Consider the following 142,206-nt stretch of genomic DNA (forward strand, 5'->3'; position numbering starts at 1 on the left):
TTATAATGAAAAATATTTGATATAGTTCAATATAACAAATGAATGAAATGAAAATATTGCAAGAAAATGCATTACATTTGTTGCATTATTTAATTTCAATTGAATTTTGTTATTTGATATTAAAAGTGCGACGTGTTATTAGGTCATCGAGGGAAATTATCTGCTTGGACGTTAGATTAAATGTGCTCGTGTAATATTATGCAATGAACTCTAAGTTCATCCATGGTTATACGAGCTTGAATACAATTAACATTAAATTTAAATTAATTTTTTTATAATTCCATATTAGAATCATAAACGAAATAAAAGTTAATTTGCAAAGAAAGATATGAGATATATTATCTTTTTTGCACGTTGAAAATGTCCAATGCAGTTTTCAGGGATGAAGAAAGAAGAGGCTAAATGCCGAAGAGGCCCCCACTTAATTGTGGCTGAAGAGGGCAACTACATAGACTATTGAGTTATTTTCAAAGGTTCAACGACAAGTTAGAACTTTTCGAGAATAGCTTTTTAGTCATATTTTATATTTTATTATATTATATTCTTGCTCGTCATTAATTTGTAGTTGTAATTGGAGATGATGGACCATTCCATCTCCTTGGGACACCAAATGTGTGTCTGTATCGTCTAAGAGATGCATATGTGTTTAATTATAGAGTCATAAATATTTAAATTCTCGTAATTTTCAATTTTCTAGTTTGATTAATGTTTCGTAAATATTATAGTAATTTCTCTTTTCTTTTTTCGTCTTTTAAATTTTTCATAATGTTCGTATTTTATTAAATTTCTAATTTTTCTTTTCTTTATAATGCAATTTAAAAGTCTTTCATAATAATTATTAGATATTATTTTTTTTTAGTAACTTGATATTTGTACTTTTCCTTTTTTTTTATATATATATATATACTTTATGTAAATGTAAAATCACGCGTTTAAAATTAATTTTATTGCAACACGGTAAATAGTAATTAGATAAAAATAAATAGAGAATTCAATTGAAGAGTGCATCTGCGAATTGGACGATTTATATGTCAGGCAATTGTATCACTTGATTGTATGATTAATATAGTTTTCTTCTTGTTACAGGTGATCATCGTTGGATTTAACATCAGACCTTTTTGATTTTCTTCTATTCGATCGCCTTGAATGGTGACCTTTTAAAATATACGTTTAAATGCATTTCTGAAGGCACACACATTATTATACATTAAAAATTAAATATAATTGTTTCAATTTCTTTTACAATATAACTATACTATATATATATATATATATATATATATATATATATATATATATATATATATTATCATATACTATCAAAAAATACTGTGTTCTTTGAAAGTATTGAACCGTCATCGCGTTAACTACCCACTATCACCTACTGGTTGTCCTGGTAGTAACAAAAACGAAACTCGGTAGATAAAAAAGGGGGTCTTGTAAGCTTCTTTGTACTTTGTATTCTTAGTTTCATTTTAATGCCATCTGATGGTAAGACTTTTTTAATTTGTCGATAAGTATGTATTTGATTGTATCGACCATCAATTACAGTGACATCTCTCGATTATATTTAGTACTAAATTTGTGTACCGGTATATCGCATCTCGATAATCGAAATTTAATCGATTTCCTGTACGTGTTAGGAACGCGTCTTTAGGAGTTAATGTTTGGTGCATTCGTTTTTTCTTTCTTTTCATTCTCTTAATTGAGGAAACATTAAGAAAGAAAGGAAGATGTCTAAGGCTGATGAGAATGTGGATACCGGTGATACAGGAGATAATTCAAATGGTTCTTCTGCGGAAACCACATCTTCCCGGGGTGGCGACTTTGAAACTAAACTCGAGTCAGATCGAAGTAAGAGGTTTGATTACTTGCTCAAGCAAACAGAAATTTTTTCACATTTTATGACCAACAATCAAAAAGACAAAGCTGGAAGCCCTTTAAAAGTTAAAGCTGGCAGACCAAGAAAGCAACCAGAAACTTTAAACAAATCTGATTCTGGTGATCATAGACATCGGAAGACTGAGCAGGAGGAGGACGAAGAATTGTTGGCAGAGAGCAATGCCAGTGTAGCACCAACTACACGCTTTGAATCCTCACCGCATTATGTTAAATCCGGTGAGTTGAGAGATTACCAGATACGTGGTTTAAATTGGATGATATCGCTCTATGAAAACGGTATCAATGGTATTCTGGCAGATGAGATGGGTCTTGGTAAGACTCTACAAACCATATCATTATTGGGATATATGAAACACTTCAGAAACATTCCTGGTCCTCATATTGTTATTGTTCCAAAGTCTACGCTGGCCAATTGGATGAATGAATTTAAAAAATGGTGTCCTACTTTAAGAGCCGTTTGTTTAATAGGAGATGCAGAAAGTAGAAATACTTTTATTAGAGATGTCATGATGCCTGGTGAATGGGATGTATGCGTTACCTCATATGAAATGGTAATCAAAGAAAAATCAGTATTTAAAAAATTTAATTGGCGTTATATGGTAATAGACGAAGCTCATAGAATTAAAAATGAAAAATCTAAATTATCTGAAATATTGAGGGAGTTTAAAACAGCTAATAGACTTCTTCTTACTGGTACACCTCTACAGAATAATTTACATGAGTTATGGTCGTTGCTCAACTTTTTATTACCTGATGTTTTTAACAGTTCAGATGACTTTGATTCTTGGTTTAATACCAACAGTTTCTTAGGTGATAATTCCTTAGTCGAAAGATTACATGCTGTTTTAAGACCATTCCTTTTGAGACGATTGAAGTCGGAAGTAGAAAAAGGTTTGAAACCCAAAAAGGAAATTAAAGTTTACATCGGTCTGAGCAAAATGCAAAGAGAGTGGTACACCAAAGTATTAATGAAAGACATTGATATAGTGAATGGTGCGGGGAAAATAGAAAAGATGAGATTACAAAACATTTTGATGCAGTTACGTAAGTGTTGCAATCATCCATATCTATTTGATGGTGCTGAGCCTGGACCACCTTATACTACAGACGAACATCTTGTTTACAATTGCGGTAAAATGGTGATATTGGATAAGCTATTGCCTAAATTACAAGAACAAGACTCAAGAGTATTAATATTTAGTCAAATGACCAGAATGTTAGATATTTTAGAAGATTATTGTCACTGGAGAGGTTTTCAGTATTGTCGTTTGGATGGTAATACAGCACACGAGGATCGTCAGAGACAGATCAATGAATACAATGCACCTAATAGCGAAAAATTTATATTCATGTTGTCCACTAGAGCTGGTGGATTGGGTATAAATTTAGCGACTGCCGATGTAGTCATTATTTATGATTCTGATTGGAATCCACAAATGGATTTACAAGCCATGGATAGAGCTCATCGTATAGGACAACAAAAGCAGGTACGTGTTTTTAGATTTATTACAGAGAACACAGTGGAAGAAAAGATCGTCGAACGTGCAGAAGTCAAATTACGTTTAGACAAATTAGTCATACAACAAGGTAGATTGGTAGATGCAAAACAGACTGCATTGAACAAGGATGAAATGTTGAATATGATCAGACATGGAGCTAACGAAGTGTTCGCTTCAAAGGACAGTGCTATCACCGACGAAGACATTGATACAATATTACAAAAAGGCGAGGCAAAAACCGAAGAAATGAAACAAAAGTTGGAAAGTTTAGGAGAATCTTCTTTACGTAATTTCACTGTCGATGCACCAACCGATTCAGTTTACCAATTCGAAGGTGAAGATTATCGTGAGAAACAAAAAATATTAGGAATTGGTAACTGGATAGAGCCGCCTAAACGTGAACGTAAAGCCAATTATGCTGTCGATGCTTATTTCCGTGAAGCCTTAAGAGTATCCGAACCAAAAGCACCAAAAGCCCCCAGACCTCCCAAACAACCAATTGTACAAGATTTCCAATTTTTTCCTCCTCGATTGTTTGAGCTACTTGATCAAGAAATATATTATTTTCGACAAACTGTTGGTTACAAGGTTCCAAAGAATCCTGAATTAGGATCTGACGCAGCCAGGATACAAAAGGAAGAACAACGTAAGATAGACGAGGCTCAGCCCTTATCGGATGAAGAAGTTGCAGAGAAAGAGAAATTACTAACTCAGGGTTTCACAAACTGGACCAAGAGAGACTTTAATCAGTTTATTAAGGCAAATGAAAAATATGGTAGAGATGATATAGAAAATATCGCTAAAGAGGTAGAAGGTAAAACTCCAGAAGAAGTTATGGAATACTCAGCAGTTTTTTGGGAACGTTGTCACGAGTTACAAGACATTGACAGAGTAATGGCACAAATAGAAAGAGGCGAGGCCAAAATACAAAGGCGTGCTGGTATAAAAAAAGCATTGGATGCAAAGATGGCCAGATATCGTGCACCATTTCATCAATTGAGGATAGCCTATGGTACTAACAAAGGTAAAAATTATACCGAAGAAGAGGATAGATTTCTTGTTTGTATGTTACACAAATTGGGCTTTGACAAGGAAAACGTTTATGAGGAATTAAGAGCAACCGTTAGATCAGCGCCTCAATTTCGTTTTGATTGGTTTGTTAAATCTCGTACTGCTTTGGAATTGCAAAGACGATGTAATACTTTGATAACATTGATAGAACGTGAAAACCAGGAACTGGAAGAGAGAGAAAGGCAAGAGAGAAGAAAGAAGAGTGGTAATGTTGGTGCCAAGCCTGCTTCCAAACGAAAACAAGAAAATTTACCAGCACCACAAGATAAACCTAGAAAGAAGAAGAAATAAATACGATTAAGTTTTACTCTATACTTATGCATACAAAAAACAGACTGTCTATTTTCACGGTTTTTTATATCTTTTTATTCGTTACTCAAAACAAAATTTTTGCTAAATACCATGACTCAAATTCATAGACGTTAAATCTTATTAGAAAATAAAATTCTCTTTAATTGTGTTCTTTTTAAGCATACTTTTTATCCTAGTAAATGATGAAAATAAGAGATATCTTGGTCTGAAGAAATATATATTAATAATATATAATATATATTAATAATGTTTATTTTTCGTATTCTAATTGTTATCGAGAATGAATTGCCTCAAAATATAAATTTATCGACCAGCTGACATGAACGAAGATCACTTCTACGTGTCTATGAATTTGAGACCAAGAACCATTTTTCCTCACTAATCCTTTATTTTTTCTTATTCAGTAGAACTAATTTTAAAATATTTATTAAATGTTATTTACAAAATGATTCATTTTTTCATACAAAACAAATTTAATATTCATTGATTTATCAATCGCAAAGTACAATATTACACGGTTTGCAACACAATATTTTTTTCTTTATGATCTTCTAATTGTATATTTAAAATTATGATTACCACCAATTATAATTTAATATCAAAATTATCGTGTTTTATTTATTATAATCGATTTAAAGAACATTGTAATAAATTTTACAAAAATAAAACTCAAGCCATCGAATGTACTTAATATTTTTTTATAACATTTCTTTATTTATCCGTATATAAATATATAAAATAATTTCATCTTTAATTATAATAATAATATACTTTTAATAATATATTATATATGTGTGTATATATATATTTTTATTTATTTTTTTGTTTATGTATGCATTTGTGTATTGTAAATGTAGTATGCAATATAGCCACCAGATGACCCAGTCGACATATTCGTGAGGATATTTAAACTTGTTTTTTATTAGTTTACATTAAATGTGCATAAATTAAAATTTAAAAACAATACTAGTTCGATTGTTAATATAAATAACTTTATATATTTAATATATATTGCGATAAAAATAATTGTTAATAAATGCAGTTATTACATTTATCGCTGGTTAAACGAACCAGTCAGTAAAATTGGAGTATACGCATGCGCATAATTTCTCTCCGTTTGGCACAAGAGAGAACTACATAGTAACTAAATTTCTCACTAAACGTGATCGTCTTTGTTTTTATCAATACGATTGTTTATTATATATAAATACAAAAAAGAAAAACAGGAAATTGAATTAAATATTAAAAAACATCGTTCTTTTAATCAAGTGCATATTATGATATTAAGAATTAGTTCTATTTCAACGAAGAAAGAAGAAATATTTGAAATCTTACATCACTCAATCAGATGCGCGAATATTTTGGTTAGATATAACAGCTGATAATTGTCTTACTTAAATCATTCTAATCAATTCATGTGAAATACAAGATTGAACACAATGAATTTCAATGATCTCATTCACTGGTAAGATTGCTTTAATTATATATATTTTTCATTATTCTTTTAATATTAATCTAACTATAGACAGAAGATGAAGATACATTTTTATTGATTTCTTCAATACGTTATCTATATAACAGATGTATTATATTATTTTAGGTATCAAAAGAAAATTGGTATGTACGACAAGCAACAGTGGGAAAAAATAGTGGAACAAAGGATTCTTGGTGGTTTTAATAATATTCCTATGAAAACTGCTAAATTGAAAACTGAATTTATCGATGTTGATTTGGTACGAGGTAAGTTATATGTAAATTAACACTTCGATACAATTCTGTTATTATTTTTCTATCCATAGGTTCATCGTTTCCAAAAGCAAAGCCTAAACACGGTTTGTCTACTGTTGCGTGTTTAGCTTTACAACGTTTTTTATTTCTACCTCTGTACAAAGCGTGGTGGACCCAACAAACAAGTATTAGAGTGTTTGTTTTATTTTTGTTATTGTATAGCTTACAACTTATCAACGTCTTATTGTATTTCTCTTATGAAGACAGAGAAAATGAGGCTGATGTACGGATACTTTTTCTTTTCTCTTAGATCATCTCTTTTTTTCTATTTATATCGTTATGATTTATATTTAATGCAATTATTTCATTCTACAGATGGTTTCAACATCAGAGGTATTTATACCAAGCGTTATGATGTTAATATTATGCTTAGTTCATTCTCACATCGTATCAACGAACTCCGGGCCTATGGAAATCAATGGTTATAGCAGGCAAAAAGTTCTTAGACGACCCAGACATGGTAGATGCAGAATTAATAAATCTAGAAGTAGATCTAATTTAAGTAAGTTCATTCGTATACATAATATGTTCATTAGTATATTTAATCGATATATAGATGTTCAAAATTTATTTTTTTATAGAAACCATCGATGATTCTAAATCATCACAAGATACTGCCTCGGAAAAAGCGAGCACCATAAGTAGAGAGGCACTTAATTCAGTACGATTCGCAAAGAAAGTTATGATAGAAAATTCTTTGACACTGAGTCACTCGCAGGTAAATTTCTTAATGTTTTCTTTATCTTGAAATAATGTAATATCATTAGGTTAAAGCTAATAATACATTTTTATAATTAAAGGAATTCCTTCCTTCTCTTTCATCTAGTAATAAAGAAACGTTAAATATATCGACTAATAGTCCACCTATTAATGAAGATTCTATAAATTGTAATCAGCCAGGTATAAAATGAAAAATAATCAAAGTAAAATAGTTTTAATATAAAATACATTTATTTATTTTTGAAATAATAATTTAAGATAATCCACCAGAAGAAAATCTTGAAGATCCAGATATTGTGCATCTAGACGATGATGGTTTTGAAAGTTTAAATGGGAATGTATCGAGTGATAATGATAGGACGGTTAATAAATTTGTGGAAGAAAGAGAGAAGAGAGAACAAATGAAAGTATGCGATAATAAAGAAGAGAATATCTTTCAATTGGAAGCATCTAGTAGTTCTAAAGTTTTACTTCAATCCAAATACTCAGGTTTGGTGTTCAAATGTTTGTTATACATTAGGTAGATACTTATCTCTGATATGTATTTATTTTTTATTTTAGTTTATTTCGTATTTTAAATGCGTATGTTGTGACACAAGTAGACAAATTTATCGCACTCTTCGTTCATCTGTAGATACTGCGGTTGCATTGCAAGCAAGAAACAAAAATATAACTATAGTGGAAACTAATAATATTTCTATACCGTTAACACATGCTTTAATATTTGTTGGAAGGGAAAAGCAGAGTATTAGATAAATCATAGTTTTCCACTTTCCACGCAGCACCTGTCCCATTGAACAAAGGAGGAAACTTTTCCGACAGTGAAGGAGATGGATGCATTCACATGGTAAACTAAATTTTCATCATATGCATCATCGATAATTCTTATATTTTTTATTTTTCTATGACATAATGTTTTATTAAATTTTTAAGGAAAGAGATGAATCACCGACTGTATCAGAAATAAGAGAAGGAAGACGACAGTGTGAAAGTGAGGAGGAAGGTGAGTGCGAGGATGCTGCGACGAATCATTTAACTGAAGCAACAACATCTGCAACAGAGTGGATGGGTGTAACAACGAACAGCGATGAATGCAGTTATAGGTACAAATATTAAAAAAAAAGAATGTGCGTGTGGTCTCTACACGTGACAAAAGTGAAACTCGTATAATCATGTGGAAAATAATCAATTGATTCATATGTGCAGTGGGTGTTCATTAAAATTTTACACTGTTACGCTTATTAGATTTTTGCTTGAAAACCATTTATATACTGTATTTAGGATGAAGAAAATTTAAAAAGAAATACATTTGTATATTTTAATTAGATATTTAATGAGTTTCACTTTAAAGGTTTATTTATAATCAGTGAATTAAATAAATACGAAAATAATGTATAGGATACGTCCGTACTTTAAAATCGTATAATTGTAAGAACAGAAGAAATACTCGGTTTTTTCATGTCTAACAATTGAACATCCTTTATTTTTATTATATGTTATAATACAACATAATTCTTTTTCTTTTATAGTTCAGAACTGGAAGAAATAGATTTGCATGGAGAAATAAATTCAAATCATAACGAATTTATAGAACATCCTTTCTCTTGGGAATTTGGAATACCTCCTTCTATTTTATTAAGTTCCAGTTGCGCTTCATCCGATCGTAGTTAGTTTCTTTCTTTTAATAGATATATTTATAATAAATAATAATAATCTACATATATGTTACTTTTATTATAATATTAATATTACATACAGTTTCCTGTACAATTTGGACAAGACGTGATGTGAAGAAAGCAGAATTGTCAGTACTTGATATAAGTTCTGCTATTATAGAAAGAGTAGAATCAATGCCGGAAAGTATGAGTTATTTTTACGGTGGATTGGTATTAAGTATTGTATTATCTTTAGTACCATCGTTTAGACGAATAACCGACACTCTTGGAACAGATACCAATTGTAATGTTACTGTTCCCATTATACCAGACGATCTCAGACAAGCTAATTTAGAAACTTACACTGATATTGTATGTAGAATAATTGACATTGCTTTTGGAGATACAATATTGTAAGTTGTTTTATCTTTCTCAGCAAATATATTATACGATGAAGTGAAAATGATATAATTAATTTCATTACAGGAAACGTACCATTATTCTAATATCAGCCTTCGAAAGACTTGCATTGTCTTGTTTTCTGTTCTTTTTATTGGCAGTCGCTGAACGGACCTATAAACAAAGATTATTGTATGCTAAATTGTTTTCACATTTAACTTCATCCAGACGCGCTAGAAAGTCTGATTTACCACATTTTCGATTAAACAAAGTGAGAAATATTAAAACATGGTTAAGCATCAGATCTTATTTGAAGGTATCTTTAATAAATATTTTATTTATTTTGTATTTTTTTTTTTTTTTTTTTAATATATTTGTTCATATATTTGTGAAAATTTTACAGAGGAGAGGACCACAACGTTCTGTAGATGTTATAGTATCTTCAGCTTTTATTGTTACATTGTTATTATTATCTTTTATCAGTTTGGAACTAATTAAGGTAAACTATTTAATATTCTTATTTTAATTGATATTATTACCTTTTATATATATATATATACTATTATAAAATATGTTTAATCTTTCTAGGATCTTGAAAGTTTACATTCGCAGTACAATGTCGAGGCATTGTTTTGGAGTTTTTCGTTAGGAATATTTATTTTACGCTTCATGACATTGGGAACGAAAATAAATAAAAAATATAGAAATCTTTCGATTCTGTTGACTGAACAGGTATGTAAAATTATTTTTATAAAGGTAATTAAACAGTTAAAGTCTTAGAAAAAATCTATTTTTCAGATAAATTTACATCTTCAGATAGAGCAGAAACCCCATAAAAAAGAGGAATTAATGGTAGCTAATAGCGTATTAAAATTGGCAGCCGATTTGATTAAGGTGTCATATACTTTATGTTTTTTTTTTAATAGATTAAATTAAATTAATGTTTATTAATTTTCAAATTACTGTTTGCAGGAATTGGAAAGTCCCTTTAAAATATCTGGCCTATCCGCTAATCCATATGTTTATACGATTACAAAAGTGGTATTATTATCGGCCCTTTCCGGAGTCCTATCTGAGTTACTTGGTTTCAAATTGAAATTACATAAAATAAAAATAAAGTAAGATGAAGTATTATCTCACTTATCTACCTCGATGTTACAGACTGATTGCTGAAAATAATTGCATAATATATCAGCATATCTGTAAATTTTGATTTTGATTTTTTGTTTTTTATTTATTAGATCTTTAAAAAAAAGGAATATATTCGACAAACTATATATACATTTAGTTTTACGATTAGATAGAATAAATGAACACATCTTCGTCGTTAGGTCTTTTCTTTTTTCCGATAATTTATTTACGAATAGTGCATAACTTTTTCCAATTGAACAATCAATCTCACGTGTAGCTAATATTGTACACTATTTTTGTTTTCTCTCGCAAAATATTGTATAACGCATCTAATTACACAAATTTATTATAAAAATTAAACTTTGACAATATTCTAAATAAAAGAATATATATAGATATTAATTAACGATTGCGTCTAACAACTCTTACATTTGAAAATGAAAGAATAAGAAATATTTAGTCTGACCAAAATTTATTGTTACATAGTAATTTAAATTCTTACTTTTAACATATCGCTACACGCATGCGGTGAATACATATGCATATATGAATATCATTCTTTTTGATAGTTGTACAAATGAAAAATAGTATGTAAATATTCTGATATATAATCTATTAATAATATAAAAAAAAATAAAAAAAAAAGATAGTACCTGTGCAATATAAAATTCTATTAACTATATATATATATATATATATAGTTATTTTTCAAATAATTATAAATGTATTTCGAGATATGTTAAATAAATATATAACAAACACAATGAAAATAAGTATATACCAATATGCAAATATAGGTACATTAAAAAAGAGAAACGAATTACTAATGAAAAATAGCAAAAATGGAACTTTGGAATTAAGGGTCTTTGAGTTAGAATGTAAAAAGTAAAACCTAAACTTCTTGACACCGATAACTTAAATTTCTTAAAATGCATAAAAAAGTAAAACCTATTACGTTACAATGCAATACTTGAGTCCAATAAATAACAATGAATTAATATCATCGATACTAATACTTTTCAATATAATCAATTAATGAATGAAGTACTTTGATAATATAGAAAAGACTTGGATGCTTTTTATAAAATTAATATTTCATATAAATATTTTTTTATAACATTCGATAGAAAAATTGATTAAATAACATCATTGACACTGACTTAAATTGACCCTGAACTTATATTACGTTTTATTTACGAGTCTCTTGACTCACGATTAAGTTTATGTTCATCTATTTGCTGATTCACAATGAATTCATCAGAGATATGTATATAAAGTATTATTGCATCATCCGAATGAAAAAATAACTATAATAAAAAGCTATTATATTATATAAAGCATTATTTTTAAATGGATACGTCGAGAGTACATTTTTCAATTATATATTACTACTCATTTTATAAATTATATTTTAATTAATTAAATTTATCGTATATATATTTACTTTTAATAATTGAATACTACGAAGTAATAGGAAATAATTTTTCTTAAACTAAAGTAATTATATGTAAGAAGGTGACACGTAATATATTTAAGAAATAAATAAGTTGTAAATGAAGGCACTTAAAGCATATTAAACATTTCAAATATCACGTTGTAACGCATGATAAAAATTAGCCAATGAGAAGGCGTTTGAGGTAACGCCGATGTTTGGGCCCGAATTCGCTCGATCTTAACCGAGTTTAACCGAAACCGCGGATCGCGGGGAACGTGCCTCAGTAACGCGCGAGAGGGATACGGAGTAACATATAAGTGACAAGTGAATAGTAAGTGTAGTGAATCGTGAGAGCGTGCCACCGAGTGTTTTGTGGTTCCAGAACTATTTTCTCTATTTTTTTTTTATTTTTTTTTTGTTATTAAATTAAATTTATCATCCCCATAATCATGGCCGATTCTTTGAACTACTACGATGGTTTCCGAACTTTCTCATGGTTCGCAGATTTCGTCGGCTTGCCGATCGATCAGGTTAGAAACATAATAAAGATATATATATTTTTTCCTCATTCCCTTTTCTCTTTCGATTAATCTATTTTTTCGTTTTCCTTTCTTTTCCTTTTTTTTCTCCTCCGCGTTATTTTGACGACGCACGAGCGTCTATTAATCTTTTCTATCGCCTGTTGACTGTACATGGACCTTGTGAAGCTGCATCGATCGTTTCTTCTTACTCTTTTTTTTCGCCCCTTTTTTCTTTTAAATAGGAATAATAAATATATATGTCGTTTATATCAATTTCAAAATGAATTATCATATGTCAAATTTGTTTCATCGATTTTTAGAATTATTTTTTAAATTAGAGGTTAAGATTATCTAATTTTATCTTTTTCGATATTAATTATTTTCTTCGTTATTATTATTGATAAGAACAAATGAATCGATCAACGCGTATAATTTTGGTTAATTTTTTTCAGTTTAATTTATTTTCGAAGGAATTTTTTTAACGCAGTCATATAAAATTTGATTTCGATTATCAATATAACATTATATACTTTTGTTTTTACGACGATAACTTCACTTTACACTTTTTATTCATATTTGTTTTTGTAAACATTACACGTGGAAAAGTATATACTTTAAATCGTTCTTTATAAGAATAAACAGTCACCGTTTATTTTCTCATAATTTTATGATGAATATATACGTGTATATATATATATATGTGTTATTAATGCAATTTCAAAATCTCCTGCACTCTAGAATGCAAGGTGTTTTTATCTCTCAAATTATTTTCTAATTAACAATTGACCATTATACTTCAACACTAAATGTATACTATTATTTTTAATTTGTTTGACATATATTATATTTATAATACGTTTATATATATATATATATTTTTTTTTTTATTTTCTAATTAATTTTATATTAAATATTTGTAGAAAAAATATATTGCGATAGTAAATTTTTTTGTCTTAAAATATAAATATAAATATATGTATATATATGCAAGTATATGACATCATATACGATTATACGATGGTTTAATTGATAACAAGTGTGTAATCGTTATCAAAATTCGAAGAATAATAAAAATAATAATGTTACTTGGAAACGATTAATTCTTTCGATAATTAAAGATTATATTGTATGTAACCTCTAATTTAAAAAATAATTGTATTGATATCTAACGTGATCCAAAAAGTTTACACGATAAATGGTACTATAATTAATTTTTAAAATAATCAAGAAATAACTTTTACTCCATTCTGTACATATATATATATACATCACACATACACAGTTGTATTGTACAAGTCGAAAAAAAGTTGATCTAAAAAATTTTAATTAATTTTAAATAATTCAAAATAATCAAGAAATAACTTTTGTTCTATTCTGTACATATATTACGTAATATATATATACATACGTACGGTTAGTATATAACGTAACGTGCAACAGGTCTTTCTTATCATTTTGTTTTAATTATCTTTCTTTCTTTTTTTTTTTTTTTTTAAATGACTCTAATCTCCAGAAATGATCAAACGTGTTATCCAAAATACGTGGACTACTAACCACAGGAATTCTATTTTTAGCTGAATATTTCTCATCTCGTCACATATATACATTTCATTCATGTATTACGTCTCAATGAAAGTAGTACGAAACTAAGTAGGGGGTCATCGATCAGCTGATTTTATTCAATGAATCATATGTTCATAGATATGAACCGTTATTTTTTTTATTAATAAACCTTCTCTGTATATATATTCTATTTATTTATTTAATTATTATTTCGTTCATAATAATTAACTCTTGTGTATTAATGATTTATTTTTCTCGAATAATTATTCTTTATTATGATAATTGATTATCCTTTTTTTTTCCAGATTGCATAACAATTATGTATGATTTATTTAGAAGAACTTGATTATGCGTCATTTTTTATTGTGTTGTTGTTTTTTTTTTTTTTTTTACTTTTAAAAACATTCGACGATCTACATTTGTTTATGATTCTTATTATTTTTTATGATACGTAATCTATTTCTCAGATTATAGAATAATATCTGCAATGTAATCTTTTTTTTTTATCGATCAATAATCATGCTATCGAAAGGTGCGTCAGAGTGTTACCGATTCTAATAATAAACAAGCAACGTAAGCATTTCAAATAGATACACGTAATAACTTAGGAATTTATTTATATGACAGGTATAATTATTATTAATACAAACTTCTATTTTTTTTGTTAATGATATTTTAAAAATGATAACGAATTAGGAAAATAACAGGTAACAACAAAAATAATTATGATTAGATAATGTATTATTAACTTAAAACTGAAAAAAAATAAGAACTTCATATCGCAAATTTTAATAAGAAATTATGTTATCTAATTATTGAAGATAATGAGTTAAAAACTTGCAAAATTTCGTTTATATTATTTATTTATTTTTTTTTTTTTAATTGATTCACTGATTTCTGTGAGAACGTTTTAATAATTCTCAGATGATTTATTCAAACTAATTCAATTGGAATACTTATATATCTTCGTTTAAAACTCATAAATAATTGAACGAATTTTTCTTTAATACGAAGATATATCGAGATTTGATTAAACGTTTATTCGTATAAGGTGTTATTTAGAAATTAAAAAAGAAACGAATGAACGAGTAGAGTCGTCAAGAGAGATCAATGGCCTCCAGTTCGTCTAAAGTATGCATTTGTCTCTATTTCAAAGTAGTACCGTTGAATGTACAGTCTATGTCAATAAGTATGTCAACTTTTCTTCAATATTTTCTAAACTATACTGTTTCCTATGATTGCTAACATTATAAGGAATGTACACATTTCATTTTAACACTTAACACGTATAATTTTGTATATAAAAAATTTATTTTGATAAAAACATATAAATTTATAATATAAAATACTTCATAAATTAAATAAGAATATTAGAATTAGAATAATTAAACGTTAAGTTACTACTTAAAGTATTTTATATATCTAATTCACGTGGGATATCGTTTTCGAGGTAATACCTAGCATGTATAGTTATACATTTTTACACGCAAACACATAAAATAATGTTTAAACATATTCTATATGTATATTATGCGAGATTTTATTCTTCTATTTCTTCTAATTCTTCAATATCTTCTTCTCCTTCTTCTCCGGCATCTCGTTTGAATCTGAATCCAGCGTTCAATCCAAATGAAGGTTCCAATCTTCCTCTTGCACCTGGTTGTACTTGACCGCGTCCATTGACAAAACCATTTCCAAATTGACGTTCGTATACCATACCAGCATGTGGTCTTACTCTATCTCCTTGGGTGTAATGACCTCCACCATAAACACTGGTGTGTTCGTTCAGTTTTCTTTGTAACTCTAAATTGATGGTTGCACGTTGATCAGGACCGCTCAATGGTTTTTCTCCACGAAGTACAACTGATCCTTGAGGTTCAGTGTCACGACGGAATCTAAATCCAGCGTTCAATCCAAATGAAGGTTCCAATCTTCCTCTTGTACCTGGTTGTACTTGACCACGTCCATTGACAAAACCATTTCCAAATTGACGTTCGTATACCACACCAGCATGTGGTCTCACTTTATCTCCTTGGGTGTAATGACCTCCACCATAAACATTGGTGTGTTCGTTCAGTTTTCTTTGTAACTCTAAATTGATGGTTGCACGTTGATCAGGTCCGCTCAATGGTTTTTCTCCACGAAGTACAACTGATCCTTGAGGTTCAGTGTCACGACGGAATCTAAACCCAGCGTTCAATCCAAATGAAGGTTCCAATCTTCCTCTTGCACCTGGTTGTACTTGACCACGACCATTGACAAAACCATTTCCAAATTGACGTTCGTATACCACACCAGCATGTGGTCTCACTTTATCTCCTTGGGTGTAATGACCTCCACCATAAACATTGGTGTGTTCGTTCAGTTTTCTTTGTAACTCTAAATTGATGGTTGCACGTTGATCAGGTCCGCTCAATGGTTTTTCTCCTCGAAGTACAACTGATCCTTGAGGTTCAGTGTCACGACGGAATCTGAACCCAGCGTTCAATCCAAATGAAGGTTCCAATCTTCCTCTTGCACCTGGTTGTACTTGACCACGACCATTGACAAAACCATTTCCAAATTGACGTTCGTATACCATACCAGCATGTGGTCTTACTCTATCTCCTTGGGTGTAATGACCTCCACCATAAACACTGGTGTGTTCGTTCAGTTTCCTTTGTAACTCTAAATTGATGGTTGCACGTTGATCAGGTCCACTCAATGGTTTTTCTCCACGAAGTACAACTGATCCTTGAGGTTCAGCTTCACGACGGAATCTAAATCCAGCGTTCAATCCAAATGAAGGTTCCAATCTTCCTCTTGCACCTGGTTGTACTTGACCACGTCCATTGACAAAACCATTTCCAAATTGACGTTCGTATACCACACCAGCATGTGGTCTCACTCGATCTCCTTCTGTGTAATGACCTCCACCATAAACACTGGTGTGTTCGTTCAGTTTTCTTTGTAACTCTAAATTGATGGTTGCACGTTGATCAGGTCCGCTCAGTGGTTTTTCTCCACGAAGTACAACTGATCCTTGAGGTTCATCAACTTGACGGGGTAAACGTTGATTCTGAAAAAATAGGACATTACATTTAGATCCTAATAAAATAAATTCATAATCGAATAATAGCAATATTCATTCGTTAACTTGTAACCTAATATTTATATAGCATTAAGTTTAATATTCTTTACTGGTAAATATACGAGTATAACTGTACTAGTATATAAACTGTATATCAAATATAACTTCTACTTTAGAAATTATTCAAAACTTAATGATAACAAACTAACAGTATATTTGATGACAATGAAATAAAATTTCAAAATATATGTTTCATATTTTAAAACAAGGTCTATTGAAATGTATGTTTTGAAAATTAGAAAAATAACTTACCAATATTTCTAAATCAGCAGCAGCATCATCTTGCAGATTATCCAAATTTGCACTAGAGTAAGCAATAGCAACTGATGCTATTAAAACTACCAGTAGAAACTTCATTGTTATAGAAAATTCAGTTATATTCTATTAGATTATAACTAATTACAGAGTAGTAGAACTCAGAATGAAATCTTTTGTGACTTCGTGAACTGAACTGTGCTTTCTTTGCAGAAGTCTTTCTCTTATATACTAATCTTACCATATGCACGGGTTATACATGCGTGTTTCACTCGTTTTGTTTGCCATCATCGTTCAGGGATCCCCGGGAAGTTCCATAAACTCGGGGGACTTTGGTATATTCCGATTCTGTAATTCAAAAAAGAAACTATATATAGCCATATTTTAACTGGCTTAGTTTATCCAGTTAAAATGATTTAATTACTTATATCAAAGTTCATTAGATCATGCACATTTGTCAAAGATCATTTTATTTAATTTTTTGTTATATAATTGATAAATATCCTGTCATATAATCTATTCAATAAATTATTATTATCATTATTATTATTATGTTATAATAGATGTTTCATTAAACTTTAATTTTTTTTTTTTTTCATATCGATATTAAATTAATTTATTTTTATTTATTAATAATATATAATTTTTATTATTAAAATATGATCGCGCACTTATATAAAGTATTATAAATATTAATTATTATTTTGTTAAGATTGGTAAAAAATTGCTGATATAAATTTATTTTCCTATTGTTAAATAAATTAAACTTATATATTGTTATCTTAAAATAACAGATATAAACAATGTTGCAACAAGTATGAATAAAACAAATAGTCATTTTTTAATCAAGCCAGAAAGTAGCAATTTAAATATAGCACATTATTGTTTGCATTGTATCGGATAAGCTATTGTCTTGCTTATTATGTTTCATGTTTCTCGCTAGTATTATTAATTAAAAAGAACAATAGTTAAAAGTGGAATGCCATAATGACCATTTACGTCATCTACATTTGAGTTGACAAAGAAAACACTAATGGTAATAAATTTATTAAGGGGAAGCACAGAAGAAAGCGTATTTATCTTCATTTTATTTTTCTTTATCTCTTATGTTAAATGTCGTTTATGTATTTGTACGTAATTATATTCATATTTGTATTAGTATTGCATTTATCATTTTATTCACAATGCCGATAAGAAATGTTGCAAATTTATATTCAGTAAAGTCCCATCTTTATCAATTTATTATTCTTTCATTTTTCTTTCTTTTTGATATTTTATTTAAGAAGAAAAAAAGGATGCGCGTCTATATACCGGGTGTTGACTTATTAAAGAATTCTTTGTATTTATTTATATAAAATTAAATATATTTATATATTTGTTTATTTATTTTTAGGCTAACTTTGTTATAACACAATTCATTGCATTGCTGTTGGCTGGATTATTCAGGTCATCCCTAAGTCATAAAGTAGTAAAACCAGCTACCAGACATTGGTTTGGTCTTACAATTGGTCTCGCACTTGGATACTTCTGCTTTGGCAGGTAAATTACATTTTATATATTATAAATAATTTAATTATTATATTATTTATAAATAATTTAATATTAAAATATAATACATATATATATATATATATATATTTTAAATTTTTATTACAGACAAGCGATACATTTGGTGGGTCTTCCAGTATTCTGTTATACCGCAATGAGAATACAAAATGCTGCTTGTATGCAAAGGTAAAAATTACCTTGTATAAATTAATTATTTATAAAAGATATCTTTAAAAAAAAAAGAACAATCGCAAGATTTTCTATGAATTTAAAATAATACAATAAATAAATAATTCATTTATGTGTTTAGGTTTAAATTAATCGGGCGCCTGATGATATGCAATACTTAATGCATCGTCGATAACATTGTTTGCGAGCGTCATCTATCAGTAAAAAAAAAAAATTTTTTTTTATCCTTAATAGTATGCAACATCGTCGTACGTGAATGAAAAGCGTGTTGCATATCAACAAGGGTAAAGACAGTTTCCATATCGACAGACGAGTATCAAGGGTTGCCTATTAACAGGTGTAAATTTTTTTTTTCTTTTTTTTAAATATCACGTAAATAATTATATATAGAAAATCGATCGATATATTACAATATAATATTTTTCAACGAACTATAAATATTCAACGTTATATATAATTTTGTAATCATATTTCATCGTATATAATTATAATAATAAATATTTTTTAGGGCTGTTCTTGTCGTTGCATTAGCATATTTGTCTACTATACACATACACAGACAACTATACGATTACGGGTCGTATACTCTAGACATTACTGGTACGTTTAATTAAAATAAATAATAATAATAATTTTTATAAAATTAACATTTATCACTTTAATATTAGAATGATAGAAAATTTCTTGGCTATATTTAATAATAAATTTGTCGAATGATAGTATTACGTGAAATTAGAGAAATAATTAATTGATTATATTAATTATTGTATTTTTTTCATTGTAGGTCCTCTCATGGTGATCACGCAAAAAGTAACGAGTCTAGCGTATAGCTTGCACGATGGATTGGCTAGGAATAAGGAGGAATTGACACCCTTACAACGACGCCAAGCCGTCTAGTGAGTGCACGCGTTTTATAATTAAAACCGAGTCCGGGAAAGATCTTAGGATGTGGGAACTAAAACGAGGAAACGAGCTACATCGCGTTGGTTAGACTTAAATATTAGTCTCTCACGCATATTTATGTGATATATATATATATATATAGAAAGAAAGAAAAAGAGAGAGAAAGAAAATATATATATATTATTATTATATATATAGAGGAGCATGATGTATATTCAAAGCTTGGCTTTTAGTTCATTTTTATTTTTTTATTTTTATTTTTATTTTAATTCGTAGGTTTTCAGGTAATACACACACGCACACACAATCTTTCTCGTTAAATATGAATGACGCTAAAGCTAGCTAGCTCTCTTGCCCTTATTTTTGTTAGATTGTTATTTAATTATTGTCGAGAGGAATGCGTAAAATATTTCAATCTAATTATTATATTTATATAGAAAAGCAACAAAAAGTTTGAATTTATATAAGCTGTAGTTTACGCTTATGTATCTTTTTATTTATTTATTTATTTATTTATTTTTTAAATTTATATCTTGTGGTATACACATATGCTAGGGTGGAATATTAAAAACGGTATACCTAAATAACACACTGTATAATAGAAATATATTTTTATTAAAGACGAGAAGAGAAGATCAAAAACGTTTGACGAATTTTGATCTTCTATAATTGCGTTGGCATGCACGCTTGTTTAATTATTTGTAGATATTTTATAATTCATTTATCATTAGTAAGGGATTTAGTTATTATACTTTACTATTGTTCGTTTATACTTTCGGGGTAAAGGTTTATATATTTTTTTTTTTTTTTTTTTAGATTAAAGTAGAAAAAATATAAAGTAAAATTTTTAATATGGAAAGGGAAATTAATTAATTAATTTTGATTGATTATATTTAAATTTATATACAAATTTATTCTTTATATTATTCTAGTAAAATGCCAACGATGATGGAATACTTCAGTTATGTATTTCACTTTCAAGCTTTAATGGCGGGCCCAGTAATATTTTATCGTGATTATATCGATTTTATAAACGGAGATCATATGAAAGATACTACTAAATCATTGACGGTGAGATTAATCTATTTTTGAAATATTATTATTCATAGTTTATCTTATCTAAAAAAGAATTAAAAATAAAATAAGAGAAAATTCTTTGAATGAATAAATATAATTATTAAAGTATAGTTATTTATATTTCTTAGGGTCAGAACAATGAGAAAACATTGGAAAACGTTAACGAGATTGTATTAGAACCATCACCGATGAAAATTGTTGTTAAGAAGGTGATAGCTAGTTTAATGTGTGCCGCTCTCTTCGTTTCCTTAATTCCTTCGTTCTCAATTCAGAAATTGAAAGGTTGTTGATTTTTTAAAAAAATGTTTATAATGTATTGAATTTTGTTACACACACATTCATGCACATTTATTTATATATTATATAAAAATAATTGATTATTTTTATATCTTTGGTATTTCTTGTTTTAGGTGATGACTTTTTACAAGAGACACTATTTTATAAATTATGGTACATAATCGTAGTGACTTCATTGGTTCGTTTTAAATATTATTATGCTTGGATCTTTGCCGATGCTATTTGTAATAATTCAGGACTTGGTTTTGATGGATACAAAGAAGATGGTGAACCACGGTGGGATAAATTTGCCAATGTTAACATTATCCAATTTGAGGTAATATAATCGGTGTGAAAAATTCATGCGCTTATAACGTGCAATATATTTTATAATCAATAATTAATATTATAATTTGTATTTAACTTGTATTAAACATTTCCATGTTGTTTCTTATTTCGTTTTTAATATTATTTTTTTTTTTTTTTTTTTTTATAGACATCTCTTAATTTAAGAGACAGTATAACTAATTGGAACATGGGAACCAATAGATGGTTGAGATCTATGGTGTACGATAGAGTTAAACGACAAAAGGTAATATTTACGTATGCCTTATCAGCTTTATGGCACGGATTTTATCCTGGTTATTATTTTACCTTTGCCAACGGAGTATTCTTTACATTAGCAGCTCGTAATGTAAGTAATAATTACATTTAAACATTTATTTTTGCATTTCTCTTAATTTAAATATTAGGTTGTTCCATAAGTAATATTTATATAAGATATTTGTACTTAATTTGTTAACAGAATTTATTGTTTCTTGTTGGTATAGGTTCGTCGCTATGTTAGGCCATTCTTTTTGGGCTCGAAAAACTTGAAATTCTTTTACGATGTGATGACGTTCATCACAACAAGAATTATTATGGCCTACATATCGTTCGCCTTTATTCTTTTGGAGTTCGTACCAAGCATTAGACTGTACCTGTATGTTTTTCTCATAATTATCATTAATATTATATTATTATTATTATTATTATTATTATTATTATTATTATTTGATATTAATAATTAATTGATAATGTTTTTCTCATTTTATTTTATTATTTTGTTTTGTCTTTCTTACAGGCACATGTACCTGTTACCACATCTCTTCGGATTGGTTGCTATAGTCATTGTACCATGTTTATTAAGTTCACGTCTTCCAGAGAGCGCAACTGAAACTTCCAACAAAATATCTTCCGATACTTCTAACGTTCGCAATGGAAATTTGAAACACAAAACTATGTGAGAACGACGAAGAAGATTATCGTCGTGTAACAACAATAGTTATATTAAATAATAAACTAACATATTAACTCTTTCCTACAGGCACACACACACATACATACACAAAACACATATACATATTTTTTATTACTGTTTTCAATACATACGTACAATATTTATTGTTATAAATTGGTAGAAATTCTATAATTATATATATGTAATATACAAAAGTGGGGAATATAATATATATATATATATATATATATATATATATACACACACATATACGAGCATATGTGTACATACATGTACAAATATATATATTTATATACAGAATTTTGTACAATGAAACGTCCTATCAAAGTTTGTTCAATTTTTATGAAACTTTCTTCAACCCTTTCGTTACTGGACGTTTTGGATCGAGTATTGTTCTATATAAATTTACTCGTATAATATTTTCGTAAATTATACAACCCCTATATGGGTCAGTAGGTCATATATATGAAATTTTTGCATGATCACCCATATGTAGGTCGTTAGTAACGAAAGGGTTCAATTGGGGCATATCATTGTAGACATTGTATATGTATATGTATGTATATTTATGTATAATGTATATGTATATATATGTATTTTTATATATATATAAAACACGTATAAGTGAACATTTGTATATGTGGATGTTATAAGTCTGACGAAAGTTGTTTTTGACAGCTATATTTTGATGGTAATGCAGAATTTTTGTGAGATGGAACATATTACAGATTTTATATAACTTGTGTTAATATATTATCGTTGTTTGTTTTTTTTATTTATTGTAATTTCCATGAGTCCATCGCTAATAGTTTTATTCCACGATTTAATCCTACGACTTGTACGACAATCCTGTATTTGTAAATCCTTACAAATATCTTATCTTTTATTTTGTATTTTTTTTATTAACATATGAATATTTAAATATTCGGAGATACGCGTATATAATACTGCGTGAGTGCGGTATTTAAATGAAAATTAAATATCTTTCTTATTAATGGTTTTATAAAAAAAGAAGGATCACAACAACAAAATTGTACTATTTACATAAATCAATTTGCGTGTGCTATTTTGTATACATAAAAAAAAGTATTACAGTAAATTGTCAAAAAATGATTAATTTATTAGATATATTTAAAAAAAATGTTAGAAAAAAAAAAAAGATGAATGGTTTAAGATACCTTATACAATTCGACACGCTTAATAAAAAAAAAAACTGGTGTTTGTACTCATGTACTTATGTTTTATGTTTAACGGGTAAATTTGACTCGATTTTATTTAATATCCATAAATATTATCAATAACTCTCTTAAGGAAATCAAAGGCTTACTCTTTTTACGCAACTATTTTCGTTAGCTAACGCTAATGGTATATCGTAGGATTTAATCGCGTAAAAAGAAGCACCGTTAGCTCTTTACGCACCATTGAAGCCCTACTGTTTCAAGAATACTTCCGAGTATGCTAGTCAGTAGGGCAGTAGTAACTAGTTGACTGTTAGTCAAAGTGCATATCGCGTCGAGTATTATTTCATTTTGATCCTTCTGGTACTGAGGTGCAGTTTGAATAATTTACACATAGATACAGAGAATTTATATAGCAGGAGTTATCCAGATAAATCATGGTAAACAATGATCACATTGGTTTTTTCAACCCTCTTTGCACTTGTTCAAAAGCAATACCCGATCTTGGAATAGTTTCTTGTTACAATGTACCAATGCCACGTATACCTCAGCCTATTAATTCTTCTAAAGTGTTCATGCTGCAATTGGAAAACAATGGATTGATGTTCTTGCAACCACAATTTCTAATAAATACAGGTAGATATAATTTATTAGTTATTACATTATTATAAATAAATAAGATGGACAATGAAAAAGAATTGGTAAATATTCAATAAGTATTTTCTTTTAGCGATGGATATTGTAGATTGTATTTCAATTCAAAATGTAATTCTATACCACAGGTCTTTACAAACTACAAATCAAACATAATCCCTTGGCCGATATCCCGGACGAAGCTTTCCTAGGGCTTGAGAGATCGTTATGGGAGCTAGAGTTACCCTATAATAGACTGTTTAAAGTACCCAGCAAATCTTTCAGACATTTACAAAAATTACGTCTTCTCGATTTAACAGGTAATTCATAATAATAATATAATAAGAAAAATGTTCATTTCAAATGATGATAACAAATATCGAGAAATCTTGAAAAGTGTTGACCCAGTAAATAAAGAAACCATTAATTTTCATTATCCCATTTATTCTCTTAATTAATAAATTACCCTTTTTTTTCTCTCTCTCATAAATGAATTATATTAATATTAAGAAATATTTTTCTCAGGTAACAAAATATCGCATATCGCCCCAGAAAATTGGCGTGGACTCGAAGATTCGTTGCAAATACTTCGGCTTGGTCGTAACTCCATCGACAAACTTCCAGCGGATGCGTTTGCTGGTTTATCATCGTTAGAAATTCTTGATCTTCGAGAGAATACCTTGAAAGAAATCGACGCCTCTGTTTTTCGCGATGGCATGGCTAAACTAACTCATCTTTATTTAAATGACAATCAACTAGTTTATATACCCTATGCCCAATTGTCATCGTTAAAACGTATGAAGGTTCTCGATTTAAGTTACAATAGAATTTCTAAAATGCTTCACCCACTTCATGAACCTGAATTAAGGGGCGTACAAATGTCCTTGGATATTCTCAGATTGGATTACAATCAAATTCAAATGCTTATGCCGACCGATTTCCAACATTTTTATAAAGTCAATAAAACTTATCTCAATGGTAATCCCTTGACTATTATTGAGGTAAATTATTTTATTGATAATTCAGTATACGGAAATGAAAATTTTACATAATTAATAATTGATGTACGTGTTATGTTGTAGAATGGAGCATTTCGTGATTCCAGAATAAAAGAATTGTACTTCAGCGATTGCGATTTGATCGAAGTAAATTCGGCTGATTTTTCTGGATTGGAATCATCCTTGGAATTATTGGATTTGTCTGGAAATAATATTACCAGTTTGCAGAGTCATCTGTTTCAAGAATTTGATTTTTTACGTACACTTATTTTCCGTGAAAATCGAATAGATACATTTTCACCAGGTATTATCTAAACAAAATTATGACGAAAAAGAATCAACTTAAATGATCTTATTATGCATAAGATTTGAATGTTAATAAGTCTATTGAATTTAAACCAATTTATTTTTCTTTTCCACAGTCGAAGTGTTCAATGGTTTTCAATACTCTTTATATAACTTGGACTTAAGTGGGAAGGAAAATAGCGTGATTTCTTTACAAGATTTACGACAAATGAGGAACTTAAGATTTCTGTCCATTTCAAAGATGCCCGAGTCGACTTTGGTGCCAGAAAATTTTCTTGAATTTGGTATGGATATTAAGGAATTGCATATCATACAAAGTAACTTGAACGCTATTAAGAATCATGCGTTCACACATGTTAGAGGAATCAAATATTTGGATTTTTCCGAGAATTCTATTTCTACTATCGAGGATGATGCTTTCTCTGAGGTATACAATTTTAATTTTAATTTTTTGGATGCATAAAACAACACCGATATTGATATTCCAAAATTTTTATTAAACCATCGCTTTATTCAATAAATTATATTAAAAATATTAGACAAAACTTGTAATAAAAATATTGACAAATTTCAATCACACATATATTTATTCGTGCATCCAAATAATTGTTCTTATATTAAATTAAATAAAACAACGTTTCTAATATATATTTAACAAATTATCAAGGTCGGTCATTCTCTTTTGACGTTAAGAATATCGCACGGTTTGTCAAGTTCTATTACCGAGATACCTAACAAGCCATTTAAGTCTTTAACAAATCTACAGCATCTTGACTTCAGTAACAATAAAATCAAATCTATGCCAGACACAGCGTTCCATTTTTTAAAGAGAATCAAACGTATCGAGCTTCAGGATAACGAAATTGATGCTATTCCGAAAGGAACTTTTCAGGTATTGATTAAACAATTGTTGACACGAGTAAAATTGATATAAAAGTTTCTATTAAATCTATTGAAGCACTTTTATTGTAATCTAGAAGGGATGAGCCTAATCATATTAAATTTATTGAACTTAATATCTTTTTAGGGTGACATACATTCAATGCTGGAAGAAGTGAATTTTGCTTTTAATCAGATAAAGAGCATACAAACCCATACGTTTGTGGATTTGTTATCTTTAATGACTATTAATTTAGAAGATAATGCTATTAAGAGAATTGAAAGGCGTGGATTTATGAATATGAATCGTTTGAAGTATATCAATTTGCGTGGGAACAAGATCACTGATATTACCGATGAAGCATTCCAGGTAATATTATAATATAATATTCTAGTAATTATATGATAATCTTACTAATTGGAGTATTACGTGTTTCATTTTGAAGAACCTACCAGACTTAGAATTTCTCGATTTGGCTTACAATGACCTGAATGAATTCGATCTAACTTCATTCGACCAAGTTGGCACGTTATCTTCTTTCAAAGTTAATGTTAGTCATAATGAAAATCCTAAATTGTGGATCAACAGTACCACCTTTACGCCACCAACGACAAGTATGAATTTAATAAAAGAAATTTATTTTTCTTCATTTTTTTTTTTTCTTTTTTTTTTTTTTAAATAAAAATATAATAAAATAAATGTATTTTTTGTTACAGTCGGTGGTAACATACAAGCCAACATCAAAGTCTTAGACCTCAGTTATAATAATATATCAGACATCATGAAGTACTATTTTAAACCGGTGGAATATTCGCTTAGTCATTTGTATATGTCGCATAATCAACTGACCAACGTTACGCAAGGAATATTTGGCAACATGCCTCATCTACAGTGGCTCGATTTAAGTCACAACGATTTAATCGAGGTCGATTTTGATTGCTTTAGAAATACGAAAAACCTACAGGTTCTTTTCCTATCTTGGAATAACATCGCAGACATTCCGGCAGAAGCTTTGAGACCTCTTAAAAAATTACGCATCGTTGATTTATCTCACAATAGATTGAGAACCCTACCGGATAATATGTTCACGGATGCAATCATTGAGAGACTTGATCTCTCGCACAATCAATTTATGAGACTTCCTGTTAAAACTATGTCTATCTCAGCGGCAATGAGTTTATCTATTTTAGACATGTCTTGGAATACTTTGTCAGGCATTCACACAACCGATGCTATTTTCAGATTGAGAGTAAGAATCTTTCGCTCTCTAGCTTTTAACAAATTTGACTCGTTAATTAATTGTTACGATAACAATTATTCTATTTATTTTCATTCATTAATAATTAGTACTTTTTTTTTAATTCTATTTTAGGGATTAACGTGGTTAGATCTTTCCTATAATCGTTTAGTTAGACTGGACGATGGAGTGTTTTCTGATTTACCTTACTTGTCTCATCTCGATTTGAGTCACAACAAACAATTGATATTAGAAACTCGTGGACGAACTTTTCACGGATTGGAAGATACACTTTTTTATCTTGGTTTAAGTAACATTTCTTTATTGAGTGTATGTATTTTATTTATATTATATAAGCAAAGAGAAAGAGTACGAGAAGTTGGATATAAATATTTCATCTAAATATCGCCCCCTCTTGTCAAGTATTTTTTGAGATGGACAATATTAATGTAAATTAAATCGAGAAACTTGGTATATATTTTTTTTTTTTTTTTCATAGGTACCAGAATTACCTTTATCGAGATTGCAAATATTGCATTTAGCACACAACGAATTGGCATCTATACCGGCTGAAATGGCATCGAATTTAACATCGTTGCATCATTTGGATTTAAGTTACAATGACTTAACGGTAGTCCCTTTGATCACGCACACACTCCCTGAATTGAAGACTTTTAATTTGGCTAATAATCCAATCACGGCTATCACCAATACGAGTTTCTTAGGTGTAGCCGATAGTCTTGAAGAATTGGATATACGATGGCTATCCTTATCAACGTTTGAAGTACGCTTCTTTTTTTTCTTATATTAAATTATTTTGTAATGTAATAGTTGAAGATAACATTAATTACGTTAATTATAGGCTGGTGCTCTTTGTAAAGCAACGAAACTTAGAAGATTGTATATAACTGCTTACACTGGTTTAAAACAATTCAATTTTCCGAATATTTTGGAATACAATCAAGGTTTAAGGGATTTATTGATTGATGTAAGTATATCAAAAATTGTATTTAAGTATTAAAGTATTGGATGGATCAATTAATACAACTGAGAATTATTATAATTAATTGTCATGATTTATAATTATTATTTTAGGTTGAAAACGAGACAGATTTACAGAAAGAAATGAAAGGAAAATTTCCTTTTAAATTGTATAATATTACGCTTACTGGGAAAGCTTTGAAAATGATTCATTCGGATATATTAAAAGTAAATATCTACGATCTTGTGTTTATTGTAATAATTCATTTTGAAATGATTTATTAATTTTAAAAATTTCAATCTAATAGGGAATAAGAAATTCACATTTGCATTTTGGGTTATTTAATACCAGTATAAATAGCGTACCAAAAGAAATATTTATCAATGCCGAATGGGTGAGAAACATAACGGTTGATCTTCATCATACCGATACAAGAACACTTCATAATCCATCAACTGGTCATAAACCTGGTGTACCGAGGAAACAATTTCTTATGAAACTCAGACTAGCTGGAACTTACATGAATTGTGATTGCGATATTGGGTGAGATAAATATCTTGAATTCATAATTTATGATAGATGATTCATAAAAATGAAAATAATTATTTTCAGATGGATTGAAATGTGGCAGAGAAAGCACAGACAGTATCAAGAAGATAGATGCAATTCTTATGGCGAATTTAATAACTTTGAACGCGAGGAAGGCGATGAATTTAATTGTTGGGATAATGGCTCAGACGATGATCTTCGAGAAACATTTTGTATGAACAAAAATAACATGACCCTCTCCAAAGCCTTGAAAACAGAGATCGAATGTGGTTGGAGCTCTGGAAATAATATTGGCTCATCGAACTCATTAATTTTCTTCCTTTTCTTGATCATAGGAACAATTATGAATTAAAATATTTTCTTCTTCGTTTCTTTCATTTGGAATCAAATATTTCTCTGGTGTTTCTCTCCGATTATTAATTATTATTTATTTATGTTATTCCCAACGTTCACACATACAACAAATGTGTGTGCATTTCTCTCTCATTTTATTTATTTATTTATTTATTTATTTTTATTTATATTTTTATCAAGGCAGTTTCCTAACTGCGAAACGATGAGACAATCAATGAGACTGTCGAACAATGTTCAGATATTCGTACAAAGTCTGCGATTGTAAATTAAGCTTCCCAATGTGTCATTCAGTCAGTGTGTATACGAACAAATTTTCTCTTAGTGTCCTAGTGACCTACTTCTTCGTGTTAAATTAATTTGGGTATTGTTAAACAAAATAAACATTATTGTATATTGAGAAAAAAAATTACAAAATATATATATATATATATATTTCATCACAGAACATCAAACTTTAAACAAAGATTATTACTTCGATATATAATATGATTTTGTTCTTTTTTTTCTTTCTTTATCATTAGTAATTATACGATAGAACTTTTGCTACTATATGAAGAACCATGTATAAAATTGGCAGAATGATTAAACCAAATATGAAAGTTAAGCAAACGTAGATACTGAGCAACTGTATTACCAGTATCAAGTATTTGATAACCATTTGACTAATATTGTTAGTATTCTTTATGTTTATCAGTTTGTCCAATATAAATCGTAGGATGTAGAGAAATATCTGTAATACAAAATTAAAATTCATACACAATGTTATTTTCAATTAGAAAGATACTTCGGTCTGTCATTAAAGTGATATTTCATTACTTCCGCAATAGGAGCAATATTAACGATAATATAAAGCAGAGCAATCAATGATCGGCCTGTTGCTTGACCCATGACCTTAACAAGATCCCTAAAAGGATATTCTGTACGTGGAATACCATTGGATTCTTGATAATTTGCTAAATGTTCTCTTATGTTTAACAAAAGTGTCTTTGGCTTTTTATTCGTAACACTGACGGACTCCTTAAGACTGCAATCATCTGAAAAATTTAAATTTCAATATTAAATATAATAAAGAATTAAAATAACTGATAAAAGTAAATGAATGTATTAAATGTACCTGTCATTTCCATACCACTCTTATTACTAAATTGAATTTGATTATTGCAATTAGAAATGCTATATGGATTTCTAGATTTAATTTCTGTATTTACGGTTGCTTCTTGAGTACAGTTGCTTTTTTTATCTGTCAAAGCAAGTTCTATTGTTTGCCAAAATTCCTTGCAGTCATATTTCCAATCTCCTGATTTTTTTTCATTCGATACATAAGATAGATCCATCGTTGATCTATTTATTTCTTTATCCGATAGATTTAAACTATTGGAAATTGGAGAAGACGATGTAAAAACGTTCTTTAAATTTTCATGACATTCCTCTTGCGGAAACTAATGATATAAACCCATTGAAAATATATTAATTGTTTAATTCTTATACGGTAATCAAACGTGTCTATATAAAAGATTATTTTTATTTTTTCTCGATTATGATTAGTTGAATCGTACGATTACAGTTGATTGAATCGGTTCCTTTAAACTTTGCTTGCTGCGAGTTCCATTCGATGAGTCTTGAAAAAACTTGAACGCTTGTTGTGATTTCCTCCTCTTTACATTATTAGAACGATGATAAACATTAGCATTACTCCACATAACGAAATTTAGTATTATAATAATAATAATAATAATAAAAATATAAAGGAAAATTTAATATCAAGATGAAGATATGTTACAATAATGAGAATGATGGAAATTCAATTAAATCTTATGTCAGTTATAACACACTCGCAAATATAATCTTTATATATAAAATAAAAAAAAGGAAGAAACAAAACAAAACAAAAATTTGTAATTTAATAAAAAAAATAGTTGTACGGCGACACCAAACGATTAAAATTTAGTAATACAAAAAAAAAACAAGTTAGAATTTTTTCGTTATTTATAAATTGCTATAGCAGTCGATACGAGTTTTCTTATCAAATGAAAATATATATACAGAGTGAGTCATTTAAATTTGAATACTTTAAATATCTCTGTTATTTATAATTTTATAAAAAGAAAAATAATATTCTCTTACAACAAACAAGGACTCCATCAGAGACCTTGAGACATTGAAAAAATGTGTATAGTTAGGTTGAAAAGTTCTGAGCCCTTTGTAATTTCTTCTAATATATTTCTACAATTATGTAGAGTTTAAAAAAAATTGATATTTCAGGTTCTGATAAAGCAGCCCCCTTGTAAGTTACAAAATTTGAATACCATATCTGTTTGTTTGTACACAAATAATTAATTTAAATATTACTAAAAAATCATGCAGAAATTTATTGAAATATTAAGCTTTAATTGATGATGCATTTAATTTGTTAAAAAATATATATGATTTCATTAAACATGATCAGAAGTTACACAGAATGTAATTAAGTCCTAAAGAATATTTCTCAATAATATTATACATATATAAGAGAGATATTTAAATGTTCCAATTTAACCATTAGAATCCCAGTGGTCTTTAGAATAATTGTGCTGATAAATGTTAAGCGGTGCGACTACGTATCAATTGTGTATTGCATTTCAATAATGTAATGCTTTTCTACAAGAAATCTGAACAGTATTACCGAGCTGCTTGGGACTCAAACGATTAAATATTTTACCCCTGTATATACACAATGTATATTATAATTTTTGTATCTTTTATCTTTTTTCTTTCTCAATAGAACTTTATTGTCACGTGACTAACAATAAGGACAGCCAAAATATGGATTAGATATTTTAGGGTTTCGAAAACTGCTGCCGATATAATATTATAAATGTTTATACAAATTGTTGAATCTTTATATTTTTCAAGACTATGTTCTTTTGTTTGTTTGTTTGTTTATTTTTCTTTTTCTTTTTCTTGCCCAGTATTTTTTCAGGGTGGATATAAGAAACGTGGATGTAAGAGAGAAGAATTCCGAGAGAAACAAAAATAATAATTACATACAAACACGTAAGAATTGTCAACGATAGTTAATACGATCTTCTTACACCTTACACGTTCCACTGTGTTACAAAAAATTTTTTATATAATAGGTTTTTATATTATTATAATAATATAATGATCACGAGATGTCGTTCATGTTCATCACCATCATCATCATCAGCATCATCAGCATCATCAGCATCATCATCATCATCATCAGCATCATCATCAGCGTCATCAGCATTCAGGGTCATTTTCGGCTATTACAACTTTACACAATTGCAATTTTTCTTATCATCTAACTGCTAGATTTTTCTTTCTTACTCCTTTTTTATTTGTTTTTTTTGTTTTTATTTATTCATTTATTTAATTTTTTTTTTTAAATTTTCCTTTTGTTTCTCTATTATCATAGTTAATTTTTTATTTATCCTTTTTTTTTTTTTCTTAGTTTGACTCAACTCTCTCCCTCTCTCTCTCTCACACACTCATACACACAATCACAGTCGCTTTTCACTATGTCTGTCTCTTTTGAGCGTTTCACTGTTATTAAACTTTATAAGATCTTCGATTCTTTGTTTTACAAGAAAAAGCTTTATATTAATATATTTAATATTCGCTGCTTTCGTATAAATTCAATGTCAAGCCTTTAAAGAATCGAACGTCATCGCTTTTACTTCCAGGACACGTAAAGGGAAAGAATAATAGTTTTGTTTATTTATTTATTTAATTATCTTTCTTTCTTTCATTTTTTTTTTTTCATTTCTTCTTTCTTCTTTTTATTTTTGCTTTTTTTTTCTTTTTTTTTTTTAATAGAGAAGATATAGGAAGAAACGATAATTTGATATCTAAATCAGCTATAATTATTTTGTCAAAGCACGTAGTAGTAGTAGTAATAGTAATAGTAGTATAGTAGTAATAGTTTACTATAATATGGGTGCCAATTAAATTTGAAAGCATCATCACGTAACAATTTTTTGATAATTATTCTATTGCTATCGAGAAGAGTTTTTATCAATTTATATTCAACGTGCAGGTGTGTTCTCTTTAAACGAAGAACCCTGGAAAGGAGAATCGATAACAGTGGATTCTGAGAGTGTTGTTATTGTTGTTGTTGTTGTTGTTATTATTATTATTATTGTTAATTGAGCACAATTTATTGTTGTTTTTGTTTTGGTTATTGTTGTTGAAAGCAGAAACAACACCCGCGATTGCACGCACACCACACACGCGCATCTCTCTTTCGAACATAATTACATAATAAATATGTCCATGTGTAATGTGTGATCGGGTTTGTAAGAAGATATAGAAACATGATTTTGGATATATCCTGATGTGTGTGTATTTAACGAATTCATCATTCACTTTGATATAGCGTTGATTAATTGATGAAGCTTTGGTACACATTCACAACATGCCAAAACCTTTAGAATAGTTGATTGCTTTTAATAAACGGTCTTGTAACTTTTCAATCGTGCTGTAGTCCGGTAGAAGTAAAACGTTGAAGCATGTGTGGGCGATAGGTAATCTGAAAATTAGGTATTTATAATCAATTTTAAAATTGATTTAAATTAATATTAAAAAGTATATATCATACTATACAAAAATAATGGCAATAATTATTGAAAACAAGAGACAGTGTGTACGCATGTAATTTTATGATAATCATAACAGAAAGATTGTTCGTAGTGAATATGAGTCACATATGCATCTTGGGCGACCTGCGTATTTAGAAAATATTTCCTAATCTTATATATATATTTATAGAACTAGCTTAAAATCCAAGATTTAAATTTGGCACCCTAATGTTTCCTGCGATACACTTTTATTTGAGCTCTTGTGATTTGAATATAAGAAGTTTAATTAATACCTGTCCGAATCTGGACCATGTCTTGCAATAACCATTTTAAGTCTAGAAAGACCTCCGACTGGAACTCGATCGCTACCTGTGGTAAACTGAAGTAGCCTTCTTTGACTTTCCGGTGGTAATGAATGAGCTACTCGCCAGAAATTACGCACCGCTTCACTATCAACAGTATAACCACCCTCGTATTCCGTTGCTGCTTCCAATTCCGAAAAATCAAATATTTTACTACCGCAAACAAGCTGCAATAAAAAATAAAGTCTTGGTCATTGAAATGTTCAAATCCATTAAAGATAATCGTATTTAAAACGTAATTTAAATAATGATAAATATGTACCTGTTCAATTTCTTCCGGTCTGAAAAGTAAAGCAAGCGGACTTTCATCTGTAACCATTTGAAAACCACGCCTGAATGCTTTGAATTGTCTTTCCACTGATTTATTTAACAAAAAATCTGCATAAAGATCTACAAATTCTTTTTTATTTTCTTGCGTTACGTAAGTTTCATCCCCGTTCTCACGAAGATCATGAAACGACATAGAACCAAAAACATCTCTATAAACAAATAATTATATTAATTTTAAAATTAATATTTTTGTTGTGTAAATTAGTAGATGTATTATATTTGATTAAACTTACTTGTAACCAACACGGAAAGTTTGCATAAATGTATCCGACATATCATCTTCAGTATACGCTATTAATTCAGTTAGCGTTCTATATAAAGTAGGACCCCAATCTTCTAAATCAGCAAATCCTCCTTTCCTACCTAATAATTTCCGATAAACTACCATAGGAAAACGTACATCCAAAATTACATTGTTATAAATAGCTAATCCAAGAACGATTCCTATCAACGTAAATTGTGCGTCACTTTCAAATGATGTAGGATTAAACCACGTTAACTGCGTGTCTTCCTGTGCAATCACAGAATACAATATAAACTATAAATGATATTCTTTAAATACAATCTATTATCATTTTCTAACTAATATTACCTGAGTCGTAAACATGCCATAATCAGGATTGAAGATTTCCTCTACAACTAATTGAAAGAATTCTTTAGATACACCACCTTCATCGACACCTTGTTCACCCTCAAACTCGACAACCAATTGTTTTTTAAGATCCGATGGATTCTCCATTGCTACCATTTCCAATTCGACCAGTGCATCGTCTATCAAATGATCTCTACGTACCTATTTTAGATTTATATATATATTGCTAATCATTTTAGAAATATTTTTCAATTGATTACAATTTATATGATATTATCAGTGACTTACTTTTAATCTAAGATATGGATTAGTCGGTTGTCCAACGACAGTTTGTAAGAAACTCATTCTTCTTTCGTTATACATTCTTATACGATTATCGTAATATAGGCCCAATGTTTTTGTAGCTGGCGTGAGGATAAACGGATAATTCATAAAACTAAATTTCTGAGGTTCTTCGCTTTTATAATAAGCAAAATCTTTATCCATTTCGATAGTATCACTGAGTGGTTCATTATAAAAATCGGTGAAAGGTATGAATGGTTTGCGAGCATCCAATGCAGAAATTCCTAATTCTTTGGCTAATGGATCCTAAATAAATATATTATTAGTTATTATATATATATAGATTGATACATTTTTGTCTCTTATAAATAGATATATATATTAAATATTATACCTGTGGGATTTGCGAAGTCATTTTACACGATTTGTCAATTTTTGTTGTATCACCATCTTCGCTCGTCGCTAATTCACTACTATCTAATTCTCCAGCTAACATACTAGCATAATAAAGAATCCTCATCACTTTTGTAGGAGCAGTGATGGTATCTGCATCCTGAACGCAGTAATCCCGTGTAAATGATCCACCTATTACCTACAACAAGAAATAAATAATTTATTATAAAATGAATCAAATGACAATCTTAAAAAAGATTTATATATAATTATTATTAAAATACCTTAACAGTAATCAATTCTTGTAGAGCTTGCAGAAGATTAGGCAACGTAGGCTTACAGTGTCTAGCCCATACACGTGCTAATTTCGCTTGAGCTATTGTTGGGAAACAGCTAACAGCTTTACAAAGCATATGAAGCGCAAGTTCAAGATATTCGCTATTTCCCAACATTGGTATTTCAAATACAATTAAGAATACATTTAAAAGACTGTCCATGCTATGGGGTGGTGTTTTCCCAAATACTCTTAAATGTAATTCTATTGTATCTGCTAATGTGACTAGTGCATTTACAAGTGCTGATTCAAATGCTTTCCCTGAAACAAATATTTTAAGTCTTTTAATCTGTATATATATACATACAATAATATAAAATGATATGATATATTTAATATATAATTTGAATACCTGGAAGTGTCCATAATGCTTTAAACGCTCTTCTAACAGCAAGTAAATCAACGCTAGTATCATCGTCGTTAGGAGGAACTGTTGGAGATGGATCGCTACTGTCTTCTTCTTTATCTTCTCCTTGTAAGGAACGTACAGCCTCTTTGTTTAAATCTGCAGGTGGCCTTAAAAGATTATCAGGTGCTCTATCAAGAAGTGCCGCCAATGGAGAATCATTTTTTTCAGTCTTTTGAAAACTTCGGCTTAATGCTTCTCTAGAAGAAAATACTTTTCCCAAAGTATGTATCAATAACGAATATGCCTTTTCCGATTTACATTTATTTATTATATCCAGAAGTTTGGCTTCGGTTAGATATGGTTCTGATGTCCCTGTTACAATTAAATTAATTATATTACATAGTCTATTTATCTATCTTTCTCGTTCTTTTTAATTCTTTTTTTTTCTTTCTTTCTATCTATCTCTCTTTTTCTTTTTTTTTTTTTTTTTTTTTTTTCTTTTTTTTTTTTTTTATTTATGCTACACTGTTTTAATAATCTAGTTTCGATCCAACCATTTGCTTTCTTTGTCAATCTTTAATAAGTCCATTAAACAAGCCTTACAAAATATATTGCAATTAGAAAATATTTATTAACAATTAATACAGTAAACAATATACTGTATAAATATAATTGTTACAAATATATATGTAAAGTAGTAGAGATTAGAAAAAAATAAAACAAATAAAATAAAAGAAGATAAAGAATCCCTTGGGATTCTTTATTTATTTAGACAAGTAACATTCGGTATATCTTTCCTTTTCCAAATATTTCAAATATAATGTTAATATCAACAATTTAATCATAGATTTTTGCGTATAAAATTTTCTAATGGTTCTTTTCCGAATGGTTCTTCTATTTCTTGTTTGTTGCGGTTTCTTCTTCGATCTACTACTTTGAATTACTTGTTTAGGCGACGGCTGTTTTCTATATCGAATTGCCTGCCTTCTCGCTTGTTTAATTTGATATTTTGGAATGCGAATATTATATTTTTTCAATATTTCTAATAGACAATCTTCATTGACAGTAATATTAGATGAATTAGAGCATTGATTAGAATAAACGTCTTCGTTAGATCTTGAATAAGATTTAGTTGATTTATCTTCTAAAATAATAATGTCGGAAAGATCATCATCGTCTCGTTTCTCTAATTGTACATCGGAATTACAATTGGAACTGTTATCGATCTTGATAGAATTAAGATCATCTTCTGTGGTAGATGTTTGCCGACAAATAGAATCAAGAAGAAAGCAAATGGCTGTATTACATTCTGCCAATATAGTACCTTCATCCGAGCAAGTAGGATTTACATTTTTAACAGGTAGACTTTTAGCCAAAGATGCAGGTCCCGGTTCCAAAGTAGTTCTAGCAACTTTACTCGGTTGAGTACCATCGCATAACCGAGCTTCTTGAGAGAACAACTGAATGGCTTGAGCTGCTGCTTGATTTGGTGTAAGATTAGTAATCTGTACGAACAACGGATAGTGTTAATAATCATGGAAAAAAGTTTTCTAACATAGACATACTTAATATTACACGTTAACAAAAAATATATAATATTTAAAATGTTCATACTTTCCCACTGGATGCGCAGTTTTGGTTACTACATTGAGGATTACCACATCCTTCGGTAAGTTGATAAAAGTACCTTTCAATAAGCTTCTTGGCAGCTGCACGCTTCATATCGCTGCAAGGGCTTTCCGCTCCTACCCTAAGGTAATCCAAAACAAAAACAAAAATAAAACAATTCTTGATCAGTTCGTAAGCGAGTTCGATAACAAAATTTGATGATAATTTTCCAAGGATAGAGCTTTTCTCACGAGTCGTTGTACCAAAACAAAGCACTAAAAATAGATCATTCCTTGGCTTATAAAGAGGAACAAGAAAGAGAAATAGAAACAGAAAGAGAAAGAGAAAGAGATATATATATATATGATATAATCATAAAAATAAGCGTAAGCAAGATAACTACGTCATATAAAAAAAAAAACATACGCATGTGTGAGAACGCAAATGAGGAGTGAATAAAAAAAATAAATAAAAAAGAGAGATAGGGAGAGAGAGAGAGAGAGAGAAACATCCATACGCACACAGATACACAACACACACACACACTCACATCCCTACAGTAAAGTAGAGGGAGGAGGAAGATGACGCGTAAGAAAAAGATAAAGATAGAAAATAAAAAAGATAAGAAAAGAAGGTTGGAGGGGTGAAGGCAGGGGGGTTTAAAATTAAAAAAAAGAAATATTGTGAAACGATAATATGACACCTGGAAGCGTGATCTTCTCCAGGGTCCCCTTGGCTCTTGGCGCTCATAGACCGTGAATCGTGGAAATGTTGTCTCCTTTTTGTCCGTCGATGAAAAATGTGCCAAGAAATTTGGCCAGGTTCCACTTCCTTCTTTAGATTTGATCGAATCAACGACGTTTTACTTTAACGCTAAATAAACGTCTTAACCACTAAATTTAAGGTTACTTTATCTATCTTTTATTCTCGATTTTACTTCTCCTCCTCCTCCTCCTCCCCCACCGCCCTCTCCTCTTCTCTAACACACTAGACTTTTTCACACTTTAACTAATAATACAAATTCAATTGCGTTTCAATTGCACTGTATGTATTGCATTAATCGTATATATCAAGAGCGCACAACACATATAAGTACACATATACATACACGTACCCGTGATTTGTACAAATATATGTATTAATGTATTTGTGGATTGATAGATCTGTATGTGTGTATATGTGTGTTATATATATATATATATAATGTAGAATGTACAATTGCACACGCACTCTACCTTATGCAGCACGTATCTACGCAACACACACAAATATATATATATATATATATATATACACACGAGCAGAGAAAGAGAGTCGATTAAATTGAAAAAGAAAAACGAGATTCGATTCGCGTTTCGAGTGTGATAATGTCGGTGATTACCTCAATCGCGTATTTGTAATTAATAGGTTAAGTTGCAACACCTTTATTTAACGATTAAATTTGATTTTTCAATGTTTCGTAGCACTTTGCGTTTAGCGTAAAGTTTTATGTCGACACTTTTCAATTGACTTGACTAATTTTTACTTTTCATTTGGACGTGGATTTGTTTGTTTTTTCTTATTTGTTTGTTTGTTTCTTTGTTAATTTTTTTTTTTTTCTCTCATTGGAAACGATCGCAGGGAGAAAAAAAACAAAAATTTCTTTCCTACCTTGGGATGATGAGATATAGTTGGGCTCGTGTTGGAACAAAATTGCTATGATATTCTCACGAACTTAACACGACTTATTGCGAGTTCTTACTTACGATTGCGTTTCTTCATTTTTCGATTATCGCAATATTATCGAACTTTCGCGAGAATTCCTTTCAAATGATATCTCGATTATATTATCTAATGAGCCTCGACCAATCGCACATTGTATTACTCCGTAACGATTAGCGATTGGTCGAAAACTCGATGTGATCATTCAAAGCATCAATTTGAATATTGCCGCTATTTTTTCTTATTTTTACGCGCCGGAGACTTCTTTTTCTTGTAATTTAATTTATATTAATTAAATTCAATTAATTCTCTCTTCAATTTTAATTCTGTAATTAATTTCTACACACGTGGTTCGCAATATAAAAATATAATATTTATCATATATAAATATATAAGTTTTTAAAAGTATTTTATAAAAACAATATTAGATAATATTAAATGTATAGAGAAAAAAAAAACATTTTAAACGATTAATGATGAATGAAAAAAAAAAAAGAGAGCATTATCTCATATTACATATGTTTATAAGTACTTTGAATATTAGATCAATTATTAAAAATATCAAATCTGTACTTAAATAGTAATATTAATCTTTGGCCACTTGATACCTATTATATTTTACTATCCAAGTACATCTAATTTATCTTATGAAAAATTACTTTCTAGAATATCTTTTATTGTTATATGTTCTTTTCTCTGACCGTTGTGCTTGCTTATGTTCGTATCTGTCGGCCATGCTACGCAAGTCATATGGTACATCCTATATAACGAAAAGAAAATAAAAGATAAAAAAAAAAAAAACAAAACATAAAAGAATATATACGTTGATACTTACTTGACCAGCCTCTTCTAAAATTGCGATCAGACCTTTTGCATGAGACCAATCGTTTCTAGTCATAAGTGTTATGCTGACTCCACTTTTACCGGCACGTCCGGTTCGTCCAACTCGATGAACGTATTCTTCAATATCATTAGGAAAGTCGTAATTAAATACATGCCTAAAAATTCATTATTATATAGTTTTCTTCTCTCGTAATATAAAATATACAAACAGAGATTAAAATAACTGAATTAAAGTAAAACATACGTAATATCCTTAATGTCAAGTCCTCGACTGACAAGATCGGTGGCAATGAGTAATCTCACAGTGCCATTTTCCATATATTCTATGGCTTTTTCTCTGTCCTCTTGCATTAATCCACTGTGAATAATTTCGTTATCGATCTTATCAAAAATTAATTCAACGGATAGATCACTAACGCCAGCTTTTGTACGAAGAAATACAATTATTTTGTCGTCAGAGCTCATATTATGAAGAAAATCTTTTAACTGTAAAAATATTTCAAATAATTTACGCGCCCTTTCTTATTGATATATTATTTATAAAAACACACATATATATAATACTAACAAATGATTTTTTGTCTTCTTCCTCCACAATATATATATGTTGCTGTACCGTATGTACAGCCGTCAAATCCAATGATCCAATAGATACTTGAATTGGATCTACCATAAATGAGAGTGCCATACGTCTAACTTCTTCTGGCCACGTAGCACTGTTACAAATATTAAACATTGTTAAAATATTAATAAATTCATATTATATAATTGTATAGTTTTGCATTTATATTACATACCTGGTCATAACAGTTTGTCTATCAGATCTTATATCACTTATACAGTATCTAATTTGTGGCTCAAAGCCCATATCTAACATGCGATCTGCTTCGTCTAATACTACATATGATACAGATCTTAAATCTATTACATTTATTCTAACAAAATCAATCAATCTCCCTGGTGTGGCTATAATTATTTGTGCATTTTCTTTTTTTATAAGTTTTATCTGTTCTGGACGTTTAACTCCGCCGTATATGCAAATACTACAAAAAAATATCATTACTCAAACAGTTGTTGGATGATATCAAACAATTTAAATGAATCATCGTATAATTACTTACGCTTTGATCCCACGATAAGAATATTTATTTACTTCTTTTTCAATTTGTAATGCCAATTCTCTTGTCGGTGCTAAAATAAGAGCATTTGGTCCAATCCTTGGAGCATTTCCTTGCCCATCAATGTGAATCAATGCAGGCAATAGGAATGCTAAAGTTTTACCTAAATAATAATAATAATAATAATAATAATAATAAGATAATTGTAAATAATATCTTAATATTAATATTGATGAAATTAATAGAATAATAAAAACCTGTTCCAGTCTGTGCAACACCTATCATGTCTTTGCCACTTAATAAAATTGGCCATGCTTGGCATTGTATTGGGCTTGGGGTTGTGAAACCTTGTTTCTTAATCTCTTGTAAAACTTCTGGATAATTCTGTAATTGTATATTAATATTATTATTATTATTATAATTTGCTAATTCTGTTACTTTATTCTTGTATTTTACTTACTTTGAATGCTTGTTCAAAAGAGGTGATTGGATTTGGGACGATATTTATAGTGTTTTTAGGAGCATTCTCTGTCTCATTAAAAATGCATTCAACTTCAATATTATTATTTCTTCTTCTTATTTCCTTTGCATCTTTTTGGGACATATTAGAAATAGCGATATCTTCGTAATAAAAATTTTTAATTATAGGACCCGGAGTAAAAGGTGGCGGTTCTACATATCTATCCTGAATTTTTCAAAAAAATCAAAACATATTTTATCAGTTTTAAAGAATATAGTATATAAAATTATGATCAAAAGTATTGAATGCAACTAACGAATGAACAAAATTCTTCCACGCAAGGCTCTGGCGGAGGAGAGTCTGTTAGGAGTTCGGTGATTAACTCTTTTGCTTTGTTCTGATTTTCCAAAGATCCGACTATAGTTACCATTGTTAAATTATTATTATTTATAGATTTTCCTACCTGTATAGAAAAAAGAAGAAAAGAAAAAGAAATGAAAAATTAAGGATATTCGTCTAGCATTTAATTTGTTCGCATTGACAACAAAATCTTGTATTTTATTAAACGTTGAGCATGGTGCGCAAACCGACCTAAATGGAAAGTTTAACATTTACTATGTAGCTTATCGGTTTAACCGATATAAAAAAAAAAAAGCTTCTATGTTGAATTCAAAAAACTTTTCTTTCTATCCACCCCGTATATTGGAAAATATTATATGCTTCTATAGATACCATTTATTAATATTAATATATTATACTTACACAAATCTTGGTATTGCTTTTCTGTTGCAAGTTTTTTATTGTTTTACCTTCGCTCCCTATAAGTTTTCCTACTTTATTAGAAACTATTTCTATAATCATATCTGGAGAATTATTTCTTGAATTTTTGTTGTATTTTTTATTGTTCGGTGTATTCTTTGATCTAGACTTAGTTTGCCAAGCATTATTATTCCTTGATCTTGATTCTGGTCCAGATCTTCTATTCCACCCATCGTTTCTTCTTAAAATACAAATGAACAAATATATTAAAAAATATTATATTAAACGCATCGTTATCATTTCATCTTCCTACTCTTAATTAAATTTTCAATACACATATATGATAATGTTACTAAATTAAATAAATAAATATATATGGTGTGTATTATGAAAGTAATGTAAATTCATTTTTGAAAATAAAAAGAGATAGGTATCGTAATTGTAAAATTTTATTTATAATTAATGAAAAGCACGTGTTTTATAAATTTGATCATGCTTTTCTTATTTCTTTCTTTTTTTTCAAAATTGAACACTATATATATATTATTAGTTATTTACTTAAATATAAAAAAATGTACTTACTGTGACTCTGCCATTGTAATTAATGTATTATATTTAACGTAGATGTAATAAGAAACTTTGCCCTTGTTGAACGTGCTGATTCAAAATAAACAAGACTAAATTTAACTACGATAATCTGAAAATCAAATTTCATACATTAATAGTACAATACTTTACAAACTTAAAAATAAGTCAATTAATATATAGTTACATTAAATAAATATAAATATAAGTTATACCTGATTAATTGCTTGATAAAATTCGAAGAGTATGGTAAAATTTATTCTACTGGTAGGAAAAGAAATTTACTCGGGTAGAAAAAATTTTCAACTGGACCTTCTTTTCCGTGTATCCCTTTTAAATGGATACGTTCTAACGCGCGTGGAAGGGGAATATGAAACGGATGTAGTACGTCATTTCCACACTATGTTCCACCAATAACATCTAAAGTAATTACAATTACGATAAAAAAATCCCTATAATAAAAGTTTCTAGTAACAAAAAATGCAGAAGTAATGTAGGTATTTTTTTTTTGTATAATTACCTTCCTTATATTACTATTTTTCCTAGAAATTTGGAAATACCTTTTCTGTGTTCCTTTTACTGGTCAACTATTGTTCATTAAGAAAAACTGAAAGTTTTATTCTTTTCTTCATAATATAATTTTCTGTAATTTAACAATTTAAGTCTGTATAATATGTAATTTAGTATATGTAGTATAAAATGTAAAAATTTGTCTCGTTCTTTTAAAGTTTGGTTTTCTAAAGGTTTTAATTAGCGCAAAAAAGTTGGCACACGACCACCAGAATTAAGAAAAATGAAGATATACATTTCATTGCTAGCTATTTACTAATTCGAAATCCATATGTTTTAAAATTTTTTATTAATTATTTAATTAGTTATTAATTAAAAATCAAAAAAACGTCATGAAGAGGTTATATGTTACGCGCATGCGCAACCACAAATTCAAGGTGCATGCGTACTTTGAAAAAAATAAAAGTAAAGTTGGTAAACCTGCAGGGGGATATATTTAAAGTTGATTTGTCGACCGATGTTTCAGAAGATAAATTACCAACCGATGTTTCAGAAGATAAATTACCGACCGATGTTTCAGAAGATAAATTACCGACCGATGTTTCAGAAGATAAATTATCGACCGATGTTTCGAAAGATAATAAACCGACACTAATATAATAACAGATTGTTCTCTCGGAAGGTAAATTATCGACATTCTTATAAAAAGAATATAGTACGAATATTTTTTGAAAACTATAAAGAAAATTTTGAAATGATCGTAATCGATTATGTAATTATAAATACCGAAGAAATAAAATACCTATATAACATGTTAAAATCATTAAGAAATATAATAATCAGAAGAAAAAATGTATCGATATGTATGGATTTACTCTTTACGTATTACGTAATATATACACACACTTACATACGTAAGTATTCAATGATTCTTTCAAACCAACAAAAATATAATTTCCATCAATTTTTATTCTTTCCTTATTTGTTTCGTCATATTATTTAAATAAAAAAAAATATATACATAGATTAAATTAATAATTATAACCTAAAAAGTCGAAATGTCTATAATAATCATTTGATTATTAAAAACATAAATTTGTATAATCAAAATTAAAAAAAAATATATATATATAAAATACAAGCTCTTTCTAATATAAATAAATTATTATTTTAGATTTAGAAGTGGATTAGTAAGCTCATGAGATGAATCAACCGATAAATTCTAAGAATAAACGTTTGTGGTACTAAGTTTGTGAAATCTTCGTCATCTCTCTCGTCGTAGAGGAATATTTCATTGAATTTATTTATTTTCATTGCATCAATTATGAAATCGAAGGAATACACCGGTGTCTAGGTTGAATGCTACTGGAACATGATGACTTTGTCACGCGCACGTGCGTTATATTATATACGTATATATACATATAATCATTCTCAAATTGTGCGAGAGAGAACGTAACCTTGAAACGGCCACCCTCGAAGCGCAAGTTCAGTCGCCGCGGGTGAAACTGACGTTTTTTTTTCCCCCTCTGAGGTTTGCGTTCCCCCGTGCATGCGTGCGTGCGTGCGTGCTTGCTTGCTTGCTTACTTGCTTTCTTGTGTGTGCGTGTGTATGTGTGTGTGTGTACGCTGTAAGAAGTTACAACCGTAGAAGACGATTTTTAAGTGCAAGAGGTTTTCCGGAAAATGAAGATTAATTATTAATGGAAAAAAGAAAAGTAACAAGAAAAATGTTATATTGAACTTTATTGTATATATAGATACATACATATATATATATATATATACATATATATATTTAGAATCAATTCTATAAGAAGGTGAACGTTTAACGTATAGACAAACGATTGAATGAAAGACTGGTTTATAGGTTATGTGAGTTTAAAGGAGGATGAATAGCAGTAAGAAAATGTTAACCAATAATATTTAGGGGTTTAAAGGGAAGAGGATTAATTTATTATTATTAGCAAAGATGGTGCATCGTGTAGTGATACCTAAACGTAGCGTTAGAATTTTGTTGATCGGTGAACGCGGGGTTGGTAAGACATCTTTGATATTGTCTCTTGTCAGCGAAGAATATGCTGAGGATGTACCTAGCAAGGCAGAGGAAATCACCATACCTGCCGATGTCACTCCTGAACAAGTACCAACTCATATCGTTGATTATTCAGGTAGATAAATAGTTTGCGTTGAATTGGTAGTTTTATTTTCTTTTATTTATCACAGTTCATTCATTTACTTTTATCGATGTTTAGCTGCAGAACAAACGGATGATCAGTTAGCGGAAGAAATACAAAAAGCTCATGTAATATGCGTTGTTTATTCAGTCGAAGATGAAGATACTCTTGACAAAGCTGCTACATATTGGTTGCCTCTCATCAGACGATGTTCTACCAGCAACCGATGTCCAGTCGTTCTTGTCGGAAACAAAATTGATTTGGTTGATTATTCTACTATAGAAGTATGTTATATGTTTAATATAATTAAACCTTTGCACTATAACTTAATGTGCCAATTTAGTGTGTCATATTGTTGTATAGTGCAAAGGCTTAATTGTATTTGGTTTTAAATTTATTTAAAATTATTTTATTCCTTTTGCAGGCTGTATATCCAATAATGAAAGAATTTTCAGAAATAGAAAGTTGTATAGAGGTAAAATATTTTACTTATTGTTCGAATATATTTCGACTATTTAGTATAAATGTACACACATAAATGTATTAATTATTTCAGTGTTCGGCTAAAACATTACAAAATGTATCAGAAACGTTTTATTATGCACAAAAAGCTGTGTTGCATCCAACTACTCCTCTTTATAATTACGATATCCAAGAGGTATTTATTTTTATTTCTTTCGTTAATTATTAAATGCATAAAGTATATAAAACATCTTTATGATCTATATACTTTTTTAGCTTACAGAAGAATGCAAAACTGCTCTCCAAAGAATTTTTAAGGTAAGCTAATTATTTTAATGTTTTCAATGTAAATCGGTGTGTCATAGATATACAATACTGGTAGCGAACATATCAAGTACATATTTTTCTTAATTAAAGTCTATTAAAATTACTTTTATTTTCAATAACAGATATGCGATTTAGATAACGATGGCCTGTTAAATGACATGGAATTAAATGCATTTCAACAATGGTGCTTTAATACGCCTCTACAACCACAAGTTTTAGAAGATGTTAAAGCGGTGTTATCCAAAAATATTCATGATGGAATTTGTAATGGTTGTGTGACTATGAAAGGTATACTTTATACAAAGTATATACCTTTAATAACTTGTGAAGAACTTACAAGTTAACAAATTGTTCCTTTGATTAGGTTTTATGTATCTCCAGTGCTTATTTATTCAACGTGGAAGAAACGAAACAACATGGGCCGTATTAAGGAAATTTGGCTATGATAACGAATTACAAATGTCTAAGGAATACATATATCCTCAGTAAGCAGAAAAGAAAAATATTTATAGAAATTATTTACAAAATATTTGTATCATTCGCTTTTTAAATACTTTGATATATTTCTATGCAGATTAAAAGTTCCTTCCGGTTGCACAACCGAGTTATCGCACAAGGGACAAGAATTCTTAACGCTATTATTTATGCAACATGATAGAGATCGTGATGGAGCTTTATCCCCGCCAGAGGTAGATTCATTATTTTCAAGGTGTTTGAGTCCGCCATGGGGTGACGAATATAAGCATACGGTGCCAACCAACGAAAAAGGTTGGATCACTTTTCAAGGCTATATGTGTCAATGGGCATTATTGACTATTACTAATGTTAAAAAAACATTAGAATATATGGCATATCTTGGATATAATATGTATAATAACGAATGTCAAACAAGTGCTGTAGTAGTCACTCGTGAGAAAAAATTAGATTTAGCTAAGAAACAATCAAGTCGAAACGTTTACACGTGTCATGTTATCGGACAAAAGAATAGTGGTAAGACAACTCTTTGCAGAAGTTTTGTCGACCCTAAATTGGAGGTATTTTATATTTTTTATTTTGTAATACACTTTTATAATGTCTTGTTCCTTATATTCAAGTATTATATTTTTTATAGAAATTAACAGATGAAGTAATACCTTTAACAACGCATGTTACTGTCAATACAGTTCATGTATATGGTCAAGAAAAGACAATAATTTTAAAGGATATTAATATAATGAATGTTCAGGATGCTCTGACACCTACACAAATACAATGCGATGCAGCAGCTCTTGTTTACGATACAGCTAATCCTAAATCGTTTGAATATATTGCACGAATTTATATCGTAAGTATTGTACAAATATTTTTTAGATTTCCAAATGTTTTTTACTTTATATTATTATATATTATTAATAATAATAATAATAATAATAATAATAATAATAATAATAATAACGATTGTGTTAACATTGTGTTTTATAGAAATATTTCGCAGATAGTAAAATACCGGTATTAATAATAGCTAATAAAAGTGATCTTGCCGAAGTTAAGCAAGAATATTTACTACAACCGGCAAGTTTTTGCAGTAAGTACAAGTTGATGCCGCCGCAACCTTATAGCGTTTCTAGGGCTGTACGTAGAGAAATATTCGTCAAATTGGCTACAATGGCAGCGTTTCCGTAAGTTTAATTAACATTACGTATATAAGTAACAGGAATTTAAATATTCAATATATTCAATATTTAAGAATAACGAAAAGAAAAAAAAGAACAAGAAAAAATGATTAAAGCAATTTAAAAAAAGAAACAAAGTGCATAATTAGATTATTTTCAATGAAATAACGTTTTCTATTGTCATTCGTTCAATTCGATCTCTCCAAAATTTATTTATTCTTTTTTTAATAAGCGTAATTGGAATTCGTCTTTAGAAAAAAAAAAGAAAAAAAAAAAACAAGAATTAAAGTATATAAATTCATAAATGCGAATGAATTAAAATGAATGTTAGAAACTAACAAGAAGAAATTTCGTGTTTAGCCGCTTTCAACCAGCGTGGGTATTATTTTATAGACACAGGTTGGTCTGGATTTTCTCTATACACATAAACTTACAAGCTTATGAGCAAATCGTGAATCACATTAGATTTCACATTGGCTAGATTTATAACGCTTTATATATATATATATTTTCTTTTTCGTTGCACGTATTATTATTATTATTATTATTATTATTATTATTATTATTATTATTATTATTATTGTTGTTGTTGTTATTATTATCATTATTATTACTGTTATTATTGTTATAATACAAATTTATTGGTTTATCGGTCTATATTAATAATTGCGTGTTGGAGTCGATTTGCTCAAACACTAGTTTTGCATTTAGCACGAATTAAAATTCTCATAACAATGACTCCACATACTCTTTTCAGCCCTTTAAGGCATATGGTCCACATGTTGTTTGTCAAACCCTCACCCACTCAATGGTGGAATTCTTTTACAAGGTTTCTTTTGTATTATAGTTTCCGACACATAGCATGATCTCAATCTTTTAATCAATTTATTTCTTTTCTTTTTTCTTTTTTTAGCATGAAGCATGTCATATATTTTCGTATGACTAATATCCATTGAAATTGTTCATCAATCTCATATACAAATTTGTTTCTTTTTTTTTTTGCTATATTCTCCACAACGCAGAAAGAAATAATAATTTAGATGCCTAATATAACTAAAAAAAAAAAAAAAAAAAAAAAAAAAAAAATGTAACGTACACTTATTAATATCATGCTTAATTAATTATTTATTCATATCAATCTTAATATATTTCAGCCATAAGTGTAATCATTCCGATATCAGAGTGTCTTATTCAGTTTTCTTAATTACTTTATTGACGTACTTTAGATAAAATTCATATTTTTCTTATCACATGGTAATTAAAATAATCATATATTTATTACATAAATATATTTGTATCTATGTTTCTTTATATTTGATGGATAAATGAGTGTAGTAGATTGTACGTGCAAGAAAATTTGTTCATCTAAATGTCACATATTTCTGAAACTTTTCAATATATCGGAATGTGGTGAGGGTTGTTTTATACTAATCGTAAGGTATTAATATTTTTATTCTTCGTTAACTATCTTATGAATTTGTAATATTCTACGTTGCAGACATTTAAACCAATTTGGGCTGATACAACAGGACTCTGTAGTTTGGTGGAAAGCTGGTTTGGGAATCGCAGCAGCCACCGTTGCTGGGTTTATGGTGATGCGTGTTTTAAAGACAGAAAAAAGATAGTCTACCATATGTTTTATTTCGCACATTTAACTGCCCCCTTTGTTCAAAAGAAAACCCATCTCAGAGAACGCATTAAGTTAATAAAATATGTTCATAAATCATTTATTATTGGTGTAATTAAGAGGTTACTACTACTATTACTACTTCTGACTACTATTACAATGACTATTATCGCTGCAACACACATTATATTACTTGTATACAATAGCTTTATTTAATCTTATTCAAAAGATTGTAATCCGTTTATTTATATTCGTTAGATTAACAATCTCATTGATTAACTTTAAATAGCAGATCTGAATTATATTATCGATTCTGTTTCTTCTTCTTCTTCTTAGTAAGTTATAGAAATATCTTTTCCTTAAAAAAAGAAAAAGAAAAAAAAGAAAAAAAAAAAAGAGAACAGAACGAAACAAAAACATTTATAACATTAAGCTTGCGAGCGATGTTGACTGTATCTTTTTTGACACTCGAACCAAGTATTATAGAAAGCTTTTACAAGTATCAAGATCTTTGTTCTTCGAAGCGCACTCCAAACATTGTAGAATTTCTAGCGAGCATTTATCTTCAATTACATTGGAATAATTTGAAGATAATGCTTTAGGTGAATTCATGATTCACACAACTGGACAATGCATTTTCGATAACATGTCTCTGCGTCATTGACAACAAAAAGAAAAAGAAAAAAAAAAAGAACAAATAACAAATTCATCAATAATATTGTAGAATATATATATATATATATACATAATTTTTGTGAAATAAATTTACTTATTACTATTGAACCATCAGCTACTCCCGTAGCAGTATTAGCTATACTTTGAAAATTAGCAGTCGGATTATTAGTCTTTAGAGAATTATTTCTTTTACAATTTTGCATAGTTGTAGTATACCTGAAAAATAATATAAACTGCCTTCTATCAATTATCAATGTAAGGTAATTTAATGAACAAAGAATATTTAATTTTTTAAACTACGGTATATAAAGAGAAAGTAGAAATTAGTTAAAAAAAAAAAAAAAAAAAAAGAAAAGAAAGGAAAGAAAAGAATAAGTAACATATAATAAAAGTAATTATTATTTGTTTGTTTTTATTTATATAGAATACAATCGTAGAATTATTTTTCTCTTGTCTTCATATATGCAACGACGTACATGACCATTTGTCTTCATTTAATATCTGTAAAGAAATGGATTATTTTATAAAGAGGCATTTGTTATATTAATAATATAGTAATAATAATCTATATTTAATTCCTTGCATTATATATTTTAATGTACTGGTGATGAGTTATGTGCCAAAGTTGGCGCTATATTTCTTGTTTCTTATGTTTGTCCGATAAAATTCAGCATGAGTAGGATTCGTGTTTGGAATGCTAAACGTATCATGAGTCTCGTGTTTTATAATACAAGGGATTCAAAAATGAAGAAATGTATGTCTACTAAAATCATACTGTATTTATGTTTACAATCCATGAACGTTTTTTTAATCAATTCACAAGCTTGCAAATCCGTTTGATTCTGTATGCAATTTAAAATTTGTTCCTCTTCGTATCTGCAGGGATTGTTAACGGAATGATTTACTGCAGCTTCATGAGACGAGGTGGGTTCGTTGCGACCAGATATTTTATCACCAATGACCGTACCCTGATAGAAGAAAATAATATCTAAAACAATGCGATATGTGTTGTTTAATTAAATATAATTTGAAATTTATCGACAATCACCGCAGCTACTCCTGCAGCTGTCCCAGCTATTTGTCCAAACATTCCAGGATTTTGTCGTTGCACGATTATAATATCCGGTCTGTAACAATTTATTTTTTTTTTATTGTCTATATGTTTAGGATTTTTGAAAAAAGTACATTGCATCGGCTCAATTAGGATATTTTATTTATTGACAATAATCATACATGTACATGGAAACTTAAAAGTTATATCGTAAAAGACATTTAAAAAAAACATATTATGACAGTAACTTATTTTATTTCTTTATAATTTGTTTCTAAATTGTGACTATAAATATATTATGTAACACTAATTTTGTTTTATTCCATACATAACAGATAAAACGTAGAGGCAAATTACACATATATATTTTATATAATATATACTATAATATTGAATTATATTTCCAATGATCGAGATAAAACAGAATATGAAAAAATTTCTTCTAAATAAAATTTCTAAATAATCATTATATTCATACTGCCGATATAATTTAGATCCAGATTAGATCATATCTGAAAAATAAGAAAAACAATGTATTAAAAATCCAAATTCATTTGAACACAATCTTTGTGATAAAAATATAAAAATTATATTTAAATGTACTTACTGTTAGCAGATTTGCATTGACGAAGAGCTTCATTGAAGCCCTCGCAAAGAGAAAGATCGGATTGATTTGAAGCGCATTCTAAGAATTGTTTGACTTCCCAGGAACAAGCACCGCCTGCCGGTGAAGGCATTGGCGAGCTCTGAGCTTGAACAGGAGCTGCAGCTGGTGCAACCGCTGATTCGCTAGAGCCACCGCTGAACATTCCAGTGACTGCATGACCGATGGTATGTCCAACAGCCGAACCAATGGCTACTCCACCAGCAGTCGCAGCCATTTGTCCCATAAGAGATGGCTGTTGGGCTGCTGGCTGAGCAACCATCGGTGTTGAGGCTGGTGCATGTGCCGGTGGTGCTGCAGCTTTTGTTGGCGGTGCTGAGAATCTTGATGGCGACGATGGCCTTACACTGTAATAAAAAGAACAAAATCATTAAAAATGGTAGGAACATTTTGAAAAAACATTTTAAATGGATGAACGGTATTCCTTTGTCTTTTTTTTTCTTTTTTTTTTTTTTTTTAATATCATAATGCAATTATTCCTGCGTCACAAGGAAACCTTGTGATCATGTGATGCAATATTAAATATAAAATCGAATTTGCTTGAAATATTATATAAATGGATAGATGAGTATGATAATATAGAAAAAGAAAAAAAATAGGATTAAAACTTACGTCCTCGGTGGAGGACCCGATGCTCGTCCACGTCGTGGCATTTTGGTTTTGATTTAGGTTTTAAACTTCTCGTAAGCACAAGATTAAAGTACGTCTTCGCTTGATAACGATTCACTTGCTAATACCAACCCAATTTTACAACGATAGATTTTATTCCCTTGGAAAAAGTGTTACGCAATTACCAATATCAACGGACAATGCGCGTGCACATGCGTAGAAGATATTACCCGAGAATTCCAGATGCCACGCGAAATAAAACGAAAATTATAAATGACTGTCGCGCAAAATGGCGGCAATTTTGATTTTCATCGGGTAGTCGATCAATTCATCGATACTTTTTTAAATCGATAAAATTCCGAAAAAATTCCACATATAATTTTCTTTTCTTTATTTGTTCAATCGTTAATTTTATACAGCGTCATTTTTTTTCTCTTCGAATTTCGTCTATGCGCAAATATTGCAAAAGTTTCTAAATTCGTTGCACGATATCACGTAAAATATGCTTTTTATAGTATCATACCTTTAATTATAATTTTAGTAAGCTTTTGACGTAGAATAATTACTCACCCTTGTTGACGAGGTGGTGGTGGTGGTGGTGGTGGTGGTGGTGCTATTGTTGTCGGTGAGGATGATCGACCTTTTCCCGTTTTTCCATATTTTTTTCCCGTTTTCTGACGTCCAGACATTTTTTTCTATTTTTCTATTTTGTAACTCGTTTGAACGAATACAATAATATTATTATTATTGTTGTTGCTGTTGTTTTGATTGTATTGATTACGCGAATGATGAAAACAATATTTATTTATAGATCAGCAAAATTAATTACATTGTATAAATAATATTGTAATAATTATTGTTATATATTATTATTATTATTATTATTATTATTATTATTATTATTATTACGGAGAATTTTAATTATATTATATGAAGTTGTATATGTTTTTTAAAAATATCTTTCAAAAAGAACTATATCGATAATCGTAATTATTTTCCATAGATAGTAATATGGCGCTCAGTTCAAAACATTCAATTCCTTTAACAAAATATATTCTATCGTATATAAATTTAAATAGCTAATTTATCAAATTAGATGTATTTCTAATAACATTAATGAATGTACCAATCAATACATTTACAATATCTATATATACCATAAAAGGCATTTAAACGCTACCCTCCAATCCAAATTTTGTCGATTTTTCTAATTTCCAATAGAAATCTAAATATTCCGGTGTTCAAGATAGTTTTCTCCCGTCGCAAAAATGAGAGAAATGTAACCGGAGCGCATGATGATCCAGGAGGTAACAGCAGTAAAATTAGTGTCGTCACTATCTAGGTTTCTCATTGGTTGGCAATTACGTCAGTGTTATCCCATAAAAGTACAGGAATTAAGTACGGTAGAAAAAATGGCCGACAGTCGGTAATTGCAGTTTCTACATTACCAATACCGGCCATTGGTAATAGTAGATTTTTAATTTATTTTACTCTACGTCGGTAATACTTTATATTAAAATTGTATCTGTTTGTAATTGTATTGTATTGTATTGTTTCGACTTAGGTCGTCGGATGGGGACATCTTCAGGATGCACATCCCGGGTCTTCGGAAGCGGTTACCTCCTCGTGGTTAGACCTGGGCAATGGTATTTTACTTTCAGTATAATGTTTAACATATTTTATACGTTAAACATTCCATTGCAAGTAAAATCTAGCCAAAGACCGCTTACCATAAACATTATAATTGTAATTAGTTTCTTTTAAATCCCCAATTAATACCATATTCTTGTACTCCTTTCCTTGTTTCCTTTTATCCATTTAATATACAGAAACTAATTACGTTATAATGTTTTTTAATAACTTTTATGTATTTACAGATACCAGGGTGTAGTCCCAAATTGTCGACATTTAATTATCATTTTACTTTTTTTCCAGAAGATGATTCATTACAATGCACCTTCAAATGCATCTTTTAAAATGATTTTTATAATTCTTACAGGGACAATGGAGAACGATCAAAAATTATTTTAATTTAATTTTCGTTTTTCCTTTTTTGGCAGCATAGGATTAATATTTTAATAAACGTGTCGCAGTCTTATACGCTTATACTCAGTCGCGATCTATAAGACATTGCACTCGATGCATTCATTGCATCTCTCTGTTTTAATTAATTATATTTATTATAATTAATTTAAATATTATAGATATTTGTAATGTGGCTTACAAATTCCATCTATCAGTAAAAAACATTTCTCTTAGAACCCCTTACTATGCAACACCTTTTTACACGCCTGTAGTACTGTGCAATCTATACGTAGGGGTTGGGAAAGAAGAAAACTGTTTTACCGACGGGTAACACTGTTGAGCGACATTACCGACGTTGTATAAAGTATTATCTACTTTCAGGCGCTACGTGATTTGTTCTTTATGTTCATACGTTGTTAATATAAAAACAATGTTAATGAAATAAATTTAATCTATTATACGAGAAAACAATATCTCGAACAAAATAAAATAATCAATAAAGAATGTACTTATACACTTTCAATGATTATTTCCAAAAAAAAAAAAAAAAGAAATAAAATATCGAAATCAATTAATAAAGTTGAAAAGATTTTGATTTAATTAATAAAACAATTAACGAGAACAGGATAAACTCGTAAGATTTGCTTCAGTTAACATAGAGTTATCTTATATGACGTACTTTTGCCAACAAATATCAACTCTTCCAGTAGCCGTGATCGTCTAGTGGTTAGGACCCTACGTTGTGGCCGTAGTAACCCAGGTTCGAATCCTGGTCACGGCAATGTGAACTTAAAACGCACATTGTCACGGTGGAAGATTATTTTTTTATTCTTTTTTTTTTATTTTTTCTTACATTCACGACATCCCATTATCTTCCTCGTTAAATATGATTACGTAAAAAATTTTTTTTTGTTTATTTTAATACAATTTTCGTGATTTTTTTAATGATAAAGAAAAAAAGAAAAGAAAGAATAATAACATATGACTGCTCGTTAATGAACGGTGTAATTAATAATTTGCAAAATTTGGTGTACAAAAAAAAGAAAAATGTACTCGAAGTATATAATTAGTATTATTATGATTATTAATAACATCGTTTCTCGGTAATCGTTAGATATGCTTAGTTTTCGATTAATGTACTCTTATTTTACGACATTTAAAATTATATATCTATTTTTTTTCTTTCTAATTTTGTTCGTTAAGATATTGAGAAAAAAAAAGAAAAAATGTTTTTCCCCTCTTCTTTCTTTAACGATCAAGATTTTGACGATAAAAGGAATCATATATGCGTGCATACGGATTCTCATAATTTTCCATTCTTACGACGTGCAACTATTATTATTATTATTATATCTTTTATTTATATTGTATTACGTAGAATCGTAAAATCAATTATATCTTAATATTTCTTAAAACTATTTCAAAATTCTTCGAATAAATATTGTAACGATAAAAAAAAAAAAATAAATTTTAATATCTTAATATTAAATAAGATAAATAAATATAATAATATTAAATAATATTATTAATTAATTATTATTATAATAATATATATATTAATATATTAATTATTAATTATTATTATTAATAACGTAATAAAATATTTCTAATTTTACAAATGATATTTATTTAATATAATAAAAATGACGAATAATTATATATATATAATATAAATAATTAATAATTAATAATTACTTTTTTTTGAAATATTCAGATCTTTTATTTGATTTATTAAATATTTTGTAATTTTTTGCTTATTCTATTCTTTGTATAATTAATTTCATTCACACACTGTGTATATCAATTGTATAGAATATCATATTCAAATAAATCAGATAAAAAGTCGTAATTATTATCATTACTCGTGGTCAACGATCGAGTCAACAAAAGTTCTCGTTAATGACCTTTGAACTAACGTACAATGTTCTCTTTTTTTTCTTTTTTCTTTTTTCTATTTTTCTTTTCCTGCATTGTCCTCTTATTTGTCTGATTAATGGTATATATATATATATCTTTTATCGTTCAATTTTTAATGTCTAATTTGTTTCTTTAATGAATCCAATTAAAATTGGACGTACATTTCAACAGATTTTGTAGTCCTCGTTGTTGTTCATGATTAAAAAATAATTTGTTAAATTGTATAATAAAAAATATATTATCCAAAGCTGAAGGATTTTGAAATTCGCCAATAGAGAGAAAGAGAGAGAGAGAAATGAAGATGAGAATCTCTTGACCTTAACACCAAAAAATCGGTAATTCCGATTCGTCGGGATTTATAAAACGATGACGTAATACTTGCGTATAGACGAGAGAAACACCGAGACGTATTTTCCTTTCATAAAATTCCGTCGTTGTAGTGGCGCCAATGACAGCAAAAAAAAAGAAAATATTTAAAAAGGCATAGATCATTCCTAAAATTACTATACAACGCGCGTCCAATTGCAAAATCCGATCTTCCTGAAAGTCCACTTACCAACAAACAAAAAAAAAACATAAAATAAATAACATTTTGAAACGTATAATTATTTCATTAGAAATGGGATTGATTGGTCGTACGTATTCCTTGGGTTTTTCCCAATTTCACGTTTTATCCCCAGAAATAAAAAGAGAAGAAGAAAAAATAGGGGAATTGAAAAGGTCAAAATAATTAACAATAAAAACAATAACAAATATATTCGAATAATGAGATATGTAAATTGATCGTTCGAGAATGTTAAAGTGACGATATAATTATTGTCGTTTAAAAAATTGTTATATTATGGGAAATACCAAGGGTAAGGAAACCAGATAGGAATTGGTATTTAACTGTGTTAAAAGAAAAAAAAAAAAAGAAATAAAAATAAAAATAAAACGATAAGAAATGGGTAAGGATACCGCGCCATCTGAAGAAGCATACAAGTTGTACTTTCATTTAAACGTAAGATGATGATGATGATGGTGGGGAATAGTTCTCATAAGCCCAGAAAGTGGTAGGGATTGTTCAAGTTCAGCTGAGACAGTGCTACGGTGGAGAACTTTTACCATCCTCGTCAGGTTCTACAAAACTCATATCGGAATTCTTCTTTCTTTCTTCTTTCTTCTGTTTATTTGAAATCATTTCAACTGTAAGTATAATCGATTATATAAATTATTAATATAAAAAAAAAAAGAGTATTGAAAGAACATTTGACAAATAATTTGATTCAATTTACATTCCGAATCAAATTAGCGTGTCCTTTAACGATTGAACGAAGAAGAAGAACCTGCCTTCCTTCCTTCCTTCCTTCGATTGGTTCATCTGTTCTTTTTTTCTGTTTTTTATTTTTAAATTGTAATCCTTCCAACGATTTTTATATTTTCGTTTGCTTATTTTTGTATTCGTTTGTTTGAGTTCTCGTGTTCATGAATTAAATGAATTATCTGTAGAAGATGGAAGTAATTAGATACCCATTAGAAAAGAACGTTTACGTCAATATATATATATATGTGTGTGTGTGTGTGTGTGTGTATTACGATAAAAAAATATACCACAAAGAGCACGAGTTAGTCATCATCTTCGTGTTCCTTCTTTTTCTTTTTCTTTTTCTTATATTTTTTTTCTTTTTCTTTTTTTTCTTTTTATTATCTTTTTATTATCAGTTTATCATCTTCGTGGTATTTTATAAATTAGGAACGGACACAAGATTTTTTTCCTTGTCTATTTAAATGATAATCATCAATAATTAAACGAAATTATTTTATTATCTTCCTTTTTTTTATTTTTTTCTTTTTTTTCTATTTCCGAAGACACAAATGTTTCTAATCGATTAAATTAAAAGTTTCATTAATTTTCTTTAGAAATATAATTAACGCGTATAAATTAATAATGAATATTAACTAAATGAATAATTTAAATATAAAATAATTGATAAATTTAATATAAAATAAATGAATAATTGATATTAACGAGAATTAATATATCATTTTCATAACGAATATATATATATATTTATACACACTTATTTATTTATTAAACATATAAGAAATATTCGAATATGAATCTCATGTTAAATTACGTCCTTCGATCGATTGTCCTTGAACAAGGTCGATGCCAGAATAAAACTTCGATGCAAGGAATAAATTAATTCCTCGATTAATCTCGACAACTTTTAATCAAAATATTCAAACTATACAAATTGTGCAATCAATTTCACGACGTACGTCATTTATACATATCGATTTAAAAAAATCCTTGAGAATATATTTACGCAGGGGAATGGAAAAATAAATTAAAACATTATTTATACATTTAATCTTCTCTCGACACTATGATTATAGATAAATCATTTACATAAACATACTAAATACCACATTACTGTAAGTGTAATTGTGTGTACATAGTTCGTAATAATAATTATCACTCATACACAAACAATAAACTAGTATTGGGTATCACCATAAATCCACGATTTATTCTAGATAACTATAATAATAATAATAAACATATATATATATATGAACATGGAAATTCCAAGATAGTTAATTACGTTCTCAGAATTAACTATCTACATCTCGAAATATTTTTACCATATACATACATACATATACATATACATATACATATACATATATATATATACTAGTGTAGAAATAATTAAAAAACATGCGATTAAGATTACAATTAATACGATAAAGATATTACTAGGAATCCATTAATAATTTCAAACAAACGTAATACACTCGAGAACGTTGAAATCTTAAAATTATAAATGCGAATATAAAAATAAATATTATAATATTGAAAATATTATAATACTCTAACGTGAATTTATAATAATCTTTCGAAAATTTCCTAATAATAAAATTGTTGAACGCTGAATTGTTCTTTCTTTTTCTTTTGGCATACAATCAACGTAAAAAACATCATTTTGATTTGTAATTTTGATTTGTTTTTTAGATGAAGAAGACACTGTTAACGTTGTTGGGTTTGATTGCCCTAAGTTTAGCCATACCACGTCCACAAGGAGATAATTTAGATAATTTGATAAGCAATGTTTTTGGCAGACCACCATCCTCGACTATTCCACCATCGGCATCAAATAAAAATGGAGATTTGGAAAGTCTTATCAATAATATTTATGGTAGAAATAATACCAGTACATCGCCTACTACTATTCTTGGAATAACAAATCAACCTATTAGAACGAATAACAATTGCGATTGCGTTCCTTATTATCAATGCAAAAATGGTACAATTTTGGATAATGGAGTTGGCATCATTGATATCAGGTCCAGTTTTGTTATCGACCAAAATGGGTGAGTGCGTTCCCAAATAGTCTCTTTTTTTATCAAATCAAATTGGATTGTTTGTCTCTTTTTTTTCTTTTTTCATTATTTATTTATTTAACAATTGGCTTATATATTCATTGGTTCTATTCTATTCGCATGTATTTTGTCTTTCTTGGAAATTGATTACTTCATTTCTTTTGGTTTGTGTTTTTCAATGATGATGATGATGATATCCAAAATTATATTTTATTTATTTTTCTTTTTTTTTTAAATTCCTCCACAGCATGTTGATTATATTTTCTTTTCATTCTTTTTTTTTTTGTTGTTTCTTTTTCTTATTTTACATACAATTATTACAATTGTCCCTTTGGAAACAAAATCTTCTTTAAATGATTTTATTTTCAACAAAATGACAAAATTCAATTTTGAATTTACCCAAAATTTGAAGATATTTGTTTGGATCATTTTTGAATAGAAAAATCATGTATGTTGATTGTATATATATATATATATAATCGTCGTTTTCAAAATCACATACATGCAATTCAAATATTTATACTATAATATAACCATTGAAGAATGATTCATAAGTGGAGACTATTTTGGACGCCAAAGTAACTTCGTTTATTTTTAAACAAATAGTCGAACGTTACCTCAACCCACCCCCTTTTACTATTACACCATCAAAATATAAAATAATTTGATGTTACATTTAATAAAAAGAACAATCTTGCCAGTAGTTTTTATCATAATATGAATTTTTCTTATAGAGCATCTGATGGGCCTTGCGAAAATTATTTGGACGTATGTTGCACACCACCAAATCGTGTGATAGATAAAGGAGATTACAGTACACCACCACCAATACCAAATCCAAATCCAAATCCAAACCCAACGGTAAGAACGAGTTGTGGTCAGAGACATGCTAAAGGTGTTGGTTTTAGGATTATTGGGGATACCAATAACGAAGCACAGTTTGGTGAATTCCCATGGATGGTAGCAATACTCAAAGAACAAATTATTGGATCACCGGACGGAAAGAAAATAAACGTTTATCAATGTGGTGGTGCACTGATTACTCCGAAAGCTGTCCTAACAGCAGCACACTGTGTAAAAGAGTAATTATCAATGATATTTAAATGATTATTTCAACTTTTATCGTTTCCCTATCAATCCTATTCTCCCCTCAGTCTCCTCCCCCTCCTCCTCTTCTCTATTATTTCTGTAACACGTTGTTATGTTTTATTCGTTAAACAGCGTGAAACCTTCGGAACTTCGAATACGTGCCGGTGAATGGGACACCCAAACCAGCAACGAAATTCTTCCATATCAAGATCGTTCGGTTGACAAAATCGTGGTACACGAAAAATTCCATGCCGGTGCGCTTTACAACGACATCGCTGTGGTATTTCTTTCTCAACCAGTTAACATAGCTGAGAACGTTGACGTCGTTTGTCTACCTGATAGTAACGATGTCTATGACGGAAGTAAATGTCTTGCCAGTGGTTGGGGCAAAGATGTCTTTGGTAATTCAAATAAAAACGCCTAATCAATTTATTAATCATTCGTATTTATGTGTAATAGCTTTATTTAATTCTAGGTAAGGAAGGCCATTATCAGGTGATTTTGAAAAAGGTTGAATTACCTATTGTACCTCATGATACTTGTCAAAATGTTTTGCGTAACACGAGATTAGGCCAATATTTCGTATTGGATCGTACTTTCATTTGTGCTGGCGGTGAAAAAGGAAAAGATACTTGCAAAGTATTATTATTATTATTATTATTATTATTATTATTATATTTGTTCATTTATATATAATTTATTTATTATTATTATTATTATTAACATTATTCTTTCAGGGTGACGGTGGAAGTCCATTGGTTTGCCCATTAAAGGAAAATCCTAATTATTATGTTCAAACTGGAATAGTTGCATGGGGTATTGGTTGTGGTGAAGACGGAACTCCGGGAGTTTATGCTAACGTTGCCGAACTTAAACACTGGGTCGACGAACAAATTGTTTTTAACAATTTGGATAATACCATTTACCAATACAACAAATCTTAAAAGAGACTGACAATTTCCTTTTACTTTTTATCGGCTAATATTGCCTTTTGTTTTTTTATTTCTTTTTAGTTTTTCTTTTTTCATTCCTTGTATTTTAGCAAATAATTTCTTTTTTTTTTTTACATCCAAATCATTTTTTTCTATATCGACAATTTATGCACTTGTATTCATGCATCTCATATGTAACAATGTATTCCGTATTAGACAATATATTAATCATTGCTTTTCTGACGAAATAAAACAGAAAAAAATGATCGGTACTATTTAAATTATTATTTAATATTTCAGGATATTCTTTTCTGATCTGTAACAAAAAATGGTTAAGGAAATAATTTATTCTTTTCTTTTTTTTAAACCATATCGTATGAGATATTTCTATTTTATTTAAATTTGATGAATATACATATAATAAATGCATTTTAAGCATTTTTGTTCTACAATAAAATACACATTTATTATACATTACATAATCAAACATTTATATATCATATAACATAGATTTTATTTTATTTTCTTTTTAATGTATTAAACATAGAAAATCATACACATCAATACTGTATTCATTACACATAATGTATTTTATTAGAATATTATAATCTTTACTTTCATTTTAAGCAATATCGATGCTTGACATATTCTTTTTATCGAAATAGTTAATTTAAATTTGGCGGCATATTCGTGATTGTGTGTCCGTGATCGTATACCACGTGACCATACACCACGTGACTTGTAGTTCTAATAAGCACCGCTACGTGACGCTTCGATCGAGTACCAGTCATTACCAACCATTTGCAAGTGTTTACATAGTAATTATTTTCTAATCATAATACTAATGCGATTTTAATGATAATAGAGGCTCATTAGAAAGATAAAACATTAAGGTATGAGATTATTATTATAGAAAAGATATTTTTATCATTGATAAATTTCTGTTAAATACATAATTGTTTTATAATGTAATTGTCCAACAAATGAAAAGTTTTTTTTTAAATATTGGAAAAATAACCTTAATATTTCATTATTTATCTTTCCACCTATTATCTTGTTATTACTATAGTTTTATATAAATGTATAAATAAATGCAGTTAAAGAGATCATTCTCATTTTTTATATTACTGTATGTTATATTTGTAATAATTCTTTTTTAAATATTATATGTCTTGTATAATGTAACATAATCTGTAATTATGTTAGTTTGTTGTTTAATTATTACTTTATTGTCATTTCAAAAAGAACTTTTAACTATTTAAAATTTACTAATAAGCGAATATATTGAAAACTGGCTGATATTTTGAACGATCAGAATGTATATTTCTAATTTTTCTAAATAATTTTATTAATACTCCGTTGATATACATATTATATATTAGAACGTTTACGTTGAAATGTTAGATTTTAAAAGAATTATTTAAAAAATTAGCTAATTAAATATTTATAATTAATAAATGTTTTAATGTATGCATTAAAAATTAATGAAACTAGTGGACCGATTTAATTAAAATTTTACATAATGTTTACGTATGAACTTTTACTCTCTATGCATTAAATAAAATAATTTATTAAATATAATCTATAAAAAAAAAGAATAAACTAAATCACAGTTAAGAGAAATTAATAAAATAATTGATGGCACTGTTTGTATTATTTCGATGTGATTATTATACTATAATAACGTATTACATTCGCATATATTTGAATATATTAATAAAATGTTATAAATGTACTACTTTCAGATGATATAAGATTATTGTTTGTTTAAAATAAAAAACAATTAAATTATCATTACCTATAAATAAGATCTTAACAACGATAAAAATAAATAAAATAAATAAAAAATATATAATAAGAAAAATGAAGAATAAAATTGATAATACTGGATCGATATAAAAATTTCCAAACAATTAAAAACTTTGAGATTAAAGTAGCATAAATAATTAAGAATATAATTTATATATATATATTATATATATATATATAAATTAAATCTAATATTCCTGGTCGTTACATACCCAAAACATAGTTTTCTCATTAATTATAATAACGGGACCTAAACGACAAAAATAAAAAATAAAAATATATACATATATGTATAAACACAACAATAATATAATTATTTATAAGAAATTTAATATTAATATTAAACTCACCAAGAATTTTGAGAATTATGAAATACTTTAGGTTAAGTATAATTTTCCCTTCTTTCTGGCAATTGACGATATTGCATTTTATTATGTAAATTTTGCATATTATAGAGAATAATCCATTTGCATGTTGGCGTCGAGGCCTGAAAAAGAAGAAATTCATGAAATATTCTGCGATACAGTACGACACAAACTATTTTCATTGAATATTATATTTTGATATAATTTCTTATTATAAAATATCATAACTTGACAACACGCTTACGAAAATATCCCATCATCCTTTCATCAAATCCATTCGCTCTCAACGTCTAATACAACTTCTCTCGAGCTGGCGCAGCACATCCAAGTTTTTTTTTTTCATGTAAACTTCTTTCTTTTTTTTTTTTTATATAAATCCTTTCTTTCTTCCTTTCTTTCTTTCTTTCTTTCTCACTTCTCTCACCTCTCTCTCCCTTCCTTTCGCTCTTTCTCTCTCTCTCGCTCTCTTCTTTCTTTCTTTCTTACTTTCTTCCTTTCTTTCTATCTTTCTCTCCCTTTCTCTCCCTTTCTCTCTCTCCCTTACCCTTTTTTTCCTTTAATTTCTTTATTTATAATATTTTTTTTTTTTTTTTTTTTTTTAATTTAATTTAATGGTACAGCTGGAATCCCAGTCGTTAAACTCACAAATTGTAAACAACGTTTCACAAAAAGGTAATTTTTTTTTTTAATTAAATAATATTTAAGAAATAAAAGAGGGAAATTCTACGATAAAAATCATTGAGTAGATTGCGAATCACTTCGGTCTGTATCGTCCTAGAAGAATAAAATTTTAGTGAAGAGGAAATTCAGGATCTCAGGCAGTCGATTGATCCACAGTTTTGACCTGTAATTTGTGATTATTCCTTTTTTTTTTCTTTTTCTTTTCTTGTTCCTGTTGTTATTATTATTATTATTATTATTATTATTACTATTATTACAAACATTTTATTTTCCTATAAATATTAGAACTTAAATTATTAGAAAAGAAGAATTATATAGACTAAATTTTAGTCGCAAAGGTCTTGTTCGATTCAACGAAATCAAGCAGGGATCCTTTTCTACAATTAATAACAATTATACAAATGTAATAATTTTGTTTTTTTAATACAATGGATGTTTTAATTAGATCAAGAAGACAATGTTTATGTACGACTGCTATGATTCGATAATACAAAGAGACACGACTTTGTTTCTGGTAACTCTTCTTTTCGTTAATTCAAAAACCGATCATTTAACTAGATTGAAATAATATTATGAGATAAGCGCGATGAGAAATATATTGAAAAAGTATACGATTAATATCCCACATTTATTTGTTCGACATATTTAACGAGCAAACTTTACCATTTCTCTTAATAACTCGTCATTGGAAATATTTAATGAAGGAGTAGAATAAGATCATGTGTGTTCTCTTTGATGGAAGTTTAAAAAAGTAAGATTAAAAAAAAAAAATCTTCATTATCGCTCTTCTTCGCTTGAATTTCTTTTTCTCATCTCTTTTGCTCGATATTTACATCGATATTGTAATGATACAAAATTTGTATGTTAAATGAAAAGGATGTAGAGATGATATTATTATTATTATTAATATTATTATTATTATTGTTATTAATATTATTATTATTATTAATATTATTATTATTATTATTATTATTATTATTATTATTAATATTATTACCACATACCCAAAAAGGAGAAGTATCTTAAGAATTTAATTTCATTTTGGAAACGACACTTCCACAGATTTTCTTTCTTGTGGATCAGTAAAGACGGTTTCGGTTTTCTTTCTTTCTTTTTTTTCTTTTTAAATTTTCTGCACACGATTATAATAAATAACGTACTCTTTGCAACACACACACAAACTCTCTCTCTTTTTTTTTCTCTCTCTCTCTCTCTCTCTGTCTTTCTTTATCTATCTAGTTATTTATCTATTTCTCTCCTTCACAATTGTTTATCCGTGAAATTACCGGTCTGTACTTTAAATACAATATTCTGAAAAGAAATCTTCTCAGCGGCAATTTATGTCATTTTCCAAACATTTCAGGCATCAAACCCGTTTCATTTTCAATATATATAAATTAATTATTCTAATCATAAAATTATTAATCGAATAAAAATTTATTTTAAACGGATAAGCAACAATGCCAAAAATGTTTGAAATACTTTCTACGAATACTTTAAACTCTCTCTATAACTTTATATAATATATTCAAGAGATTAGCTCCACAATTGTGTTTTATCAATTTAATATTTTATCATCAAAAAATTGATTATTAATTCATATAATAAAAAAATTAATTTTTATCCGGTAGAGTTAAAATTGTAGTATCGATAATAGAATAAATGTTTGCATATAGTTTCAAAATTGAATTATAGAGAGTCGATATACGTTTCATATTCGAATCGTGTATTCAACTAACGATTGACAAAAGTTAGGCGAGAATGAAACCGTTTACACAATTTATGCAGATAATTTGTCCGCATTTAACAAGTTTCCTTTACGTTTAACTTTATTTTTTTTTTTATATCGCAGAAGAATACACGTTTCGAAATGAATGAAAAGTAAATTAAAGAAATTAGTATATTCATTTTCCATCCATTATATTGTTTACAGACGTCGCTCAGTCTTCTTATTTGAACGCAGTTCAATCTCATAAAGTTCGACACACAATAACCATTTTCATATTGATTTTTTTCAAGATATACACAATCATATGATTATTATTTTCTCTCACTCTCTATCTCTCTCTCTCTCTCTTTCTCTCTTCATTATTTATCATTGTCTTTTATTTATTTCAAGCAATAGTTGCCGGTTTCAAGATTGCTGGAATAATAATTGAATTCTTTTAACGTTTTCAATACTATCTTACACGGGGAATTAAAAAAGAAAAAAAAAATACAAGATAATTCATGTGTGGGGGGGAGGGGAAAAAAGATTGCACGAGTATTTGAAAAAGTTTAGCATTGTAAGGATTTAACACTGCTCAGAGGATTTTTTGATCGTAACAATAACTTGAAATATATTTTTGTTACGTTAGAAATATGATTAGTCTTTCGAATACCACAAAATATATCCATTTTATTAATCATACTCACATGCTTGACTTTAGTGATCGATCAGGAACTAGTAATCCAAAGTGGCTAAACAATAAATACCACAAAACATACATTTTTTGATATCGCTTAAAAATAAGCGTAAATCATAGAAATTTTGTGCGCAGAAAGTTATTTCTAAAAGACGATAAAAAAAAAATCTGCGTCATTGTTACAATCAACAATCCACTCGTTATATTCATGATTTCTATATCATCGTAATCAATTAAAGAATGAGAATATCAAATGCGTGTTACAATATTACAATTCTTTACAGTTATTTACAAACATCATGAAAAATTTGCGTATCGTATTTAAGATTTTAATTCTTCTTTTTTTTTTCTTTTTCTTTTTTTTTTTTCTTTTTTCCTTTTAAATGTAATTTTTAATACTCAAGGCATGCTTCTTATTAATAATAATCGATCAACTTCGTTTACGTTTCTCGCTAAAATTTTATTAATTTAGCCATCGTACTAAAAATTCACTACGATCATGCACTTGATAAAATCATAATTGAGGGGCGGGGTTGGGGGTTGAAGGGGGAAGAGGGAAAAAACGTTTCAAACGATAATTCATTAATAATGCCCTAGATAAAGAAATAACTCTATTTAGAACGATTAATTTGTCTCTAATAAGATATAATCTCGCTGAATGTGTGGTCTCGACACATCTCACATTATTATTATTATTAATATTATTATTATTATTATTATTAATATTATTATTATTCATATTATTACTATTATTTATCTAAAATGCTCGTTAAGCGATGCAAATGGAAATAAATCATCAGGCATTATTTGTAAATAGAGACTAGAAAATATTCACAAAGTGTTTACTTTTAAGAGTTTCATTCTGCTACAGTCTTCGTATGTTAAATATGGCTTACAACAGAGATATAATAAAAATCTAATAACTCGGACAATTAAATTCTATTTTAACGTTTTACCAATTTCACCTATCTATCTATCTATCTCTCTCTCTCTTTCTCTCTCTCTTTTTCTTGCTCTTTCGTTCCAGCTCTCTTTCTCGCTCTCTCTCTCTCTCTCTCTTTTTCTTTCTCTCTTTCTCTCTCATAATAATTATATAAAACACTCAAACAGTTCAGCCAAAAAGGAGACATATCAAACACACAAATGACTGTGCATCATTCAAATGACTTGCAATGTATATAAAGAACTCACCGCTCTCGTCTCACATTATACATCCCATTATTAAAAAACAATTTGTTTTCTTAATCATGTCAAATACACTTATTTCAACATTTCATCATGCCTGTTAATTGTCATAGTCGATCACTTTCATTATTAACGAAATCATTCATCGACATACACACAAACATCGATTCGGATAGAGATTCAAACTCAATGAAATAATATCCCTGAATTTTGGAATAGAATTAAAATAACTTTGCGATAATAGCGTTGGAATCTTCTACAATTAGACCGAGTGTTCTTTATTTTTTCCTTCATGAAGTTTGGGAAAAGGCAAAGTAAAGAAATGATAGACCTTGTATCCGTTGTTAATTAAAAGGACAGTATTAATTTCTTTCTTTTTTTTTCTTTTCTGTTTTTTTTTTTTTCTTAGAATCAATGCTGCAGCAAAAAACACCCTAACGTACTCGTCTTTAAAAAGACTCGTACTTCTTAAACAATGTTAAAGAAGCACGAGTCTTAATATTTGTTCTTCGATAAGGTACATTTTGCTACATCAATGCTTAAGTATCAAATAAATAGCACAACAACAGTGAAAGATGATGTATAAGGATTCATTTATTTTTTGTTTTTTCTTTTTCGACAATGTAATCATAAGATATTAGCATTCTGAAATAGCAGATCTAAATAACTTCAATGGAACATACAGTTAGAGATTATGAAATATATGCTTTCTTTCTTTCTTTCTTATTTTTTGTTTTCTCTTTTTTTTTCCTTGCATCTAAACTTTCTTGCGCCATCATCTTTTTGTATGTTAAAGTATGACTACAATTGTGAATGTGAAATCCGTAGTGATTTTATATTCTTTTTGTTTTTTTTTTGTTTTTTTATAATTCCAATCTTTGAAAAAAAAAAAAAACAAACACCCCGTAAGTAAACCTACCAGTACTTTTGGAAAAAAATAAGATAAAGTTTTTTCTTTTTCAATCGTCAATTTTTCTTCCCAAGAAAAAAAGAAAAAAAAAAAAAAAAGAATATTCAAAGCGTTAGAAATTTATTATATAAAATTCTTGAATTTATTCGACTCATTCAAATTGAAACATATCTACCGATCCAAATGCTTCTTCCCCTTTCACACACAATCAATCAATAATTTTGACACACCCGCACACCTAATGTAAAATATATACTACTAACCATACTCACACACATTAATAATTGTGTTTTGCGTGTGTGTCACGCTGTGCTAAAGATTAAGAAATAATGTAAACCAGTAGCTTTTTTTACGCAGTCACACGCGTATCCTGAATTACAACGTTCATCCGTTCTTTCTTTCAAATCCCCCTAAGTAAATAGTTATTTCTTTAGAAACAATTATTTTCTAATAGAATTTTTCTTATTTCTTTATTATTATTATTATTATTATTATTATTATTATTATTATTATTTTCTTTGCAATTCTGGACGATCTATTTTTATATTTGTGAAGAAACAAAAAGAAAAGAGGAGAAAATAAATAAATAAAAAAAAAAGAGAAAAAAAAGGAAAACAAAAAGAAAAGAATAATAATAGAATGTACGTAAAACAAACTTTCTCTATATATTCCACCGTAATTTTTGTCAGAGTAAATTTGCTTTGCCAAATATAAGAGCATACACTTTTATCATATTTGATCAATGCAAGAAACAATTACTATGCTCAAATATGTTGTGTATATATATATATATATATATATATATATATATATATATATATATGTGGTGTGTGTGTGTAATTAATAAAAATATTTAATGACAACAATGCCCAGAAAAAGAAGTTATACGTTTCCGTTTTGTATGATATATGCATGTATGTATGTACATGTAAGTATATACGAGGAACGCACAACACAACACATATACCCGATGAAAGTCACGACGCTCTTTAATTTCCTCCTAACGCAAAGTTTTCTATATAGTTTAATCTTGTACGATAATTAAAAAATATATGTATATAGATAAGAATGTGTGATTATTTTTGCTTTGTTTTGTTTTTTTCCTCAACGACATCATGGTCACATATAAAATTATGACAAATGACATTTAAATCTATATGCGATGTTGTAGTATCTCAAGCATTCAACGATAAGATTTACTATCTTAATGGAATTTATAAATCGATGGAACTTAATTTTGAACGTTGTAATAAGTAATTTTGAAGCTCGCGTTTAATGTGACCCACATTTAAGATAATATAATTTATATAATTGTCTATATATAATGATTCATAAATTAGAAAATAATATGATGTATCAAAAATTGAAAAAAATCAATTACCCGTACAAGAAAAATCTTTAAATCATCGACGCGAGGATAGAACTTATTAATCGGAAACCTATTATTCCACATAACTCATTAAGTTATATATATATATATATACATGTGCATGTATAAACATAACATATATAATCACTCAATGAACTAGTATATCAGTAAGTTAAAATATAATTATATTATTAAGTTCCACTAACTTATATATATTTCGTATTATCATAATTTTTTTTTTTTCTTATTTTTTTTTGTTTTCTTTTCCTTTCTGGTTTTTTTTTTCTTATTTTTTTTTATACATTAAACATTCTGCATCGCTCATTTACGTTACCTCAGACACATATACGTTAATAACACACTACATAATCTCTATACTCTCGTTTACAAACGTTTTTTCACAATCATCTAGAATTTTCTTCATCAATGCACTTTTTTTTTTTTTTTTTTTTTAACTGAACTCATTTGACATCCACACGCGTAAAGAAGACCACACATATTTGTTTGCCACGTTTAAAGTGATCAAAGCTATCCGTAAGAGATACATGCAGGCCGTATCATTCGTGAAAGCTATTGTGCTAATTTCTCAAGCTGGTAAAAGAGTGAAAGGATCATAGTATATATATATATTATAGTAGTATATATATATAGATATATATATATATATTACAGTATATATATATTATAGTAGTATATATATATCTATATATATTACTATAATATATATATTTCTTTTTTGTTTGAGAAATAATGACGTGCAATGATTAGAAAATATCATACGACACGCTCTATTATGAACTGACCACATATTACACGTCGCACGATCATACAACATAGTCATCCCTTTTTCTTTCTTTCTTTCTTTCTTTTTGTTTGTCATTTTAATGTCACTGAAAGCTTTGGTTCTTTTTGTAAATCGTTTGCTTTGTACCCTTAACTTCCTGACCTTTGCTGTTCTTTAACGTTAGTACTTCGGGACTAAAGGAAACCACCCTCCTTTTACGAGTAGACTCGGAGTCCCGACCAAGTTTACTCGTATTTGAGAAATGTATTCGACTTTTGATCACGTTGACCTGGATGATTTTGCCAAGCACCCTGGGAAGCATTAGGATTATTTGGACCAGGACCCCCAGTACCAGGATTACCTGTGTTGCCATCACCGCCACCTTGATTCATCCAACTAAGAAACCCAGAATTACCGCTATTACCGATACTGTTATTGCCTGAAGGCGGTTGACCTGGGGGCCCTGGTTGATTTGAATATCCTTGATCGTTTCCCTGATTCTGAAGATTACCGATCAGTCCCCAGGATGCTTGATTTAATGCAGCCGCTACTAAAGCAGGATTAACTGGTAATGCGGATAAATTTAACCCACCCATTGCTAGTGGATTTGATAATCCGCCACCACCACCTCCGCCATTATTCTGACCAGTAATACCTAACGCCTGGAGATTAGGCATATCCAAATTACCTCTGTTGCCAGGATTATTCCAACCGTTTGGGCCCATGTTATTACCCGAGTGGCCCATATACCTGTTTCCCTGATAATTTCCCTGGACATTGTTTTCTACCGGTCCAGGTGCTCCCCTACCACGTACATTTGAATTAACTTGATTATTAAAATTCTTATTAATGCCGTCTGACTTTGGCGCTGCATTAGAAACATGAACGGAAACTCCTTTTATAATGTGGTCTTCTCCACAGAGAGATTGTGCTACTTCTGGGTCTAAGAAAGTTACAAAAGAAAATGCGCGAAAAGGTTTTGGGATGAACACGTCCGTAACTTCACCGAATTTGGAGAAATAGTCGCGTAGATCGTCTGCAGTTAGGTCTTCTGTACAGCGTCCCACGAATACCTTGCAGGGTACTTGCTGAATCATTCCCTCCTACGCACAAACGCACAATCAGTCAATCATATACAACATATTCACATTTTATCCACTAAAACTTACGTACGGTGCACATTATTCGAAATATTTCAATTAAATTTTCATATTTAAATCATATTAAATATTCGTTATATAACAAAATCTAATTATTTTCGTTTTACTCGTTACAGTTTTTTTTTTCTTTTTTGTTTTCGACTTTTAATATACTTCATCAAAAACGTTTTGTCAATTTTTACATTCATAATACATAAAATTATATAAATAAAATTTATTCGCGTATTATTTTCTTAAAAAATACTTTGACATCGATTAATCTGCACCAACGTAAAAGTTTTATATAAATTTTACAACAGATATTTATCTCATTAAAAATTCAAAAAGAGGTGTACTGCCTTTCTCGATTTACATTTAAGATCCCTGCATTTTATTTTTTCTTTTCTTTCTTTTTTTTTTTCTTTTCTTTTCTTTTTTCTTTTTCTTTTTCTTTTTCTTTTTATCATTACTTCGATACTATTACCTTGTAAATGTTATTATTATTCATGCATAAATCTGTACAATATTATCCTTGTATATAATTTTTTTCTTTTTTCTTTTCTTTTTCTTTTTCTTTTCTTTTCCGTTTCTTTTTTTTTTTTTAAATGTAAAATGCTGAATCTCATGCTATGTTACATTATCTTAATACGAATCAACACATATATATGACAAAATAAAAATATTATTGTGAAGACTAAAGCATTTACTAGTCTCGTTAAAAAATATTCCTGCACTTTTTTTTTTTGTTCTTTTTCTTTTTCTTTTTCTTTTTCTTTTCTTTTCTTTTCTTTTTTTCTTTTACCAAAGATCATAGATCAATGAGAATATTTTTATATATATAACTTTTGTTTGGTTCTTTCTCTTCCAATTCTATCGAAATTAAAATTTATTTCAATGATGTCTTTGATTCAAATAATTGTTGATTTAAAATAAAAAAAAATAAAAAATAAAAATTAAAAAATAAAAAATAAAATATATATTTAGAAATATGTTTTACGATTGAATGAAAGTATCAATGAGGTAGTGTAACATCGTATTTGAAAATAATGATTGAAGAAGCAAGGATCGCATTGAAAGATATTTACATTGCTAAAACAATAGTACTTTTTAAGAAAGAATTCTTTCGAAAAGCACATAAATTTCATGCCAGTGATAATAGAATAAACATAAATATTCGTATTAATTAAAAAAAGCAAATATATACACATATATATATTATATATATAATATAATATAATAATTATATGGTATAACACAATATATATATATATATATATAATATCATATATTAATATCATATTAATATATATATATTAATATATGATATTTCCAGATAAAATATTAAAACGAAATATAATAACATCGAAGAATAACATCGTCGTAATTTTATTCGCTTTATAATATTGCCACTCTCTTATATAATTAATATTGTCGATTATGCATTTTTCGTTATATCATTCATTACGTAAAAGAGAGAAAAAAAAAAGAGAGGATAGGTAAGAAAGAGAGAGAGAGAGAGAGTCCGAGAGAAAAAAAAAAATAAAAAAGAAATTATAAGAGACTATTTAATAATAATTTCAAATTATTATATATATATTCCCATTGAACCATGACTTATGTATTTACGGTATTAACAAAACTCATCAGTATCTTGACATATCCGAAACGTGGTGATCCCTCGACGGTCGGTGCTTATAATAACGGTCGTAGTAATTTTCTTTAGTTGGATATCTTGCGGTATCAGCAAATCTACCATCCACTTCTCTGCCATCGACGGGGTATCTGCTGTCAACTTCTCTATTCTCAATAGGATATCTGCTATCCGATTCTCTACCGTCGACAGTATACCTTCTATCAATGTCACGGTTGTCAACGGTATATCTACAATCGGTTTCTCTATTTTCAGGAACGCTTCTACTTTCAGCGTGTCTTACTTCTGAGTAGCGAACATCCGAAGGATATCTACAATCAGCGGAAACATATCTACCATCTGCGTCGTAATAACTTCTATCGTATCCATAATTGTATCTGCCTTTCTCGGCGTAATCTGGCGTTTCCATGATAGAATAAGCAGCGCGACCTTCGTAATTAGGATATCTAGAATATTCAGCTTCGGAGGGATAAGTCGAGTTGGGAGTGGTCGCATGGGGCACCATATAATTTCTATTATCGTATCCTTGATCCTCGTAACTTGAATAATTAGCTTTTTCATATGCGTTATAACTTTGTCCTTCGTATTTATATTTATTATCATCGTAGGGATAATTGGGTGGGTATGAGGGATAATGAGTTGTTTTATAATCGTACTCTGAATCGTATCTCGGCATACTTGCTGTTTCTGATGAATTCACATTCACGTATGTTTTAGCCACAGGTATCCGTCGACTACTTGGCGTATGAACCGGAATAGGTCGGTAGCATTCATTGTGTTTGCTCGTATCATACTGACGAGCCATCATTAATCCATCAATATTCTGGAACCAGACACACCAGCCCTCGACAATAACATACTATTTTATCTGTAAATTGACACACACACATACGCACTCTCATTCTATCGCAGCAACTTTGAAAAAACGTTGATTGTTTGTTTTGTTTGTTTTAATTATAATTATCATTCCACATACTTTATATAATGACCAGTTTGATTCAATTATTTTCTAGCAATAACAATTATATAACATTCTATTTATCAACAAAGTAATGCACACTATCACAACGATCGATATCATGAAACTTATTATATTGAATGAGTAAGTTTGGATATGATGTCTCGTAATGTTTGTACATCTCCGGATATATCCTGATGATACACTAAAATCATACTTAACACGTCGCTCGATACGAATATTCTTATATTCTTTTTTTTCTTTTTTTCTTTCGAGCCCTTTAAATGCTCTACTTTTTAGTCATACTACACAAATTACATTTAAATGTACACGAAACGACCCCACAACATTTTTTTCTTTTTTTTAATTTATAATAATGTTTTCATCAGCAAACTATAGCAAATAATACTATTTTCTTCTTTCTTTTCAATTATTAATCGTTCAAATAAAATAATAATCTTACTATAGAAACCGATAAAATAAATAATAATGAAATAGATAAGGTACTATACTCGTACATAATATGTGGATAAAAAATGTTCTCTTCACTCATGCACACTGTCACACAAGATCATACTCATTACAATATTCCTCGTACTTCAAAAAATCATACATTTAACGCCATGCAAACGTTTATCGTATCATTAATCATCTTTCAGCTTTTAACACACTTTACATATTATTTTTTTTGTCAAAATCTTTTTATATTCTTTTTATCTTTCTTTTTCTTTTTTTTTTTGTTTTGTTGAAAGCATTTTGGTGCACTCTTGATTATTTTATACGATAATCCTAACTTTCTTCTTTTTTAATTAATAATTCTCTCTTCTATAAAACCGAGGAGTTTTGTGTAAAGAAAAAAAGAAAAAAAAGGTGTTACGAAGAATTATCAATGGATCTAAAAATTAACGTAAATACTAAATAAGTTTCTTGAAGATAAGACGGAAGAAAAAAAAAAAAAAAATGTATTAATATATCTATAATATACACATGTGTAAATGTTAATTGCGATAAATAAACCGATGATCCGGAAATGCATATAATTAAAAAACCATACATCCAAGTCTACTAAAAATGGACAATTAACTTTGTTCTCGATCTCAAAAACATTCCTAAGATTTTCACACTATCCTTTCTTTTTTTTTTTGTTCTTTTTATTGGTGTCAAAAGCATACTTCAATTGTATTATTATATACAAATAAAAACAAACAAATATCCCAAAAAATTCTTCAACATGATCTATCTCTCTTTCTCTCTCGCTCTCTCTCTCTCTTTCTCTTCCTCTCTCACTCTCCCTCTCTCTCTCTCTCTCTCTTTCTCTCTTGCTCTCTTACTCGCTAACATTCATCAGTTCACGCGCACATACATCACGCGTACAAATCACACATTACGCATTTACTCATTATAAATTAGCCACTTAGAATCATCAAACTAAATTCACATGTGTTCACAAAAAAACATGCAGCTGGTAAAATTTGTTGGTGGTATTCGTGTAACGTCATCTCAACGAATAATATATGTATATATATACATATATATATCTCCACGTTAATAATATTTAAATAAATGTAATAAATTATTTCTGGAAGAAGAAGAGGAAAAAAAAGAAAAAAAATAAGATTATGTTGTATTTGTTTTTCTAATTTTGCTGCGTACCATGGACACGTGCACACCCCCACATATGAATAAAGTTTCACGCATTCATCTATTTGCACCATATATCAAAGTGTGTGTATAATTTTATATACACGTTTAGTGTATATATTGTATTATACACATAGATAGACACACACATATGTGTATACGTGTATTATTAACGTAATACACGAATACACACATTATATATATATATATATATAATTGAAATACGTGCATACGTATATACATATTTGTATTGTATTTATACAAATATACGTATACGTAGGACATAATCGTTCAGAACTACTAAAGTAAATTGTGCCTCTGTAAGTTGGTTTATATATATAAAATTAATAAGAATAAAAAAAGATAACTGTGTTTATCTTTTTGACATTCATATTTCTTTCATATTATTTTTTTTTTCTTCAAAATATCATATGCAGCGATTTACTTGTACATAGTCTTATACCTGTACATATATATATATAAATATACATATATACATATATATACATATATATAAATATACATATATACATATATATACATATACATATACATACATACATATATATATATAATATAATATAATATAATATAAAGATAAAGATATTTGTACAAAAATGAATATTTATCAAAACAAAGGGGAATAAATAATAAATTATAAATATTTCCCTATCGTTGGTGAAATTGTCTTAGAATTTACTGATTTTAATACTCCGACGATGATATGGCATTGCATTTATTTAAAATGCATGCATTGAAAAAGATAATTTTCTTAGTACATATGTAAAATATTTGTATGTAATCAAAATGCCACAGATACAAAGTATATATTTATACATACATATATAAATAATAATTAATATTGAAATGAAATAAAATAAAGTATGTATATATATATTAATAATAATAATATATGTACAGGGCTAAGTAAACATTTGTACAAATTATTTATTTATCTATGTGTGGGCACTTACAGCTTTTACGGCAGTTTATATTGAAATAATATTTAATAATGACTAATAAAATGTTAAGAAGAAGAAGAAGAAGAATAAGAGTTATTAACTTTTATTATTGTTCTTACCTTACTATTGGGAACCTTGACGTCGCACCACCTCCCATCTATCATGTGTCGTTGAGCAAGACATCTTAACTGCGATTCATAGCTTCCAAATCGTATGAATCCAAATCCTTTGCTTTGACCAGATTTTGCATCCTTCTTTACCTAATACGCAATTTATTTATTAATTTTTAATATAACATATATATATATATATATATGAAAACGTTAAAAAATATAATACAAATAAAGAAATTCTATATATACATTGAAATAAAAATAAATAATTATTATTTATAAAATAAAAGAAAAAAAAGAAGTAATAATTATTACACATTAAACACTATGTCGGTTCCTATAAATCAGCATTAGATTTTCCATCCAGATCACGCCGGTCACCAATGGTCGACAAATCATTGTGGATTAAATCAATAGCTTAACGAAAGAAACTTTTGTTCTTCTAAATATTTGAATAAGTTGGATATGAATTAATAAAAATTGTTAATAACTTACTTGCGCCATTAGAACTTCACCGAACGCCTCGAAGTACTCCCTCAAGTTCTGCTCGGTAGTTTTCCATGGTAAGCCCAGTACGATCAAGTCTGTACAACGTAACTTTGTTTCCATTCTCTTTGTCTTAGCTGTGGAATTTTCCAAATGGTCATCAGATTTACGCTTATTTTCTGAAAAGATGTCACAAACATTTACTTCTATCGGTTAGTTTTCTATCGCTATGCTTTGTTAACAATCTCATAGACCAGTGTTAACCAAACTGTTGAATTGTACAGTGTAGGTTTCGTGGCCAAGGATGATATACAGATGCACGAACAAGAAGCTAAAAAGCTGGAAAAATTTATTATAACACCAACAATAATACCAGACTAATCGATAATGTTATTATATATATTTTATATACCTGTTATAATTAAATATTATGTAACAACAAAAATGTATTAATGTGTGTAATTGTTAGTTTTAATGAAAGAGGACTTTTAAGCTGATTTGTGTGTGTGTGTGTGTGTTTTTTTTTCTTTCCTTAATAATAGTTTGGAAAACACTGGTACAAATGTTTTTTAATCTTTTCTGTACCAGAACTCTATTATTTAATTAAATAGTTAATTATAAAAATTGATAGAAAAATATCGAAATTTTTATCATAGTAAAGTATATTATCTCCATTTATCTATTTGTCGATACTTTATAATATTTAATGAGAAACATTTTTTTGTTCGTTTTAGATATAAGAAAAAAGATAATACGAGTTTATTATCGAGATTATAAAATTTTAATTGCAGTAAAAATATGATTCTCATTTATCTACATAATAGCTAGCAGTTATCATTTACGTATGATAGAAACTTGAAGCATGATATATATATATATATATAACCTTTTATTACATATTTAAAAACATCATTTTAATGATACATTAAATATATACTAAGTTTGTTCTTCCGCAAATTAAAGTTGATAAATAAAAAAAACTTTTCCTTCAAGATAAATACCGGTCACCCGTTAGAATCGTAAATACAATTATTTAAACAATTATACATTATAGCATTTTATTATAAAATTAAAAAAAAAAGAAAAGAAAAAAGATAGATAAATCGTAAAGTAAAAAATTAATACGCGAAAATATACGAATTATACGAGTATATACGAAAAATATACGAATAGATACGAATATATACGAGTATATACGAAAATATACGAATATATACGAGTATATACGAGTATATACGAATATATACGAGCATATACGAGTATATACGAAAGTATGACAATAAAATATATTCGAAAAAAATATTAATTCTCAGAATAGATAAGATAATTGACAAAAAATGTATCTATATATATATTCTATGTATCTATCTATATATATAAAAGAAAAAAAAAACGAAGAAATAGTAGTAGAAAATTGGCGAGAAATCGAACGAAGGTCATGTATTAGTCGAAATGTGGCATATCGAAAAAATGAAAGGGAAAAGAATAAAATATCTTTCGGTTTTATATTTTAAATTCAGTTTGTCTAGGGTCATACGATACGATATATACGCCATCACCGCCAAACGGTATAAGGGGAGGAGAGGAAGGCATCGGGCATCTTAAAAGCACCTCTAACGCCACACGCATACGTACATCATACATATACGCAGTCATACCAACATACATATATACATTTCATACACATACATACATATAATAGAATAAGAGAAAATTATCTGGTGTGATACACACCTTTAGGAAATACACAGAAATAGACCGCCTTGCCCCAACCATTTTCAGGTGGATGAAGTCGGCCCTCAACGAGTCGTACACCACGCATCGTCCGGGATTCTGGATTGCGATATTTAAGGCCACACGTCCCGGGAAATTGAGCAGACAGGGTGGTCAATAAAAGCGTGCTGTCGTCTTCAGTAGGCAGCTCTATCGGTTCTTCTCCCTCATCTTCAGCGACTTGGATGTAGGACGTCATATTTGTCTTTTTTTCTTTTTTCTTAAAACACACTCACCGCCTATTTATATTTTATTTTATTATATTTTTTCTTCTTGATTGCTTGCTTGCTTGCTTGCTCGATTGCTAGCTAGCTTGCTTGCTTGCGTCGTCGTCGTCGTCTTCGTCGTCTTCGTCGTCTTCGTCGTCGTCGTCGTCGTCTTCGTCGTCTTCGTCTTCGTCTTCTTCTTCTTCTTCTTCTTCTTTTTGTTACTGTTATTATACTATTGTTATTATTATTATTATTATTAGCTTTATACCGTTATCGTTATTAATGTTAAATTTACTGTTAATTTATTGTTGTTATTATTATTATTATTATTATTATTATTATTATTATTATTTCCTTTTCTCTTTTTTTTTCTCTTTTTCCAAAAAGCAGGGTAAAAAAACTCGTACAACACAACAAACACACACGTTCATTCGATTCGCAGTCAATCACGCAACACCGCACCTCTTTCTCTCCACTACGATCATCTTTCCTCTTTTCTCTCCCCACTACTTCAGTACTACTATATCAGTATTTCGCTCTTCTCTCATTGGTCAAAGTAACTTTCGAGCTTGGTACGCTCCAATGCTACGCCGCTTCTTATTGGCTAATGCACTCTCAGTGATATATCGAATTATTTACGTACACCAATTATTGGATTTTATTTTCGAGTGTTCGATGTATCGATATTCTTAATCTCGATTATAATATTTCGTTTAATATTCCCATTACTATGTGCATTATCGATTTGTATAATTTGTTTTATGTTGTATTTTTTATTTATAATTATAAAATTATAGCTTTCCTTTTCGTTTTTTCATTTCTTGTTACTTTTAACGATAAGACGATGCAGCTTCTCATTGGTTGAAGCGTTACCACTCGTCAATCGAATCTGTTACGTACACCAATTATCGAACTACTTTCACTTCGATTGTTCGATATCGATTATTTTTTTAAATCTTGATTATAACAATGTTTTATTTTACTTCAATTTTTCCATTTAAATTATTATTAGTTAGTTTTGATTCTTTCATTGTTTTATTTTGACAGATTTAACGATAAAACGATGCAGTTTTTCATTGGCTGATGCTTTACCACTAATATTACGAATCATTTATATATAAACCAATTATATTATTTATCATATTATATATACTTTATAAGAAATATCAATAATTAATACAATTTTTGTATAATCGCAAATATAAGTTATATATAATATAAAAAAATATTAAAATATCACTTTTTAATTACATTCTATTAATCATGCTATTTTTCATTCAATTGTATAATTCATTCATTCGATTGTAAAGGCATATTGTTTTTCAACGAGTTAATGATCGGTTCCCATGTAAAATTGTAACGACCATCTTGTATGTTGATTATATTTTTTTCTTGAATTATATTAAAACATTGTTTAAACGGTGTATATTGACTCATAGTATCTTTATCAGCGATAATAATTAATTTGTGTCTTGCACGAGTAATAGCTACAGTTAAACGTCTCTGATCTTCTAATATTCCAGTATCCTAAATAAAAAAAAAAATGATTAGGTCGATAGTTTACTCGTTAAATGAAAAGATTCAATGCTTTATCGTTTATAGAATTTTAAATGTACCTGAACTTTGTCTGATTTTTTCTGAACACTTTTTGTACACGAATAGAAAATAATATCTTTATCGCGTCCTTGATATTGATCGACCGTATTTATTTCTATTTCTGAATCTATTAAACTTTTCATTAACATAACTTGTGCTTTGTACGGCGCCATGATACCGATTTGTTTGCATTTTATTCCGATCTGTAATAAAGAAATAAATTAATTATAAATTGTGTTAAGAAAAAAACACGAATATAAAAGAAAACAAGATAATTATTAAATTACCCGAAATAGAGTTTTCAACAGATACAAAATTAAAGCTGCCTCCCAAATATTAGTACACGTTTGATCAATCTTAATATTATCTTTTTTATCGATAAAATCAATAGTCATCTCACGAATACAACCCGTATTTAAAATAATCACAGAATCATCTAACGCTGGCGATAATACCGTTTTTACCCATATTTCATTCGACGATGGTATCTGAAACATAAAATCACAATTCACTTTTAAAAAAACGAATCTTCCTTGTCGAAAATAATTTAAATCTATCGCAAAATTTCATTACTTTTGTATTCGGTGGTACGAAGGTTGCATTTTCTATTGATTCATTGCCTGCTTTTAATTGATCGTTGTACGTTAATTTGTTAATCAGATTCATAATAGTTTTGTTCATTCTATATTGTAACGTCAAAGAAATGGTATTGTTTTCCGAATCTAATTTTTCAAAAAGAGATTCTTCTGCGCCAAGGTTTCTGAAAAAAGTATATACGATTGTTGAATAAATAAATAAATGAATAATATTTGATGTATATTTACGGTATAATATAAATCAAAATATATTTTACCTAGCCGTTTTACTTCTAACAACAGGTGGTAATTGATTAGGATCTCCTACCAAAATAAATTTATTAACGTTGTACAATGGACCTAGAATTGCTGGTTGAGTTACTTGAGTACTTTCGTCAACTATACACACGTCGAACGTTCTTTTTTCAAAGAATACGTGATTAGAACCGTAACAGGTAACTCCTACAATGTTCTACAAATTATATTGTTAATATTAATACAATTATCTTAACATATTTTCTACTTTATATATACAAACAAAATAATGTATACCTTATTTGCGTACACCGATTCCAATTCTTCGATAGTTGAGCACTCCGATGTTAAACATTCTTCACTTTTATTTTTTAACAACGGATTTATCGAATAAGACGATCCCAATCTTATAAAATCGATATTTTTATTCAATAATTTCAATAAAATATTATCTATCGCGCTATGAGTATGCGATGTTACAATTATCGAGGTGCCTAATTTATGTAAAACTTCAATCAAAGTTACGATTGTCTCAGTTTTTCCTGTTCCCGGCATGCCTTTTATTAAAACGTATTCATTGGCAGCTAGACACTTAAGAATTGCTCTTTGTTGTACTTCATTTAAATGTTGTAATACTGTTGCTGATTTGAAAATAACAGAACGAGGTAGTTTTTTTAAGAATGTTGCTGGTTTTCTAAAATGAATACAATTATAATTATGAATATAATATTTAATTTGAAAAAAAAAAATATATATTTAATTTGAAATAATATACTTGTTTATAACGATGCTTCGTAATCTTCCGCATATTTCGTTGTCGTATAACAAGCCTCCAACATTCGAAAATAAAGTTGATAAAGAAGTAATGGAATTATATTTATCGATATGAAAGTTTCCAATCGTGTTACGTTTCATAATATTACTGTTTAAAAGAAGAGTAATCGCATTTTTATTTATCTGTATTATAAAACCTGACGATATATTTATTCGTGTATCAGTACTAACAATAACGTATTCGTTTTCTACAAATTCCGTAGATATATTTTGATCTATTACAGCTTGACCGTTCGTACGAACAAAGATATGTTTAAATCTATCGTATTGTGCGATTACTTTACCGATAACTTTCAAATTGCTGATACAATTTCCTTTCATTTCTCTATAAAAAAGCACAAAAAAAAAACAAAGAATAATATTATAAATGATTCATTTACGTTACAAAATATAAGATAATCGATACAATTTACCTTTTCTCCGGCGTTAGAGTCCATATATCTTTCATATTATATTGTTCAGCTTGTATATTTTCTTCCATTTGCAAAAGAGATACCCACTTGAAGATAAAATCTATATGACTATCTTCAAATACATTTAAAATTTCTTTACTGAGTTTGACTAATCCGTGAGATTCGGACAACTGTAAGGTATCGTCCTTTTTTAAATAAGCGCAACATAGATTATTGTAAGGACATCTGAGACAACTATTATAATGATTAATAGGCTCTGGCAGTGGCATATTCTTTAACGTATCTTCAGAGTCATTCGAGAATATTATATTTTTCGTTCTGGTAAAATAATCAGCCAGGGTATTCCTTAATAAAATTAAATCTCTCTTTTCGGCACGACCGCACGTTATTTCACGCATCTGATTATTTCTGTGTGTACATGAAATAAATATTTAATTATTATTAACGTTATATCGATCTAAAAAGATACATTATTAAAATGTTAATTATTTCAAATAATATATCTTAATATTATTATTGATAAATGATTAGTATACTTAAGATATAATAATAATCCGCTATCAGTTTCTTGGCCTATAAGAGCCATCATCATAATATATAAAATAACTTGGCCCCTATGTTCCAAAGAAAAAGACGGTCTTCCTGTTTTTATTTCAATAGGCATTACTTTTTTACGGGAATGAATTTTAACTTCAACCGTTATGTCGATTTTTCCCTTTAATCCTAATTTCGGTAACCAAATATTTTCTTCTATATCGTGTACCTCAGAAATCTTCCCTTGGAAATTATTTTTGTCATTACTTATTGCTTTTTGTTTTATATCTAAAATATTTCAAAAACACGTGAGATTTGTTATATGTTTCTACTGCTTAAACATGAGACAAAGAATTAATATTCATGCGTATTTGTATTACCGTGTACGTAATGTTGAATAAATTCTGATATTTGTGATACGTATGATAATACTTCTTCTTTACATTTTTCAAAAGTAGATTCGGAACTGTACAACATATTAATCGTATCTTTAGATTGTAATTCAATTTCTGCCATTTTCTTAATATCATCTATTTTATAAATATTTTCAACTATACTCTGTGAAATATAAATAAAATAAAAAATATAAAACATATAAAAAAATACAAAATTTATACGAAGTAATATATAATTACTTTTTGTAAAAGCGTATGTACTATTTTTCCAATCAGTAACGGCATCTGATTAGAGACAAAGTAAGGCAAAGATTCTATTCTTCCAAACTTTTCGCTCAACACTGCCCGTCTGTTGCAGTAAAAGCCGCCAACAATTGTCGTACTAGAAATTAATACGTCAGGTTTTATTACAATGTAACCGTGATCATTATCGACAATCCAATTCTGTGATTCTTTCTTCGCTTGTATCATTACAACGTCACCTTCCTTAATTTGTAAATCTTTCCTTGATTTATATAAACAAAAACACAAAAAAAAAAAATATCGATTAATAATATATATATATATAAATGAAATTAATATTAAAATAATGAAATTTTCATTCAACAATTACCAATATCCTAAACACGTTACGATCCCAAAACTTTTCAAATCAGTATGTTGTACTTTTAAGATTGTCGATTTGGTACTCTTTTCCAAATTTATAACTTCGCATCGTTCCAACGAATGAAGATTTATCTGCGAATCTAAATTCCAATCGGTATCAAATATCTCATCGAAATCTTCCACATTCAATTCCTCGCAGTTGTTCATGTTGTTGAACATTCGATTTAATTCAACCATATCCAAATTCTTATTACATTGAGATTTGTTATCGTTATCTTTTATATTATTAATATTACTTGAGGTAGTTTCTTCGTCGTCGATGATAGTTAAATCATCTGTAAGTTCTTCGATCAAAGAATTATCAAATTCTTCAATTGTTTCATCGCATATATTTAAAGACTCTTTACTGCGATTCTCAGACATTTTGCAGTTTTCTTTCTCAGAATCAATAATTTTGAGACTATTGTTCAAAAATGATTCTTCGACGTTACCATAACAAATATTTTTGATTTTTGTATTCGATTCAGAATCTGAACTCTCAGATCTCTTTCGCTTTTTATTAGCATTGTGCTTTATGGAAGAATCATTTTTAATTTCCTTAACCAAAATTACATCTGTTTTTGTACTATCGTTCTTTCCTTGAGATTCAGGGATTTTTGTAAAAAATGAATTAATCTTTTTTTGATTTTTTTCTGATGCATTTGCATTCTTCGAGCCCTTTAATCAAAAATACATTGATTTATACAATGTAATAATGTTTATTATGAAATTTTATATTTGCTTATGATTATGCGTAAATATTACAATTTTAATGATAGAAACTAGTTACCTTTTTTTGAATTATATTAGATTTTTTCATCATTAATTAATATTATTATTAACATGCAATTATTTTATGAACATAATATAAAATGCACTCAATTATAACAATTTGCCTCCATTACTTTTGCCGCCAATTATTTGTTAAGGTTCATAAACTATAAAAAATATTTGAAATGTAAATACAATTAGTTGTTATTTCTGCCGATAGATCTTGTTAGTATCGTTGCAAGTCACGTGTCATCGAAAACCAAGGCGGGAAAGTTGCATTGAAATTTGAATGATTGAAAATTGAAAAAAATTTACACATTTTCTCTTCTTGTTTTTTTCTCTTTTATTTAAATAATAATTATTATCCAATGTTTTGTTAACTTCAGTTAATTAATTTTATTGACGTTTGACGTACGAGACGAGTCCAATAAAAAAAATGTCAAGTTTTACGTATTCCTGGATTTAATCGTTCACTTTTTGAACACAATTTAAAGTATAAAAGATTTTTGTATATTTAAAATGTCGGAAGAAGTGGAACGAGACGAGATATTGGAAACTCGGGACTTTGGACCACCGAAATCTTTACAAAAATTAGAGAATGCTGATATTTTATGGCAAATGATAAAAAAAAGATTTCCGAATGCTGCACCACTTCTTTGCGAATTGGAAACTGTTATCGATCGTGCCGATGATCTTTTGCAAGAGCTCAGAATGCCTCGTACAAGATCTCCTGGTGGTATTTTCATTTAATAATTTAAAAAAAAAAATTAATGTGTTATCAAATATTTTATATATCGTATTAATTTATTTCTAGAAATATCAAATTTAAACAATTTAGTTGATTCCGGTGAATCAGACGAAATGATTTCATTGATTTGCGACGAATCCTTTCCAGTAGACGCCGATGTAAATTTATTCCAAACAAATTGAATATTAATCTTTTTTAATATTTGAATAAATAAAGAAAAACGTATAAAGAATTTTTATAAAAAGGTTGTCGAAGAGGAAGGAATAAGGATGAACACAGCGGGAACACAAATTTCAGAAAGTAGCATTTCCACCGTCGACACGGATTTCGATTCCATTTTGTCTAATCAGCCATCTTTGAGTGACGAAAAATTCAATAATATGAAGGAAGATTTTAAACACGAGGAACATCGAAAAGAAAATGATAGTAATCGAGACAAAAATTATTATTAATTTCGTTAAACGTTTAATATTTTATATTTACGAAATTTATAAATGATAAAATTCTTTTCAAATGATCAAAATAATTTATCAAATATTTTGTATATTGTAGATTCTTCGAAAGACACCAAAGAAGAGAACAGTGAGTTTGATATACGAAAAACAAATAATTTAATAATTAAATTATTTCAAATTGTTTATATGTATATATACAAACACTTATTAACGAATAATTTTATTTATAAATAATATTTATGCAGAAAAAATTGACGTGCATCTTCGTGAAAATGAAAAAAACGTAAACGAACGAACGAAATCATCGTCGAACGCGAAAGAAACTGTTGTAACCAAAATTTTCGAAAAAGTGCAAGAAAATAATAATGCAAATTCTTCGGGAGATTGGAAAGACAACGTTAAAGTAGAAAATCATTATTCTACGTTAAACAATTCACATGATAATAAACAAATGAGTGAAAATGTTGATAGAATTAACGTAAACGAAAAAGAGGTATTTCAATAAATTATATTAAACAAATTGCATAAATAAATTATACAAAATAAGTATATAACATAACGGACAATGAAATATATCATTATTATTATTATTATCATTATATAAAATATATCACATTTGTTAAATATTAATTGAAAATAAAAATATTCAAAATGAAATAATATTCGATTAAAGATTTTCGTTGAGGAAAAAATGAATGATAAAACACCATTGAATATTTTAGAAGATTATGCTAATAAATGTAAAATAAAGATTCAATATAATTGCGAGAAAAATAAATGCAATCGTTTCGTTATCACAGGAAAATTATCCGAATTTTCTGGTAATTTTGTATTTATTAATCAAAATACATTTAATATACGATATATTCAATAAATTCTTTATTAATTAATATTAATTTTTTTTTAGCAACCGATTGCGGTGATACAGAAATTATGGTTAAAAATAATATAGCAAAAATAATATTGCAAAATATAGCCGATCATCAGATGAATGACAAAGATATGAAACAATTGTTGGAATTATCTCGAGAACAGTAAATTATTTCAATCAATTTATTATTCCCCTCTTCCCCCTAATTAAATAATAATAAATTTATATATATATATATATATATATTTAATTGCATAATAAAATATAATGTTGTTTTCTTTTATTTAAAAAAAAAAAAAAAACAACCCAAGAATATTAGAAATAATTAATTTTGGAAAGGACGATACCATCGAGACACCGTTAAGAAAGGTTTACATGCTTTGTATAAAAAAGGGGGCCCCCCCACCGAAATACATAACTGAAATGAAATACAGGCACGAAGGTGTTAAATTTGTAGCCAAATGTGTGGCTCTCGATCACGTCATCGAAGGTAAACGAAAAACAAAAATCTAAATAAATAATAAAAAAGCCTAATAATTATTTACAATTTATTTACATATACAAACATCGAAAAAAAAAAACAAAAAACAAGAAGAATGTTTCAAGAAAAATTATTAACCAATTCAATATGATTTTTTATTCTTATTTATTTATTTATTTATTCATCAGGACAAGGAAGTAGCCATCAGAAGGCAAAAAAATCAGCCGCGGAAAAATTCTGCGAGAAATATTTGAATCGAGAAGAAGAGAATGAAGAAGGAGGGGGAGTCGGAGGGAAGGGGGCTGGGCCAGAAAAATAAAATTTATTTTCGACATAAGTTCTATTAATAAATGTTAATTCATGGTATTTTAGATACGATCCATGGTAATTTTCCAGTCTTTTTGAACGACCAATAATCGTACAAAACCTTGACGATAATTAATAATATCATCAATGCCAATATAATGTTTAAAATGTCCAATGGATAAATCAACGCATTGTCGTCGGGTGATATGCAAACTTCTGTTCGAGTTAAATCACGAATCTGCTTGAAAAGAAAAGTAAACTTCGCGTAAGAAATGAAAGAAATGAAAGAAATGAAATTTAAAATAAACAACAAATACAAAGCAATTTATTGTATTGGAATAATTCGATTTAAAAAAAAAAAAAAGAATTATCTGTGGCTAGGAAAAAGGGGGAGGGGGCAAGGGGGCAATAATAATAATAATAATAATAATAATAATAATTGGTGTTAGGCAAAAATCACCTGTTTGTTCGAATTTTCGTCATCGCTGATAACTGCACACTTGACCTCGTTTATATCTCTAATTAAATTTGTATACCTAATCAATAAATCCTGTAATGTCCCACATAAAAACACCTTTTATGTTAATATAAACGAAGGAAATATATTTTCCGTAGATTAATCATCGAATTTTAATCATTTTAAAAAAAGAAATATATATTTCATTGAAAAAAAAAAAAAGAATTGGAAATAATTTGAAAATATTTCTTCCACGTCCATTTTGTTTTTTTCTTACCTGAAATCCAGGTGTAAAGAGACAATCGCATCTCCAAGGATTATTACCGAGATATAATCTCACAACGTTATTACTTTGCAACAAAACATTTTCCAACGCGTAAGTTGGCACCTAAAAGAATATTTAAAGGAAAAAAAAAGAAAAAGATTATCCAAAGTATTACGAAGTTTTATTGTTAACCTAAGAGATATTCATTAGCATATTCAATATTGATCAGGTGTTTCAAATCTTCTTAAATATTCCAAGTACAGTGTGACTAATAATTTAACGAAAGAGAGAGAGAGAGAGAGAGAGAGTATTGTACGAACTATTAATAATTAAACAAATATTATTTTTTGTATAGAACAAAAAAAGATGAAATAAAATAAAACAAGTTACATTAGATTGTTCAATGAAATGAAATAAAAGTAATTGTTTTTTTTTTTTTTTTGAATATTTCAATTTAAATTATTGGAACATGAATTGATAAAGAAAAGAAGAAGAAACAAAAAAGTAAGAAAATGAATAATAATTATAATATGTGATATTGAAATACAAACATCTGAAAGTTTATTTCCGCGAAGGCTCAAAATTCGAAAATGATCTAGCCAATAGGAACCGTCCAATTGTACAATGGATTCAACTAAATTGTCATTCAAATAAAGATCTAATACTTGTTTGTAGACGGGATTTTTAATTAATGGGGTTAAATCCTTGATCTGCAATCATACAAAATTTTATGTATTTTTATACTTTGTTTGTTATTTTTTTTTTTTTGTTCTCTAAATCATATATTTATAATTATTATAAATATTTAAATAATAATTAATTATATATTATAATAATTAATTATTTAATTATAATAAATAAATATATATTATTATAATAATTAATAATAAATAAATAATATTAATTAAATATTTAAGAATAAAATTATAACTGAAACCTTGTTTCCAGTTAAATGTAGGGTCGTAGTATTGGCAGGCAAAAATTCTGGCATTTCGGTTAAATCGCGATAACTGCAATTAACCGCAGCAAATGCCATTAATTGTTTCGACGTTCTTTTACCACCACGTCCAACAACGTATACCAATTCGCAATCGCATAATGTTCTTTTGCATTCTTCTTTGAGCTTCTATAAAATAATTAAATAAATTGATAAATAAATAAATTAAATAAATTGATAAATAAATAAATTGATTCGTATTACTTTAGAAAACAAAAATATTTCCAATTTTTTTCGTTGAAATGATTTTTTTCTCGTGCAAATTTAATTAATTAATAACAAATGGGGAGCAAGAAAAATTTGTTAAAATTACCATAATAATTTCAACGACTTGTACGAGTGGTCTTCCATTGTGGGGAACAGAACAACGTAATTTTTCACGGTCGACTATTTTTTTAGCGAAAGATTCATTCCTCGTGTTAAGAATCCAAGCCATATTTTCGTTGCATTTCAAAGGATTACCTTTTTTTTTTTAACATATTATAATTATTATTATTAATACGAAATATATTTTGAAATATTTCGAGTATGATTATTGTTGCTAATTAAATCTTAATAAACAAATTAATGAAATTAATCATATTCTTCAATAAATACATACCGAATAAATAAACATGTTGTAATGTTGATAAATTAAACCAATTAATATTAATTTCATTGAAATGATTGTATCTCAAATCGATGACCCTTAAATTGTTGAGCTTCGCAAACAAATCCAATGATAGTTCTTCCAATTTGTTACGCGTTAAATTAACTTTCTGTCAAGAGAAACATGGACGAAACAGAAACTTGGGGTGGTTCTTCCTCGCCTATCTGTACATTTATTATTTATCCCAAAATTCGACAAAAATAATGTTCAATAGAAGAAGAAGAAGAAGAAGAAGAAGAAGAAGAAACAAAAAACAGAACACAAAATATCAGATAAAAAATCTAAATCGAATGAATATGAATTAATTCATTTTTTGTTTCTTTTTTTTCTTTTTTTTTTTTTCAAATACAAACAACGAAATACTTCTCGTTCGTAAGAATTAAAACAAAAAATATATATATATATATAAAAATAATAAATTATTAAAATTATAAAAAAAGTTAAAATTAAGAAAATCCGATAAGAATTTTTCACAAACTTTCGATGAATTTCGATCGATACACCTGTCGTGATTGCAAACACCTGTGTCCACTTACTTCGAGAAATTGACATTCTTCGGGGAAAGCGTTAACAAATCTCGTCAAATTATTATTAATTATTTTCAATTTTCTCAAGGATGAAAATCCTTGAAAAACTTCTCGAGGATCTAATGTTGAGTTAGGCCAATTACACAATACGAGTGTGTGCACCGTTTTACCTCTATAGAAAAAAATGAAGAAAATGTTTTTACACGAATTTTTGTACTCCCTTACAATTTGTTAAACGATATAATAATTATTATTATATTTAATTATTAAATAATTTTTAATTACTGACTCGGTTTTATATTTGTCGTCGATACCACCGTAACACGTTAAACGATGTCCGTTATCCTTCAAATGACATTCTTTTAATTGGTTAGCCGAATAAATTCGATGACAATCTAAATTTTCGTTATCTTGATTAGAACCACCATGGGAAAATATCATTCTCGATTCTAACGTTATCATCCTGTATGGGGGGGGAGGTGAAAAACAAATATCCAAAAAATAATTCAAATAAAGAAATTATTAAAAACGCCAAAAAAAAAAAAATAAAGATCAGAATAATAATAATTATTATTATTATTATTATTATTATTATTAACTCAAAGTATTAGAAAATTTTATCTTATCTTACTTTTCGAATTATGCAAATAAGAAGAAAAATAAAAAAGAAAGATTAGGCTTTTTCCTCTATCACGTGTTTTTCAATACGTGTAAAAGCTAGAAAAAAAAAATTAATAAAAAAAAATAATAGACACTAATTTTTGCGCTTAATTCTGTCTCACGTGAGTAATACCTTACTTTTACGTAATATTAACGTTGAAATACTTTTTTTTTATTTCTTTTTTTTTTTCTTATTTATCTTTTTAGTTACGACAATTTACGAATGTTATACTAAACGATTTTGTCACATTCGTATGAGATAATAAATGTATACGATGTTATGGTAAAAATGTACGTTCACTGGGATAATAATTGACCTCTAATTTGTTTTTTTTTTCTTTTTTTAAATGACGAATTTAAGCCTCTTAGTTTTTCTTATTTGCTTTCGTTTGTTCTCGCATGATTATTAATTTATTATATTAAATTTCGTGCGATAAGTAATTTGAAGAAAAAAAAAATAATTTAATATAATTAAAACAAAATTGAAAACTAATTTAATTAAATCTAATCTACGATATTAATTTAAATGAAGACTTACAATATTATTATTAGCCACATTTTTTTTCACGAGATCGATGAGAGTGTTTTGTGGATTAAAAAAAAAAAAAAGAAAAAAGAAGAATGAAGAAAACTTCGTTGAAAAATAATAATTAATATTTTCTCTTTTAATAGAGATATTAAGAGTAATAAAATATAATAAAGTTTTTTTTTTTTATTTTTTAGATACGCTTTAAAAGATAAGAAATAAGCTACTGTTCTTCACGTGCCGGTAAATGTGTTACTGAAGCTACAAATCTGATGACTTAACTCTTTATAAACATATTTCATGATAACGAACGCAGACGCAGATGAGATTTTGTCTTTGATGTATATATTATGTTAATACTAATAAGTATTACTCAATAAATAAATAAAATATTTATATAGATATATAAAAAATAAAAAAGAAGAAACACACACACACACACAAAACGTGCATTTCAAATTTTTACGATCAATACTTATACTATTATATATGTATATACGATTTATGTTTAATTTTATTACATTAATATCATTCTAATTGTGTGTTTGTTAAGTGAGATGCAATTAAAAAAAAATAGATTTAAAATAATATAATTATATATATTTTACACTTTGAAAAAAATGATTTCTCTAACAATAATATATTTGTAATTTATTCATAATTTGTTAATAGTCTCTTATTGGTCATTTCCGTTAAAACTTGTCCAAGAAATTTGATACTTTATTACCAACAGAAGATAATCCGAATTATTGATAATTTTTTTCATTAACATATAGTTTATAATTGAAAATTTATTATTTATATATCGAAACGATATAATTAATTCTATTATGAAAAATAATTTTCATAAAAACGACTTATCAAGCTTACTTATTGTTTAGAATTATGGTAAAGAACCAATGAACGTGCTGGACAAATTGATAATAGCATTCGAGTGGTCATTGACCTAGGAATTTGTCCAAAACTTATAATACAATATTTTCTACATGAAAATAACGCGATTCGTCAAAAGTGTTTACAACAAAATGAATGATTACCCAATCATTTAACGTGAATTCAAAATAGCAGTTCAAGATCATAGTTTTTAGGAACACGTTAGTTATCTTTGTAATACAGCACAATTCGATGGTATTAATACGGATTCAACGCAAAAATTGGTGGATGTGATTAAAAGTAAAAAAATATTCGTAATCGTCAGTGTGGTCGGCAGAACGTCGTACGCGTTTCCCGCCTGTTACAATTTTTTTAACCTTTTTTTAATCTCTTTTTTTTTTCTCTCTTATAATTATATAAAATAAAGTGCCGACTTTGTTGTAGAAAAATGTCTGGCATTGCGATAGCAAGATTAGCCGAAGAACGTAAAGCGTGGAGAAAGGATCATCCATTTGTATGTATTTTCATTATATACTCAATGCAATTGTTAAACAAACAATTTTCATCTCATATCGCATATTTGTGAGAAAAATTCATTTTAAATAATCATTTTATAAATTGTGTCTCTTGAGAACAATTAACAAATTAGGCGCCCTTTTTTTCTTCTCCCCATTTTACTTCCTTACTTATCATATGTGCAAAAAAACAAATATTTGTTTGTATGCATTGTATAAATGAATAACTTAATATAACAACAATTTCAATGTTGTCCCCTTCCCAAATATATGTAAATATATTTTACATAATTATATTTTTTAGTACGTCAAAGTAATTTCACGCAGATCATATAATGAATATAATTTATGTTATCGTTTAAGGGTTTCGTGGCAAGGCCAACCAAAAATCCAGATGGTACGCTCAACTTGATGAGTTGGGAATGCGCAATACCTGGAAAAAAATCTGTAAACTTCTTACAATATTTAATTAATATATATATATATATCATTTAAATATATAAAATTTGAATTTTTATTTATACTTCTTCTTGTGTGTGAATTTTTGCAGACACCCTGGGAAGGTGGTTTATACAAATTACGTATGATCTTTAAAGATGATTATCCTTCCAGTCCACCAAAATGCAAATTTGAACCACCGTTGTTCCATCCAAATGTTTATCCATCTGGAACAGTTTGCTTATCATTACTCGACGAAGAAAAAGACTGGCGACCTGCAATAACAATTAAACAAATACTTTTAGGGATTCAAGATCTGCTCAATGAACCAAACGTGAAAGATCCGGCTCAAGCGGAAGCTTACACTATTTATTGGTTCGCAATCAAATTAAATAATAATAAGTATATGTTATATCAATCTCCATGTATTATACACGAATAATCATTTAATATCATTTCTTTAATCGGTTACAGTCAAAATCGCTTGGAATATGAGAAACGAGTAAGAGCGCAAGCACGAGCAATGGCACCGCAAGAATAAGAATTATATCTATTTTATATTTAACACGAATGACAACTGTGTTAATATAACAACAACATCTAATTCATCTTTAGCAACATTATTTTTAGTTGATGATTCGATAAATATTTTTTTATAAGTAAAAAGAAAAAACAAAGAGAAAAAAGATGATTCAATATATAGCGATAATTGTATAAATTATATATTTACAATTTTACCATCGTCAGAGAGTCGATTGTTGTTCAAATTCATTTATTTGTGTCAGGTTTATTTCTTGTTTTTTATTTCTTTTCTTTTTTTTTTCATTTTGTATCGAATGTTGCTGCTGCTGTGTTATATGGAAAATGAAAATGAACAGAAAAATAATAATAATAATAATAATAATAATAAATCTTTGAATAACTGGTAAGCGTTAGAATAATACGAATTATGGTATTTTTTGATTTCGAAGAACGGTCTATTAAGATTCAAAAATACCTATTAATTTTATTAATTATTGTTACATTTATTAGGATGATATAGCAGTAAGGATTATTAAGTAATAAGTTTCTCTCTCTCTCTCTCTCTCTTCTCTCTATTTCTCTCTCTTGTAATATCAAACACCAAGTATTTATGCATTATAATCGCAAATGAAAAATACTTATATGTAAGTATATTTCTCCATGATTATAGTAATCCTATTAGTTTAACATAAGACCATCCAAAAAATGAAATAATAAATAATGTACAAAATTAGAAAAAAATAATAAATCATTTCGTAACGTGTGTTATAATACCTCAATAGTAATATAAGCGAATTATAAATTAAATGAAAATGAAAAAGTATAATCGGTGTTCTGCGCGTGTGTATTTCTGTGTGTTTGTGTATAAGTGTTTTGAAAGTGAAATTTTAATTTCAGGTTATTTTTTCTTGTTCTTTTCTCGCTCAGATAATCAAAGATTCGATAAACAACCTATTTAGATCAAATGCATATGCAAAGTTAATGTAAATTGACGTAAATCGATACCGAAAACCCCTCTTTATCAACGCATATGAATCATCTATTGTGATTATAACGTCGTAAGAACAATTTACAGTGTTCATAACATTGAGAGACGTTCTCAAGGAAACATCGTCGGTTGAATTATTTTCGTATTAACGTTTCAAATATTTCATATCCACGGTTTATAATTTATTTCTTTTTTTTCTTTCATTTTATGATTGTATGTATATGCGTGCGTGCGTGCGTGTGTGTATACGTGTTATAAAAAATTCTCCCCCATTGTAATATTATATTTGATTGTTAAAAAAACGTTCGATTAAGAATTGGCCTATCGGTTGTTTTTTTTTTTGTGTTATTATTGCAATAACAATGTCTACTACGCCAGAATCATTGAGAAAACTTTCAACCGGATTGATTTTTTCTTGCATAATCGGCACGATTTTGTCATATTATGCATTCATCGTAGAAACTACGAAAGAACGTGATCAATCTTATAATGCTTTGTGCGATATTAATGAATATATGAGTTGCAGTAGTATATTAACGTCCGGGTAAGTCGGTTATCATTAAATATTATCTTCTAGTTCTTTTTTCTTTTCTTTTTTTTTTTTTGATGACTTTGAGAACGCTCAATATTCGTTAGATTTAATCGACATTTAGATATTTTACAAATTCCTTTCTTTTTGTTTTTCTTTTGTTATTAAGCTCTTTATTGTGCGTTTTCTTACTCTTCCTTTGTTCATTTTACATTTTATATATGTAGCAAGATAAGCAAAACTTTGTTATTTCTATACCAATTTTTTTTTGTTATTAAGGTTATCAATGTTTCGTAGAAGAAAGTGACCTTATCGACTGTGGTTTAAATCAGATCGATATGTTAGATAGTCGTATGATAAATTATACTTTCATTCGATTGTTTTCTTAATTAGCACAAAAAATTGACATAAAATCGTAATAACAAAAAAAAATGAATAAGTGCTCCTAATTGCTCACTAATTGCTCTATCAACATACATAATTTATTTATTTAGTTATTAATAATTTAAAGAAGAATAAGCAAGCTTAAAATTTATTAAAATTCTAGTAGCATTGTTAAGCAGCATATCGATAATAGTAGTGCTCTTCCTTTATCTTATTTACCGTCGACAACGGCAGTTTCTACTTTGAAAAATATCGACAGTCGGTAATTGCAGTTTTCTACTTTTACGATACCCACTGTCGGTAATAATAAATTTTTAATTTATTTTACTCTACGCCTGTAATACTTTATATTAAGGTTACTGACGGTCAATATTATTAAAGTAGAAACTACTATTAAAAACGGTCAATTTTTTAAAACTAGGAACCTACTATTACCGACGGTCGGTGTTGCAAAAGTAGAAAATTACTGTTACCGACGGTAGATAAGATAAAAGTAGAGCACTACTATTACCGATATCGCCTTAGCAATGTTACTAGAATTTCAATAAATTTTAAACTTGCTTATTCTAGTAACTTTTTTTAATTATTAATAATTAACTGTTATCGACTGTGTCTGTAATTTTAACATTATTTTTTTGTTCTAATACCTTATATTACTGAATTATAATATATAAATAATATTATTATCTAAATATAACATTAAAATAAAAAACAATTATTTAATATAACGATATATATAATTAATTAATTATAAATATAATTTCAGATATGGCAAAGGATTAGGATTAATATCAAATAATTCTCCATTTTATTTTCCAAACAGTTTGTACGGTTTGGGATTTTATCTTATAATAGGCGGATTGAGTACGTAAATTTTTCTTGAAACATTCTAATATCTTTTTACATTTCGATTCTACCAAAATATAATGAATATAACAATTTAATATAATAATATGTACATAAATATATTCTTGAATTTCAGGTATGATAAACGAACATTCCAGCGTGGTCACGATTGTATTCTTAGGAATTTTATCAAACATCTGTTCCATTTATCTGGCATACATTTTATATTTATTACGAAGTATTTGTATAATTTGCATAAGCACTTACATCATCAACGCCATTATCTTAATACTTGGTTTGAAAAAGTTACGACTTTTGGCAGAAGTTATCAAAAAGCCCAGAGAAAAAGTTCAATAATTTCAAATCAATGCGATAAAATGTAATAATCATTGAACCAAACAAATGTTTTAATCTCATTTGATTTAGATATACACACGCACATATATATTTATATACATATATATATATAATATATATATATATATGTAAATATTTCGCCATTAATTTTTTTGTTTTACATATTCTAATAAACATATTTATTATAATCGTTTTAAATTCGTTTTTGTTTTTGTTTTTTTTTTTTTATTTTTAAACATTCTATTAACATATTTTGTCTACACGCAAAAATAGATGATCTCTATGTCGAACGCTTGTTAATGAAGATTATATTTGTACTACGATAGAATAAATTTTATTTAAAAAAAAAAAAAAAAAAAACCTTCGCGCACACAATTGCATATGCTTGAGGGAAAGAAAAAAGAAAAGTCAAGTTAAAAAAAAGGATTATTATTCGGAACGCTTTGCAAACAAATTTGTCTTTTAAATTAATGAAAAAAAAGAAAATAAAAAAAGATAAAAAGGAAAATAATTTACAGTTATAATGCTATCTTAGAAAGATCTTAAAAAAAGGAAAGAAAAAATGTAAAAAAGGTTACAGTACAAAAACAAAAATAAATATACAAAGAAATAAAACAACGGGGGACAAATATTACGAATACGTGCGTTGTTCGTCGAGAGAAAAAAATTACAATAAAAAAAACAAAAAAAAAAAAAGAAAAAACAAATATTAAAAAACAAAAGTAATATTTAAACAATTATAACATTTACTCTCTTCTACTATCCTTAAACAAATCCCTGTTACTACGACTGATACTAGCAAGAATTCCAGGACTTTTCAACGGTGGTGTCTCGTCCAAACGATTCAATTGGAGACTCGATTTGTAAGGTAAATTAAGATTAGGCTTATCAATCATGAGATTTTTATCAGCTTCTATGTTAAAACTTTTGCTACGTGCTAAATTCGACTTGTACGTTCTTTCAGGTTTGGCAGGTGGCGTAGATTGAGTAGTCGTAGGTAAAGGTGTTTGATGAGATGATTTGGATGATGTTACAGCATTTTTAATGGATATATTAATCATGCTGCCATATTGTCTGGATGGTGTTATTATCCCAGATGAATTATTCGTAGTGGTAGCCTTTTGAAGAAATTGTTGTCTTGAGGATGACGACGATGACGAGGTATGTTGATTATTTGCATTACCCTCGGACCTCATATTCCTTGGTAAGGTTTGAACATTCCTGAATTGATCATCCGTCTCAATTGAGTTAGTCAATCGACTGGTTGATTTGCTAAACCTGCCGAGTGAGTTGGTCACGACACTGACGTGTCCACCAATTGACGACGGACGGAGACGTAATTCGTTCGACAAAGGAAAAACAAAATAGAAAAGAACAAAGTAATATATAACAAATCCGAATAATACATTTTTCATGATGAATTATATCGCTAATTGACAATAATAATAATAATAATAATAATAAGCGACAAACAAAATAATAACGCAAGATATGATCGATCCAAATCTATACACGGAATGATAAATATCCACCGCCGATGCACACATGCTTCTGCTGTTGCTGCTATTGTTTATTTGTTTTGTATGATATTTTAATTAAATCTTTCATCATGCATCCTTCACCTAAAATCCCCCTTAATTTTTCAATCGCAGCTTAGACGATAGAAAATAAGCAAAGCACTTCGGTTGCTGTGTTCTATGTTTTATTTTCGTAAGTTATTTATTCTGATCACCATCCCCCTTCCCTGTAGGTGTGTGAATTTTTATTTTGTTGTTGTTGTTGTTCTTGCTGTTGTTGTTGTTGTTGATGCTTATTGCCGATAGACAATGTTTGCGTAACATAAACCCATGACGATTTATTTAAACAGATTTTAGAATTACCTGTATTCAGTATTATCGATGGGTGTTCCTGTTTTGGTAAAAAGACGAGTTCTCGTAGGACGTTTGGCATCTCTGTAACCCCTTTCACGACCATAAATGCTACCACCGAATGGATCCTCACCTAGGTAATACCTTTGAACAGGTGGTGGTTGTATCATCGTTGTCTCGTTTTTTGGAATGTGATCTTCCCGATTGATCGTACGTTCAATCGTACGTTCAATCGTACGAATTGGTTGTTGTTGTTTACTCGATGTTACTTTGGTCACCACGGTTGTTGTTGTACTATTTCTCGGTGATCTTGGGGGTCTCTCAGGTATACGATGATGATTTTCAATCTCACGATCGTTGAACAATGGAATATTCTTATCGATTACGTTGTACTGCATATAAGTAGATCCGTCATCGTCCGTTTGCGTTACTTGCGATACAGAATTGCTTAATTTTTTGTTCTTCCTTTCTGTACTAGCCGAACGTAATTTGCCAACGAGTTTGCGAAAGGATTCACCTATCTTGTACTTCGATTGATTATTGCTACTACCTTTACAAACGAAAATATATGATTATTACAATAATCCAATATGAAATATAATACAATAAATGTGATTGGACGTACTTTTAGATGGTCGTGGCGACGGGTTCGTCGAATTATCGTTCATTTTCTTATCCTCCCGTACGATCCTAACTTGTTTCGGTGATGCCGAACGGGACCTCGGGTTTGATTTTTTACGAGCATCACGTTCAACCGTCTGTTGTTCCTGAACATCCCTTGTTCTACTTTCCCACGTTCTTTGTACCACGTGAACTGGACTGCTGGATGTTTTAGCCAACGGTGGTGACTCGTTCGTAATTGTTTTCTTGACTATTCTCGAATGTAACTATGATTTCGATCATTAATTATCGATGAAAATTTAATAATTCGTTGATTTCATTGATAAATGGTATCTAATCAAATGTCTTACCTGTTCCTTGGGTTTCCTACGTGCCGGGGGTGACGGTGTAGTACGTTGTTTATCATCTTGAACAGTTTCCTGATGTTCCCGTCGTCTAACGGACTCGTAACTACGCGAGTAAGTAGACTCGAATTGATTTTTCGAATGTTCCCGAGAATGTCCATTAATAATTCGCGACGTTTCCAAATGTTGCGATGACGGTGAACCCGTTCTACCGTGATTGTCTTCCTTATCTGAAAAATTCATATCTATTATTTTAATATCATTTTTCTCGTAAATCATTTTCGAATACATGTGCCGGATGTATCCGTCATCAGTCTAATAATCCGCGTATACGCGTGCCGGATATATCCGTCATCTATCTAATAGATCTGCAAATACTCGTAATATCGAAATGTTGAACTGTAACTCGAATGATTGAATTAATATTTATTAATTAGGTACCTTTGCCTTGATATCTTTCTGACCATTCGCTGATACCATGGAAATATCCAGACGGTGAATTTGAATCACGACCTGTGGTAGCTGAATGTTGTTGTTGTTGTTGATGCCGATTAGCATTTACGTTCTGATAATCCCTTTCTCTTGCAGGATTGCAGGATTTCATCGTGACGTGTATGTAACTGGTATTAGTGTTAGGTATGAAAGGACCATCATCAGCGTCTATGGAACCGTGCGATGAACGAGACTCGCTACCAAAGTGACTTTCTAACCATTTCGATGTCTCGAATTTCCTTGCCTCGTCTTCCTCTTCCAAATCCAATGGTTTCTTCGTTAATGCATCCTTCCTTGCCGTTTGCGTACAATCTCCTGGAAAACCTTCAATAAATTCATACATTTCAACAAATTTCATTCGATTAAAAATATATCAACGAATCATTTTTATCAATTTAAAATATACTAATTATTTAGAATGTTATTTTTTGGTAATTTATCGTATACCGGGTGGCCAAATAAAATAATTAATAATTAATTTATATCGTGTTATCCCAATTAGAATACTTTATGTTCACATTTCTGACGTTATTTCCTTGCAATGATTAAAATAATACGAAGATTATAATTATTAAAACAAAAAATAAGGTGTATAGTTTAACTATATACATAATATAACTAAAGCACAAAAAACAAAATGTATTCCAATCTAAAATTATTTGATAACAAAAATGCTATAGATGAAAACGTTAACTCAACAATTTATAACAATAATACAAAGAAACATGTTAAAAAGTATAGAATATATGATCATATCAATTAAATTATTTACCAGCATGTTTATGAATCCTAGTCGTTCTCATATTGGTCGATTGTGTTGGTGGTGGGGGTGGGGGTGAGGACGACGACCAATCCCCGATTCGTTCGCCTTCCGTCGTCTCAGCGACGTAACGCATTTCACGTCCGATTTTTTCACCACCCGAGACGTAATCGACAACGTCTTCCTCGCGTTTTTTGATAAACCTATGAGTACCTTCCTTTTTAATTTCCGAAACTGCGTCCTCGTCGTTGTCGTTGACGCTACCGTTCTCGTCCGGTACTTCGTCGTCGTTGATCTTATACGAAATAAAACAAAAACAAAAAAATACAAATTTAAAAATAACCTTCTTACAACACGGAATCCTATAACGTGATTTATAAATTACAAGAGGGGGGGGAGGGAGGGAACCCTCCAATAAAAACAACGGTTTCGTTCTAATTAACAATAATAAAATTGCGACAACAAACTTTTACAGCACTGCATAACATGATTTTTGTTTTAATATACTTTTTAAAATTAAATTACCTTCAAATAATGACACACACACACACAACGTGAAAGAAATATAATAATATAATAATAATAAAATATAATAATCTAGGTCTCATATATAAAACACTGCATTTTCTAGGAACTTATCTACCGTGTTTAATAGAAAAGGGTTACCCGTATATTATAAAAACACAACGGAACAAAAAAGAAACAAAAAAGAAAGATAAGTAGTACCATTTTCACGGTAGAATGATCGTCAGGATTTTGGATTACTTATTGAAAACACGATTTCTATTTCGTTTCATCACTTTTTCCTTATACCTTTTTCTTTCTCGCGGAGAGGAGAGTTGAGGAGAGGAGAGGAGAGGAGAGGAGAGGAGGGGGTCCAGGGGGATTAGTATATTTTTTTGTCTTGGTTTACCTCCTCGTGCTCGACAGTTTTCTTTTTCTCCGTAACAATTAGCCCATCGGATTTGAGTTCCTGTTTTTCCAGGGTCTTTTCAGTGTCGATGACCTTGTTCGACCTGGTGGTATGCTGCAATATCCTTGGTCCTGTCTGTGGTGCAATTTGTTTCGTCGATTCGGCCAATGCTATTCTCAGATCGCCACGATTACTTTGAACAGCTTTTTGGTATGCCTGTTGGTTGGTGTTTCAAACAAAATTCACACGTACAATTAAGAAAAAACAAAAAAAACAAAAATAAGTTAATGCAATTATTTGTTTTATTTTTTTTTTCCTGCCCCCACCACCCCGTACCCCGAGTGTTGCAATTTTAATTTTTATTATTTTATCTGTTGTTTCTTTTTTATTTTTTTTTTTTTTATTTTCAAACGAACAGTTCGAGGGGTTTAAAACGATTTAAAACGCGGAAATTTCAATGCCGGGTTATGGAGGGACGACAAACCAACCACTCGTTGAAATCACTCAGCCCCCCCCTCCCCTCTCCCCCAATATTATTCCAATAAAATACCAATAGAAATAATGGAAGAGAAAATATGAAAGGGAAAAAAATGAAGGGAGGGGGTGAAATTAAACGCGAATGATAGAAAGAGAAAGTGTGTGTATGTATGTGTATGTGTGTGTGTGTGTGTGTCGCAACAGAAACGATTCCCGACCTTCGCACGTAAGTTGACCTTGACGAACGACTGCGAACCACCTCCTCAACGACGTGAAAACGATGACGATGCGTTTATTATCCTTCTTTAGATAGATAGAGAGAGAGAGAAAGTGAATGAGATAGAAATAGAAATAGAAATAGAAATAGAAAGATCACATTTTACACGTTTTGTGCGAATAAATTCGAACGGTAAACGAAATTTTGTCTAAAATAACGAAAGAAAATTTATAAGATTTGACGGAGAAATAAATGTATGAGAAGAAATAAATAAGAATAAAAATAAGAAGAAGAAGAAGAAGAAGAAGAAAAAGAAGAAGAGGAAGAAGAAGAAGAAGAAGCAGAAAATATCTGTTTAGATGAAGCGCCCATTTATGACAGACGAACGAACCGCGACGAAACAGCTGCTGCGACTGCGGTCGTGGCATCTCGTTCGTACTCCTTCTTCCTTAGTTACTATTGGGTGAAGGGAGAGCAAAATCGAGAGAGATCATCGACATCTACTTACTTACTTCTATACCTTCAGATAGAAAGAAAGAGAGATAGAAAGAAAGAGAGAGAGAGAGAGAGAGAGAGAGAGAGAGGAATGAGATTTTTCTTTTCCCCCTCTCCGTACACCACTAACATTATCACAAATATCACTAACAACTACTACTACTACTACTACCATCAATAATATCATCATAATAATTATAAATAACAATACTACAGTTTTATCGTCAAATATAGAATCCTAATTATTATTATTAATAATAATACTATTGATTGTGATCAAATTATTAATCAAAAAATATTATTATATTAATTTATTATATTATAATATAATATATAAATATTATATTAATATTAATAATATTAATATAAAAATTATTTATATTAATATAAATATTAATATATTTAATAATATTAATAATATTAAATAAAAATATATTAATATTAATATCAAAATTATTATTAATAATATTATAATTTTTGTAATTATATAGTAAAAAAATTTTAATAATAAATTTTTTAAATATAATATAATTATAACTTTTGATTGTGATCAAATTATTAATCAAATATAATATCACAATTGTTGTTGGTAATAATCAGATAATTATTACAGATTATATAATTAAAATTATTATTAATAATAATATAATACTGTTGATTGTGATCAAATTATTAATCAAATATAATATCACAATTGTTGTTGGTAATAATCAGATAATTATTACAGATTATATAATTAAAATTATTATTAATAATAATATAATACTATTGATAGTGATCAAATTATTAATCAAATATAATATCACAATTGTTGTTGGTAATAATCAGTATATAATTAAAATTATTATTAATAATAATACTATTGCTTGTGATCTACTATTATCAAGAATAATATCACTACAACTATTTGAGAATAATATTAAAATGTAATAATAATTATTACAGACTATACAACCAAAATGATTATTAATAATAATACCATTGATTGTGATCTATTATTATCAAGAATAATATCACTACAACTATTGAGAATAATATTAAAATGTAATAATAATTATTACAGACTATACTACCCAAAATTATTATTAATAATAATACCATCAATTGTGTGATCTACTATTATCAAGAATAATATTACTACAACTATTAAGAGAATAATATCACAATACTTATTAGTAATATAATAACATAATTATTACAAACTATAAAACCAAAATGATCATAAATAATAATACTCATAAATTGTGATCTACCAAATATACCATTATAATTATCTTCAATAGTAATACAACTAAATAATTAAAATTATTAATAATAATATCACAATTATCATCAATATCATCACAAATACCACCAACAACAACACCACCAAGAATATTAATCAATACTATTTAACTATATAACACCAAATTGTGATTTACAATTATGAAAAACAATAAAACAATTATTTTCAATATCAGTAGAACAATTATAAACAATTGCATGATATTTTTAATAATATCATCACGACAATAATCAACAACATCAACGTTGATAATTCTTTCATCTCTATTCTCTCTCTCTCTCTCTTTCTATACATTTTTCATATAATTTTTAATTCATAATGATTAATTATCATTTCTTTATAAACAATTATATGCGAAATAATTTGTATTATATACCAATCGTTTATATTTCGTAACCCAACACCAACAATTACCGGTATTTCCAATCTTTCTTTCTAATCAGCACACCTGTAGCTTTTGTTTTAACACTTCAAACCAATTTATTGTATTTATTAATTAGGATAATTACAGATTGTTATCCTATTAATTGAATTCTTATCATAAATAACATCAAACTTCATATTTGATTTGCAATTAATTCTCACTTGATGAATAATTTATGTTTAATTGTAAGATTAGGTTTGAATTGTGTTAATAAACGATTAGGATCTTTCCTAAAATTATCTTTTATTTTCTTATTAGAATTTTTGCAATTCATTTTACATACATCTAAAAAGAAATGGTTTCATTTTAATGATGAGAATTTTAATTGATGTTACGATAAAAATGATTTAATTGCTTATTATTATTGTTGTTTATTATTGTTCTATTGTTATTTGATTTGATTGATCATTCATAGGCAAGATATTACTTTCAGTATTATTGGAAAGTGTGTACCATTTTCTATTGCATTGCTGATCGTGAGCAATGAAAGAGAAAAGGGGGAATAATCGTTACGAAGGCATTCATGAGGAAGATGTTGTGAAAGCGAGCAAAGCGAATGAATTCATTGGGAAAAAAAAATATGCAATTCTCGACCTTTTACTTAGCCCTTTAAACAATATTCCAAGAAATATGAGAATTACTGTTATTATTATAAGTTACTAGGATGGGTGGGAATACAGAATATCCAAAGTGTTAAATGCAATTTTCGAACCTGTCCTGAATTTAAAAGTAAACTTTTCATAATTATAAAGATTGTTTTATTGTTGTATCAGCTTGATGGGTGTGTCAATTGCAATTGTGAAACCTTTTATAGCAAACTATGAATGAATATGACATTTTCTTGTTTTCATTGCATCAATATTACTGCAACTCTTTAAGGAAACAGGTGGAATTGAGAATATGGATGTGTCAATTGCAATTGCGAAACCTTTTATAGCAAACTATGAATGAATATGACATTTTCTGGTTTTCATTGCATCAATATTACTGCAATTCTGTAAGAAAACAAGTGGATTTGAGAATATGAATGTATCAATTGCAATTGTGAACCTTTTACACCAAACTGTGAACAAATACAACAATTGCAGAGTTTCATTGTATCAATATTACTGCAATTCTTTAAGAAAACAGGTGAAATTGAGAATATGAATGTGTTAATAATCTGTAACACGTGAAATTGAGAATGTGGGTCTGTCAATTGCAATTGTGAAACCCTTTACATCAAACTATGAACAAATACGACAATTGTTGGTATTCATATTCCTACAATTCCTTAAAAAAAAACAAAATGAAATTGATAATATACAATCTGTCAGGTTTTATAATACCTCGTCGGAGATATCTCCAAGTTGTTGACGATCCTCAGTTTCAAGTCTTTCTTCAATCTCCTCACGACTCCTGACAACAGTTTCGTTAAGTTCCTTTTGAACTATTCCGTCAGTTGTTTCTTTCCCAGCTACCGGCCATTCGACCTCTTGCGGTTGATCCCCAGTCGTTTTTCTCTAAAATAAAATCCTTTATTTTAACACATTTTCTCTCAAACATAACCGAATCGTTAAACGTCATCTGCATTCCAACGAACAAATTCAAATTCATCGCGATTTATTATCGTCAAATCATTTTATTATTATTTTTTTTTGTTCCTATACAAGGTCACGCGTTATTCTTGATCTTTGCAAATCGTACAGAAAAAAATAATAAAATCCCTCTCTCTTCTCCCACCCGTCCACCTCCTCCCTTTTCTTTTCACTTTTATTTTTCTATTAGAGTACGGGGAAAAAGTTTTTTCGTATTTTTTTCTAAATTATTTTTCATCCCAATCGAAGATCAATTTAACAATAAAACTTATATTATAGATCATGTTGTTTTTACCTCTTCCGTAGTGTGTTCCTGTTGTTCAACATCTTCGGTAGTGTTCGTGGTAACAAATGGCCCAGAATCAACGACAACTTCGCCATCTTCCAATACAACTTGTCTTTTAACTCTTGTCTCTATTTGTCTCGTAGTCGTGATTTCTTTCTTCTTACGTGTCTCCCATTCTTCTGTTTTAACAGGAATAACAAAACTAATGTAAGTTTTATAATAGCCATTTTGAAAGAATAACATTTGTTAAACTTCATTGTCTTGCAAAAGTTCATTTCCTGTACTAAAAATAAACCGATGTTAGAGAGATGAAGAAAATAAAGAAAGAAAAGAAAGAAAGAAAAAAAGAAAAGAATAATAAACGTTTTGTAGTAACATTTAAGTATAGCGTTCACGGATAACTTCAGACTTGACTGCACAAGAAGTAAAACCGATAACGATCGGAAGTTACCACTCGTGTTTCTTTCATCATCTTTTTCTATGAACTTAAGGATGTAACTGTTAAAGAATGTTTAGTTTGATATTTCTAAACTGTTCATTAACTGATGTCATCAATATCTTTGAAATATTCTATTCACAATTATAAGAAATATGATCGATTCATAACCTATAAAATGTAACAACGATAGTTACTTGAAAAGTCAATTTTAATCAAATTGCTGATGTATTATAATATATTATAATATATAATATAAATATAATATAATAATATTAATATAAATTAATAAATATAATAATAAATAATATATTCAATCATTTTCTTAGCAATATATATTAAATATTCGATCATTTGAAGTAGGATGATTTTAGAATTGAATTGTATGATCAAATTTGTTTGATAATTTGTTTTCTGTAACAACGATAATTACTTGAAAAGTCAATTTTAATCAAATTTGTGATGTATTAATAATATATTAAATCATTTTCTTAACAATATATATTAAATATTCGATCACTTGAAGAAGGATGATTTTAGAATTGAATTCTATGATCAAATGTGTGTTTGATAATTTGTTTCCGTTAATATTGTGATACCGATTTATTAATTAATGAAATATTTCATAAACTATTCGTTAAAGTTCACCAATTGCAGTTAGAATTTATTGACACAATTATATTAGATTTCATTTAAGCTGATATACATAATATTGAATATCTGTTAATCCTCTTAACCCAATTAGACTCCTGCATATGATTGGTCGTTGTTCATAGCAATCTTATCCGATCGAATTCAGTTCAGATTTAAATCAGAAATAAAATAAGATCAACAATATCCAATTTATCGTACATTAATTGAATTGTATGAACTTACTGTTAAATTCATTTGTCAATTGTTTATTGTTAACTGGAATTAACTTTCACCAAAAAAAGAAAAAAACATTTTGCGAAAGAAAAAAAAAAGTAGGCTCGAGTAGAACACTTTGAAAATAAAAAATTACATCTTACATAAATTAACGAACCGTGCGTAGTATAATAATACAAAATGTTTACCTTCTTTGACCAATGCCACGGAATTCTCAGGGTCGACCTAAAGAAAAGAAAAGAAAAGAAAAGAAAAGACAAGGAAAAAAAAACAAAGGTGGAAAGTTATGTTTAAAAACGTGGATAACTGGTTACAACGTATCAAGAATAATTAATCTTTTTCTTTTTTCTTTTTTTGTTTGTTTGTTTGTTTGTGTAATCTCGTTTGACGATCACGCTTGTTGCGTGTACATATATGTAAAAATACTTACGAGGATTCCATGATGGTTTGTCGTGGGCGGTGGACGAACTTCGTATCTTCGTGTCGAAATGACCTCCATCACAAAATCATGGTCTAAACTTTGCTTGGTCTAATTATTTTCCTAATATTCCAACTTTTCTTCGTTAATGGAAAATTTATTATTGTCCAGCGATAAATCTGTAAATGCGAACGTATAAGATTTTCAAATTAATTTCAATTGAGTTTTGTTAGAATTGTCAGAGTATATTTAATAGCAAATCGATGAAAATAAATAAAGAATATATGAAGAAAAATTATAGAATACGCGTAGAATACTTTGTAGAGTTATAAAAATCAAATGTAAAGTGCAGAAAATGTCGGTGAATCCAATGCTGTAAATTGTACCAATTTTGCCGTTTCTTTGAAAAGTTCGGGTAAATATTTTTATACTAAAAGTGAATAGATTTTAATGACTCTTATATTAAATTAAAGTACACACTTTTACCTACGCGTAGAATACTTTGTAGAGTTATAAAAATCAAATGTAAAGTGCAGAAAATGTCGGTGAATCCAGTGCTGTAAATTGTACCAATTTTGCCGTTTCTTTGAAAAGTTCGGGTAAATATTTTTTATACTAAAAGTGAATAGATTTGAATGACTCTCATATTAAATTAAAGTACACACTTTTTTCTACGCGTAGAATACTTTGTAGAGTTATAAAAATCAAATGTAAAGTGCAGAAAATGTCGGTGAATCCAATACTGTAAATTGTACCAACTTTGCCGTTTCTTTGAAAAGTTCGGATAAATATTTTTTATACTAAAAGTGAATAGATTTTAATGACTCTCATATTAAATTAAAGTACACACTTTTATCTATGCGTAGAATACTTTGTCGAGTTATAAAAATCAAATGTAAAGTGCAGAAAATGTCGGTGAATCCAATGCTGTAAATTGTACCAACTTTGCCGTTTCTTTGAAAAGTTCGGGTAAATATTTTTTATACTAAAAGTGAATAGATTTTAATGACTCTTATATTAAATTAAAGTACACACTTTTTTCTACGCGTAGAATACTTTGTAGAGTTATAAAAATCAAATGTAAAGTGCAGAAAATGTCGGTAAATCCAATACTGTAAATTGTACCAACTTTGCCGTTTCTTTGAAAAGTTCGGGTAAATATTTTTTATACTAAAAGTGAATAGATTTGAATGACTCTCATATTAAATTAAAGTACACACTTTTTTCTACGCGTAGAATACTTTGTAGAGTTATAAAAATCAAATGTAAAGTGCAGAAAATGTCGGTGAATCCAATGATGTAAATTGTACCAACTTTGCCGTTTCTTTGAAAAGTTCGGGTAAATATTTTTTATACTAAAAGTGAATAGATTTTAATGACTCTCATATTAAATTAAAGTACACACTTTTTCCTACGCGTAGAATATCTTTTCGAGTTATAAATCAATTATCAAAGGTTCATAAAATGGCAAAGAAAAGTTGGGGGGGTCAGGCATTGTTCGCATTGTCCAAATTTGATTATTTGATTTTTTGTTAATGAGGTATAAATAATTGTTGGAATTTTCATGGGATCATAGGCAGACTCATCAGGAATAACATTGATGGGAGACGTAATAATTCATCGGAAGAGACTTTATATGGAAGTCGAAGGCCGCAAGTGGTACGCGGGCAGGCAGCACGCGGGCCTGTGGTCTTGGCCACCTCGATATGGATTGTGATACGATATTGAGATGGTTTAAAGACATGCGTATGCCACGATCGAGTGCTCGATCCTTCGATCACATTGGCGCGATCACTTGGAACGAACCATCTAATGCATTCTAATGCATTCTAATGCATTCTAATACATTCGTATATTTTCCCATCCAACTTATCACATAAGATCATCGTTCATTAAATATTTCTCTTTCTTTCATTATCCTTACACTTATTTTATTTTATTTTATTCATTAGGATTTATTTTTAATATTGTTTTATTATTGTAGTATATTACGTTATTATATCTATTTATATTTTTATTGTTTGGTTTGTTTTGTCTTGTTTTGTTTGGTTTTATTTTATTTTATTTTATTTTATTTTATTTTATTTTATTTTATTTTAATTATTTTATATTAGTATATTTTCTTTTCTATATTTTATTCACATTAATTTATATGAAATTATTCCTAATTCATTTTATTTATTAAAATGAATTTCATTGATCTATATTATAAATTGTATTAATTACTTGAGAAACATGCCTCCATTTTTAAACGAATACAACATGGCCGCCACTTATTTCTTAACGATGTGATATTTGTTTGAAATTAATTACAATGCAGTTAAATGAGAAAAATTCAAGCACTAATTATATTAATTTCAAATAGATAATTACAAAATTAAGATATTATCTATATTAGTTATTTAAAGTATATTATAATTATATACAATTATCAAGTAAAATATCGTGTATATCTTAAAAAGATTTTCAGGTTAGATAAATAAATGATTTCTACGCCAATGTACACTAGCGTCCTTGCGGTTTAAATTACGCACGTGCTCTCCCTGTCGTGCCAGGGACAGGTACGTAAGTGTTCACATATTTTTTATTGTTTTTTTTCTTTCTTTTTTCTACTAATTGTACCGTTCTTTTATATTTTTTTTTTGATACATTTCCAAAAATATTCACGAAACATTCAGGTTTAATCGTATCGTTTAAAAAAAAAAGAAACAAAAAAGAACGATCCTGCGATTAAATCAAAATGTATAAAATTCGAATGGAAGGATTGTAGTGTATAATTACTACAATTATATCAATTATTTTATTAAATGTCACGCTACTGCTGCACCACACTTTACAAATTTAATTTGAAAATATAATCTCGTTAAAAATTGTGTGTGTGTCAGAGTTTTATACCTTGTTATGGTTAGGATATGCAAGTGACGTCAGGAAATGCGTCATGCGAATCAAACTAAATAACTTTTACGAGGGCGAGCTTCGTAATAATAGTAGTAATAGTAGTAGTAGTAGTGTTGGATTACTCAACTCGACGTAATTGATGCGCTTACTATTCTTTAACTCGTGTTTCACTTACGTACTTACACACATCTGTGTTTTATTACCCCCCCCCCTCTCCTCCCATTGAATTAAACTGTATAAGTAAAATAACTGAAATATAAAATTGTTATTAAAAAATATAAACGATCGATTATAACAATTGATCGAATTAATTGTATAATTGTCCATAATTATAATTTCAAAATGAAAATAATTAACGAAGAAAAATGGTTAAAACAAATTAAAATTATTAATTTATTAATTATATTTTCTTTTTGTTTTTTTTTTTAGTGTATTAATTAATGCAAACAATTGTTGATTGTTGATTGTTTTGTGATGATTTTTTGATCACGAATTAAAATCAGCATGGTTGTCGTCGAATAGGAAAGGTCCAGTGATTTGAATGCGCGGTAGAAGACGAACAACGAGATTTATTTGTAAGCGGAGCACGCAGGTGGACATTCGGATGGGATGACTGTCGTGGGTGATATGGGTGCGACACCGAACACGTGAACCCATCAAGGACGCCGCCATTTGTAATAAATGTTATATACTCTAATCGTTAAATGTTGATCGAACTTGGTTAAACATATTTTTTATTTCATTTTTTTTTATTTTTTTTTCTATAAATTCATTAAATTCAGATAAATAACAGTTAAACGAATTAATAAGTGGCAAACATTTTCTTCTAATATTTATGAAAATCATTTGAAATTATATCGTAAATTTGGCACAGACTTATTGTTATATATTTCTATTTTGTAATGTAACGTTTGTAATTTTATTCGTAAATGTTTTTCTATACATTTTACACGGAGATTAATCGATTAGTTATATAAATTATTTTCAATATAAATAATTATCTTATTATTGTTAGAGATTTGATAATATTTACATTTTTGTTTCTTCCAAACAATAATTATATAGTCAATTTTATTCCGGAATAAAATTGATCGTGATATACGTGATAGTTTGAAAGAAACGTGTCGTCACTTAGAAAACGAACGTGTCAGTATTTCGCATTGAATGCAATGAGAAGATTCCCATCGTTTTCTCGTACACGGTTTAGATTATGTAACCGGCCGACAATATCCTATCGTTTGGCAGGAAAAGTTAACCGGTAAATAATGATAGATCAATTTTCTCGAATATTCTTTGAAAATCTAAACGCATCGAAAACACAAAAAAAGAAACAATCCTCCATCTTTCATTTCAAATTTCAAATTGAAATAAAATAAAAACAAAAAACAACAAACAACGGATCATAGTTTCGACTCACCTGTTGCTTCGATCGTGGATCGGTAAAAAAAAAGAAAAAAGAAAAACAATTAATTAAAACGGTGTCTCACGTAACCGGCACAACTGTTTTGAAAAAAAAAAAAGAAAAAAGAATATTAATTTTTGTAATATTTATTTATAAAAAATACAAAATATAATTAAAATAAAAATGAACACACGCGAACGTTGGTGGGAAATAATTGAAAATAAATCAATTCCCGCTTATTGTTTAATTGCGTGGCTTGCGGAGCGGCCGCGGTTCTGTCCGCAAAGACCGCGTACTTTCTGACGAATCCACGGAACCCGCGCGAGCCGAATCCGATAAGACCCGAAGATCCGCGAATTCGCACGAACCTCCTTGCCGATTTATTCTTAACCAATCACCGTTAATATCACCGATCAAAAATCGCGCATGCGCGTGTTCACGAATCGCGAATTACAAGTCGAACAACCTGTTGGATCCGAGCCCTGAGGGATTTTAATGAAATCGGTCAGTGGGTCGATACTTTATTTACTTCGAACACGTGTGTGTGTGTCTCTCTCTCTCTGTGCGTGTGTGTAATGACGTCATTAATATGTCATTCAGCTCGTTCCGTTTTTAGACATACCGTTAAATCATAGTCAAACTTTTCGGGATTCCATAATGATTAGGAATCATTATACTTTCTTTTTCAAACTCAAAACAAATAGGTACACGAGTAAAATCATTCGCGATAGGTTGTTTTATTCTGGTCTGGTAATGAACAATTTATATTCGACACGACTAATGGCATTGATAATAAAAACAATCATTCATTAACATTAATTGCATCCTGTGTCTGACGCAATGACGAAAGAATTGCAAATATCTTTCGCGACATTTTTTTTTTTGTTTAGTTCAAAGTCTTACCGATTTTTCTACGTTTGCTCATAAAAGGAAGTAAAAACGTATTAGAAATATGTTTTATGTTTGCACTAGACTATCTCAATTCAACTGAGTACTGTTTGAAAAGATCGATAAGATTGTATTGTTTGAAATATTTATTTTACGATAAAAAAAGAAGAAAAAGAAATAATGAAATATCTCGAGAGTTAAGGAGAAACATTTTTGACGAATGTTTATTGGGAACAAATACGAACGATAAAATTCGTCAAGAATTTGTCAACGGTCAAAATTTATGTGAGCCCGGAGTTAATATTTAAAGTTAGTCTTGTTTCCAAAATGGAAACAAACGTTACGTGTATTCTTTTGATTGGTCGCGTAAATAAATTTCAATTTTGAATGACCGGTATGAAAAAATGCGAACACAATAGATGAATTTAAAGATCAACCGCGACGAACACAATTGTCAGGAATTGTTGTTTCATGTCGGAACAAAGTGTGAGAAGGGAAAATAAAGAAAATAAGAAATTCGATAGACCTTGAAATATTCTTTTGAGAAAAACGAAAAAAGAAATGTAAAAACTTGAGTTGCCGTTGCTGGTGATACTGTTGGATGCAGTACAAAGTACACAAATATTTATGTATGTATGTAGGTAGACAAGTTTGTGACCCACATCCTCAAAGTAGAAAAGACGAGTTTTACCAATAAGGATTCGTCGAGTTTGTCCGGACAACCAAAAACGGTCGAGCGAAATTGACACGAATCCTGGAATCCATTTTTATTCGCTGTAAAACGATCTTACCTTTTTTAATAAAATAAAAAGTTCACTCAATCGCCGTAATAAATTTGTTCTAATAAGGCGCCGTTCGCTTGGTTAAATGCTATACTATTATAATAACGCATAAAATCACGATACTGTTATACTATGGGAAATATTTTGTTCTCGTTTGAAAAAGAAAAAAACAGGAAACGTTCCGAGAACTTTTTAATTATCTTGAAGCAGTAGAAAGTGGTCTATCATCAATTTGTTAAAAATCATTAATTAATTATTGAAGAAAATAATCAAATTATTCTTGTAGTATTTTTCAATTTTCTTTTGTAATATCTTCATAAAAATATACTTTACGAGTATTCCTTAAAAAAGAAAATTTCAATTATACGTGTTATTAATATTGTTGTAATTAATTTATTAAAAAAATGTATTTATTCGTTATTAACAATTATTAAATTGACATTAGAAAATAGTGATATCAATTATGTGGCGCCGTCCGATGAATCAATAAAATGATTTCATTACCTAACGTCGATAAGGAAGAACGTTGTAGAAAATTATCATACCATTTATGACAACGATAACAATATTTATATTGACGCAATCTATTTTAAATAAAACCAATCCTATCTAATTTTTATTTTCACAATACAACAAACACACGTTGATATAGAAACAATTAAAAGTATTTTCAAATGAGACTGATGAGTATTTTCAGATGAGGCAGCAACTATCACTCATAATTATTATTATTCATTTTCAAATGATTTCCAAATGAAACCTTTTTTTTTATATCCAAATCTAACGTATTCGAATGTTATTTGAAAATATAAATATTTAAAATCAATTCCAGAAGCTTCGAACGAACCAATCAGGATCGATCGAACTAAAGCTTAATTGGACAAGATTCTAAAATTTCGTCGATTTTCACATTTAACCAATAAAAACGCAGCATGGCATAGGTTAGACCTAACCTAACTTTTCGTAAATGGAATCTTTCCTAACGACGACAACGGAGTACCATGCGGCAAAATGTCGTACTAGAAGCATATTGCACGGTCGCCATATTGTCAAGTTACCATGTTAGAAAGAAACCTACAAAAACCGTAAAGAGAGTAAGCGAGAGATCACGAGAAAAAGTGGAAATAAGAGAGGGTAAGAGGGAGAGATAGAAAAAGAAAGAAGGTGAGAGTGAAGTGAGAAAGAGAGAGAGAGAGTGAGAGAGAGAGGGTGGGAGGGAGAGAGGGAGAAAGAGAAAGACCAAGTGGATGTAAAACAGAGTGAGATGATAACCCAGTCGTTAGTAGGAAGAGAGAGAAGATAAGAGGCGGATGACAGAAATGCATAGTCGTGTAACGAAGGAAGAAGAGGAGCAAGAGGAAGAAGAAGAGGAGGAAGAAGAAGAAGAAGAAGAAGAGGAGGAGGAGGAGGAGGAGGAGGAGGAGGAGGAGGATCAGGAACAGCAGCAGCAGCAGCAAGAGGAGGAGGAGGTGGTGGAGAAAGAAGAAGAAGTAGAAGCAGAAGAAGAAGACAGGAGAGTAGACTACAAGAGTACAGCAGCGACAACGACAGCAGCAGGAGAAGCAGAAGCAGCAGCAACAGCAGCGCTTAAAATCCGAAACGTTAGGGTCGTTCGCGCGTAATTCGGGGCGTGTGCCGGCGCTGTCTGTCGTCGCTGTCTGTCGTCGCATATCTCTTTGGCCCGTGACGGAAGGTCGGAAAAACGTGTCCAAGTTAGTTGGGGGAAAGAGATGATTAAACCGATCTGAAAGGGCAACGGTAGTTGTCCGTACGTAACGTCACACGGGGGACGTTGATATCGTCTGTCCAGTGTCTCTCTGTCTGTCTATCAGTCTGTCCTCCTGTAACTACTGTCTCTCTCTCGCTCTCTCTTTATCGTTTCTAGTTAGAGACAGAAAGGAACTGAGTAACGGAGTTTTGTGTATAGGAAAGAAGAAAAAGAAGATATGGAAAGATAGAAAGATTGAAATATTAAGAGAGAGACAAAAATATATATATATTATATATATAAAAAAGAAACAAAAAAATAAAAAATTGTGTAGTTAGAAAAGAAGAGGAGTTTAGTTATAGTTGTGTGTGCGTGTGTATCTCTCTCTCTGTGTATGTTGCGTGTGTGTGTGCGGTCAGGTCGCCATTTTTACCACACGATGCGGCAACCGTGCGTGCCCGTTCGATCCGCCATTCCAAACAATCGGTGTACTAGGTACCCTAACGGGGTGCATTCGACTAATACAACAGCAGACCGATAGTTTTTTAAATCGACTACTCAACAGGAATAATATCGATCGGTTAGATACACCCATAGACCACCCACCCCCTCCCCCCCGTACTGAATACACCGTGTTTTAACGTTAAATAGTAAGAATAATCATAATAATAATATCGTCTAAAGGGTTTAATGAACATTATTGTCTTGTTGAGGAATAGAAAATAAGAAGAAGAAGAAGAGAAAAAGACGAATAATTAAAAAGGATTTTTCAAATAATTATAAGAAGAAGGGTGACGACGACGAGAATAACAAGAAGAACGACAACGAAGACGACAACGTCGACGTCTAAAATTCTACGATTAGCCATAGTAACAACAACAACAACACAACAACAACAACAGCAGCAGCAGCAGCAACAGCAACAAAAACAGCAACAGTAGCGACGAAAACGTTAACAACATTAAAAAGACAAGAATTAACGATATCAAATATTTTACGACAAAGACGGTAGCGATCGTAGTGTTGGTGGTGGTGCTGGTGGTGGAGGTGGTAGCCAAGAGGAGGCGAAGGAAGAGAGGTGGTGGTGGTGGTGGTGGTGTTGTTGCTCCTCTTCGTCATCATCATCATCATCATCATCTTCATAGTGTTACTAGTGATACTAGTTACATCATTATTACATATTCAAACAACAACAACAACAAAAACTATCATCACCGCTGGAATAAAAGGAGCAACAACAACAACAATTGCTGCAGGGACTTTTACTGTGGTGCTAACAATTGTTGTTGTTGTTGTTGTTGTTATTATTATTATTACTGCTGTTATTATTGCTGCTGTTGGGCAGTTGTTAGTTGAAAAAAGGAACGTCGTCGAATACAACAACAACAACAACAACAACAACAACGATAACGACGACGACGATTTATCAAAAGAAGAACAACACAAACAACGAGAAGAGGAGGAGGAGGAGGAGGGTTATCAAAAAGTTGAGGAACTGGCGAAGAAAAAAAAGAGGAAAGGTGGAGAGGAGGAAGAAGAAGACAAGAGGAAAAGATTTAAAAGGAGAAGAATAAGAATGAAAATTAATCGAGCCAAGGTGGAGGATGATGACGATAACGACGAGTAGGTTGAAGTCGATTATGACAAGGATGATGATGATGATCATGATGATGATGGTGATGACGATGATGATGAGGAGGAGGATGACGATGATGATGATGATGATGCCGATGATTATTATTACCAATAATATTATAACCGATCTTCTCAATTGGTCAATAAAAAAAACGATATTACCGATAATAATCATCGAGGATTGATTTCTTCTGTGATAAGGAAGGATTTCTTCGTTGTGTTGTATATCTTCCTTCCTTCGTTGCGCCAACATATAACAATAACAGTAATAACCTAAAAAAAAAAAAAGAAGAAGAAGAAGAAGAAAAGAAGAAAACATTATTAATTAACAATAACAATAATAATAATAAATAATAATAATAATAATAATAGTAATAATAATAATATTATTAGAAGACACGACGAGAGAGAAGGGACGTCTCCGTCGGGTTTAACAAGGAGTCGTCGTACTCGGGGTGTGCGCGCGCGCGCACCTATCATCCATCCATCCATCCATCCATCCATCCATCCATCTATCTATCTATCCATTCGTGAGTTATCGTGGTAGTGGTGGTGGTGGTGGTGGTGGTGGTGGTGGTGACGATGATGATGATAGTGTTGATGACGGTGATGGTGTGGTGGTTATGGAAATATCTGTGCTAGTAGTTGTCGTCGTCGTCGTCGTCGTCTTCGTCTTCTTCGTCTTCGTCTTCGTCTCTTCGTAGTAAAATCAGCAAAAAAGTAGCAGCGAGAAAAAAGCAGTCATCGGACAATATTAGTAGTGTGTGGTGTGTGTGTATGTGCTAGTGGATTGATAATAATAATAATAATAGTAGTGGTAAATAGGAATTACACATAAGGACAAAATACATACAAATATATACGTGTATGTGTATTCGCTACGTGCTCCTAAGAGGTCCTGTCTCTTTCTATCTTACGCACGCACACACACACACACACATTTGCAAAAAAATACTCCGTTGCAGCAGCAGCAACAGCAGCAGCAGCAGCAGCAGCAGTTTGTTGCGGCCTGTGCGTGCGTGTGTGCATGCGTGCATGCGTGCACTCGTGTACGTTACTACTTGTGCGTGTGCGCGCGTGTATGTGTGTGTGCGTGTCTGCACACATATACTTGTACTCTTGTACGTGCGTGGTTTCGCGTGTTTCTCGACACGCACCGAACTCTTTCTATCTGCTGTTCTCTCTCTCTCTCTTTCTCTTTAACTCTAACTCTCACTCACTTACTCCCTCTCCCCTCTCTTTGCTCTCTCTCTTTCTATTTCTCTCTCTCTCTCTCTGGTCTTGCTGAGCAGCGCACGATCGATGTGACACACCGTGTGCCGCCAGTACGTCGCATTCCGTACAAAAACTTTCGGCCAGCTTGTCGAACGGAAGGAAGAAAGGAATAGGAAGGAAGGAAGGCAGGAAGAAAGGAAGGAAGGAATAAAGGAAGGAAGGAAGGAAGGACAGAAGCAAGCAAGGAAGGAAGAAGGAAGGAAGAAAAGAGCTGGGTAGGCTTGCACGCGCGCGCGCAAGCAAGCAGCAAGCAAGCAAGCAACCGAACGCCTGCTGAGAAACACGTCAGAGAGGAGAAAATTCGTTAGAGTGTGTGCTGGTGTATTCCGAACCAGTGTTCTTTCTCTTTCCCCACCTTCACCCCCGCCCCAATACCTCGCGCTCTCTCCGTCTCTCTCTCTCTCTCTGTCTTTATTTTTCTCTCTCTCTTACTCTCTTTATCTCTATCTATCTATTTTCTTTCTATTCCCAATATCGAGTTCGGAATATGCAAGTGAATACTACTGGCCCCTACACTCAAATGTCCAATGGACGTCGAACCATCAACAGGATTTTCCACGACTATCCCCGTCTAGACGGGTTGTCTTAAACACCGTTAAAGGACAACCAAACCGTTGTACCTTTTAACGCATTACTGTCCCCCCCAATAACTTGTCGTCATAGTCGTCGTATTAGTATACCTCCTCGTGCTCGGTGTTATCATCACCGTCGCCGTCGGGGAGGAGGCTAAAGCCACTGTGGTGGTGCCTCGGTATGGAGATCGAGGCGAAACAGAGGAATCAACGGAATCGGAGACGTGAACGAGCCCTGCGTATGCTGGCGCAGAGGGAAAACATTGTCAACACCAAACAACAACAGCAACAGAGTCAACAACAGCAAGGACAACAGCAGCAACAGCAACAACAACAACAGCAGCAGCAACATAGTCAACAATCGAATCAACAGCAAGGACAACAACAAACCGGTGGTGGTAGACAGAGACCACGCGACGACGAGGAGGACAGTCATAGCGGAGAAGAAGAGGATCCCAGCCCAGGTGCTGGTACTGGTGTTGGTGGTGGTGGTGGTGGTGGTGGTGGTGGTGGTGTTGTTGTTGGTGGTGGAGGTGTTGGTGGTGCTAGTGCTGTTGGCGGTGGTACCGGTGCCAGTGCTGGTAATACACTTGGATTACCTGGACTTGGTGGACTACCAAGAAACTCCCATTCTCGTGAAGGTGGACATTCAAGGCCACCTAGGCCACCACGACCACCCAGACCTAGAAAAAAGTCTTGCCTAGCCGCTGCCGCAGCTGCCGCGGCAGCGGTCACCAATAATCAGAAGGAGCCTCCCTTCGAGGAAGACATCATAGACGGTTTCGCGATCCTCGCCTTCCGCACCTACGATGAACTCGAGGTAATGATGTTTCTTTTTTTCTTTTTTCTTGACTTATCTTTTTTCTTTTTTTTTTTATTTATTTGTCTTACGTAGTTTTAGGCCTCATGTGTGTTTTTGTTTTCGTTTTTTAGAGGTATGAACAAATTAATATGAACATTGATCCTTCGAGTTAACTAGGTAATATTAAAGTAAATCATACAATCAATTTTATAACATTTTTATGACGCGAATTATTGAGAAACGATTGATTACAATTCTCAAAAATTCTACCGACGGACCGATGTGATCAAACACGACACAGGGTATCTTGCAAAACATAACCTCAACATTATTCACCTCAACAATGAAAAACAAGTCAGATACTTCATTATAATCATTTCATTTTGTATTTATTTATTTATTTATTTATTTATTGTAAATAATTCACGTTTTATTGTTCAACAAACATTATTAATATATCTCATCCTCGATTTTATATCACGTAACTTTTTAACAAGAAGAAGAAAAAAAGAAAAGACGCGAGTTCTTTTCAACGGTCATGAAACTTTCGAAATCTTTCTGCATGCTACAATAATACCGTACACGTTGTATTGTATCCCGTAGTAGTAAAATAAAAGCGCGCGAAATTTAAACATTTCCATCCCCCTCTCACCCGTCCAATAAAACTGTAACCCCTGGCGATTAACGTTGATTTAAACAAAACAAAATTAACAATAACAATTTGTACCGCACTTATTATATGTATCCAAAGAATCTAAACAAATGCGTACACCGAATAATAATAATAAAAGAAAACCAGAATAAATAGAAAAAACTTATCGATATTAGAAAAATTATTTGAAAAAATAAAAAAGTATTGGATTTTGAAATATTGGTCAACTAGAAATTCGATGCTTAACTTTTTGTTCGCGTACTTGTACCTGGATAATATAATACACATAAAAAACAAAGCATACACGCATCTATGAGTAGAAGAAATGAAAAAGTGAAAATGTACACTGATATTCTGTTACATACTTACTTACGTGTCAAAGAATCATAGGGATTGGTGGTATCAGCTTATTCGTGTACTGTACAATACTAATACAAAAGTAAGTGGTATAACAGATGAAACCAGTGATGAGGGCTGGGGTAGGGGAAGGGAGAGAGGAGGAGGACCTAAGGAAGAAGCAAGGAGAGACCAAACCGACTCGAACTCTCAGCGTCTGAGAGAATCAGCCGGAGAACGACGACGGAGATCGATCTCCCCAGGGTCCCTTTTCCTATATAGACACCTAACGTTCTTTGCCCTCCTACGAATCAGGGCTTCCCCTTCTTCACCCTCCTACCCTACCCTTCCCTTCCCTTCACTCCCCTTCTTTTCTTCCTTTCTTTTTTCTTCTTCTTCTTTTCTTACTACCCCCTCAATTCGTACACCACCTTCTTCTTCTTCTTCTTCTTCTTATTCTTCTTCCATTCCTCCTGATACAACACTACTTTCTCTTTTTCTTTCTTTTTTGTTTCATCCCTCCTACGAATACACCTTTTTATCCTTTTTATTTTTGTCCCTATCACTGCAAACACATCAGGGGTTCGAGTAACCTTCTGTCAAAGATAAGCTTGTCAGACAACGTATGATCGTGTATATACGATAAACACATAATAACACCACCCACCAATAACTGACCCATGATGTTCATCGTAATCATATAACTCGATAACTAATTTGGGAATTACGGGTGATACACTTTTTTTTATATTGTTTTTTTTTTCTTTTGTATGCGATAATTTTAAGGAATATACACAATTTTCTTTCATTCGGAATACAACGAGTTTCTAATATTATTTATGCATGTTAGAATAAAATAAATAATATCTATAAGAATTGTATATATTATTTTATTTTAGAGACAAATTATTGATTTTATGATTTACTATTATATTACTATTGTATAACTCTTTGTTTTTGTTCACGATCAATGTAACACGAATAATACGTTTTGACGCATTTTTTTGTTCTTGCTTTCTTTTGTTTCTTTATTTTTTTTTTCTCGTTTCCAGCCCCCCCCCACTCTTTCCCGACTCCTCTAACGAATCAATCGAATTCATTCCTTTGTCATCGTTTAAAAATTCATTCTTACGTACGTTACGAATATTATCGGCTAATTGAACAATCATTTTTCTTTTTTCTTTGTTTATTCCAATTTGAAACGAGAAACATTACTGAAAAAAAAACAAAAAAAGAAAAAAAAGGAAGAAGAAGAGAAAGCGAAAGGGTTAAAAACACGTTTTGAAAATTCTATCAATTCGAATCCGAAAATGAATGAATTCTTCTAGCGATAGAATATTTTGTTTGTAAAAAGAAACAAAGAAAAAAAAAAACAAAACATATTCGTTCTTTTGTTTTGTTTTCTTCTTTTTTGTTTTGGTTTACCAAAATTACATTTAACGTGTATTATATATTCGACGGGAATATACGAGAATTCAAATCTGGCCTAATTAAATTGACGCTGGGAATAGATCGAATAAGATTGTTCAAGTAATTAAGTAGGTACTTAACACGTATAATGATTAAATCGTTGACAGTGGGAACGTTTTAATCTGACTTTAATCGAAACATTTAATCTCGTAAAGGTTATTGGATCGATATGTTTTTGCTTGGTTGATAAACAGTATTGATATGATTAATGCATTTTCTTTTCTTGTTTGTTTGTTTCTTTCCTTCATTTCATTATTTCCATTCCTTTTAATTGTTATATCATTGAACATCTGTAACAGCACACATACGCACAGACGGACGCAAACACACGTATCGTTTAACGCCTATACTTGAACTTTCGATAATACGAATATCGATTGGTTGACCTTGTTACATAATCGTTCCTTGTCGTTAAGCAAAACTTCGATAACTCAAAAATTGTCCGTTGAATTTTATTATTTGTATACACACATATATATGTACGTGTAAACGGATAAATATTTTTTCTTTTTCTTTTGCGTGACTCCGAAAGAAAAAGCAACCAAGAAAAGAAAAAAAAGAAACAAACCCAAAGAAACAAAAAGAAAAAAACAAAAATAAATACGGTTTTAGATTTTTAATGCAATTTTTTCTTTTTTTTCGTCCGGGGACGAAATGGAGACGCGTGCGCATGCGCGGTTTTTGTTTCAACGATCCGCCATGTTTAATTTTTGCCGCCAATAAAAAACGTTCGCGAATATTTCCCATTGCCGTATGTTCTTTTTCTTTTTCTTTTCTTTTTCTTTTCTTATCGTCGATGAGAATCAATTCGCGCGATTATCGTTAATCGGTACTGTTAATCGTTCGGAAATTGTACGCGCCAATGGTAAAGAAATGTGAAAAAAAAAAAAAAAGAGAAGGAGAAGAAGATGAAGAAAAAGAAAAAGAAAACATTTACGTTTATACGTAACAACCTATACGTGCTTATGCGTTTATGCAAATACGTAGATATATATATATACATACATACATACATATATGAGTATCAATTTAAACTGAGTAGCTTTACGAAGCAATAAAACTTAATTAACGATACGATATACAAACAAGTTTTGTAAGATTATGGTAACCATTTGCAACCCCCCTCCCCTCGGCCCACTATCGAGTAACTCCATTTCAAATTCACGTTTATTTTCATTTATTCAATCTTGTCAATTTTTCTTATCGTCGAATGAATAAAATACGTGGACGTGTTTGAAAATTTGTTCGTTAAAAAATAAAACAAACTCCTACACACACATACATACACATACACATACATACATACATAAAAGCACGCACAAACACGTGGAAAAATTGTTATCTGCTCGCTAATGCTAATCTCGTTTCTATTTTCGTATAATGAGGAAAATAAATGAAAATTAAAATAAAAAAACAAAAAGAAAAGAAAAATAAAAGCATCGCGCAACGCACAACATCTTATCGCAATGAAAATTTGTAAATTTCCGTGTTAGTTACAAATTATTTTGTTTATTTGTATTGAATATAACGTCATTAATTTTATTTCTCTTTGAATATAATTTGCCTTTTTTTTTCTTCTTCTTCTAACAATTCCCCCGACCCCACCCCCTCGGCTGTTTAATTGTCTTTTTTAATTGTATAAGCAAGCAATACTCGTTTCTTCGAACACACCTGAGTGAGATTTAAAAAATCTTTTATAAACTCGTTTCTTGATCGTTCGCGAGATGTTATTTACATGATTAGGAATTACACGAGAGATTTAATATTATGTTCTTTTTTTTTTTCTTTCTTTCCGTTTAAAATTTATTGACGAACGTAATGGTCGATCGTAGATCTCGTTTAAAAATTAAAATGAACGATTCAATTAATTTGAGTAATATGTTTTCTCGCGGTGTGAATATATTTCTATATTTTATTGAACAAAAAAAAAAAAAAAAAAAAAAGAAAAAGCAAATAACTCATTTTACATATAAAAGTAATGAAAGAGTAAACGAATGTAATTAATTTGAATGTTATGTTAATATCTTTTCATTTGATTTACAGTTGTCATTACGTAAATATTCATCATAATATCATCAATATCATTTGTTTATAATAATACTCAACAAATTTTCTTTTTCTGCTTGTAAAAATGTAAAAATTAAAAAGAAACAAATTTAATATTTTTCTTTGAGATATCTTGAGTTATAAAATTTATATAAAATATAATAAAATGTTCGGTTAAGAGAGAATTAATTTTGATTTTCTTTTCTCTCTTCGTTATTTTCAAATTTAAAAGTTATATTAACGAGAAATGATTTAACAAAAAAATATTCATCTAACGAATTATGTTAGTTACAGTATATTCTCTTTATTCTTGAACGACAATGCCAAGCAATTATTTCCATTGCAAATTATTCGTTAAGAACGATAACAACTAAGTGACAACGTTGTCGCCGTCGTTAGTTGTAAAAGGCAGCATTGTTCGGCCAGTAATTACCGTACTCCTTTCTTTCGCATTATTAAACTTATTGTTATCACATAACCTCGCAAGAAAATGTATACATTTAATAGTACTATGACATTTTTATTTATATATATATATATATATATATATATTATAAATCTCTTCATACGTTCTTATATATCATTTTCTTTCTTTTTTATTACACTAGATCATTATTTTTTCGTTATTTTTCATATCGTATCATTCATTCCATTCGTTTCCATATCATTTTTGTCTTTTGTTCTCATCCATATGCAGTCGCCATCTTGTTTTTTATCCAATCATTTCTTTTCATCGATTCACTCGCCATCTTGTTTTTTATCCAATCATTTCTTTTCGCCCGTTCATTCGCCATTTTGTTCGCAAATTAAGATTCCCATTTAATTGATTGTTTTTCTTTTTTTTTATCACGCGAATACATCGAAAATTGGAAATATATTTATCGAGAATATTTATGATAAATATTTTAAAATAATTATTGCTAATATTAATACTCATGTTTTAAATGGGGGGATTCTTTTCTTATACGAATTGTTCGAATTTAACTGATCTACAAATTGAAGAAAGAGAAAAAGAGAAAGAGATTGAAGTGGGAGAGGAAAAAAGAAGAAGAATATCGAAAAAATTTCGAAATTAGCAAAGATCCGCAAATCTCAGTTAACCGGACTCCTTATACTTTTCGTCTCTCGTTAACTCTGCTAACTATCTTTTCTATCTTCTCTTTCCCTTTTTGCGAGGGACGAGATGGCTCGTAATTTATCGAAGAGATTAGTAAGAACTGACGACATTGTTGTGGGTGGGTGAGACAGAAGAAAGAAAAAGAACGAAAGATTTGTGAGAGAGAAAACAGAGATGTGTTGAATAAGAGAATGTATGTGTGCGTGTCTGTGTATGAGAAAGAAAGATAGTTAAATGAGTAAAGAAGTATATGTATGTATAAACGTGTACGTGTGCGTGTGCGTGTGCGTCTGAAAGAGAAAGAGAAAGCATGTGTTATAAGTTTATTATCGACGTTTAGTTTTTATGTTATTACATAGTATAAAACACAAACTGTCATTGTTATCATCATCACGTGCTAAGAGAAAGAAAAATATATGGAGAAGGGGAATAAGAAAGAAAGAAAGAAAGAGAAACTTCAAACGCGATTTTAAACCGGTCTTTGCAGTTAGGATACAACACAGCTTCTGTACTTTTACGGAATGAATTTTGATGATCGATGGATTTTATCCAATCCTTAGATACTTCGAGATTATTTTCAGAAAATATAAATATTCTTTGAATGACTAACTTTTTGCGAATGAATTTTCCTATCACCGAGCACGAAGCGCGAGTTTTTGAGGTTAAGTTCAAATTTTGACGATCGTCGAAATTCACGAGACACACACACACACGCGCGCGCGCGCGCGAACGATAATGTTTGAAAGAAAAATCGTATGTATTTTTTCTTCAAATAATTAATATTATTAAAAAAGTTAGGCTAAATAATTTACGAGAAAAAATTGATCACTTGGTCAATCCGTTAAGTGTCGTTTAAGTTTTGCTATTTTTTTCTTTTTTCTATTTCTTAAATTCTTTCTTTATCTTACCTCTTACCTGTTTAACAGAAATGCACCTTTCCTGATTCACCTTTCTTCTTTACTTTGTGTTTATCCTCTCTCGTCCCAAGATAGTATGAACGAAGAAGAGAGTATAGAAAAGATACAGGATTGTGTATGGTGGATAAAATGTGGACAGGGGTGGGGGGGATGTCCAATCATTTTGTACTTTTTGTCCTATCACAACAGGAACGAGCCTACTCGGGTGATTGTCCTCAGTATAGAAGATCCCTTCTTATCCACAGTTCTGCTTGTTCCTCTTCGTGTCCTTACATTCTTCTGGAACGTCTATACGTGTATTTACCACTCACATTTTAATACACACACACACACACTTTGTGTATTCATATATATTATTATACTAAACCTATCAGATGAAATCAAATGACTGGTTACTTTAATTTGTATTAAAAAAATGTATAATAATTATTTCTAAATTAAATGAAAATATATATTGTTCAATATTGAATTATGTAAAATCTCATTTTAGGTTAGGATTTAGGGAATTCTTTTTCAAAGAGGTTAGGTACTGTAATTTGTGAATTAAAAAAATGTATAATAATTAATTCTAAATTAAATGAAAATATATATTGTTCAATATTGAATTATCTAAAATCTCATTTTAGGTTAGGATTTAGGGGGTTCTTTTTCAAAGAGGTTAGGTATACAAACAAAAATGTACATTATTATTTCTAAATTAAATGAAAATATATATTGTTCAATATTTAATTGGCTAGAATCTCATTCTGTTACGATTTAGGGTTCTTTTTATAGCAGTTATTTGATCGTTCACGTTAGAAATATATAAGTGTTGATAGGTTTAGTATTATATATATATATTGAATTGTATAATAAAAATATACACGCAACTTTTATCGATAATAAAAATCTATCCAATATAAAATAATAATCAAATATATAAATTACAATTTACACACACACACACACAGACACACAAAATATATTTATAAATATTTGCTAAAATTAAATTAAACCTATAATAGAATTAATTTCACTAATATCTGATCTTTCATTACAAATCTATCCATCTATCTATCTATACATACATACATACATACACACACACACATATTTAATATCTGTTATAAAACAGATAGGTGTGTAGGTGTATAAAACGCGTAGGATGATATAATATCTGCATATTTGTTTGCCTATCTCTCATCTTCTTTGTAATATTATTATCAAAACAATTTCATTTAAATAACGATTACAAATTTTTCCTCGTTTGAAAAACGATATTACCTATCAAACAAACAACACTTCTTCTTCCCCCCCCCTCCTCCCCAGTACCCGGTTCATATTATTGTCGAGTACGTTTTCACGTTAAATATTTGAATAAAATTTTCCTTCTGATACGTTATTAAAATTTCAAGAGAAACTGAGAGAGACAGAGAGACAGAGAGAGAGAGAAAGAGAGAGAGAAAGAGAACATAAATCTAGAACGTTACCTTTACATCTACGTACATTTATTCACGTTCACACATACACACATACACATATATAACATACAACGCAGAACGTACATACGTCTGGTTTGAGTTTTCATGAAAAGATAATACTTTAAGTATACGAAGTGGGATATCTTTCCCACCCCTTCCACCCCTTCCTCTTCTTCTTCTTCTTCTTCTTCTTCCAACCCTTCTCCTTCTCCTTCTCTTTTTCTTTTCTCTCTCTTTCTCTTTCTTTCTTTCTAAATTCGCTTGATCGATCTTTCCTAGAGTATACAAAGAACAGCTTTGGAAGATTGAACGACTTTCTGACAAAGTCAGAGAAGCAAACCTTCTTAGTGTTTCTACTACCACTAACAAACACTCATACACACATATAATACTACAGTTTTTGTTAGATATACTATTAATATATATATCTATCTATATGTATGTATGTATTGGTACAAACAAATGTAACATTTTATTGGACTAGAATTTCATTCTCTGTTTTATTACTGTTATTATGTTGGTATTGTTTTTGATTATTGTTGTTGTTGTTGTTGATGGTAGTGGTGGTGGATTGTTTTATATTGAATTGATATGATATCAATTATGTTATTTCATTTGCAATTTAGATTTCAATAGATTTGATTGAGTTGCGTTGATTTTAATTACATTTCAAATAAATGTCAATTTTATCTAACATATTTTTTCAATTCTGGGTGGGAGGGGGGGGGGTAAAAAGAAAGAGAAATTATTGATCAAGGAAGTTAAGGAATTAAATAAAATAAATAATAAACAGAATGTTTAGTGCACATATATGAAGGTTCATCTAATTTTTAATCGTAGAGGGATGATGATTAGGGTAGTAGATGAATTGTGTGATTGATTGTGTTAAGGGGGGTAAGAAAAATTCAACAAAATGATCATAGTAATTTGTCTTGACAAATAATAACGTTATATTAACATAAATATTTATTATTTATAAATGTTATATTATTATCATTATGAACAATTCTAACCTCTTCTTCGATTTCTCTAAAATCACATCTTATTACCTTTGGAATTGAAATAAGACGAAAAACTATTTCAAACGAATTGATAATGAAAACTAAATATCCTTATAATCAAATTTTCGAATTTTCAATTGGAATTTGAATTTTAAATAACAAAATTATCAAACATTTTCTCTTGACTTTAGATATAAAAAAAAAGAAACTTTCTCCAATCATTTTCACAATATTTGTTTTAAACATTCATTGGTGAATCATTTTTATGATACTGTTTCGATATACACCTACACATATTGAAGTACTTACATGCATATCTATTAATAGATAAGAAAAGTATATATATTTATTGAAAATGGGGGAGGGACAGGGGAGGGGGAGGGGGAAAGAAAGAGGGTAGAGTCCATTATTTTTTCAAGTACACAGAAAACCCTTAACGTAATCACTGAAAAAGAGGATTCTACTTACAAACCGGAAATGGCTTACAATCGTATTTTAAAGTGGTTTATATATAAGAAAATAAGATTTTCGTTTATGTTATACACATTAATTTCTTTATATGGGATTGTTCAGACAATTTGATAATTATTTTAAAAGAAGTAGATTTTAATATTGACAAATTTCATCGACTCATCTGTAATTAATTTGAAACATTAATTCGTTTAAAACTACATAAAATAATGCGATGATGAATTGATAAATATAATTATTTTTTTATCATCTATCTCGTAATATTAACAGGAACAAAAAGAAATAAATTGTCGAACATTTCGAGATGTTAGTTTTATGGAAAAAAAAAAAAAAAAAAAGAAAAAAAATACAGAGAATAATCCGTGTTGAATTTTTTTGTCTGGTTTTTCTTTTTTTTTTTTCTTTTTTTCTTTTTGAGGGAAGGAGGAGGGGGCTGGGGAAGAATTGTTCGATCGATCAAAATTTTGTTCTATTTTATTCGATTTGTTGTTATCATTTAATGATAATCTTATCTTTTAATGATAATAATCGTTTAATGGTCAGACGTGAGTCAAGAAAAACGGTTAGGTCAGTGTCACGTAGATAGAAATTGAATTTATCAAGCTGCCAAAATTGAAGATGATTATATAAATTAACGTAAATAAGATAGAACTAGGGAATATATAATCAAATTATAAACGTCACACTCTCCCAAAATTTAATTCTATTCGTTTTTTTTTTATTGAGTATTGTGTAAAAAATACGTTGTCAATTAAATACGTCGAATAAACCCCCCCCCCTCCAGCTCCCAGCCCCCAGACCCCGTACGGATTCGAAAGTGTCCCCCATTAAAACGGAAAAAAAGAATAAAGAAAAAAAATCCTTGGATCGTCCAGGGTGAAGGTAAAAGAAAAAAAGAAAAAAAAAATTTTTCTTTTGGTTTCTTTTCTTCGAGACAGGGGGCAGTGGTAAGAAGGGGGGGGGTCGCATTTTTGATGACTGTTGAAAATACATTGGTCATTTATTCCCCTTTTCACCCGACCCCCCACGAAGAAAATATTTTTCCACCGGTCAGACATTTTTTCAAGGTTAATCTTTATTATCTCTTGTGAAACTAACTTCGAATAAAAGAAAATAAAAAGAAAAGAAAAAGAAAAGAAAAGTGAAACGACGAATAGTTTGTTTTCAATAAAAATGACAGTTTAACGTTAACCTTGCAAAAAAGAAACCAAAAAAAAAAAATACAAAAAAAGAAATAGAAAGTAAGGGGAACAATGGGGGGGAATTGAGAGAAAATTTCTTTTTGTGATTTGATAGATAGATAGATCGTTTTTGTTCTCAACTGTCGCTGATACTTTGACGACCAAGTTTTCAAGATAAATCGAATATAAATAATAATAAACGAAAATAAACAAATGAATAAAATAAATAAAAAAGGGGGGTTGAAAAGAACGTTCCAAGGTGGACGGGGGGAGGGTTACTTTTGGAGAAAAAAAATCTTCGATCGATTAAACTGACGTGGAACGTTGAGAATTATTATTTTTGTTCTTTTCCATCCATGTAAATCTGTCGAAAGATTTTCACCTGTGAAAATAAGTCCCCCTTCCCCCTTTAAACTCCTCCCTCCCCAACCCCTTTCGAAGTTTTTTCTCTTCTCTTACTCGTTGGTTGGTGGAGACCACTTTTATCGTTGTATTTACACCACAGTAAATATTTTTACTGCCAACGGTTTATTTCAAGCTCCGTTCCTTTTCACAACCACCACCACCACCACCACCACCACTACAACAACAACTGTTTATTATTATTACTACTACTACTACTACTACAATTCACCCCCGACCATGGTCAACCATCTTTCTTTTTCTTTTTCGTTTTAGTGTCTCGGACCACGCCAGACACATACTAACTTATTTTTCGTTTTAACTTTTTCCTCACCTAACCTCACTTCACTTCTCCTAACCTCACTTCACCTCACCTCAGCCCTCACCTCTCAACATTTATTTTTGTTTTTGTCCTCGAGCAGGGTAAATGCCTTTATATGTGGGCACCTTTTTAAAAAAGTGCAAACCGAGCAGGTAAAATTCTCACTTTCTCTTTTATATTTCATTTTCCGCTAGTTTCCGGGCTACCTTCTCTTCTCCTTACTTTGTTAGTATTTATTTATTTATTTATTTATTTTGTTTTTCTTTTTTTCTTTTTTTAAACATCTCTCTCGTTAAGTAAGCGTAAATCTTTACAACGTATGCAAGCTTTTAAATACTTACCACGAGTATTTACACGTTGACATTACTTTAATGTAACACACAGAGAAAAAGAAATGAAAATTAAGAACAAATATTATTTTCTTTTCTTTTCTTTTATTTTCTTTTCTTTTTATCGTCCACCACCATTTACACTCGCTTGTTCTACGTTAGTTGGGTTTTCTTAAAGTTCAAAAAGTGTAATTAGCGAAATTGTGTAAAATAAATTTGGAAAGAAAAAAAGAAGAAAAAAGAAAATGGCGCTGATTTCTACTTCTTCTTCTACTTCTTCTTCTTCTTCATAAGTTAGAATATAAACAATGCTGTCATGATAGGTGTGTTTACTTTTGGATAATTTTTGGATTTATGCCAAAATGTCGTTTTCATCCTCGCAACGTCAATTTGGCAACTGGCAAGGGGCCGAAATTTTCGTCAAACAGATGGTCGTTGTACCAAAGTCGTTGGCTGTTATTGTCCTGAACATAAAACTCTAACCAGAACGAAGAATTTATCTTCTTCCATTCCTCCCTTTTATTCTCTTTTCTCAAAATGTACGAAGAAGAAGAGACAATGATACATTTCTGTCAAATTTAAAGCCAGTCAGTAACCATTCGTACGCTTTTGCACGAGACATTTATTTTATTTTCCATCCTCCATTCCTTCATATATATATGTACATATTTATATGTATTTGTGTCTGTGTATGTGTGTGTGTGTATTAATAGAGACATGTACTTCGTCGTTGCTAACAAAATATTCATCGAGCCGCGTTAAATATACCCACGTGCGACTAATATGCATGTCCAGTTCTTCCACCTCCCCTAAATCTCCCATTACTTGGAGTTAAGGGTGGAGGGGGGTGGGGTTATTCGAGGACAGTCCTGCACAAGAGTAGGGAGGGAGGGCTTGCATTATTTTCCTCAATGAAATTGCACGCCACGATTATATTCAATTAAAACTTATCTTATTTTCTTCTTTTCGCTTTCTTTTATAAAAATATTGTTGCTTTTCTTTTTTACTTTTTATTTCGTTTTAGATTTGTTCGAATAGTTCGCGCCAGTTTTTCGTTTTTAATAAACGTTTTGAATACATTTTCAAAATCGCGCGCGAAATTTTGGTCTGTGGGGAGGGAAGTGTGTTCGTTTAGGGATTTTTTTTTTTTAGTAACCCCTGAAATGTTCGTATTGCAATAACCAATGAGAGATTCGTAAGTTGGGAAGTATTTTAATATTATTTTTTATTGACCAATGACCTGCGTCGATACGCAGGACGAAAATCGAGATCGACCAATGACTTGTTAATACGTTATATGGTATTCTAATAGGTTATCAATTTTGAATTGATTGTAATATTTATTATATTTGATACATATTTGATTTCTTTTAATAAACACTTTGTTCATTATAGCCAATGTATTAATTAATATTGTTTTTTATTTATATGTATCAAAAAATATAAATATGTTAAAGTTTTGAAATCAAAGAAATTGAAATAAATCGCGTTACCTTGTAATTAATAGATTTTTGATTAAAGTAGTAGTTATTTTCTATAAACGAACCAACGAATGAATAAGTTTTCGTTAAAATAGAAATAAATCGCGGCAACAAAATCTATTAGGTTACATTTTCAAATACATTAGTATTACGTTCGTTTATAAAACTAACCAATGGAAGATTGATTAATTAATTTTCTGGTTTAACAACGCACTAATTTCGTGAAAAGATGTTTAGTACGATAAATTATCTAAGGATCGTTCGTGCGTTACGGACATTTGCTTGTGAGAAACATACATAACTCGATGACATAACGCGCGTATATTAAGAGACACGCGGAACGATTTGTCGCAAGCGTCAACATGTCGCGCGCACAAACGAACGAACGGGACGAACGTATGAAAACGAACCAACGAACGAATGAACGAAGGAACGAACGAACGAACGAGTAAACGAGGGAACACGAACGAACGCCCGATGATTAGAAGTCCAGATCGTGTCAACGCGAAACGAGTAGTTGGGAAGAAATGTGGCAACGGTGTACGGACGAGTTTAGTAGCCGGCTAACCGAAGCACGGAGCACCGGTGGAACGTCCGCGTGTTGTACGAGGACGACCTTCCTTCACCCGTACCATATCGAGAAGAAGAACTTTGCGCCTTAGAGTTGCATACGGGCTGCAAATAATTCACCTTTTTTCTCCATTTCTTATTAACTAAAAACAATTGACCTTTTTTTTTCTTCCCAACATTATATATTTTTCACTTTATTTATTCATTTTATTATATATCTCATTTTAATTTCAAGTAAAACGGATATAATAATATTCATATTTTTCTTTACTTCGCGATGATGCAAAATGGCGGCACTTTTAAATGTCTCTCTTCGTAGTTTTTATCAAACTAGGATTATAATCGTTAACAGAGAAAAAAAAAAAAGGTCGTTCGATGTTGCATCGATGTGTTTTTTTTTTCTGCAAAAATAAAAATCACAATGTGTGTTATTCTAGAATTATTTATAACTGTTGATCAATTTTATATAACGTTGCTGCTGCAATACTTGTTGTTTCCTTTTTTTTTTCTTTTTTCTTCTTTTTTTATTTGCAGAAAATAAACGTTATTTAAATGAATAGATTATGTATCGGTTACTGCATTTATTATTATCGATACGCTAGTTATTACTTTTTATTGATTCGATTAAAAAAAAGAAGAAAATGTAAATACTAAAACAGGATCTGTCATCTAATCGTCGATATATTAATTAATTGGCGCATTCCTATCGTCTGAAAAGTTTATACCGATTGAATATTTCCGTCTATAGATTATTCTAAATCGGCCCAAAAACTTTCCTGAATTAACCTAATCTAAGTGTGTATAATCGTATGGGTTTATCCAGAAAATTCGTGCGCCGATTAAATATTATTAAAATGTACATAGAATATTTCCCTAGATCGGCACAAATTTTCCGTTCAAATAATGGCGCGTTGCATATTATGCATATTATGCGTTATCTAACAGGAAAGTTTTTGCCGATTATGTAAAAAAGAAAATTGTCTGGACATATGAAAAAAAAAAAAAAAAAAAAAGAAAAGGAAAAAATATCAATCGTCGCAAACATTGTGTGCAAGCCTTAACAGTAATAGGAATAGGGAAGAAGAGGTCAATAAAATATATACTCGAGTAAAGTTGCATTATCAAATAACAAGAAGAAAGCTAAATCCTAAAGAGGATTCTTGCGATAAGAGAATACGAACCGAGGTAAACCAACCAGTTTCCTCGACGTAGAGAAAGAAGACAAGAAAGAACCAACCAACCAACGAATGAACGGATGAACGAACGAACGAACGAAGGAACATAGGAACGAACGAACCAGCGCAAAAGAGAAAGAAAAGGATAGAAATAATAAATAAGAAGAAGAAAGAAAGAAAGAAAGAAAGAAAGAGAGAGAAAGAGAAAGATTCGAGTAACTACGACGCACTCCCGAGCACTTTTTTCCTAGACGGGTGCAGTAAAGAGAAGGGAAGGAAAGGGACGTGGGAGGAAAAGGGGAAGGTTAGCGGTGCGCGGAGGTTTATTCAATTAATTCGCATCTCGCAAGCAAAGTCGTAGCGCGCTTATTCGAACGGCGCGGAACGAACACGTCCTAGGGGGTTTCGCTTCGCGGTTGGCACACGTGCGCAGGTGGAGAGGAAGAGGAGTGGGAGGGTGGAAGAAGCAGAAAAGCGTGGTGTGGTTGCTGCTGCTGCTGCTGCCTCTGCTGCTACTTTTTTACCCCGGCTTAAAGAGAGAAAGAGATAGGAGATCCTAGTACTTTTTTCCCCTCTTTGCTTTGGCATACGCCCGTAATACGAGAGAGGAGATACAGGATAAAAGAGTGGGGATAAAAAGAAGACGAAAGAGGAGTAGGAGGTGGACGAGAAAAAGTAAGGGGATGTATCGAGAAAAAAGAGAGGTAGGGGAAATGAGAAGGGAAGAAAAAGGAGATAACGCATTTTGCGGCGTGCGAATGAACGAGGAGGAGGAGGAGGAGGGGGCGAAAAGAAGAAAGAAAGAAAAAGAAGGAAGGAAGATAGAAGTGGTGTATAGAGTAGTAAGACTCGAAGTGAACGCACCCCGTGTATTCGAGATAGAAAAACAAATAAAGATAGAAAGAAAAAGAGAGAAATCGAGGTTCGACGAAGAGGAGGATGAGGAGGAGGGTTGCTTCCAGCTGGCCTGGCACAGCAAAGAAGGAGACTCTGGTCGCGCGGTTGCTCGTTCGGTCAATGTCTTCTCTTTCTTTCTTCCTTGCTCATTCGGTCTATCTTTCTCTTTGTCCCTCTGATTCCCTCTCCAAAAGTCTCTCCAAGCTCAAGGAAGGAAGGAAGGAAGGAAGGAAGGTTTCCCTCCCTCTGTCATCCTCCCCACTATGAGTACTACTCCCGTGCTGCATCGCGCACACGAGACGACTCCGGTGCTGCGAATCTCTCTGTCATCCTACATCCTCCCACCACCTCCTCCCACCTCCGGCACCGTCGCCACCGTCGCCGCCACCGTCGTCGATCTCTCCCGAGCACCAACAGCTACATCATATCCTGTCGTAAACCCTGTCGTGTGCCGTGTCTCGCGGTTGTGTCGTACACCTCTCTCTTATCGTGCCTTGTTTATTATTGTCCGTAGTAATCGTAATCGTCGTATCTATACTTCTTGTTGTTCTCTTCTCATATGATAAAGAAGGAAACAACAATAATGATGTTGTTGTGTCGTTACTCAGGGGGCAAAAGACGACGGTGGTGGTGTAGAAACGTATACTATCTCCGCGCTGTTACTCGGAGTAGAGAGCGCCACTCGCGAACGAACGAATGTACGAACGAACGACTATCTCCGCGCTGTTACTCGGAGTAGACGAGCGCCACTCTGCGAACGAACGACTGTACGAACGACGAACGAACGAACGAACGACGAACGAACGAAACGAACAACGAACGACGAAAACGAACGACGCGTGCGTGGCATTGGACATACCTCACGATTTAAAGCACACCCGTCGGAAAAGGCGTTCTCCTCTCGCGCGAGGGATTTGCCATCACCATCCCCCACCACCATCGTTACTACTTCTACCCTACCTACCCTACCCTACCCTACCACGCTAGCCCCCACTCCTGTTACGGTTACCCCCATTTTAGTCCTATTCTCCTTCCCTTATCACAACGCTGTCGGTCTTTTGACGTGCGCTCGCGACACGCCGTGAAAGTTCTCTGGCCGCCGTCGGTCCCGTCGCTGTGTTGCCGCCGCCACCACCACCACCACCACCACCACCAACACCTCTTCTCCTCTTCCCTCCTCCTCCTCCTCCGCAAACCACCACCACTACACCACCATCACCACCACCACTGCCACACTACTACACTACCTTCACCGCCGTGCTTCCAGGACAAGGAGATAATCTTCGGAGATACCCGAACATGGTGATCGCAGTGCACGAACGCACCAACAACCGTGTATATATAGTGAAATTCCGACGCGCGGTATAGGAAATACTACTTATTCTTTCTCTTAGAAACTAACAAAGAGAAATATAGAAAGAATTTATTAAAGGATAGATAGAGAAAGATTCAAAAGGAAAGAGAAAGAGGGAGAGAGAAAGAGAGAAAGTACTAGTGGGGTAGTACATTGGTCGAATCATCTTTTTTTTTTTTCTGCTTCGTCCGCCTCTCTTTTCGATCGGTCAAAAACGAGAATATTTCTTTCTTACTACGGGTTTTTTTTGTTTTTTTGTAATCTCGAATTATTGTTGCACGCAGCACTTATGTGTGTGGTTGGATATATGTTACTTTGATGAAAAAGAAAAAGTTTGCATTTTTTTAATTAATGCAGTTTCTTATTGGACGAATGGAAAAAAACTAACTATACAGGGATTTACCGTTGTTATTGTTGTTGATTGGTCGTCCTCGTCGTCGTCCTCGTCGTTGCTCTGCTGCTGCTGCTGATGCTGCTGCTGCTGTTATTATTACTGCTGTTGTTATTGTCAATTTTTATTTAATTACAACGCACCAATGACAACCGGATTCTTATGCAAATGATCGTATAACCAATGTGTTGCTAACGTTTCTTTCTCAAGGATATCTTTTCTTTCCTTTATCCATTTTTGTTAGGGGTATTGGAGCTCTCTCTTCCGTCGCGCGTGTGTGTGTGGTTATGTGTATATATACGTGCTGTGTCCTCCCTCCTTTTTTCTCTTTCTCTCTCTCTCTCTATCTCTCTCTTGCGCGCGCGCGCGTTTCGTTCACTCTCTCGCTCGCTCGTTCATTCGTTAGTTCGTCCGTTCGTCGGTAAGTGCGCTCGTGTTCCAACCAATAAGCGCGTTCTGTGAAAAATTAGGCGCGAAAGATGAAATATACGAATTATCTATTGCAATCATTCTGGGCTGCCTAAATTGACCTGGAAGTCTGGGGTAAGAGGAAGGACATATTCCTTATTTTATTTACCCTTTTTTTACACATTTTCAAATATAAATTGAAAATCAATTTCGGAAGGAATGACATATTTTAGGATTTGTCGAACATGGTATGTTTGTCTCAATGGAATTTCATTCTAAAATATTTCTATATAATTTTATATCTATATATATATATATATATACAAAATATTATGAAGAATATCTTTTGATAATTCTTTTTAAATTTTATTAAATTTTTTTCTTTTCAGAGTGCAATAAAGATAGCTGGTAAAAGTAATGTAAAGAAGTTGCATACGTTGCTGTCGATAGTTGACGAAAAACCAAAGCTGGATACTGGACAAAATAATAGGCACACCGAGCACCATATCAAAAATCATTTCAAGCACAACCATTATACACATAATTCCATATTGACACCATCGACGCTCAACCAGGTAAACTTGCAATATTTAATATTACATTGTTAATTGCTTCAGCTCGATTTAACGCATTCACTATTGAGAACTCAGCGTAACGCATTTGCAATGGTAATCAAAGCGATAAATAAATTTTTCCTACCATGGTGTAGTAGCGAACGTGTTAGTTTTTTGTTTTGTTTGTTAGATGTAATATTATATCATT

At 29.8% G+C, this 142,206-nt stretch overlaps 18 protein-coding genes, 2 long non-coding RNA genes and 1 other non-coding gene across 38 annotated transcripts in view; 11 read left to right on the forward strand and 10 right to left on the reverse strand.

Moving 5' to 3' along the window:
- The first annotated feature begins 1,623 nt into the window (after positions 1-1,623).
- LOC122513275 (chromatin-remodeling complex ATPase chain Iswi-like) lies at positions 1,624-4,931 on the forward strand. The gene has a single exon (XM_043629549.1). It carries the CDS (start codon positions 1,734-1,736, stop codon positions 4,761-4,763), a length of 3,030 nt encoding a protein of 1,009 aa, XP_043485484.1. The 5' UTR covers positions 1,624-1,733; the 3' UTR covers positions 4,764-4,931.
- Positions 4,932-5,579: 648 nt separating this feature from the next.
- On the forward strand, positions 5,580-10,474 carry LOC122513276 (protein phtf). 3 transcript variants are annotated; one of them, XM_043629550.1, is made up of 16 exons: positions 5,580-6,249; positions 6,385-6,524; positions 6,584-6,795; positions 6,888-7,074; positions 7,154-7,290; positions 7,373-7,472; positions 7,551-7,781; positions 8,075-8,139; positions 8,226-8,395; positions 8,822-8,958; positions 9,051-9,360; positions 9,434-9,662; positions 9,750-9,845; positions 9,935-10,078; positions 10,127-10,240; positions 10,319-10,474. In XM_043629550.1, the coding sequence occupies exons 1-16, from the start codon at positions 6,224-6,226 to the stop codon at positions 10,466-10,468; spliced, it is 2,448 nt and encodes an 815-aa protein (XP_043485485.1). In that variant the 5' UTR covers positions 5,580-6,223; the 3' UTR covers positions 10,469-10,474. The 3 variants fall into 3 exon arrangements, with proteins under 3 accessions (XP_043485485.1, XP_043485486.1, XP_043485487.1); XM_043629551.1 differs by having other exon boundaries at positions 5,581-6,249; positions 10,145-10,240; XM_043629552.1 differs by lacking the exons at positions 5,580-6,249; positions 6,385-6,524 and having other exon boundaries at positions 6,632-6,697.
- A 1,710-nt stretch (positions 10,475-12,184) lies between these two features.
- Positions 12,185-22,766, forward strand: LOC122526769 (lysophospholipid acyltransferase 1). The gene is made up of 11 exons (XM_043650302.1): positions 12,185-12,442; positions 18,775-18,920; positions 19,038-19,115; positions 19,627-19,718; positions 19,903-20,014; positions 20,954-21,092; positions 21,227-21,380; positions 21,509-21,711; positions 21,871-22,068; positions 22,205-22,356; positions 22,498-22,766. Exons 1-11 carry the CDS (start codon positions 12,362-12,364, stop codon positions 22,658-22,660), a joined length of 1,518 nt encoding a protein of 505 aa, XP_043506237.1. The 5' UTR covers positions 12,185-12,361; the 3' UTR covers positions 22,661-22,766.
- Positions 15,118-17,584, reverse strand: LOC122526768. The gene is made up of 2 exons (XM_043650301.1): positions 17,379-17,584; positions 15,118-17,054 (listed from the first exon to the last, which is right to left on the reverse strand). The coding sequence occupies exons 1-2, from the start codon at positions 17,481-17,483 to the stop codon at positions 15,537-15,539; spliced, it is 1,623 nt and encodes a 540-aa protein (XP_043506236.1). The 5' UTR covers positions 17,484-17,584; the 3' UTR covers positions 15,118-15,536.
- A 1,523-nt stretch (positions 22,767-24,289) lies between the features above and the next one.
- On the forward strand, positions 24,290-29,793 carry LOC122513198 (chaoptin-like). The gene is made up of 15 exons (XM_043629465.1): positions 24,290-24,488; positions 24,635-24,805; positions 25,011-25,486; positions 25,568-25,787; positions 25,906-26,216; positions 26,457-26,681; positions 26,817-27,038; positions 27,115-27,283; positions 27,386-27,918; positions 28,042-28,236; positions 28,406-28,690; positions 28,769-28,894; positions 29,002-29,115; positions 29,196-29,431; positions 29,501-29,793. The coding sequence occupies exons 1-15, from the start codon at positions 24,290-24,292 to the stop codon at positions 29,787-29,789; spliced, it is 3,771 nt and encodes a 1,256-aa protein (XP_043485400.1). The 3' UTR covers positions 29,790-29,793.
- Positions 29,794-30,006: 213 nt separating this feature from the next.
- On the reverse strand, positions 30,007-32,492 carry LOC122526770. Its single transcript, XM_043650304.1, has 3 exons — positions 30,906-32,492; positions 30,608-30,825; positions 30,007-30,521 (listed from the first exon to the last, which is right to left on the reverse strand). The coding sequence occupies exons 1-3, from the start codon at positions 31,123-31,125 to the stop codon at positions 30,309-30,311; spliced, it is 651 nt and encodes a 216-aa protein (XP_043506239.1). The 5' UTR covers positions 31,126-32,492; the 3' UTR covers positions 30,007-30,308.
- Positions 32,493-34,111: 1,619 nt separating this feature from the next.
- On the reverse strand, positions 34,112-40,423 carry LOC122526763 (ubiquitin-protein ligase E3A). Its single transcript, XM_043650291.1, has 12 exons — positions 39,325-40,423; positions 38,628-38,763; positions 38,338-38,518; positions 37,017-37,385; positions 36,615-36,925; positions 36,332-36,529; positions 35,944-36,243; positions 35,656-35,856; positions 35,297-35,574; positions 34,996-35,212; positions 34,665-34,900; positions 34,112-34,322 (listed from the first exon to the last, which is right to left on the reverse strand). Exons 1-12 carry the CDS (start codon positions 39,369-39,371, stop codon positions 34,202-34,204), a joined length of 2,595 nt encoding a protein of 864 aa, XP_043506226.1. The 5' UTR covers positions 39,372-40,423; the 3' UTR covers positions 34,112-34,201.
- A 490-nt stretch (positions 40,424-40,913) lies between these two features.
- Positions 40,914-44,404, reverse strand: LOC122526764 (probable ATP-dependent RNA helicase DDX43). Its single transcript, XM_043650292.1, has 12 exons — positions 44,303-44,404; positions 44,085-44,199; positions 43,506-43,743; positions 43,060-43,206; positions 42,744-42,968; positions 42,541-42,667; positions 42,287-42,446; positions 41,963-42,208; positions 41,734-41,881; positions 41,410-41,651; positions 41,158-41,320; positions 40,914-41,082 (listed from the first exon to the last, which is right to left on the reverse strand). Exons 2-12 carry the CDS (start codon positions 44,096-44,098, stop codon positions 40,978-40,980), a joined length of 1,815 nt encoding a protein of 604 aa, XP_043506227.1. The 5' UTR covers positions 44,099-44,199; positions 44,303-44,404; the 3' UTR covers positions 40,914-40,977.
- A 1,632-nt stretch (positions 44,405-46,036) lies between these two features.
- On the forward strand, positions 46,037-51,344 carry LOC122526765 (mitochondrial Rho GTPase). 4 transcript variants are annotated; one of them, XM_043650293.1, is made up of 13 exons: positions 46,037-46,768; positions 46,853-47,058; positions 47,199-47,249; positions 47,331-47,432; positions 47,513-47,554; positions 47,686-47,851; positions 47,928-48,048; positions 48,138-48,597; positions 48,675-48,887; positions 49,025-49,221; positions 49,576-49,614; positions 49,973-50,044; positions 50,714-50,941. In XM_043650293.1, exons 1-13 carry the CDS (start codon positions 46,570-46,572, stop codon positions 50,838-50,840), a joined length of 1,995 nt encoding a protein of 664 aa, XP_043506228.1. In that variant the 5' UTR covers positions 46,037-46,569; the 3' UTR covers positions 50,841-50,941. The 4 variants fall into 4 exon arrangements, with proteins under 4 accessions (XP_043506228.1, XP_043506232.1, XP_043506231.1 ...); XM_043650294.1 differs by lacking the exon at positions 49,973-50,044 and having other exon boundaries at positions 46,039-46,768; XM_043650297.1 differs by lacking the exons at positions 49,576-49,614; positions 49,973-50,044 and having other exon boundaries at positions 46,038-46,768.
- A 567-nt stretch (positions 51,345-51,911) lies between these two features.
- LOC122526767 (hemiasterlin resistant protein 1-like) lies at positions 51,912-52,649 on the reverse strand. The gene is made up of 3 exons (XM_043650300.1): positions 52,566-52,649; positions 52,293-52,485; positions 51,912-52,018 (listed from the first exon to the last, which is right to left on the reverse strand). The coding sequence occupies exons 1-3, from the start codon at positions 52,605-52,607 to the stop codon at positions 52,008-52,010; spliced, it is 246 nt and encodes an 81-aa protein (XP_043506235.1). The 5' UTR covers positions 52,608-52,649; the 3' UTR covers positions 51,912-52,007.
- Positions 52,650-52,713: 64 nt separating this feature from the next.
- On the reverse strand, positions 52,714-54,051 carry LOC122526766 (coiled-coil-helix-coiled-coil-helix domain-containing protein 10, mitochondrial). 2 transcript variants are annotated; one of them, XM_043650299.1, is made up of 3 exons: positions 53,845-54,048; positions 53,176-53,579; positions 52,714-53,080 (listed from the first exon to the last, which is right to left on the reverse strand). In XM_043650299.1, the coding sequence occupies exons 1-3, from the start codon at positions 53,883-53,885 to the stop codon at positions 53,070-53,072; spliced, it is 456 nt and encodes a 151-aa protein (XP_043506234.1). In that variant the 5' UTR covers positions 53,886-54,048; the 3' UTR covers positions 52,714-53,069. The 2 variants fall into 2 exon arrangements, with proteins under 2 accessions (XP_043506234.1, XP_043506233.1); XM_043650298.1 differs by lacking the exon at positions 52,714-53,080 and having other exon boundaries at positions 53,162-53,579; positions 53,845-54,051.
- Positions 54,052-56,575: 2,524 nt separating this feature from the next.
- Positions 56,576-56,647, forward strand: Trnah-gug. The gene has a single exon. It is a non-coding gene; the product is annotated as a tRNA-His (tRNA).
- Positions 56,648-58,827: 2,180 nt separating this feature from the next.
- On the forward strand, positions 58,828-63,188 carry LOC122513606 (phenoloxidase-activating factor 2). The gene is made up of 6 exons (XM_043630029.1): positions 58,828-58,970; positions 60,782-61,140; positions 61,884-62,231; positions 62,371-62,639; positions 62,714-62,877; positions 62,976-63,188. Exons 2-6 carry the CDS (start codon positions 60,782-60,784, stop codon positions 63,180-63,182), a joined length of 1,347 nt encoding a protein of 448 aa, XP_043485964.1. The 5' UTR covers positions 58,828-58,970; the 3' UTR covers positions 63,183-63,188.
- A 9,556-nt stretch (positions 63,189-72,744) lies between these two features.
- On the reverse strand, positions 72,745-81,674 carry LOC122513605 (TAR DNA-binding protein 43-like). Of its 4 annotated transcripts, none has more exons than XM_043630027.1 (4): positions 81,363-81,674; positions 79,638-79,765; positions 79,149-79,289; positions 72,745-73,781 (listed from the first exon to the last, which is right to left on the reverse strand). In XM_043630027.1, exons 1-4 carry the CDS (start codon positions 81,598-81,600, stop codon positions 72,924-72,926), a joined length of 1,365 nt encoding a protein of 454 aa, XP_043485962.1. In that variant the 5' UTR covers positions 81,601-81,674; the 3' UTR covers positions 72,745-72,923. The 4 variants fall into 4 exon arrangements, with proteins under 4 accessions (XP_043485962.1, XP_043485959.1, XP_043485963.1 ...); XM_043630024.1 differs by having other exon boundaries at positions 79,638-79,807; XM_043630028.1 differs by lacking the exon at positions 81,363-81,674 and adding an exon at positions 79,833-79,983.
- Positions 81,675-82,851: 1,177 nt separating this feature from the next.
- Positions 82,852-94,697, reverse strand: LOC122513428 (DNA replication ATP-dependent helicase/nuclease DNA2). Of its 2 annotated transcripts, XM_043629772.1 has the most exons (21): positions 94,583-94,697; positions 93,674-93,847; positions 93,394-93,556; positions 92,810-92,966; positions 92,522-92,670; positions 92,149-92,337; positions 91,763-91,921; positions 91,224-91,334; positions 90,950-91,039; positions 86,826-87,535; positions 86,453-86,717; positions 86,198-86,375; positions 85,820-86,105; positions 85,284-85,691; positions 84,812-85,195; positions 84,334-84,730; positions 84,060-84,253; positions 83,780-83,966; positions 83,494-83,694; positions 83,227-83,409; positions 82,852-83,137 (listed from the first exon to the last, which is right to left on the reverse strand). In XM_043629772.1, exons 1-21 carry the CDS (start codon positions 94,600-94,602, stop codon positions 82,901-82,903), a joined length of 4,842 nt encoding a protein of 1,613 aa, XP_043485707.1. In that variant the 5' UTR covers positions 94,603-94,697; the 3' UTR covers positions 82,852-82,900. The 2 variants fall into 2 exon arrangements, with proteins under 2 accessions (XP_043485707.1, XP_043485708.1); XM_043629773.1 differs by lacking the exons at positions 93,674-93,847; positions 94,583-94,697 and having other exon boundaries at positions 92,810-93,021; positions 93,394-93,482.
- A 986-nt stretch (positions 94,698-95,683) lies between these two features.
- On the forward strand, positions 95,684-96,987 carry LOC122513405 (SUMO-conjugating enzyme UBC9-B). Of its 2 annotated transcripts, none has more exons than XM_043629741.1 (5): positions 95,684-95,786; positions 95,888-95,957; positions 96,322-96,405; positions 96,509-96,771; positions 96,871-96,987. In XM_043629741.1, exons 2-5 carry the CDS (start codon positions 95,892-95,894, stop codon positions 96,935-96,937), a joined length of 480 nt encoding a protein of 159 aa, XP_043485676.1. In that variant the 5' UTR covers positions 95,684-95,786; positions 95,888-95,891; the 3' UTR covers positions 96,938-96,987. The 2 variants fall into 2 exon arrangements, with proteins under 2 accessions (XP_043485676.1, XP_043485678.1); XM_043629743.1 differs by having other exon boundaries at positions 95,725-95,743.
- A 1,281-nt stretch (positions 96,988-98,268) lies between these two features.
- LOC122513406 (vitamin K epoxide reductase complex subunit 1-like protein 1) lies at positions 98,269-100,064 on the forward strand. The gene is made up of 3 exons (XM_043629744.1): positions 98,269-98,450; positions 99,586-99,683; positions 99,802-100,064. Exons 1-3 carry the CDS (start codon positions 98,269-98,271, stop codon positions 100,020-100,022), a joined length of 501 nt encoding a protein of 166 aa, XP_043485679.1. The 3' UTR covers positions 100,023-100,064.
- Positions 100,065-100,667: 603 nt separating this feature from the next.
- LOC122513292 lies at positions 100,668-116,083 on the reverse strand. The gene is made up of 13 exons (XM_043629577.1): positions 115,996-116,083; positions 115,818-115,900; positions 111,515-111,681; positions 111,273-111,309; positions 109,791-109,960; positions 109,247-109,420; positions 105,021-105,236; positions 104,120-104,402; positions 103,297-103,671; positions 102,862-103,085; positions 102,516-102,777; positions 101,903-102,440; positions 100,668-101,324 (listed from the first exon to the last, which is right to left on the reverse strand). Exons 3-13 carry the CDS (start codon positions 111,581-111,583, stop codon positions 100,769-100,771), a joined length of 2,904 nt encoding a protein of 967 aa, XP_043485512.1. The 5' UTR covers positions 111,584-111,681; positions 115,818-115,900; positions 115,996-116,083; the 3' UTR covers positions 100,668-100,768.
- On the reverse strand, positions 108,270-108,914 carry LOC122513293. Its single transcript, XR_006302709.1, has 2 exons — positions 108,847-108,914; positions 108,270-108,723 (listed from the first exon to the last, which is right to left on the reverse strand). It is a non-coding gene; the product is annotated as an uncharacterized LOC122513293 (long non-coding RNA).
- A 153-nt stretch (positions 116,084-116,236) lies between the features above and the next one.
- On the forward strand, positions 116,237-117,520 carry LOC122513294. Its single transcript, XR_006302710.1, has 2 exons — positions 116,237-116,306; positions 117,332-117,520. It is a non-coding gene; the product is annotated as an uncharacterized LOC122513294 (long non-coding RNA).
- A 4,758-nt stretch (positions 117,521-122,278) lies between these two features.
- The window catches only part of LOC122513462 (autism susceptibility gene 2 protein-like), a 25,397-nt gene continuing 5,469 nt past the window's right edge, over positions 122,279-142,206 (forward strand). For 6 of the 7 annotated variants that reach the window (XM_043629826.1, XM_043629828.1, XM_043629829.1 and 3 more), the window contains exons 1-2: positions 122,279-123,482; positions 141,834-142,019. In XM_043629826.1, the coding sequence (XP_043485761.1) occupies positions 122,844-123,482; positions 141,834-142,019 (825 nt within the window). In that variant the 5' untranslated portion in view covers positions 122,279-122,843. Of the gene's footprint in view, positions 123,483-141,222; positions 141,580-141,661; positions 141,693-141,833; positions 142,020-142,206 lie in introns of those variants that run through there. The other variant, XM_043629832.1, reaches the window with a different exon arrangement.

Source organism: Polistes fuscatus, unplaced genomic scaffold (genome assembly GCF_010416935.1).
Source record: "Polistes fuscatus isolate 324 unplaced genomic scaffold, CU_Pfus_HIC Scaffold12, whole genome shotgun sequence".
Classification (NCBI taxonomy): domain Eukaryota; kingdom Metazoa; phylum Arthropoda; class Insecta; order Hymenoptera; family Vespidae; genus Polistes; species Polistes fuscatus.

Excerpts from the sequence above, each read along its gene's own strand:
- LOC122513275 (XM_043629549.1), top strand. The coding sequence starts at position 1,734 with ATGTCTAAGGCTGATGAGAATGTGGATACCGGTGATACAGGAGATAAT.
- LOC122513276 (XM_043629550.1), top strand. The coding sequence starts at position 6,224 with ATGAATTTCAATGATCTCATTCACTG. Across the intron at positions 7,075-7,153 it reads TAGAAGTAGATCTAATTTAA|AAACCATCGATGATTCTAAA; the intron begins GTAAGTTCATTC and ends ATTTTTTTATAG. Across the intron at positions 9,846-9,934 it reads TCAGTTTGGAACTAATTAAG|GATCTTGAAAGTTTACATTC; the intron begins GTAAACTATTTA and ends TAATCTTTCTAG.
- LOC122526769 (XM_043650302.1), top strand. The coding sequence starts at position 12,362 with ATGGCCGATTCTTTGAACTACTACGATGGTTTCCGAACTTTCTCATGG. Across the intron at positions 19,116-19,626 it reads AATGCTGCTTGTATGCAAAG|GGCTGTTCTTGTCGTTGCAT; the intron begins GTAAAAATTACC and ends AATATTTTTTAG. Across the intron at positions 22,357-22,497 it reads CCAAGCATTAGACTGTACCT|GCACATGTACCTGTTACCAC; the intron begins GTATGTTTTTCT and ends TCTTTCTTACAG.
- LOC122526768 (XM_043650301.1), bottom strand. The coding sequence starts at position 17,483 with ATGAAGTTTCTACTGGTAGTTTTAATAGCATCAGTTGCTATTGCTTAC. Across the intron at positions 17,055-17,378 it reads CTGCTGATTTAGAAATATTG|AATCAACGTTTACCCCGTCA; the intron begins GTAAGTTATTTT and ends CTATTTTTTCAG.
- LOC122513198 (XM_043629465.1), top strand. The coding sequence starts at position 24,290 with ATGGTAAACAATGATCACATTGGTTTTTTCAACCCTCTTTGCACTTGT. Across the intron at positions 25,788-25,905 it reads AATAGATACATTTTCACCAG|TCGAAGTGTTCAATGGTTTT; the intron begins GTATTATCTAAA and ends TCTTTTCCACAG. Across the intron at positions 27,284-27,385 it reads CTTTACGCCACCAACGACAA|TCGGTGGTAACATACAAGCC; the intron begins GTATGAATTTAA and ends TTTTTGTTACAG.
- LOC122526770 (XM_043650304.1), bottom strand. The coding sequence starts at position 31,125 with ATGGATCTATCTTATGTATCGAATGAAAAAAAATCAGGAGATTGGAAA. Across the intron at positions 30,826-30,905 it reads GAGTGGTATGGAAATGACAG|ATGATTGCAGTCTTAAGGAG; the intron begins GTACATTTAATA and ends TAAATTTTTCAG. Across the intron at positions 30,522-30,607 it reads ATATTGCTCCTATTGCGGAA|ATATTTCTCTACATCCTACG; the intron begins GTAATGAAATAT and ends TTTGTATTACAG.
- LOC122526763 (XM_043650291.1), bottom strand. The coding sequence starts at position 39,371 with ATGAGCGCCAAGAGCCAAGGGGACCCTGGAGAAGATCACGCTTCCAG. Across the intron at positions 36,530-36,614 it reads AAGAATTGATTACTGTTAAG|GTAATAGGTGGATCATTTAC; the intron begins GTATTTTAATAA and ends TTCTTGTTGTAG. Across the intron at positions 35,213-35,296 it reads ACTTTCCGTGTTGGTTACAA|AGATGTTTTTGGTTCTATGT; the intron begins GTAAGTTTAATC and ends ATTTGTTTATAG.
- LOC122526764 (XM_043650292.1), bottom strand. Across the intron at positions 41,652-41,733 it reads AAGAAGACAAAAAATCATTT|TTAAAAGATTTTCTTCATAA; the intron begins GTTAGTATTATA and ends ATATTTTTACAG. Across the intron at positions 41,083-41,157 it reads TTTTAGAAGAGGCTGGTCAA|GATGTACCATATGACTTGCG; the intron begins GTAAGTATCAAC and ends TTCGTTATATAG.
- LOC122526765 (XM_043650293.1), top strand. The coding sequence starts at position 46,570 with ATGGTGCATCGTGTAGTGATACCTAAACGTAGCGTTAGAATTTTGTTG. Across the intron at positions 47,250-47,330 it reads AAATAGAAAGTTGTATAGAG|TGTTCGGCTAAAACATTACA; the intron begins GTAAAATATTTT and ends TAATTATTTCAG. Across the intron at positions 48,888-49,024 it reads ATATTGCACGAATTTATATC|AAATATTTCGCAGATAGTAA; the intron begins GTAAGTATTGTA and ends TGTGTTTTATAG.
- LOC122526767 (XM_043650300.1), bottom strand. The coding sequence starts at position 52,607 with ATGTTTGGACAAATAGCTGGGACAGCTGCAGGAGTAGCTGCG. Across the intron at positions 52,486-52,565 it reads CAGCTGCAGGAGTAGCTGCG|GGTACGGTCATTGGTGATAA; the intron begins GTGATTGTCGAT and ends TTCTTCTATCAG.
- LOC122526766 (XM_043650298.1), bottom strand. The coding sequence starts at position 53,885 with ATGCCACGACGTGGACGAGCATCGGGTCCTCCACCGAGGAC. Across the intron at positions 53,580-53,844 it reads TCGGGTCCTCCACCGAGGAC|TGTAAGGCCATCGTCGCCAT; the intron begins GTAAGTTTTAAT and ends TTTTTATTACAG.
- LOC122513606 (XM_043630029.1), top strand. The coding sequence starts at position 60,782 with ATGAAGAAGACACTGTTAACGTTGTTGGGTTTGATTGCCCTAAGTTTA. Across the intron at positions 62,232-62,370 it reads GCAGCACACTGTGTAAAAGA|CGTGAAACCTTCGGAACTTC; the intron begins GTAATTATCAAT and ends TTCGTTAAACAG. Across the intron at positions 62,640-62,713 it reads TTGGGGCAAAGATGTCTTTG|GTAAGGAAGGCCATTATCAG; the intron begins GTAATTCAAATA and ends ATTTAATTCTAG.
- LOC122513605 (XM_043630024.1), bottom strand. The coding sequence starts at position 81,600 with ATGACGTCCTACATCCAAGTCGCTGAAGATGAGGGAGAAGAACCGATA. Across the intron at positions 79,290-79,637 it reads GTGAAGTTCTAATGGCGCAA|GTAAAGAAGGATGCAAAATC; the intron begins GTAAGTTATTAA and ends ATTGCGTATTAG. Across the intron at positions 73,782-79,148 it reads TCAAGGTTCCCAATAGTAAG|GAGGGAATGATTCAGCAAGT; the intron begins GTAAGAACAATA and ends GTTTGTGCGTAG.
- LOC122513428 (XM_043629772.1), bottom strand. The coding sequence starts at position 94,602 with ATGTGGCTAATAATAATATT. Across the intron at positions 86,376-86,452 it reads TACATACGCTTTTACAAAAA|AGTATAGTTGAAAATATTTA; the intron begins GTAATTATATAT and ends TATATTTCACAG. Across the intron at positions 83,967-84,059 it reads GTTAGAAGTAAAACGGCTAG|AAACCTTGGCGCAGAAGAAT; the intron begins GTAAAATATATT and ends TACTTTTTTCAG.
- LOC122513405 (XM_043629741.1), top strand. The coding sequence starts at position 95,892 with ATGTCTGGCATTGCGATAGCAAGATTAGCCGAAGAACGTAAAGCGTGG. Across the intron at positions 95,958-96,321 it reads GGAGAAAGGATCATCCATTT|GGTTTCGTGGCAAGGCCAAC; the intron begins GTATGTATTTTC and ends TTATCGTTTAAG. Across the intron at positions 96,772-96,870 it reads GAAGCTTACACTATTTATTG|TCAAAATCGCTTGGAATATG; the intron begins GTTCGCAATCAA and ends AATCGGTTACAG.
- LOC122513406 (XM_043629744.1), top strand. The coding sequence starts at position 98,269 with ATGTCTACTACGCCAGAATCATTGAGAAAACTTTCAACCGGATTGATT. Across the intron at positions 98,451-99,585 it reads AGTAGTATATTAACGTCCGG|ATATGGCAAAGGATTAGGAT; the intron begins GTAAGTCGGTTA and ends ATATAATTTCAG. Across the intron at positions 99,684-99,801 it reads TCTTATAATAGGCGGATTGA|GTATGATAAACGAACATTCC; the intron begins GTACGTAAATTT and ends CTTGAATTTCAG.
- LOC122513292 (XM_043629577.1), bottom strand. The coding sequence starts at position 111,583 with ATGGAGGTCATTTCGACACGAAGATACGAAGTTCGTCCACCGCCCACG. Across the intron at positions 109,421-109,790 it reads AGGAACACACTACGGAAGAG|AGAAAAACGACTGGGGATCA; the intron begins GTAAAAACAACA and ends ATTTTATTTTAG. Across the intron at positions 103,086-103,296 it reads AGAAAGATATCAAGGCAAAG|ATAAGGAAGACAATCACGGT; the intron begins GTACCTAATTAA and ends TGAATTTTTCAG.